The sequence below is a fragment of the Diceros bicornis genome, chromosome 19, assembly GCF_020826845.1.
Source record: "Diceros bicornis minor isolate mBicDic1 chromosome 19, mDicBic1.mat.cur, whole genome shotgun sequence".
NCBI lineage: Eukaryota > Metazoa > Chordata > Mammalia > Perissodactyla > Rhinocerotidae > Diceros > Diceros bicornis.
The window spans coordinates 31,096,305-31,200,791 of record NC_080758.1 but is presented as its reverse complement, the minus strand read 5'-3'; the positions used below and the strand labels follow the sequence as shown (position 1 = coordinate 31,200,791).

The 104,487-nt window shown below is 43.9% G+C and overlaps 1 protein-coding gene and 1 long non-coding RNA gene across 2 annotated transcripts in view; one reads left to right on the top strand and one right to left on the bottom strand.

The window, feature by feature from the left end:
• LOC131418604 (uncharacterized) overlaps positions 1 to 6,556 on the top strand; it is a 9,856-nt gene extending 3,300 nt beyond the window's left edge. The window contains exon 3 of the long non-coding RNA XR_009222946.1: positions 5,706 to 6,556. This is a non-coding gene — a long non-coding RNA (uncharacterized LOC131418604). The remainder of the gene's footprint in view (positions 1 to 5,705) is intronic.
• A 5,333-nt stretch (positions 6,557 to 11,889) lies between these two features.
• On the bottom strand, positions 11,890 to 69,566 carry TMC2 (transmembrane channel like 2). Its single transcript, XM_058562203.1, has 19 exons — positions 69,551 to 69,566; positions 67,711 to 68,029; positions 64,722 to 64,874; positions 54,774 to 54,864; positions 51,516 to 51,597; positions 51,043 to 51,149; positions 45,249 to 45,347; positions 42,365 to 42,507; positions 40,495 to 40,642; positions 38,053 to 38,241; positions 35,512 to 35,691; positions 33,918 to 34,067; positions 31,757 to 31,885; positions 28,784 to 28,851; positions 27,729 to 27,968; positions 19,561 to 19,686; positions 16,079 to 16,157; positions 14,829 to 14,946; positions 11,890 to 12,107 (listed from the first exon to the last, which is right to left on the bottom strand). Exons 1-19 carry the CDS (start codon positions 69,564 to 69,566, stop codon positions 11,890 to 11,892), a joined length of 2,655 nt encoding a protein of 884 aa, XP_058418186.1.
• Between the last annotated feature and the right edge of the window lie 34,921 nt (positions 69,567 to 104,487).

The following is a 104,487-nucleotide window of genomic DNA, read 5'->3' as shown; positions in this document are numbered from 1 at the left end:
ATGTGGCACCCATGTGTTTCCTCATTGAGGCATACATGGTGTGCCTCAATGGTGCATACATAATCTTTGTGATCACCTGCCTGCCATATATAGGCTGGGAGGACCAGGCTCATTACCAGAGGGACTTTTGATCTCACACTTCCCTCATGAATACTATGCTGTATTGACCATTGCATTGGGTGGAGTGTGGGACCTCTACAGCAGTGGTCAGCAAACTGTGACCCATGGGCCAAATCTGGCCTGTGGCTTATTTTTGTAGGGCCCAAGAGCTAAGAATGATTTCTACATTTTTAAAGGGTTGTAGAAAAATAATATGTGACAGAGTAAATAACAGTCTAAAATATTTACTAGACCCTTTACAGAAAAAGATTGTCAGTGTCTGTTTTCGAGGCATGCAGCTTCATCTGTGCCATGGTCAGGGGAGCAGGGCAGAAATGAACAGATATGATACTTGTAGAAATAAAAAACTCATTGTTGAAATTTAGAAGAAATGCAATGACTCATTAGCAAATTAGGCAAGGCTGAAGAGAATATTAGTGAACTGGAAGATATAATGAAATAATTTATCCAGAATGCAACAAAGAGAGGTAAAAAGGTGAAAGAGCAATTAAGAGACGTAGAGTTTGGAATGAAAGGGTTTAGCCCTTGTTCTGCCCAGAAGATACGAAGGAAAAATGGAGTGTGTTAGTCAAAGTTCTTCAGAGAAACAGAAGCAATAGGATATATATAGGTATATATAAGAGGAGATTTATTGTAGGAATTGGCTCACATGGTTATGGAGGCCAAGAAGTCCCGTGATCTGCCATCTGCAAGCTGGAGAACCAGGAAAGCTGGTGATGTAATTCAATCCAAACCCAAAGACCTGAGAATGGGGGTAGGGGGCTGCTGATGTAAGTCTGGATGTGAGTCTGAAAGGCTGAGAATCAGGAGCGCCGATGTCCAAGGGGAGGAGAAGATGATGTCTCAGCTCAAGCAGGGATGGAACTAATTTGCCCTTCCTTCACCTTTTTGTGCTATTCTGGCACTCAAAGGATTGGCTGATGGCCACCCACATTTGGGAGGGCCATCTGCTTTACTCAGTTCACCAATTCAAATGCTCATCTCTTCTGGAAGCACCTTCACTGACACACCCAGATATAATGTTTTACCAGCTATCTGGCATCCTCTAGCCCAGTCGAGCTGACACATAAAATTAACCATCACCAGGAGGAACAATATTTGAAGAGAGGGTGGATGCAGTTTCCCCAGAAGTGATGAAAAGCATGGATCCAAAGGTACAGGAATGCATCTCAAGCAGGATAAGTAAAAAGAAATCCACACTTGCACCCATTATAATAAAACAACAAAACACCAAAACAAAGAGAAGATCTTGAAAGCATATTTTAAATTACTGAATCAAATTTATAATGGTCATAGAATTATTCAGGTTTTCTACTTTCTTGGACCAATTTTGTTAGTTTTCTGGCAATTTTTGCATCTATGCTCTCCCATTTTTTAGATTTGAATTGGAAAATTTTTAATCTTTTCTGCAGCATCTGTAGTTGTGATCTCTTTTTTATCCTTAATATTTATTTTTGCCTTCTTTCTTTTTTAGTTCATTAGTCTTGTCAGAAAATTTTCAATATTATTCACTTTTCAAACAATAAACTTTTGATTTTGTCGATTCTCTCTATTTTGTGTTTATTTTCTTTTTAATTAACTTTTGCTCTTTATATTTCATTTCATCTACTTGTTTGGCTTTATTTTGCTGTTCTCTGTTTCATTTCTTAATATGGATGTTTGGCTCATTCATTTAAACTTCTTCAATATGCATTTTCCTCTAAGTACTGCTTATAGTTTAGTCTACAAATTTTGATGTGCAATATTTTCATTATAATTCAATTCCAAATTTATTCTAGTTTCTAATGATTGCTTCTATGACCCACACATTTATTTATTTATTTTTGTGAGGAAGATCAGCCCTGAGCTAACATCCAATGCTAATCCTCCTCTTTTTGCTGAGGAAGATTGGCCCTGGGCTAACATCCATGACAGCATGGCTTGACAAGCCGTGCATTGGTGCGCGCCCAGGATCCGGGCCTGTGAGCCCCGGGCCACTGAAGCGGAGCGCACGCACTTAACTGCTGCGCCACCGGGCCGGCCCATCTGCACATTATTTAAATGGATGGTAAAGATTGGTGTCTTCCTTGCCTCCGATGGGTGCTTTCTTCTAAGTATTATTTCCTCCTCTTTCTCTTTGAAAAATCCTGGCCCCCCCATCACTGCCTGGTAGCATTGGATTTTGCAGTGGCAAAGACATTACTTACCTTTTGGATGAGGAGGCAAGATGTTATTGGTCAAAACAAGTTTGAGGTGCCACAAGCTGGTGAGGTTCCTAACATCTGATTTGCTACCCTGATTGTATCATTCCAGCTTCTGTCAACTTCTGCTCAGTTCTTTAAGTGCTTGTGTGGCCCTGACAGCCAGCATCATTTTATGTGCATTAGGCCCGGGGGACTCATTTTAGTCTGCAGACACCTCACAGACGTGCGGATATGGTAGGAAATAAACCAAGTCACTGCCATCATGGAGTTTACATTCTAGGGGGAGACGGAAAATCAAGCAGATATGTAATATATCAGGTGTTGATAAGTGTGAAGGAATGTTGCATTGTTTTATAGAGGCCCTCAGCGAAGAGGTGACATTGGAGCAGAGCTCATACGCATAATGCTGGGGGACCGACCATAATGCAGTAGTATGGGAGGCTGAGGGGAAGACAGTTTGGGCCAGTGTTCCTGAGGAAGCCTTCATGGCTAGAAGGGATTTGGGGTATTCATAAAAGAATGTGTAGGTCATTTAGAGATGCAGGATGGAAAGAGAGTGGAAGCAAAAGCTGGAAACAAAAGAACTTGCTAGAGGTGTAAGATTCATCCTGGTCAGTAGTTGGACGAAAGACTGAAGGATCTAGCATGTAAGATCTAGGCCATAAAGAAGCCTTGAATGAAGGCCAGGACGAGAGGCTTGGGTCTGATGATACTCTTTTTCTCCATCAAGCAGTGTTTAATCAGGTATTAATTTCGGGGTGACGTGCAAGACAGATTTCCCAAAAAGTTCCAGCTGAGGAAATGTTCTGCATGGCAGCAGGTCTGAAGGGGGGCTTCCAGTTTCCCAGGCGGGCTCCAGGCTCAAGCTTTAAAGCCGTGTGGCATTTGGGGCCTTTCCTTTCTCTGCGTAGATAAGACTGTTCACCCATTGGGAAGGATCATACTCTATAGCATCCATTCCTCTCTTATTTAGCCCAGCCTATGGCTCACTGTGTCATTTTGGTGTAAATCAACCCCGAGTTTTTACTCAGGGCAACACGAATGCGGACCATTGGAAACAGAATGTGCTATTTAAATTCCCATGACTAGGGAGAGCTTCAGGAAACGAAATTCCATGAAACAACCACAAGATGGCGGCACTTTACACTTATTTTGTGAATGAGAAAACCCTCACGTCAAATTTGAAAGGCTTCTAGCAATTCCTTGGCCCTTTTCTCAAACGTGGAAAGAAACCCTGCAAGAGTCTTTGGTAATGAGTTACACATATATGCAACATTTCCTTCCATAGACACAGAAGAATGGAAGCATCTGACAAGATCTTCTAGCCCAGAGTTCCTTGTCTTTTTGGGTGCAGCTTCTGAAGCCCAGAGTTAATGAGGATTATAGGGTAAAATTTCATTCAGCCTATGCTGTTAGTGTTCATAACCTGAGCCTGAGGCTGACTGATCTTATCCTGTGATAACACCTGTTATTTATTGAGCACTTGGCATAATGCTTTGCACTTAGTGTTAACATGCGTCACCTTGTTGAATCTTCATAACAGAATTTGAAGGTTGGGTTTATATGGCCCATTTTCCAGATATGGTTCAGTGATATAGATACCTGTATGTTCTGTATACCTCATCTGTCCCAGCCATGATCTTGGGCCTTTCTTCACATCTTCCAAACTAATACTGCATTGAAGAATAAATGATCTGGCACAATACCACAGACAGCTGTCTTTAGTAGAAATCCTTAGCACTCAAAACAAGCCCAATTTGCAAAACTGGATGGCACTCACTCCTCTGGTTATTTTGCCCTTGAAAATTGTGTTTTGCTTTTTGTTCCCTAGGAACCAAAAGGGACAAAGTCCCTACTCACCCTATCCTTAGATCGTAAAGGTATCTCTTGGAAAGAGCACATGGGATTTTAAAATATTCATCTGATAATCTTTGTCTTCTGTCTGGAGGGTTTAGTCCATTTGCATTTATTTTGATTCCCAATATATTTTATTTCTGTCATCTTATATGCTTTCTATTTGTTGTGTTGTTTCTCATTTCTTTGCCCCCACCCCCTCCATTTCTTGGAGGTATTAGTAACCTAAGATCACTTTAAAATAAAATTTGTGTTCTTTGGAACATTCAGTTGGTATGGGAATTTAGATCCTCTGGGTGAGGACTGCCTTGTGGATATAAATTTCCAAGGGAGACTTTTTCTCTTCTACTTTCTGTCAAGGTCAAGAGAGACAAATGTCTCTTTCTGCATGGCGGGTTTATTCCTTATGGTCCCTTGTAGAGCATGAGGAACTTTGGTGCCTCAGCTTTGGCGGGGATCCACAGAGCATATGTGAAGGGACTTTACTGAACTGAGGATCACCAGTGTAGGGGATGCTGTTGGTACTCTGCCCAGGTCTCCTTGCTGGCTGGTGTGTCACTCCCCAGTTTCTTTGAGTGTGCAAGTCACCGGGAGATCAGGTGTCCCCCTTGATCTGCACCAAAAGTGTGTTCCTATGTATGTGATTCTGTGTACGATGGAGCTCTTTATGGACATCAAGCATGTAGATTATTAGAAATGAAATTATCAGCCTGGAAAAATAGCCTCAGACAGATAAAATTCAGTGTCTGTTTCATTTCCCCCCACTAAGGAATGCACAGACAAACTAGGGTAATATTAGTAAGATACCAGTTATAGTTCTCTGGATAAATTGTTAGATAGACTTTCTAGTTCAAATCATTCTTAGGTGAGCTGAGGAAGGAGAAAAGAAAGAAAGAAAGAGAGGAAGGAAGGGAAGAAGGAAGAGTGGTGTTCATGCCTGATGGCCCCTGGATAGACTGGATAGTGAAGTTTTAAGATGGAATGAGCTGGAAAGTCAAACCTAAGAACGCAAAGATGATAGCAACCCTTAGACTGTTATCTAATAACATGTGGCAACTATAATGTCACACCACATCAACACCCTTCCTCTCTTACCCATGCCTTCTTCCTCTACCCATCTCCCTAGCTCCCCAGAAGTTTCCTATTGCTTATGGATGCCAGGGGCCACCATTAACTCATCCTTTGATGGACGTCTCTCAAAAAAGCTTTATAGTTTTCTTGATAGAGTTCTTGGAACTATTTGAATTAGGAAATCTCGTGTTAAAATATGTCCAAAAATTCGTTGATAACCCTCCCCTTCAAGAGATGAAGCCTAATCTCCTTCTCTTTGAGTGTGAGCTAGACTTAGTGACTCAGTTCTAATGAATAGAAAAGGGTAGAACTGATGGTATAACTTCTGAGACTAGGTTATAAAAGGCATTGTGCTTCCTCCTTGCTCTCTCTCTCGATCACTTGCTCTGGGGGAAACGAGCTGCTTTGTTATGAGGACACCCCAGCAGTCCCAGGGAGAGGTCCGTGTGGGGAGTAATCAAAGTCTCTTGTTAATAGCCAGCAAGGAACTGAAGCCTCCTACCAACAGCCATGTGTGTGAGCCATCTTTCAAACAGATCTTCCAGCTTCACTCAAGTCTTCCAAAGACGATAGCCCCACCTGAGATCTTGACTGCAATACCCAGAACCAGAACTGCCCAGTGAAGCTGCTCCCAAATTCCTGACCTACAGAAACTGTGCGAGATAATAAAAGTTTATTGTTTTAAGTTGTTAAGTTTTGGGGATAATGTGTTGTGTAGCAATAGATAACAAACATTCCCTCACGTAAAATTATGCGTCCTCAGAACAGAATAATTAGTTTGTGTTTATGGTGGGTGTTTAGGTATATTGGTAACCATCGGAAGCCTGGCAGTAATCGCTAGGAGGCTGATGACTGAGGCCACTCTTGCTCCCTTACCCAGAGGCTGGCATTATCCTCAGGCAGGATGACTTTGAAGGCCAGGCGTTGGTGTGGTGGCCATCTTTGGGCCTTCTAGTCCTGATCTGTTGTTAGATTGCCTGCATTCCCTGTCGAGGTCTTAGTTAGGTTAGCTCAAGGCCAGGGAGTGTCCTTCCAGAAGAAGACATACAACACACAAGCAGTTTTGCATTGAGGACTGGACCTCGGTTCATGGAGATGAGGCATTGGCCACATCTTTAGCCTTGCTTGGAGATGGACTGGGGCAAAATAATTTATCGTTTCTCCCTGTCATGTGTCCCCATTCCCACCCAATCCCTGGTTGTGTGTGAAGTTTTGGTGCTGGGTTGGGAAGGGGAAAGAATTGAGAGGGAAGTCGGAAATTATTTTAATTGTACAGCTTATGAAATCTCTGTAAAATCTCCATCTTTCCACCAGGACATGGCCTGACTTCCAGGGTGTGGGGGATTTGCCTGAGAACCTTGGGGACATGGTTGGGGGGTGGCTGAGGGAGAGGACTCCCTTTAGAACACTCAGAGACGTGGGGTGAGATGGTCCCTTGATCCTGAAGCAGCACGCTGTCCCGGGCCTGGGAGCACGGGGTAGAGGAAAGGAGAGAATGCCTGCCAGATACCTTCACTGTTGAGGAGTCCTGGCCTGTCCTCCCACCTGCTGAGCCATTGCCCTTGCTGGCAAGGCCTTCTCAATGGTCTGGCCTCCCTGGCTTATGCCCCCCAGGAGACTTCTGCACAGAACCACGATATGATACTAGGTGAATGGGGAATCGCCAGAGACAAAGCTCTGCACGGCAACTTTTGCAAAACGCCGCAAAGAAACCATCTTCAATGTCCCTTATACAAAAGCAGACTATCAAATTCCTTTTATTTTTTATTTTTATTTATTTATTTTTTTTCTGTCTCTATGTGTTTGTTTATTGTTGTTATTATCTACTACTTAATGAAGGAAATCATACGGTATTTGACCTTCTCCCTCTGACTTATTTCACTTTGCATAATGCCCTCAATGTCCATCCATGTTGTCACAAATGGCTGGATTTCATCATTTCTTATGGCTGAGTAGTACTCCATTGTGTATATATACCACATCTTCTTTATCCATTTGTCCCTTGATGGGCACTTAGGTTGCTTCCAAGTCTTGGCTATTGTGAAGAACGCTGCAATGAACACAGGGGTGCGTGTATCTTTATGCGTTGATGTTTTCAAGTTCTTTGGATAAATACCCAGCAGTGGAATAGCTGGATCATATGGTAGTTCTATCCCTGATTTTTTGAGGAATCTCCATACTGTTTTCCATAGTGGCTGCACCGGTTTGCACTCCCACCAGCAGTGTATGAGAGTTCCCTTCTCTCCACATCCTCTCCAACACATGTTGTTTCCTGTCTTGTTAATTATAGCCATTCTGATGGGCGTGAGGTGATATCTCATTGTAGTTTTGATTTGTATTTCCCTGATAGTTAATGATTTTGAAGATCTTTTCATGTGTCTGTTGGCCATCTGTATATCTTCTTTGGAGAAATGTCTGTTCAGGTTTTTTGCCCATTTTTTAATTGGGTTGTTAGTTTTTTTGTTGTTGAGATGCATCAGTTCTTTGTATATTTTGGAGATTAAGCCCTTATCAGATGTATGGTTTGCAAATATCTTCTCCCAATCGTTAGGTTGTCTTTTCGTTTTGTTGATGGTTTCCTTTGCTGTGCAGAAGCTTTTTAGTTTGATGTAGTCCCATTTGTTTATTTTTTCTATTGTTTCTCTTGCCCGGGCAGACATGGTGCTTGAAAATATGTTGCTAAGGCCGATGTCGAAGAGCGTACTGCCTATGTTTTCTTCTAGAAGTTTCATAGTTTCAGGTCTTACATTCAAGTCTTTAATCCATTTGGAATTAATTTTTGTGTATGGTGTAAGGTAAGGGTCTACTTTCATTTTTTTGCACGTGGCTGTCCAGTTTTCCCAACACCATTTGTTGAAGAGACTTTCTTTTCTCCATTGTATGTTCTTGGCTCCTTTGTCAAAGATTAGCTGTCCATAGATGTGTGGGTTTATTTCTGGGCTTTCGATTCTATTCCATTGATCTGTGTGTCTGTTTTTGTGCCAGTACCATGCTGTTTTGGTTACTATAGCTTTGTAGTATATTTTGAAATCAGGGAGTGTGATACCTCCAGCTTTGTTCTTTTTTCTCAGGATTCCTTTACTTATTCGGGGTCTTTCATTGTTCCAAATAAATTTTAGGATTCTTTGTTCCATTTCTGTGAAAAATGTTGTTGGAACTTTGATAGGGATTGCATTGAATCTATAGATTGCTTTAGGAAGTATGGACATCTTAACTATGTTAATTCTTCCAATCCAAGAGCACGGAATATCTTGCCATTTCTTTGTGTCTTCTTCAATTTCTTTCAGCAATGTTTTATAGTTTTCTGTGTACAGCTCTTTCACCTCTTTGGTTAAGTTTATTCCTAGGTATTTTATTCTTTTTGTTGCAATTGTAAATGGGATGGTATTCTTAATTTCTCTTTCTGCTACTTCGTTGTTAGTGTATAGAAATGCAACTGATTTTTGTATGTTGATTTTGTATCCTGCAACTTTACCATATTCGTTTATTACTTCTAAAAGTTTTCTGGTGGATTCTTTAGGGTTTTCTATATATAAAATCATGTCATCTGCAAATAGTGACAGTTTCACTTCTTCCTTTCCAATTTGGATCCCTTTTATTTCTTTCTCTTGCCTGATTGCTCTGGCTAGGACTTCCAATACTGTGTTAAATAGGAGTGGTGACAGTGGGCATCCTTGTCTGGCTCCTGTTCTTAGAGGGATAGCTTTCAGTTTTTCACCATTGAGGATGATATTAGCTGTGGGTTTGTCATATATGGTCTTTATTATGTTGAGGTACTTTCCTTCTATACCCATTTTATTCAGAGTTTTTATCATAAATCGATGCTGTATCTTGTCAAATGCTTTCTCTGCATCTATTGAGATGATCATGTGATTTTTATTCTTCATTTTATTAATGTGGTGTATCACGTTGATTGATTTGCGAATGTTAAACCATCCCTGCATACCTGGAATAAATCCCACTCGATCATGGTGTATAATCTTTTTAACGTATTGTTGTATGCGATTTGCTAGTATTTTGTTGAAGATTTTTGCATCGATGTTCATCAGTGATATTGGCCTGTAGTTTTCTTTTTTTATGGTGTCCTTGTCTGGTTTTGGTATCAGGGTAATGTTGGCTTCATAGAATGAGTTAGGGAGATTCCCCCCCTCCTCAATTTTTTGGAAGAGTTTGAGAAGGATAGGTATTAAGTCTTCTTTGAATGTTTGGTAGAATTCACCAGGGAAGCCGTCTGGTCCTGGACTTTTATTTTTGGGGAGGTTTGTGATTACTGTTTCGATCTCCTTACTGGTGATTGGTCTATTCAAATTCTCTACTTCTTCTTGATCCAGTTTTGGAAGGTTGTATGATTCTAAGAATTTATCCATTTCTTCCAGATTGTCGAATTGGTTGGCATATAGCTTTTCATAGTATTCTCTTATAATCTTTTGTATTTCTGAGGTGTCTGTTGTAATTTCTCCTCTTTCATTTCTGATTTTACTTATTTGTGCCTTCTTTCTTTTTTTCTTGGTGAGTCTAGCTAAAGGTTTGTCAACTTTGTTTATCTTTTCAAAGAACCAGCTCTTGGTTTTATTAATTTTTTCTATTGTTTTTTTGGTCTCTATTTCATTTATTTCTGTTCTAATTTTTATTATTTCCCTTCTTCTACTGATTTTGGGCTTGGTTTGTTCTTCTTTTTCCATTTCCTTTAGGTGCATTGTTAGATTGTTTATTTGAGATTTTTCTTGTTTGTTGAGATAGGCCTGTATTGCTATAAACTTCCCTCTTAGAACCGCTTTTGCTGTATCCCATAAATTCTGGCATGTCGTATTTCATTTTCATTTGTCTCTAGGTATTTTTTGATTTCTTCTTTGATTTCTTCGTTGACCCAGTTGTTGTTCAGTAGCATTTTGTTTAATCTCCACGTATTTGTGGCTTTTCTGATTTTCTTCCTATAGTTGATTTTTAGTTTCATACCGTTGTGGTCAGAAAAGATGGTTGGTATTATTTCAATCTTCTTAAATTTATGGAGACTTGTTTTGTGGCCTAATATGTGATCGATCCTGGAGAATGTTCCATGTGCATTTGAAAAGAACGTGTATTCTTTGGTTTTTGGATGGAATGCTCTGTATATATCTACTAGGTCCTTCTGTTCTAGTGTGTCATTTAAGGCCAATGTTTCCTTATTAATCTTCTGTTTGGATGATCTATCCGTTGGTGTAAGTGGAGTGTTACTTAAGTCCCCTACTATTATTGTGTTACTGTCTATTTCTGTTTTTATTTCTGTCAATAATTGCTTTATATATTTAGGTGCACCTACATTGGGTGCATAGATATTTACAAGTGTTATATCCTCTTGTTGGATTGTTCCCTTGATCATTAAGTAATGCCCTTCTTTGTCTCTTTTTACAGTTTTTGTTTTAAAGTCTATTTTGTCTGATATGAGTACTGCTACCCCAGCTTTCTTTTCATTGGCATTTGCGTGGAGTATCTTTTTCCATCCCTTCACTTTCAGTTTGTGAGCGTCTTTAGGTCTGAAGTGTGTCTCTTGTATGCAGCATATATATGGGTCTTGTTTTTTTATCCAATCAGCCACCCTATGCCTTTTAATTGGAGCATTTAGTCCATTGACATTTAAAGTAGCTATTGATATGTACTTACTGCCATTTTTTAACTTTTGTTTTTCTCAGTGTTTTAGTAGTCCTTCTCTGTTCCTTTCTTCTTCTATACAGAATTGATGGTCTCTTTAGTTTGACCTCTGTCTGAAAGCTCTACTCTTTAACTCCCCTCCTCCCTCTTTTTATGTTTTTGATATCATATCTAACCTCTTTTTTGTGCATTTGTATCCATTACCCTGTTATCATGGAAATAGATAATTTTTCCTATTTGTGGTCTTCATTTTCCCTTAAATCAGTCCCTTTAACATTTCTTGTAGTACTGGTTCCTGGTGACAAACTCCTTTAATGTTTGCTTGTCTGGGATATCAAATTCCTTTTAAAATTTGGTGCATGAGAAAGATTTTTATGCCCTGAGCAATCTTGAAGTTTCCTTCAATTAGATAAGAAGAACTACACTATTCACTCACTCGTTTGCATTACAGCTAGGAGGCTCCAATGCATTTTTGGTGCTTAAAGGCATCAGCTCCCCTCAGCCTGGGTTTTGGGGTATCACTATCTTCCCACTCACCATGGCTAGACTTTGGTTCATTTACTTTTATTTTCCTTGGCTTCTTTACCCTTTATTTAAACCACCTTACCTCCTTTGGGTAGAGGTGATGGTGAGAAAGGTGGGTCCCTCTGCACTCTCCTCCCAGCTGGTAGAGCTGGCAGAAACCTGTGTCCCAACATGGGCACCATGAAAAAAGTCTATGATGGTGGTGACAACCCTGCCCCCTCCTCCTGAAGTCTGGAGCCAAGGGAGACCACCGTGAGTGCAAGGCCCAGAGCTGCCTGAACCAGGGCAGTTGGCGGGGGGGGAGAGGGGGGCAGAGGCTCAGCTCCTCTAATGGGCAGAGGAAGCTGTTGTCCTCTCCTTTTTGTAGCCAACAAGGGCCTGAGACTAAGTAATCAAAGTTCCCACATTCAATGAGAGGAGAGAGGAAGAGAAAACACTGATTTGGGGGGGTATGAGCCGGTGGGGCCCGAGGATCGGCCCGGAATGGTGCTCCTGTGAGTCCCAGCTGTCAGCGGGGCAGTCTCTGAGCACTCTTTGCAGAGGCTGATCTCCAAGGATGAGTCTGAGGCCGGGCTCGGCCAGAATCTGGTCTGACGCCAGGGGGCCGAGACACAGGGAGGTGCTGGGAGGCAGGCAGCACTGTCTCGCTGGCAGAACTAGATGTCCCAGGGCCCTGTGCCTTCTTGTCCAGGGTCTGGCTTTGGCCGGCAGAGTGAGGTGTGGCCCCTGAAAAATGAACAAGACAAGAATGAGGATGTGGGAGATTTTCCTACAGTTTCCTGGTACAAATGGCAGCTCCCTGGAGCTGCCCTGCGCTGTACATAGATTTCAGTCCTATTTGGTGATGTGAGGATAGGCAGATTGCCCTCAGGCATCTAGGAGTGCCTTGGCCTAGTCTTTACATTAACAGAGGTGCTGGAGGAGTATTGTCAGCTGGCTGGAGTAGTAGATTCTGAACGCTAGACTCTCTGAACCTGGGTTTTCTTTATAGTATTGGGACAATAATAAGAGCCTCGCAGGTGGCTGCCATGGTGCAATATGGTGATGGAAGGGGCTGTGTAAATTGGAGCAGCCCCAGGATGGTGCTCCTGGAAATCAGATCCAATTTCTAGCTCTTTCACTTACCCGTTTCCTTCCCTTTCCCTAACTCAAAGTTAGGGACAATTACTGGCTTGTTCTTCACCAAACCCGGTTCCTGGGACACAGAAATGCCCTAAGTTTCCATTGTGGGTGAGTGTGACCTGTGACCCAAGTCCAGGCTTAGGTGTGCACCACCTCCGGGTGGGTCCTCTAGGGTCCTCCCCTTGCATTAGCTCGATGCAGGTAGAGTCACAGGATGGAAGGAGCCAAGGTCCTTGCATCATCACTTGGGAAGAAAGTGGCCATCCAGTGAAAACACCGAATTTGGACTTTATGTTGAGTGAGAAGTAAACTTTTATTGTGTTTGAGCCATTAGCTGTTTGGGGCCTGTTTGTTAACAGCAGCTAGCATCATTTTAGCAAATACTTCAAGAAGAGAGGCTAAGTGAGGGCAACAATAGAGACTATTGGAGTTTTCCAGACAAAAGGTTAACCATCTTCCTAAGCTCTCTCCGACACCCTAGTCCCACTGACGTGTTCAGATAACACTTTCACTTTTTAAAAATCAAATACTGCTGCACTGACTTAATTAGTATACAACTGAAAGAGCTTTAGATCTATAATAAAAATTCAAATTTGGGCAAGGGCAGACTTTAAAACAGCAGCCCACAGAGAAAGGAGGGTAAAGGAGTGGGTAAAGTGGGCAGGCACATTGGGACTGTGGAGACATGAATTGACCACTGTCAAACCAGGGTAAGTTTCTTGGTTTCTCATGAAAAACGTTTTATAGATCTATTCTTTTCCTTCCATACTTAAGTCCATCGATGTTCAAATACGTCTGTGCCATTTTTTGTCTTGTTTTTGTTGGTGATACTACAACATAATATCGCATTTACTCCATTTCCTGCCCCGTGTACAAAAATTAGGTGATTTCAAATATTTTCTTCAGCTCCACAATGAGCTGCCAGCCAGTCGCTCTTCCACATTTAATCTCTGAACCAGTCTTTGAGGGCATCGATGGACTGCCGGCTGATCTTATTGACAAGAATGTCTGCAGCTTCGAAATGTCTTCCATACATTTTGGGAGGCTCACCAGGGACAGGTTCTATTTTGACACAGACTTCTTGTCCCCTTTTTGCAACATCTACTTGTTTATGAGTTATTTCAATACTTGTTACTATTCCAGTATCAACAGAATGTGTGCTAGGGATGCACGCGGGGGCCCGTTTCTCCTGACCTGCTTCCGCAGTCACTCCCTTCCCTATTGGACCTCGAGAACTGAAAACAAACTGATGGAGAATTTTCATCTTGCAGGGAAATACTGCTATGTGCTTAAATTCTTCTTGTTTCTGTTTCTCGTAGTCTTGCCTATATGTCATAAAGGCATCAAACAGATGGTAAATAATTTCTGCACTAAAAATTCAAACTTCTAAACTATCAGCCATTTCTTGTGCATCTCGTTCAATTCTCACACCAAAGGCCAATAGGACAGCATGTCGTTTAATTGTAAATTGTAATAGGGACAATCCTTAGAAAACGGGATCATCTCAGAGATGGCCTCTTTCACATCAGCTTCCCTCACTCCCAGGGTGGAGATGGTCTGTGCTCACTCCCCTCGGAAGCCCTGTGACACTTTCTCATGTCGCCTTTTCTCACCCTTTATTCTATAAATTCCAGTGCTTCTCTTTTTTAAGAGAATACAAACTGGTTCTGGTAGGAGCAGCAGCTGCCAGATGCAAATCTCCCTATTTCTCCTCCTAAGAGAACATTCAAAACGACGTAGAAAACAAATACCTCCTCTGTGCCCTGGCAGCTGTGATCCATGTTGGCCAACACCTAGGGATCTGGGTGGGACACCAGTCGTGCTCCTACAGGGGGTTAAGTAGCAGAAATGATGAGGATGTGACATGGGATCTGACAGACTCAGGAGAGAAAGTGAAGAAGCAGAAGACTAAGTCATTTCAGAAATGAGACTAAATTGCAAGGAACATAAGAAGAACTGTCACCATAGAAAATGTGATGAGAGACTCAAGGGATAGAAATGAGCAAGAGGAGAAAGTGGTGGCATCCCCTGCTTTACAGGCACTCCTGCCAGCTTGGATTCCTTGGTTTTTTCTCTGTGCCAGGAATTCTGGGAAGCACTTAACACACACAATCCCATCTCGTTTTCCCCGCTCTGTGATGTGGGTGCTATGACTGATCCTTATTGTAACTTGCCCAACTTCATACAGCTAATGCCCAACTTCATACAGCTAATGATTGTCTGAAATCTGATTTCAATCCCAGACCCATGTGATTTCACAACATATGCTCTTTCCACCTTTCCATATGGCCTTGTGACAAGTAATCATTATGAAATAGAATTTACCTTCTTTGGTGAGTTGGAGCTGGGTGGCATTTTGGGTGCTGCCTTTAGCCGTGTCCTCTGAATCTCTGGCTGTGGCTCTGCCTTTGACAGATTTGTGGTTCTTCTCAACTTCGCGGAGCTGTGGGAAAAAATTAACAGTTAGTCCTGGCCAGGGAAATGGGTCTTTGAGGCTCAGAGCCCAGGATGGTGAGATCTAGAGGGCAAGGGCTCTGTCTTCAGTTCTTGGTAACTACCTTCAGTCGCCTGGTATTGGTCCTCATGACTGTTTGGAGAGGGCAGCCCCAGACTCAGGTTTGCACAGCATCTGAAGGAACATCTGACTGGGGGAGGACAGAGGCTCTCCAATCCCATGTTTCAGTGTTTTTTTTTTTTTTTTTTTGTGAGGAAGATCAGCCCTGAGCTAACATCCATGCCAATCCTCTTCTGTTTTTGCTGAGGAAGACTGGCCCTGAGCTAACATCTGTGCCTATCTTCCTCCACTTTGTATGGGATGCCGCCACAGCATGGCCTGACAAGCGGTGCATCAGTGAGTGCCTGGGATCTGAACCCGGGCCGCCAGCAGTGGAGAGCGTGCACTTAACTGCTACGCCACGGGGCCGGCCCCTCAGTGGTTTTCTATACCGGGGCAGGAGGACAGTGAGATCAATAGAAGGAAGTGCAGATGAGGAACTAACTGGATGCGAGGCAGATGAGGGTAGTTCCAGAAGAGGGAGCAAGGGAGCAAGCAGGACAGGGCTTAGGGAGGGTTGGGGTCCACCCTTTACCAAGTGTAGGACATGGGGGTGGGGCGGGGAGAACTGAAGAGAGCAGTCAGAAGTCAAGGTGTCAGCTGATGTTGAGAGAGGCTGCCCGCGTGCGGAGGGTCTTAAGAGACTGCCGAGGCCATGGGGCACAAGGCAATGTCATTTTGACAACAGTATTTTTTTTAGCATTTATAGTATTATTTTTAATCTGTAGGAATTATTGTTGGTAGTGATTTTATTATGTATGAACATTGGTTGAATCCACTGAATTTCTCCTGTTCTTTAGCAACCTCTTAAAATTTAAGTCATTATTGTTCTGTACTCCCAAATGTCCTCAGAATATAAATACCTGTTGTTGAATCTCACAAGGTGGCTTCCTATAATACAGGTATTTTTGGATTTGGTTTAGAAGAAAGCCACTTAAAGAATACAACTGGGCTCACAGAGCAAATTAGCCACAAACCAAAACATGACATCTTTTTGAATGAAAACTCCCAACAGACTCACCACTTGGATTTTCTTCCTCAGCTGGGCGTTAGCTCGGGAAAGGCTTTTGGAAACTGAGTTCAGGTAGTAGATGGCCAGGCTGCAAGAGAAAAGCGTGCCTCCTGTGATTCTGCGATCTTGGAAAATGACAAGAGCTGGCTGCCTTTCCCGAGGAATCAAGGCAGGCTTCCTGGAATAGGTGTCAAGGCTTTGCTTCTGGGTGGGGTGGAGGGAGGTCCTACCATCCTAAGTTCCCCACTCAACGTGGAGAAGGTCCTGGACATCCCCTTTCTCCCTCTGTTTTATTGAACGTGGAAATGACCTACACGAATTTCTAGCTCTCAGAGTGCTCAATAAAGGTTGGCTAAAGGAATCCCTCTTCTGGAAAATCTGAGGAGGTGGGGGAGTAGCAGCATTTCTTGTTTGCAGAAGCTGCTTGTGTTTCCCGGGCACCTGCCCTGTGCCAGGCTCTGTGCCATGTGCATCCCACCCACATCTCATTGGTCTTAAGGAAACCTCATGAAGTAGAAAGGATGACTCCCATCTTTACAGATCGATATCCTGGAATTCAGAGAGGTTAAGTAATTTGCCCAAGGTCACCTCATCCATTAGCACTCATTGGAGCCCACGTTTGAAGCCAAAGCTCTTTCTGCAGTCTTCGAATGCTGAGAGAGGAGACAGAGGTGCTCAGTGCCTGCTCCAAGTTTGCCTAGAAACACAACTCCAGAGGCCCCGAAGGCCCCCTGCCCAGGGAGCGCTGAAGGGACTGTCTGTCGTGGGCTGGTGGTTTTCATAGTCCAGCCCCCACTGGCTGACTGGGTGACTGGGTGTCTTTTGAGGCTGTAGCCAGGGCTTCCCTTTCTCAAGACCTAGGATCCGGGCCTAAGACCTGGACTGTACCACCTGAGAAGGGAGGGGCCCCAAAAGCCAGGGTGCCACCTGAATTGGGTGCTCTGCCAGCCCGTTGCCTGGGAGCTTCTTAGGTTCATCCTAATTGTGACTTTTCTCCGTGAATTTCAAGCCTCAGTTGCTCCAGCTTGGGTCTCCTGAGCCTTCCCCTCAGGATGGGGCCACTCGTAGCCACTTTGGTAGAGTCTGTGAACTCTCTCCAACCAGAGAAGAGGGACCACATTGTCTTTGGAGCAGAGTATGGGTCAGAGGCTGTCACATGAGCCTCCTGAAGCAAAGACTCAGAGGACTGTGGCAGAGCTGTGAAGGGAGGACAGGCGAAGGGACCAATATCTGTTTTGTAAGACCTCTACGTTGCGCCGGATCTTGCCCTTTTTCCTAATTAACTACCCATTTATTACGGAGGAACTGGAGGCAGGGAAGATAAAATGCTCATGAGTGGTTGTGTTCCTCCTGAGGCTGTTTCCAAATTTAGCATTTTCCTTTGCTGCCTTCAAGGGTCAAGTTTGGTGTCTGGGTTCCAGAGTTTCCTTAGGAGGTAACAGGACAGTCCAGCTTGTTATATGATGTCAGCCCACTCTCATGCCAGGACTAGAAGTAGATGATGTTTGAAATCGAGGATGTAAGGAAATATATCTATTTTGGAGAGCAATTCAGCACTATCTAAAAAAGGCTGAGCCAGCCCTGATGGCCTAGTGGTTCAAGTTCAGTGTGCTCTGCTTGAGTGGCCCAGGTTCGGTTCCTGGTCGCAGAACCACACCACTTGTCTATCAGTAGCCATGCTGTGGTGGTGGCTCACATAGAAGAACTAGTAGGATTTACAACTAGAATATACAACTATGTACTGGGGCTTTGGGGAGGAAAAAAAAAAGAGAGGAAGATTGGCAACAGATGTTAGCTCAGGGTGAATCTTTCCCAGCAAAAAAAAAAAAAAAAAAAAAGATTGAAGAAACACATATCCATGACCCAGCAATTCCACTTCTAGAGGTCTGTCTTACAGAAACTCTCAGATTTGCACAAGGAGACATATACAAGGAGCACACTTGAAATAGCAAAAAAAGTGGAAACAACCTAAATATGTCTAAGCAGGGGAATAGATAAACTGTGCTTTGGTCATACAACGGAACACAGGAGAGCCATTAAAATGTGTGCTTATGGGGGCCGGCCCGGGGGCGCAAGCGGTTAAGTGCGCGCGCTCCGCTGCGGCGGCCCGGGGTTCGCTGGTTCGGATCCCGGGCGCGCACCGAAGTACTGCTTGGTGGGCCATGCTGTGGCGGCGTCCCATATAAAGTGGAGGAAGATGGGCACCGATGTTAGCCCAGGGCCGTCTTCCTCAGCAAAAAAAGAGGAGGATTGGCGGATGTTAGCTCAGGGCTGATCTCCTCACAAAAAAAAAAAAAAAAAAAAATGTGTGCTCATGTATCCACGTGGGTAAATCTCCCAACATAATGTTGAATGAGGAAAGCTGTGTACTGTGAACCATTCATGAACAATTTTAAAACTCAGAAAACAATAGTACATACACACGTGATGAAAGTACCAAAATGTACATGGAAAAGATTACAACTAATCCTAATAGTGGTTACTTTTGGAGAGGGAGGAAGGGAGAAGGATTAGATGGGGCTTGAAGTGTATCCGTAATATTTTATTTCTTTTAAAAAGAGAGACGGGGCCGGCCCAGTGGCATAGCGATTAAGTTCATGCGCTCTGCTTTGGTGGCCTGGGGTTTGCAGGTTCGGATCCCAGGCGCGGATCGACACACCACTTGTCAAGCCATGCTGTGGCGGTGTCCCATATAAAGTAGAGGAAGATGGGCACAGATGTTAGCCCCGGGCCAGTCTTCCTCAGCAAAAAGAGGAGGATTAGCAACAGATGTTAGCTCAGGGCTAATCTTCCTCAGGACAAAAAAAAAAAAAAAGAGAGAGATCTGAAGCAAATGTTGCTAAATGTTAACATCTGTTTAATCTTGTGATCCTATACATGATTGTCTATACTTTTCTGTATGTTAGGAATATTTCATAATTTTAAAAGAGCATTCCAAAATAGATTTTTTAAAGAAAAAGTACTCGTATTTTCACTGGTATATTTTTGATGACAGTAATTAAAGAAGAAGAGTTGACTCTCTTCTGGCCTTCTTTTTTCCTTCCTTCTGTGCCTGAAGCTTCTCCTCCACCTCCCACCCTCTCACAGAAACCATTCTACCCAGGAATGCAGCTGGCCCAAACTGCCGGGGAAGTAATCAATGCCTCTCCCCTTCCACATCTCCCAGCAGCTCAACCAGTGGCTGATGGGAGCTGGTGTACAAATGCCCCAGAAAACTCACCCTTGAGTGGGATGACTCTGAGGTACATTGTTTCCCAGAATTCCCCAGCAGGATTAAAGTCATCCTAGTGGTAATAACGCACCTTCCTGTCCCTTCTCTGTCTCACTTCCTTACTCCCCTCCCTGATAAACTGTTTACACTTGAATCTTTGTCTCAGGATCTGCTTCTGGGAAATCCAGACTAAGGGGGCAAGAAAGAAGGACCTGCCAAGGAGTCTCAACTGCAAGGGGAGGTTTCCATGAGGCAGAGCCATGGGCCTTGGCTAACTTACAACATCAGCAGGATGGCTGGAATGATCAGGCCTGGATTAGCGAGGAAAGCGAAGATCTTGCCCAGGAAGGTTGGGAAATCATTTTCAATTGTCTCTTGGATGACATCATACATTCTGTTTTTCCCACTGGAAAGAAAAGAGGACATGTTACGTTGTGCTGTGGAGCTCATGTGGCACACACAACTGTGTCATTGCCCCCATGGTCCAAAGCTGCCACTCACCACTGCTTTCCTAGAAGAACCAGAGCTCTGCTCCAAATGGACTGCAAGTAAAAATGCCCCACAAGGGGCTGCCATTTTGGCTGGGGCTAATAGCTGGGTCAGCACCCTTCATGTCCTCGGTACCTCACAACCTCTCAAACTACACAGGTCTCCCGTGTCTGACATCTTCCTCAGAAAGATGGAAATGGGTTTCTCCTACACTCTCATGGGAGAAAATTGCCTGTGATGTAGCTATAAGGCCAACATGGAGCTTCCTCTGGGCCCCCTGGCATGGAAACAGTTCTCCAGAGGCTGATGTGAAGGACATCCTTATGATGCCTCTCAAAAATACCTACAATTAGTCTTTAGATTACAATTCCAGGAGATTGGATTGCCTAGGACAGGGCCCTGGACAGTTCACATCAGTAATTTTGATTTTCCTTGAATACCGAAGAACCATTACGAAGACTGACTTCCACTAATGCCTGCCAGAGACTACTGGTGGCTGCTGGCTTTCGGTTGGTAGTTTTGGTGCCAAGAAGTTGACTTGGGGATTTGAAACTCCTAGTTCAAATCCTTGCTTCTCCATTTATTAGCTGGGGGACACTATAGACAATTTACTTAAATTCACTTTCAGTCTCTATTCACACTTTCGTTCTCCCCACTAGAGCTGTACTGTCCAATGTGGCTATTAAAAGTAAAATAAAATTAATTAAAGTGAAATAAAATTAAAAATACAGTCTTAGTCACACATTTCAAGTGCTCAATAGTCGTGACTAGTAGCTACTATATTTGAAGAACAGATATGGAATTTTTTCATCATATAGAAAATTCTGTTGGACAGTGCTGCAGAGGATTGACATCTCTGGGCAAGATACTGAAAACTTCTCTGCCTTAGTTTCCTCATCTGTATAATATAATAATAATATAGTATAATATGGTATTATAAGTATAAGAATGGTATTTGCCTCAGAAGATTGCTTAGAGGATGTAGATGTGAATTCATATAAAACATTGAGTATGGGGCTGTCAAATTATAAGTCCCCTCCAAAATGTTGCAGCTAGAAGCTTCATTTTTCTCTTATCTGAAGTGTTGATCAGAGATTGGCAAACAATGGCCATGGACCAAAATTGACTTCCTCATGTTGTTATATGGCCTGTGAGCTAAGAATGTTTTTTACATATATAAATGATTGGAAAAACATCAAAAGAAGAATGTTGTGTGACACATAAAAGTTGAAGTATGAAATTTAAACTTTAGTGTCTGTAAACAAAATATTCTTGGAACACAGCCATGTTCATTTATTTATGGATTGTCTGTGGTTGTTTTGTGCTATTATGGCAGAGATGAGTAGTTGTGTCAGGGACCAATTGTGGCCATCTCAATGTTTAGCACTGTTGCACAGCACACTACAAATTGCAACAATGCAATTATAATGTGACAGCATTTCAGGTGCTACGTATATTACCCTATTATGACATTTGATTTATTTTTTCATTATCAATGCATACCATCATGTAAAAACAAGAAAAGAAAAATAGACTTCAAATGTTATGCGTTTAAGTCATGGTCGAATGTAGATTATTGTCATTGAATTATGATGTATTAGATGATGTATTAGCTTCCGGTGCCTGCTGTAACAAATTATCACATTGGTGGCTTAAAATAATATAAATTTATTCTCTTACGGTTCTGGAGGCCAAAAGTCTGAAATGGTTTCACTGGGCTGAAACCGAGGTGTTGGCAGGGCTGTGCTCCCTTCAGAGGAAGGCTCTAGGGGAGAATCTGTTTCCTTGTTTTCTCAGCCTCTAGAGCTTTATTCCTTGAACCCTTGGCTCACGGCCCCTTCCTCCATCTTCAAAGCCAGCAGCATAGAGTCTCCAAATGTCTATGTTTCCATGGTCACATCGCTTTCTGCTCTTCTGTAGTCAAATCTCATTTGGCCTCCCTCTTATAAAGACACTTGTGATTTAGGGCCCACCTGGATAACCCAGGCTAATCTCCCATTTGAAGATTCTTAATCACATTGACAAAGGCCCTTTTGCTATATAAGGTAACATCTACAGGTTCCAGGGATTAGGACCTGGGTAACTTTTGGGGCTATTATTCAGCCTACCACAGTCTGCTCTCTGGTCCTCAAAGATCACGTTCATCCCACCTGCAAAATATATTCACCCCATCCACACATCCCCCAAAGTCTCAACCCATTACAGCATCAACTCAAAGTCCAAACCCTCATCTAAGTCTCATTAGCTCAAAAGTCACAAATCTCATCACCTAAATCATCTAAATCAGGTATAGATAAGACTCTGGGTATGATCCACCCTGGGGCAAAACTCCTCTCTATCTGTGGACCTGTGAAACCATAATACAAGTTATTTAGTCCCCAGATACAATTGTGGGACAGCCATAGGATAACAGTTATAGACATTCCAATTCCAAAATGGAAAGGAGAAAGCAATCATCAGTCGCCAGAAATTTTGAAATTTAATCAGCCAAAGTTCATTAGGTTTCAAAGGTCTGAGAATAATCCTCTGGGCTCTTGGCTCCACCCTCTGAGCCCTCAGCTCTACCCTAGGCCCAATACTCTGCCCTTGGAATCATCCTTTCTTTTTCTTGAAGAGTAGCACACATTTCGACTGAGTAGATTTTATCGGCCTGTTTACTGCCTGTAGAATTTTTGGAGTCCAACAGCTTTACTTCATTTTGTCTTTTCTCTGTTCCCTTCAGTCCAAGCTGGCAGTGTTCCTACTGATCCAACATTCTTAAGAACCTGGTGGGTCTTCCATTTATGCCGTGGGAATTCAGTCCATTAGACAAACAGGTCCTACACATATCCTTCCTGAATAATCTATCTCTATTTCTGGCTTCTGCTGAGATGGTTCAGAGGATCCGTGAGTCACATGCTTCAAAGAGCCGTCTGTGTGAGTGAATACTCAGATCTTCTGATCCTTCAGAAGCACTGGCCAAAGGCTGTCTAGCTTTAGCCCTGGCTTTCTCTTCAGAGCCTTCTTTCCTGACAGTGAATCTGTTTTAGTGTCTGGATGAGCTTTTGCAATCTGGATAGGCGCAGAATTTCCAAAATTCCAAGTCCTGCTTCCTTTGCTTATTAGTTCTTTCCTCAATTTATCTTTTTCCTCTCACATTTTACTATAAGCAGTAAGAAGAAAGCAGGCTGCACCTTCAACACTTTGCTTAGAAATCTCCTCAGCTAAATACCCAAGTTCATTGCTTACAAATTCAGCTTTCCACACAACTGTAGGACACAATTCAGTTAGGCTTTCTGTCTCTATATAACAAGGATCCCCTTTCCTCCAGTTTCCAAAATCACATTCCTCATTTACCAGTGATGAAGTAACTAAATTGTATTTAATTGCAGGAGATGGATACAGAAATGTATCCAGAGAAAATAAGCATGTTTAAGACTTAAAATTTCCAGCAAGAGCAGCTGCTTGAAGAGTTGAGGACATTGAGAGCAATGTCCTAACAAAAACAAGGCAAATGACGTCAAGTGGTTTTCCTTGGTTCTTGATGAGTCAACAGATATTATGGATAATGCTCAGTTGTTGTTTATTGGATGAGTTAATGCCAAGGTTTAAGTGACTGAAGAATTAATCTTTATGAATATTCTATGCGGAACAAATATGGGTGAGAATATTTTCAAAGAAATTGAGAAAACGCTAATTCAGTACAACCTGAATTGAGATCTACTATGATGTGCTACAACTGATACTGGTCAAAATATGTGTGGAGTAGAAAAAGGCTTAGCTTTTACAAAGCTTGTGAAATTTTAGGTGTTTGTGGACTATGGTTATTCATTGTCTTATTCATCAGTAGGTAATTTGCAAAAAATATTTGAATCTATCATGTGCAATTAAATCAATAGTGTCAATGGTGAACTTCATTTGCTCTCTTGACTTAATCATTTTCATATCTGTACATTTTTGTCAGAAATAGAAGCTGAATATCCTAAATTGCCCTCCTGTACAGCAGTTCAATGGCTTTGCTTTAGTAAAGTTTTATGGTTATTTTTTTTTTCCTATGGTAGGAGATGTGTCGCCATGTCTGGTACAATGATGGCTCCAGGCAGTAAAGACGGCAATTTGGGCAGTACAATTGATTTTTGATCATAGGGAACAATAATTCTGTACCCCAGTTATGTGAAATATTATCACCCCCCCAAAAGAATTCCATTCTTCTCATTGTATTACGAAAAATTATACTCTATTATTATCATATTTTGAATTTTGTCAATAAAAACTTTGTGGGCATTTGTTTCTCTCTTGTTATATAAGTATCTATGTAATATTCCTGATTTTGCCTCTTGATCTGCAAAACCTAACATATTTACTATCAGCCCTTTTATAAAGATAGTTAGTTGACCCCTGGTGTAGATAATGCTTCCCACCTCATAGCATTGTTATAAGGATTAAATCTGTGCCTTATGCAATGCCTGGCACAAACCAGGCACTCAAAATACCTTGGCTACACCCTCATTACCACCACTGTCCCTCTTCACTGATAAGTGTGTGGTCATGTTGGGGATTCTCAGGGTCCTTGGCACCTTTCTTCTTCCTTCCCTTCCTCATTCTGGCCAATAATGAGGCCTGTTGATAGAATTTCAACAAAGCCAGGGAGAGAAGAGAAAGGAAGTTCAAATCAGTCCCTATCCCCTTTAGAAGTAAAAAAGTTAGATTTGGGCCACAAATACAGACTGAAATGGATCTGGGGATTTTCTAGCAGATATAATCTTCTGCTTCTCTCCTGTGAGTTATATTGTGGGCCGAGCATCTGTAGTTTTCCTATATTCCATTGCCTGGCATGGCTGTGGCTCTTCCCTCAAAAATGAATGAATGAATGAATGAATGAATGAATGAGGAATTTGAAATAGACACGAGTGCTCGATGTTACCAATCATCAAAAGTGACCAGTATGCCCTGGTGCGCTGAATGCTATAAAAGACTTCTCTAAGTTGGCTCCAGAAGTCTAGCTAGTTTTTGGTTCACTGGCCACAGGAAAAGCCTGAGCCCATGGTCAAGCACCAGTCTTTCTCCCACCCTTACCCTACCATGACCCAGGCAAGAGACTGTGGCTCTGCATACCTGGCTATATGCATACCTGCATGCCTATAGGCTCTGGGAGGAAACATAGGTGACATGCTAGTCAATGTGAAGTGCATGTCCACAGATTTGTTCTGTGGATTGGTACAGTATTAAAAAAATACTATACCAATATATAGTATATTGGTATAGTATACTATAATACAGTATACTATACTATATATAGTATATATAATATATACTATACTATATAGTATATATAATTCAAGGGTATAATATAGTATACTATACTAATTCAAGGGTACTGAATTAGTTGCTGTAATAAAAATATTAGGGGGTTTCAATTAAAAGTTCAGATTTCTTTGAAGATCTGGGAATACTGGTCTGATGTTCCTGATGGTAACAATTGGCTGGAGGTGAGAACCAGCTACCTCCAACCTTGGTAGGACTCGGGCATAACGAACTCGTATACATGCCTCACTATGGACTAGCACACTCCTCTAAGTGCTTTACAAATAATAACACACCGCATCCTCATAACAACCCTATGATATAGGCACTACCATTATCTCCCTCTTACAAGCAATGGACCTGTGGTGCAGGGAGCTAGGTAAATTGTTCAAGGTGACTTAGCTGGCAAATGACAGAGCTGGCTCTAGTGTCTGTGCTCTGAATCAGAGAGATGGCTAACTTTTTCTGAAAAGGGCTAGATGATAAAGATTTTAGATTTTGTGGGCCAGACGGTCTCTGTTACAACTACTCAGTTCTGCTGTTGTGTCAAGAAAGCAGCCACAGATTGTATGTAAGCAAGTGGACATGGCTGTGTTCCAATAAAACTTTATTTACAAACACAAGTGGTGGTCTGGATTTGGTCCATGGGCTATAGTTTACTGACCCCTGGTTTTAACTCTATGCTCAGCAATGCTCACCTAATTCATTTATGTTGCCTGCCTGGCCCCTGTAGGCATTTGATCTGGTCCAAACCCTAAGTCCCTCCCTGTAAAGGGGAATTTCTGTGAGGTGAAGGGTGTAGTTTGAACATTGACCATAAATCAGGTGTTCTCTTCTAGACACTGCGTATAAAGCAATGAGAAAGGAAGCAAAAATCACACCCCTGTGGAGCTTATGTCCTGGTGGGGGAGACAGACAACAAACAAGGTAAATAAGCAAAAGGGATGGCTTGCTAGATGGTGATAAGGAGATATAAGAAACAGAAACAGTGATAAGAACTGTGCGTGTAAGCGTGTGTTTGTGTGTTGGTGAGTGTGTGACATTTCAGTTAGGGTCTCCAGGGAAGGCCTCACTGAGAAGGTGGCCTTTGAGAAAAGACCTGAAGCAAGTGAGAGGACAGCGGAGAAAATATCTGAGGGAACGTTCCAGCTGTTGGTGGGTTTTGGTCAGAGGAGTGATAGAAGGAGGTGGACCCGTTATCCTTCTGAGTTCCGTCTTCAGGTCGCTTCCTCGGATCTCTGGGAGTGGGCTGTCAGGCCTCTCAGAGAAGCAGATGGAGCAAGGGTGGGGCGGATGGGGAGGCCCAGGCATGGCCCAGGCCCCCTCACTGGCCTCCTGCCTGGAGACAGGCGGGCAGCCTGAGCAAAGGGGCGCTGGCATTTGCACCCAGGGCCCAGCCCTCCAAACTTTGTTCAGGAAGAAGCCAAACGAGGCTTCTACCACGTGGCTCTCTCTGCAGCCTGGCGCCTCAGGCCTTCCACAGCTCAGCATGCTCCTCCACTCTAGACCTAGCTCCCCTTTCCTTCTGTCTGAACCCCTGTTCAGCCAGATCACACCCTGCTGTGAGCACTCCTGCTAACGTCTCCTCTGAGCCCCCATGGCACTCGCTGTGGGGCACCAACCACAGGGCTCTATCCAGGTAAGTCCCTTACAGACTGAGAAGTACCAGATCAGCAGTTCCCAAAGTGTGTTGATCCACACTGGTAGGCACGGCCGGGCCTAGAGTGAGGCGGGTGAGGCCCAGGGGTGCAGAGTACCCTTGGGGTACTCTCTCTTAGGGTCGTGCATGTGCAGGGTGGGCGCCTCACTCGCCTCACCCTATTCCTGGCCCTGGATGGGTGTTACATGAAGAAAGGATCTGTGGTCAATAAGGATGGAAACACTGGCTTGCACACATTATCTTATTGCACGATTCTTCTGAGCCTTTAATAAAGGAGCGTGCGTCGAGCATTTCTAAGTGAGAAACTGGCAGATAAAGGGCGCAACATATGCCAAACTGCTTGAACCACAGGACCCCTTTTTATGGAGTAGAGATGGGGTATTGTTTTTAGAAGTTCTCACATTTGGAAAGAGAGTAGTAGATGCACGTTATTTCTCAATCTACCTCTTTATATAGTTATTTATCTCTTTATACAATGTCCGGTCTCCTAAATTAGTCTGATTTATACCCTGAACCCACAGTGCTGGCAAACGCTCCACAGAGCGTGGGGATTCAGTTAAGAGTCTCAGTAGCTGCTTCACTTGAATGGCACTTGTAAATGTATAGTCATTTCATCTTCTCCTGTTACTCATCCTATGGTAAGGTAACCCAGGGCAGTAGACTACTCATGTTAAAAGGCTAGATCTATGAAGTCCCATATGGTAGCCATTAGCCATGTGTGGTTATTTAAATTAAAATTAATTAAAATTAAGTGAGATTAGAAATTCAGTTTCTCGGTCCTCATTTCAAGTGATCAATAGCCACATGGCTGGTGGCTAGTGGCTACCATATTGGATTGTGCAGACATAGAACATTTCCATCTTTGCAGACAATTCTATTGAACAGCACTGATGATTTGCCCAAGCTTCATGGCCTTTTGCAGGCCGACATGAAACCAGAACTGGAATTCTAGCCAGAGCTCTCTGAGTAGACTGCCCTGGGAGAGGAGCTGCTCCCATGTAACCAAGACTGTGCACCTGAACGGCCCGCAATCAAAGGAGGGCGGGAGGGACATGATGGTGTAGGCCACCGGCAGGAGGCTGAGGAAGAGCACCAGCAGCAGGAGGCCCATGTAGAAGTTGTTGGATCGCGAGGCTTTGAACACGCGTTCGTGGGGGACGTTGCTGCTCATCACTGCCCAGCACTGGAAGTACATGGAGGTCAGCAGGCGCAGCACGTTGATGCCCACCAGTCCCGGAGCATAGAAGGACCCCATCCTGGAGGGGCAGAAACCACACACCTGGTTGGCCCAGCAGCAGGAGAGGCCAGGGAAGGATGATAGAAGGAAATGGGATTGATGGGTTAGGGGCATGAGGCCTTGCTGCTTTCTCTTCCAAGGGAAGGGGCCTCCCATCGAACCGGGACATTTATCACCAAGCTGTAGCCATCCATTCCTCAGGAGAGGGAGACACTCGGAGCACTACTGGCACACCACCAGGCATCTAGCAAATTACATGGCCTCCTGTTTGTTTCTCCATGGTCTCCCTAAAACAGCATTGCTGCTCAAAAAAGTATTTGAAGTCTTTCTATTAGGAGAATTGGACATTGGCTTGCAGTGAGCCCTTGGCATCTTGAAAGTCTTTGGCTGAAGTTATTCAGCCTCCTCTAACTCTCTTCTCAGAGGAGTAAGTTCCTTAGTTCATTTACCTCCCTCCTCTCTCCTTCCTTTTTCTCCCTCCCTTCTTCTTCTTTCCTCTTCTTTCCCTCCTCCTTCCCCCCCTTTCTTTCTCCTCCTTCCTTCCCTCCCCACTTTTTCCTTTCTTCCTTATTCCCTCTCTACTCCCTCTTCCTTCCGTTTTTCCTTCTCTCTCTATCTCCTTCCCTCTCTACATCCATGGTAGCACATGAGTGGGCCAAACATTGTGCTGGTTCTCATCCAGTACTACCCTCTAATTTTCACGTGAAAGAAGGGTGCTCAGAGAGGCTGGAGGATTTGTCCAACCTCTCCCCAGCTAGTTGAGAGGCAAAGCCTGGGATTCCAGTTTTTTGACTCCCCACATGAGGTGATCTCCAGACGAAATGGATAACTCACCAGATCATTCCTTGGTTGAAGATCAAACCAAGCACATTTCCACTAATATCAAACTCAGCATATGAGGGCTGCAGAGAGAGATTGAGAGATGGAGAGAGAGAGAAAGGAAGCTTTTAGGTGGTGGTGTCAGCCAGACCCCACACCAGCCAACTGGTCGAGCCAGGCCCACTCCATCTCAAAGAACCTACTCTGTTGATTAGAGAGGAACCTTAGATTCAGAGTTCTGTTTCTTTAACATGTTTTCAACTTGTAAGAAAAGTTTTGAAGTTCTCAAAGTTGAAACTTTTTTCAATGTCTTTTTCAATTAAAGAAGTGAGAATTTTTACCTTTTAGGGCCTGCAGGCTGACAGTGCATTCTTGGGAGGATGTGGCCCCTAAGAGAATATTTTATCACTGCTTTAATCAGAAATGTGTGCTGAGGTTCATGGGTTCAGATCCCAGGCATAGACCTATGCACTGCCCATCAAGCCATGCTGTGGCAGGCGTCCCACATACAAAATAGAGGAAGATGGGCACAGATGTTAGCTCAGGGCTAATCTTCCTCAGCAAAAAGAGGAGGATTGGCAATGGATGTTAGCTCAGAGCCAGTTTTCTTCACCAAAAAAAAAAAAGAAATATGCCCTAAAATTATCACCAAGGAGTAACTACAATAAATATTGAAATGCAAATAATTAAATGAGGAGTCAAATGAAAAGAAAGCTTTAAAAACAAACAAACAAAAATAAATAAATCACTCCTCTAATTTTCTTTTCTCCTTGCCATCTTCCTCTAGTCTGAGAGCAGTTTATGGAAAAGAAAGAGCTCAGTCAGATTCATATTTTCAGCCTTGGTCTGATTTTCAGAGTTTTGGAGATTTGTCAAATATTTGAAAGAACACAAAGTTTGTGAGTACCGGGGAGTTGGGGACCTTATAACCGACTTCCCAATTTGTCTTCCAGAAATGAAGATAGAGTGACCGGAATGAGAGAAGCAGGAATGAGAAATTAGGAGAGAGAGAAAGAAGGTCAGACAAGCATGGATTGAAGGAGAAAACACGCCTAATCCAATTACAGGAGGGTTATATCTTGGGAATTTAAAACTTAACATTTTAAGTGATTTTAAAAAACTATTTATCTGCTGGGTTTTGTGTCCCGCTTAGAAAAATCTTCCTCATCCCAAGATTATAAGTTTATATATACTTTTAGAAATTTATGATTTCATTTTTTGATGTTTAAAACTTTGATTCACCTCCAATTTATTTATTTAGGTGAAATGAGTGAGAGATACAGTTCCCCCTTTGACGCTTAACCAATTGTCTCGACCATTTGTTATATAATCGTCCTTTTTCCCACTGGTTTGAAAGACTCCCTTCATCATAAACTAAATTTCCAATAGATTGTACCTATTTCTGGATTTTCTAGTCTGTTCATTGATAAGTTTGTCTCTTCCCTAGTACCAGTTTTAGTTGTTATAGCTTCATAATGTTTTAATATAAAAGTAGGTCTAGTCCCTTTAATTTTGCTGTCTTAAAAATATTCCTGGCTCTTTCCATGTGCTTATTTTTTTAAATGAACTTTGGTGTTATTTTGAGATCTTGTTGAACTTATAAATTAATTTGAGGGCAATGACATCTTAGCAATGTTATGTCTTTCTATTAAAGATGCCATCCTCTTTGAGCCAAAGGGTCTTGCATCCTTGTTCTCAGATAAGATTATGACATTTTCCTTGCTGCTGAGGATGAGTTGAGTAGGCTGTGTAAAACTGTGGCTGGTGACTAAAAGAAAAAAATATGACAGAAACCTGTACTGGGGCCCTTACCTGGGCCAGGTACCTTGCTGCAGGCCAGGATGGGGATGACATAGGTAAATAAGGCATGGAGCTCAGTTAAGGGGAGGTCCTCCCCCAACCCCCACACCAGTGACTACTGGGTCGGAAAGTGAGATGTTGTGGAAGACACACACACAGGACAGATGAGACCAGAGTTTCTGCCAGATCATAGACGGCCACTACAGAGAGGAAATGACGCACATTTACAATGAGCACTTTCTCAGGTAGGTGGGGACGAGGAGCATCCCAGGTGGAGGGAATAAGAGTCCCTTATTCCCCAGGTAGAGGGAATATGCTTAAGAGGTTTCTCAAAGCATAATCCAAACACAGTACCAACTGGTACTGTATTCTTTTTTTTTGGGGGGAGGAAGATCAGCCCTGAGCTAACATCCATGCCAATCCTCCTCTTTTTGCTGAGGAAGACCGGCCCTGAGCTAACATCTATTGCCAATCCTCCTCCTTTTTTTTTCCCCTTTTCTCCCCAAAGCCCCAGTAGATAGTTGTATGTCATAGTTGCACATCCTTCTAGTTGCTGTATGTGGGACACGGCCTCAGCATGGCCGGACAAGTGGTACGTCTGTGCGCGCCTGGGATCCGAACCCAGGCCGCCAGTAGTGGAGTGCACGCACTTAACTGCTAAGCCATGGGGCTGGCCCCACGGGTACTGTATTCTTGATGTGTTCCAGGACTTTCCGAAACAGTCACATCCACATCTGCCCTCCCCCACTCCAGGATTTCATTAGAGTCTCAAAAATTAAATATTACCATTTCCCCTTAACCATTTTCCCTATGGTTCCTGTGGCTTGCACAGGGTGGACTTCAAAGTCTAGTGTTCTTTGCCTTCCCTAATGAGAGCTGATGCTACCTTGGCATTTCTATACCCAACCATCTGCTCAGCACTGAAGAGTGTGGCCACCTTTCCCAAGGCCAAACGGCTCCATTTCCCAGATAAGAATGTCACGTTGTTAGTCACACTGGTAAAAAGCACACTTTTCTCTAAGAAGGCAAATAGGACTTTTAAAGGAAATACAGATGGAATACTTTACTACTTCACAAAGCAGAGACTGGCATTAAGTATCTAAAGAAATGCACAAGAATGCATCTGACTAGATCAAAGAGGATGGTTGAAATGCCTTTCTGTGGAATGTCTGTGAAACGGTGACCTACGAATCCAGCCTCCAGGTCCCAGCACCAGCAGTAGTTCATGAACCGGACAAAACAAGCCCGCAAGAAGTCCCCCACCAGGATGGTGATGTACGTTACCAGCATGTCGGACACTGTCAGCCTCATGAATTCCTGCAGAGAGGGACACAGAAAAAGGGGTGGTCAGGGTTCAACCCTGTCCACTTCTCCCAACTGACTGCAGCCATGCAAACTCTCCCCCACCCACCTGAATTCTTCTCTCTGACCTTCTGCTTCTTGGTGGCAGAGTGGTGGTGCAGAGAAACAACCCCAGGCTTTGGAAAATGCTTAATTTAGGTCCCAGCTCTACAGGTTACTAATTGTATTGCTTTGGAATAATCTCTGAACCTCTTGAAGCTGATAAAGCTATAAACCTTGCAGGGTTATTGGGAAGCTTAGTGATTATGTATGCAAATTGCCTGGCACATTGGCAATGCCCAATACTTGGTAGTTATCTGCACTATTGCACAGATAAAGGGTCTGAAGGCTCACTCCTTGCTTCCCCCACCTGCTCCGAAGTGCCAGCTGCCCCAGCTAAGACTGAATTTGACCACTGTCGCTGGGGATAACGGCCAGCTTTCTTCACCTCCTGCTAATTGGATTTTTTTTCTTGGTATATAGATAAAATAATGCAGTTTTTTTCACAGAAGCACATGGCAGAAGAGCCAAAAGCAAAGGAGCAAAGCTTTTTCTGCTTCAGAGTGTATATATAATTTATTAATTTTTTGGGGGGAAAATTGAAAAGATCTGCCAGACATCATCACAACCTTTAATCACATCATTCCCCCTTAGAGGTCCTAGTGGGGCACAGGGTCTGCTTTACTCATTTTTGTATCCTCCAAGATGATTAATAAATGTTTTCTGGATGAACAGCTGATGAGTTTTCAGGGTTATTTTTCAATAAGAATTCCAGCTAATGCTCCTAAGTAAAAGACAAGCCAATATGTTTCAGGTCTCCACTTCTGTGCAAGGTGACGCTCTGGGGCATGCAGTGGAGGTAGTGAAGGATATAGATGAGCAGGACATAACACCTCAAACTCATCATTACCAATAAGCTCAGAAAGAAGCAAGATTTAATCAGTAATGGGAACAGTGATGAACATTCAGGGAGGAGGGCAAGAGAGATGCCTTCCAAGGATGTGAGGCAGGAAATGAGAAATTCTATAGCAGAATATTCCGAAGGAATCACGTAGGTGATGAACTCTCTTCTGCCTTCCAAAGAGGATGAGTTTTATTGACTTAAAGAATCTTTCTCTGTTACACACTGTGGTGGTTTAGAAATGCAGGAGCTGGGGAAGCTGAGTTGCTCTGCCCATTAAAGATGAGGAGGATTTGAAGAGTATGAAGGAATCTGAGCTGGAGGAGACAAATGGTGAGTCTGAGCCCTCCCTGAAGGAATTGGGGAGAAAAGGCCCAGGACCCCTGGGAAAGAGCAGATATTTTCTCCACAGGGACTTGAAGGCAGTGTTTGATGGATTGTGTGATGTAATGCCCTCCTCTGTGATATTTCATTATCCTCAGTTAAAAACACTGTTGCCTAATGCTCTAGGTGAGTGATTCTTCAGGGGTCCTGTGTAAAAGTGACAACCTCTGCATCTCAGTGGGGTGTCAGATGAATAGAAACCCCATGCAAAGAGATGGAGTTGAGGGAGAGAAGGCAGCTGATCCCTGTGTGACCCGTGAATACTTCAAGTTTCTCCCTGGGAAGGCAAAGAACACTAGGCTTTGAAGTCCACACTGTGCAAGCCACAGGAACGGTCGTGAAAGTGGATAACGGGAAATGATAGTTTTTAATTTTTGAGATTCTAATTAATTCTCTTTACAGAAGAATGCATAAATGCATATACACACAAAATCCTTCATCCAATTTTTAGGAGTATTTATTCATGATTTCCAGGTGGAGAACTTCAGGCTTTCAGTGAAATCTGCAGTAAAGTTCTAAATAAATCCAAGCGGTATTAGATTGATGAATGGAGCATAGAGAGAAATATGTGGGACACTGAAAAAAAATGGGAAGTAAAAAGGTAGAACTTTCCTAAGAAATACTGGATGGACATTTCGGTGGCTTAAAAATGGAAACATCAAGGAAGGAATAACAAAGAACTGAGAATAGGAATCACCTTTTCAGGAGAGCATAACTACTCACAATGCCCACGGCTGTCTCCCAGCAAGAACCCCGGGGCACATCTGCAGGGTGCAGGGGTGGCCGGGGGACACTCTCGTTCCAACCCGAGGAGTTGTAATAGTTAAACAAAGTCCAGTGAGTGATATTCTTTATTGTCTCTTCATTAGAAAGCTAGAATGGAAGATGGAGATGTGGTGTTGGAAGGAGCCAGGCATGGGCCAACCATTGGCCACAGGAACAACAATTAAAGCCAGCATTTGCCATAATCCTACCACCTAGCCTCTGCCCTACCCCTCAACAAAGTCTCTCCAGAAATGCCCTCACCAGTCTTTCAATCTATACAGGAGAAGCAGGCAATTAGCTGAAGTCCTTGGGTCTTTTCCATGAAATTATCTTCACTAAGTTATTATCCATCTGTCCATCCATCCATCCAATCATTCATTCTTCTTTTGAGAATAATTTATTCAGGTCTATCCTGGGCAAATAAGGCAGCAGTGATATAGAAGTAAACAAGAGAGATGGGGCTTCCCTCAGAAAGTTCACAGTCCAGTAAGTGACAGAAATGAACAGACAGGTAGTCACAGAACAGAGTGATGAGAGCTGTGAGAAATTTTCCCTGGAACAGAGGAACAATGACATCAGACAATGGGGGCCACAGAAGACTTTCTGGAGGCAGGACTGGTCAACCAGTCACATACGGGGAGAAGGATAGAGAGAGAGGGAAGAAAGAATTTTGCCCCATGGAGGAAATGTGAGGCTCAGGAGAGCGGAACAGTCTACCGCAGCAGGAGGGAAGCCAGAGATGAGGGTGGAAGGGCAGGAAAGGGCCAGATTCAGTTACTTCCACGCTTAGAACCTTCCAATAGTTTCCTGTTAACTTCAGGAAAAAGTTCATGCAGCTCAATAACAAAGAGGGAGGGGTGGGGAAGAGGAGTGTCATCTTCTGGCCTGCCCCCAGTCTCATTTTTCATTTCTTCCCCTCCACTCCATTGTTCAGCCATCCTGCAGTTCCCTGCTTGCACCAGCTGTTTCCTCTGCTTTTTCCAATGTCTGCATAGCTTCCCCAGGGGGATTCTGGAGCCCGTCCTATGCACTGCCATGCTGCCCTGGGTTTGCCCCCATTGAATCATATCCTGCAGCATGCTGTAATGAATGAGCTGTCTCCTGGCCCAGAGAGTTAACACTCTTGCAAAAGGACTGTGTCATGCCCCAGGGCATGACATAAGTGGGTGTTCCATAACTGTCTGCTGAGCAGTGGTGAAAGGTTAAATCAACCATGACATATCACCTCAATGGACACTTAGTCGGCTGGTAAACATTCAGGGCAGCTATGAAACAATACGGGAAAGGCAGCAGGTAAAATATTAAGGGTACCAAATGATGTGTAGATGACGTGAAAAAAGACAGCCTAAGAAAAATACAGTAAAGAACTGCAGCAAAATGTTAACAACGGTTGTCTTTGGGTCATAGGATTATGGGGGTATTTTTTCTTCCTTTACTTTTTTGAACTTTCTAAAAATTCTTTAATTAATGTAAATTATACATAAGGAAATTATTATATTTTAAAATGGAAATTTGGTGGGCAGCAGGGACTGGGGGGAGTTGTGGTCTTTACCTTGAGGCGGACATCATCCATCAGGGCCAAGAGAAACGTGTAGAGGTTCCCCAGGAAGAGCGCAAAGATGCGTCCCAGCTGCCACTTCAGTCCAATGCGCGGGTGGTAATTCTCCAGGGCAGCAATGGTTTCAAACAGAGGGGGACAAAACATCCCAAGCAGGGACATCACGATCTCTACCTGAGAAATCAGGAAAGCCTGGGTTTCTTGTGTCATCGGTATCACTTGCTTGGCCATCATCCCTGCACCCCCAGGGCTATGCATCTCCATCTCCCTGATGTCTCCTCCTCTGCCCCTGGCGATGCCCTGGGGTCTCCACAACTTGCTGTGTGACCCTGGCTAAGGCACCAACATGCTTGAAAGAGTCAGTATATGTTCCATGCATCATAATTGCTCTGCAACTAGTTGCTATCATGATTGTTGCTGTTGGTATTGATAAAAATAGGGAACTTTCTTTGAGAAGTAAATGAGTTAACATATGGGACAGTGCTTTGTGTTCTGTAAAAGCTGTAAGCCAGGCAGCAGTTACCCTGATAGCCCTCATCTCAGGAGTATGGAAGACAGGCAGCTCAGATCACAGAAAGGAACTAATAGCAGAGAGATGTGGTTAAGAGGGTGGCATTTGGAGTCAGCTGTCTGGGTTTGAGCCCCAGCTCTATCACTTGCTAGCTTTGTAACTTAGGAAAAGTTGTATAACTTCTCTGAGCTTCTTATTTCTTCACATATAAAATGGCGATGACAGTCCTTATTGTGAGAGTCAGAAGAGATAATGGACATAAATCTACTAGCACAGAGCCTGGTAAGTGGTAAGCACTCAATTTTGGTGCTGATTTGGGGAGAAGCTGACTTGTATATCTGAACCTGATCAAAGGAGAACTTTCTCTCTACAACTAAACTGCTCACTCAGTGAAGAGAAAATCCTTGCATTGCTGACCAAATTGCATCTTGGCCAACATTTCTGGTCCTGACTCCCCCACTGTCTCACACTGATCATTGGCTTGGCCTCTTATCACCATCACACCTCCACACCTGCTCATACAGTTCTTCCCACCTCAAGAGCCATCACTGCACCACATCCACCACTGCTCTTTTTTATACGTTTGTCTAATGCTCAGCCTAATTCCTGCTTTTGACACAAAATCCCCCATCTTTCCAGCTCACATGAACATTTCCACCTGCTACATATCTGTAGCCCAAAACATCTTATTTGATCACGTTATTCTTGCCTACTGCTGTTTGTGCTTTGGTTTATTCTTGTCAAGCCTGCTGCCTAAGGAAACTGCAATCACTTCAGGGCAGAATTCACCTTGGGCATCTTTTGTATCTCTCTCATAGCTTAGTGACCTGATGAGTTAATTGTAAATAGCATGTAGCTTTTAAAAATTTGGTCTGATTATTTTTCCTTTAAACTGCAGCTTTAATCCATTTACATTTATTGTAATCACTGACATATTTAGATTTAAATCTATCTGATTTTGTGCTTTCTATTTGTCCTATTGGTTCCATATTTCTTTTTCTATCCTTTCTTGCTTTGTGGGGGGAGATAGATTTTTTCTGATTATTTAATTTATTTAGCTCATGATTCTGTGGGTCAGCATTTTTTTCTGGGCTTAGCTAGGTCGTTCTTCTGCTGGTCTCACCTGGATTCATTCATGAATCTATGGTCAGCTGATGGTTGATGGCTTCATTCACCTGTCTGGTGGTTGACTGGCTATTACCTAGGGTGATGAGATAACTGGGCTATGTGTTTCTCATCATTCAGCAGGCTAGCCTGGGATTGTTCACATGGTGGAGGTCTCAGGGTTCCCAGGAAGGCAAGTCCTGATACACAAGCACTTTCCAAGTCTGCTTGTATCACAGTTGCTACTGTCCAATTGGCTAAAGCAAGTCACATGGCCAAGCCCAGCTGGAATCAAGAGATAGGGAAACAAATTCCACCTCTTCATGGGAGGAGCTGGAAAACCACATTGCAAAGAAATGTGCATACAAGGATGGGAAGAATTTGTAGCCCTTTTTCCAACTACCACAGATGTCAAATTCCCAAAAGAGATTTATGGATTCAGTATAATCACAATAAAACTGTAATGTGTTTTATTATGAATCTCAATGAGAGAACTCACTATAAAGCCATAGTTCATTGGACTATGTGTTATTGATGCAGGAACAGACAAATAGACCAATGGAATAGAAAAGAGAGCTCAGAATCACATCCACACAATAATAGACACTTGGTGTATGATATGTGGTACTGTAGAGCTGTGAGGAAATGGATCATCTTTTCAATGATTGGTGTTAAGACAACTAGCTATCCAGTTGACTGACATGCTAATTAAATCCAGCTTTATCTAGCTACAAAAGTCTAATAACAGGTGACTCTGTCTTCAAGATGTTCATACTACTTGACTGGAAAGGGATGTAATTTCACTTTTTAAAACAAGTCCTATAACCCAGACTTTCAATAATTCAGTTGAATGGCATAGGAATCAGTATAATTTCAGGATTTGCCCACAGTATTCACTTCAGCAGAGATGCCCTCCTTACCTCATTCCTTTCATACCAGCCGACGTTCTGCATTTTGGAGAATTCCTGGGATCGCTTCACCACAAAGTAAATAAGGTACCCACTTCCACACAAACAGCAGATGACCAGAAAGTTGGCCAGGACACGGAGAAATCTTGTCAGGTGGATATTTTCTTCTTTGTTACTCTCTTGTTCATCCACTATTGATTCCTTGATGTGTGAAAATGAGATGTGAATAATGACAGGCCAGGAACCAATAGGATTCACTGTCACTGGGTTCCTGAGATGACTACGTTCTCTATTTCCATACATGAAATAAGGCAGAGTGGGTGGTGCAAAGCATTGTTGTCCTAGGGAGAATTAGTTCTTTTCTTTAAGAAAATATATTTTGTTGATACTGTTATTTTGGTTCATGTAATGACAAAAGCTTAGAATTCTTGAATACATACTGTGCACCAGATGTGGTGCCAAACACTTGCCATGCATATCCCTCTTAATCTCAACAACAAACCAATAGAGTGGTTACTATTATTACCCACATTACAGATACCAAGGCTCAGAGACATTTCAGTAACTGACTGGCATTGTTTTAAATCTATAGATCAAATAGATTAAAACCGAAGTTTAACAATATTGAGTCTTCTAATCCAGGGACTGGCTTTTTCTAAAAAAAAGTTATGGCCAAATTTGTTCTGTAAAAAGCCAGACAGTAAATCTTTTTGGCTTTGCATGCCATGTGGTCTCTCACACAAGTACTCAGCTATGCCATTGTAGCATGAAAGCAACCATAGAGAATATATAAATAAATGGGCGTGGCTTTGTTTTAATAAAATCTTACTTACAAAAGTAGGCAGCAGGCTGGATTTGGACCCTGGGCCTGAGTTTGCTGACCTCTGTTCTAATCCATGAGCATAGTATCTCTCTCCATTTATTTAGAATTTCTTAATTTCTTTCAGCAATGTTTTGTACTTTTTGGTGTAGCAGTCTTGCACTTTTTTTTTTTTTTTTGGTTAAATCTATTCCTAGAAGTTCTTTGTAATTTACGCAATTTTATTGTAAATAGAATTAAAAATTATTTTTAATTGTTTGCTGCTAGTGTATAAAAATACAATGGATTTTTTTATTATTAACTTTGTATCCTACATCAGTAACTCTATGAAGACACAAATAGTATATGGCAGAGCCAGGATGGAAAATGAGGTCTCCCCAACACCAAAGTACATGGAAGGAGAGTTTGCCAATCAATTAACAGTTACTGTGTTCAGGTTCAGCTTTAAGTAACTCATCAGGCAGTTAATATATATTAACGCACAGAGTTCTCACAGTATGTGCTCTGTTATGTGAATGTATGATCTTGGTTTTTAATAGACTCAGAGGAGAAGCCTTCTCCTTCCCAGATGTTCAAAGTGATTCATAGGCCTTGACTTTGTCTCTGGAGGAAGAGTCAAAGCCTCACTGACCTCCACTCTTCCCTTGGATGCTCCTCCAGAAGCTCCCCACTGCTATGAGAAGGAGAAGGGAAGGAGTCAGCTCCCACTTCCACACTCTGCCAAGCCAACTGGACTCTGGGGCTCATGAAACCCATGTAGTGAGCTGCTGAGCCCAAGCCCTGTCTCTAGTGGGTGTACCTGCCATCTGTAGCCACAAGTCAGTGGGCAGGAGCCCACTTCTCCTCCCAGGGAGGGCAAGGAGAGAGGAGAGGGAAGAAGACCAGACAACCAAGCACAGCTGCAATGTAAATCTGCCCTCTGCCACGTCCTGGGGGAAAGAAAGTCTGACTGATCAGATAGGAGAAATATTGAACTATCAAGAGCTCTGAATGATTTTACAGTCATGGAGGAAAAAATTAGATGTGCAGTGCTTCAGTGTACCAGCTTCTGCCTTCATTCGTTTGCTTACCCTCCGGTTTGTTTTTATGTTATATTCTTTAGGCCACTCTTTTGTGAACAAATTAATGAGATAATTAAGTGTAGAGTTGCACTCTTAGTTGATTCCTTTATTGCCACAACACAAAATGAGGATTCTCGACTCCTTCTAATCACTTGGGGAGCTTAAAAAAAAAAACAATGCTAGAACCCTGCCCCAGACCAATTACACCAGAATCTCTGGGCGTGGAGCCCAGAGGTTTTTAAAGCTCCTTAGGTGATCAAAACATGCATAAAAGGTTGAGAACTGCTGTCCCAAATGATCCTTTCACTTCCTCCAGCAGAAAACAGTTCCACGAGGAAAGAGGCACGACCAGGTGCCAGCATCCAGGATTCTCTGCCATATGAGGAAACAGACAGTGGGTACCAACCATGAACATTCTTCATGGCTTGAGAGCTAGGCTCATCCCTCTGGTAAAGCTCTTGCCACAGATTACTTGGGGATCTTATTTCCCATGCCCCAGGTGAAAAAAGCCTCCCAATGACTGGAGGGATCCAAAATTCCCCCAGGAAGTGGGGACTGCCCCGGGGTGACTACCTTGAAGCTGGTGGTGATGGAGACATATTTGTTGTCAGCCGTCTCTGAGTTCCCGATCAGGTAGTCCCAGCTGGTGAACATCTTGAAGCTGAACGTGAAGTTATCACTCTCTCCCTCGCTTGTGCTGCCCTGGTTGTTGCTGGCCATCCTGTAGGGCGCACACCACTGTTGTTATGTCTGCCCTGTTTCTGCTGCGTCACCCTGAGCTGGTCTTGGGCACAGGTAGCAGACATCCAAAGAAGGGAACGAGCCAAGACAGATTTGAATCGGACTAATGATAGCCAGGGTGCCTTCCCCCCAAACTCAGAGTCCCCTGTGAGCACACAGGGTATCCATTGGGTAATAAGGAGCCTGCAAGATACAGGACACTTAACCACGTTTTCTGCCCTGCCATCTGACTTCCGGTGGCTTGACTCACCTGCAAATGTTTTAGAACTCTATTCTCGCAGAGGAACATCCCCTTCTAATTCATCTGTTTTCTTGGATAGAAGTATATTTTTTTCTGATATAAAATCCAATAAGCCCTGAGGCAGTTGGTACCACAACCAGACAACACTCACATTGTTTTCTTAAGCAAGCTTGGTTGGAAGTACCTTGGACCTGCCTTGTTACCCATCTATTTCATCCTCCCTGTGCTCAACCTCTCTTGGTGCTCCCTGGAGTTCAGCCCTGTGGGAATCACCGAATTCCAAGCAGTGGCTCTATCAGATACAATGGCGGGGGGCGGGAGGGGGTGCTGTCCAGGGGCTTGGTTAGCTTGGTTGGCTTAAGTCAGCTTTTTGGTTCATCAGGGAAACATTCTATATCCTTATGCTAATCTGGGATAATAGCAGGAAAAAAACGTAATAACATGAGGGCTAAGAATAAAGCCAAGTCTGTCTCCCTGCTTTTTTTTCCTTTTGCTTCTTAGAGCTGGGCAGCCACATATCACATAGTGGTCACTGTCGCGTGCAGGACAGGCCCTCGTGAGCAGCGGCATTCTCCCCTGAGACGATGAGGTAGAAAGCCAAGCTGGGCCCACACGCTGTGCTTCCAGGGTTCCAATCAGGCTTTGAGAGGGCTCCACTCCTCTCCTGCAGACACGGCTACCCATGCTCTTCTGGAAGAAGTGACCCCTGTGGCCTTGCTGAAGGGTGGGTGGGCCCTGGTGGTGAGGAATGTGAAGAAGACTGTGCCCCACTCCCCCAGCCTTCACTGACTGGGGTCCCCTGACTTAGAAGGCAATTCCTGGACTAGTCCCAATTTTTTCTTTAGAGAATATGTATTAAGAACCACAGACACATTAAAAGGTCATTTCTGACCAAAAAGACAGGTAGAGTTGGGGCCAGAGAGGACATCATGGTTAATAACAGCCACATATATTCATTTAGGCTTATTGTTTATAGCTTTATAAGTACCGTGCTGGGTTCTCACATGCAAGCTACAGTTGTAGAGGAGGAGAAGAGATCTTCTGAGGAAGCTGAGCTCTGGGGAAAGTAGATACAGGTCTTGCAAACCTCTTCAGCCTTACCATACCAGGTACCCTGCTCCTCCTCAAGCCACACTGGCCTTCTGACAGTTTTTGGAACTCACTAGGATATTGGCTGCCTCTGGGCCTTTGCACATGCTCTTGCTTTGTCTAAAATGGTGTGCCCCAGACTCTCAGTGTTCTCAACCTCATCTAGAGGAGTTATATCCCATTTCCGAGAACTTCCCACGTTACCCTGTTTATTTTTTTTATACTACATTTTGCAATTGCATTTGCTTTGTGTCTTTTCTTCTTTCCTCTCTAAATTCCTTACAAGAAGGTAAGTAGGTGCAGAGCGACCCTGGGAGTGGGCTGTTTGTGGGAAGAAAATTAAAAGCCTGTAAATGAGATGGTCATACTTACGATCTAATGACAATCATCAGGCTATAGCCGAACACGCTGACCCCCACCATAAAGTAAGCCATGGGCAACCTGTACCTCAGCCACCCGATGGTCCTCTGGTTGTTGTAGTAGCCGTAGAAGAGAGCAGAATACTTGATGTAGCCCTGCGGGACAGCAAACCCAAACGCTCTGGCTTTGTAAGCTCAGCCCACACACAGTCATCAGACACGTCCATTCTACTGGGGATTTCTTTCTCAGGGGTTTAACAGGAGTCTGAGAGGAGGAAGGACCAGTCCTGGACATACTTGTCCTTCCCTTCACTTCCCTCAGTTGCTCCAGAGTCTCTCCATGTCTCCACACCTCCCCCTCTTTCTTTTCTTCCATTTCTTTATTTCTCCACTGTACAGAGTGCATAGAGATACAGGATGGAGACGAGAGCGTTGTTTACATTTAGGATAAAATTAGGGATAAGGTAGTGTGTGTGTGTCTGCGTGCACATGCATAGATAGCTCCAAATTCTTTCCTCTCATTCGCAGGGTCTTAATTTAACACTCTGGAAGTAGACGGGAGTCTGTGAACTTTCTTAGCATTTCAAAACTTCTAAAGAAAACTGTATGTGATAAGTCTCACAGTCTAACCCAAACTGCTAGTTTTGGTTTTGATTTTTAGGTATAATTAACTTTAGGTATAATTAGTATACTTTTTAGGTGTAATATTAGCTTAGAATTTTAGCCCTTATATGTCTTCGTTGAATATAAAATGGGATTGTTGTTGAATAAATTCAGTTTGTTTTGGGTAAATAGGATGCTTCATCAGGGGTTATTGGGTGAAATAAAGAACAAAGGAAATCCTTAGCAGTAATATGTAGTAGTGGTAGTATATAACCCTTAGGAGTGGAGTAGTTATTTGGAACCACCCCTGTTCCAAATGACTTGGAAAAATATTCCAACTCACTTTCACACATTTCTGAGGGGTCTTGAATCTGACCATGAGAGTGAAAGATGGCGGCAGCAATGACCTGTTGCTTGAACCACCTCAGCCAGGCCTCCCAGCCTCAGGAACTCCTTGGAGCTGCAGACCAAGCCCTCCCAAGGCATGGGGGTGTAGGGATTCCAAAAGGAGGGAAAGGTGTTCCAGGCATAAGACCCTGACCAAAGGCAGGGAGGCACTAAAGTATGTCTTTTATTCAGGGTCTTCCCCCAAACTTGGTAATATTGGGGCATAAAGTGTGAAGTCTTAGATAGACATGGACTGGAGAAGTAGGGAGCAGCCAGGTCACGAACAGTTCTTTTGGAAATCCAAATAAGAACATTGGATTTTATTCCATTTGGGAATAGGAATAAAGGAATATTGGAGGTAGGGGAGTGACAGGGTCAGGTTTGTATCTTAGAAAGATCACTCTGGCAGCAGAGGGAATGGAGATTTTAGGAGCCAAGCCAAGACAGGAAGCAGAGGTAGAAGATTCTGACAGTCCTGGTATGGTGGGGGTGTTATTCGAAGGACAGGTAAGCGGGATGGAGAAAAGGATACCTATTCAAGAAATATTTAGTAAGTAGGCTCAGACTCAGTGGCTGACTGGAAGTGGGGGGTGGTGGTGAGGAGGAGGGAGAAGTGTAGGATGACTCTCAGGTTTCAGACTTGAATGATTGGATGAGCGATGGTTCCAGTAAAGGAGATGGGAAAGGAGACGTGAGTTTGCTTGGATAGATGTTGAATTTGAGGAGCAGGTAGGACATTCACTTGAAGATGCCATGTGACACTTGGAGAAAGGCTGGAGTGGTGATAGACCTGGGGTGTTAATGTGGGTATGGAGAGAGAAACCATACTCTAAGATCACCATACGTAGAGCTGGCAGAATGAGGGGACCATTGGCCTCGTGGGGGACTCACATCCTCAGAGTGTGTGCCTGGAGAAAAGACTCATGAAGGGGACCCAGGAGGACTGCTGAGAGATGTGGTTGGCTAGCTCATTTTACATAATGCTGGGATCCTATTTGATTAAAGCACTGGTTTTTCAATATTTCAGTGTAACATTTCAAACTTATCCAAGCAATCTTTAGGGCTCACAATCACAAAATGGAAGTGCATTTGAAACCGAGGATGAAGGAGTTAAAGTTTCCCTGGATTAGGAAGAAACTGTGCCTGTACCCACAAGGTTAACATGAGGAAAAAAGTAACCAAAGTTTCTGAGCTTGCCTTGCAGAACAGCAGGAGGACCGCTGACAAGAGAGTAACTTGCTGACAGCCCTCCGCCTGACTAAGCATCTCACAGGAGCACTGAGAAGCTACAATGACCAGTTGTAAGCTTCACACGTCACAGACTAAAGATGTACTGCATGCAACACATAGAACTCCCCCACCCACGAATTTGCACATGAGGCCCATGAAGAAATATGGAAGACAGTCACCCCTGCGCAGAGGGCTCTTAGAACTTCAGCGCCAAGGCCACGTGCTCCCCTCCCTGTCTTATTCTCACAATGTGCTTTGGAAAAACGCTTAGAACTGCATGTAGACAAGCTAATCTTAACCGATAGAAAGAATAACTTGTCCTCTGCCCAAACTGTTCCTTCTGTCCCAGATAAGGAAGTAACTGAGGTTTTCTTGGATTCCTCAGGAATGTGGCATTCAGCAGATCCACTATGGAGAGGTGCCCAGATCCGCTATGGAGAGGTCATCCATCACCTGACATTTTGAGCCCCCTTCTGAACCCTGTTTGCCTTATGTGAGTCACTTCCAAATCAGTTTCCTTTTAAGATGGGTTTTTTTAGGACAGTAGTCCACCATCTTCCGATACGCTAGCTTATAGCTTATTAAAGTTGTTTCCACACCACCTGCTTGGCCTTTTATCTTGTATCGAGCAGATGGAGCCTTTGCTTGGTATCACATAGGCATGTTCACAATGGTACCTCAAAATCCCAAAGGACGGAAAAATCCATGGCTTTTTCTTGCTCAGCCCGAGGTACTGTCTTTCTGGGTATACTTCCATAAGGCATGCCCATCAGCACCTTGTGTAGGGACAGAACGACACAATTATCCGTGGAGGAAATACAAACACACGGAGACATTCATATGCTGGGTTACATACTTTCTTTCTCAGAGCAGGACACATCCATTTCTTCTGTAAATAACATTCATCACTTTCCTGATTTTAAAAGTATCACATATTCATTATAGAAAATGTGAAAAAGTACAGAGGAGAATTTAAAAAATTACATGTAACCTCCACATCCCAAAGATAATGACTGTTAGATATTTACGTATTTTCTTTCAGTTGTTTCTGAGTTTTATATATATTTTAGTCTGGTTATTTAGCTTAATATTATTTTATGACCAATTCCCTATGTCATATGGTATTTCTCAAAATAAAATGACTTCAAAATATCTAATCATGTGTATGTACCATAAACTTACTTAACAAATCCCCTCTTGTTGGACATTAGAGTATTTCTGGTTCTTCATGTATACATAATTCTATTATTAATACCCTTATATATATATGCCTTTATTTGCATCCTTAATTACAAAAAAAATCAGAATCATATTAAATTTACATATCAATTTGGGAAGGATTGACTTTTCTTTTTTATTACTGAATTATTGTGTTATTTACTTGAAATATTATCTTTTTTTTTTTTTGCTGAGAAAGACTCTTCCTGAGTTAAAATCTGTTGCCAATCTTCCTCTTTTTGCTTGAAGAAGATTTTCTCTGAGCTTACATCTGTGCCAGTCTTCCTCCATCTTGTATGTGGGTTGCCGCCACAGCATGGCCACCAATGAGTGGTGTAGGTCCACGTCCGGAAACTGAACCTGGGCCACCGAAGTGGAGTGAGCTGAACTTAACCACTAGGCCATGGGGCCAGCCTCTGACTTTTTTTAAGGATATTAAGTTTCCCCTTCCAAGAATGTGTCCTCCTGTTTATTCAGTTGTATTTTTGTCCTATAGTGCTTTATAGTGTTCCCCATAGAAATCTTCTAATTTGTTAAATTTATTATGTTATTTTATAGATTTATTGCTATTGTGAGTTTGAGAATTTTAAATTTCCTTTCAAACTGGATATTGAGAGTGTGGAAAATGCTACTGATATTTGTTTATTTAAAATGACTACCAGCCCTCTCAATATACTTTCATTAATTCAAGTAACTTTTGGTAGACTCATTGGGACTTTTGGGGTGTGCAATAATATCACCTGCAAACTGAAATAATTTTGTATTCTTTTTTGTACAAAATGTATAAGTTTAATTTTCTTGACTTATTGCATTAGGTAGAAATTTCAAAATAATGTTTAAAAGTAGTGGGGATAGGAGCATACCATGTTGCTCTTGATTTTTGGTAACACAGCATTTAGTATTTGACCATTTAATGTAACATTACTTTTGTTTTTTAATTTATAGGTTCATCATTTTTAGGTAATTCCCTCATTTCTTTTTGTTTTTAAATTTTTATTCTTATTGGGAAATATGTTATATATAAAATAGTATATCTCTCTATCTCATATTTGTACAGTTGATCATAATTAAAAGAAAATTAACTACTGTGTATCCACTACCTAGTTTAAGAAACAGAATACCAGGTCTTTAACACTCTGGGTATGTACCTCCAGATCCATGGACACTGTGAGGTAATAAATGTTTGTTGTATTCAGCAAAAAAATTTTGGGGAATTTTTGTTACACAGCAAGAGATTGTATTAGTTAATACAAATCCAAACAACTTAGCAGGAAAGAAATGGTAAGAGTAGAAATTAATGATATAGAAGATGAAGATACATAAGACAAAGACCTGAATGTGAATGTTTACAGTAGCTTTATTGATAATAGCCCCAAACTGGGAACAACCCAAATGTCCATAAACTGGTGAATAACAAACTGTGGTACATCCACACAATGGAATATTGCTCAGCAATAAAGGAACAGACTATTGATACATGCAACAAAGTGAATGAATCTCAAAGACATTGTGCTAAGTGAAAGAAGCCAGACACAAAAGCTACATACTGCATGATTCTATTTATATGATATTCTGGAAAAGGCAAAACTTTAGGGACAGAAATCAGATTACTGCTTTTCAAGGGCTGAAGGTAAGGAGAGAAAATTGCTTGCAAAGGGGGCACGAGGGAACTCTTTTTGAGATGATGGAAATATTCTATAACTCAGTTGTGGTGATGGTTACTGACTGTAAAAATATATTTATTTACTAAATAGTATTTAACCAGATGGTTACCGACTGTGAATCTATTTGTGAAAACTCATTGAACTATACATCTAAAAAGAGTGAATTTTACAGTATGTAAGTTATGCTTCCCTAAAACACCTGAATTAAAAAAAAGACATATCAGAGAGAATCAACAAAGCCAAAGTTGTTTAAGAAAATAACGAAAAGAGACACATCTTTAATATAAATGAAAGGAAAAAATTACACTGTAATGCAAAAGGGAATATAACTTCAGATGCACAAGTGATTTTAAAAAACAAGAAACTACTGTATTTAACTTTAAGCCAATACATTTTAAAATGTAAACTGAAATGGAAAATTCAGAAGAATATTACATGTAAGGGTTATGTAGGTAATACGATTGGGGAGAAGTAGTTAGAAGTCATTAGTGTATATGTAATTTTTATTTTTAAACTTAGTGGTAGGCAAATGGACTCATTGTTTATACCTTTCCATGTGTCTGAAATATTTTAATAGTAATTTTTAGAGGAAGTATCAATATGAGGCTTACTGACTGAATGCTGTTTATGTGAACCCCACAGCAGAGCTTACAAGGTATTTTTAAGAGTTATTTAATCTAATTAATTAATGTATACCAGCAATTATCAACACTGGCTGCATATTAGAATCACCTGGGGAGCTGTATGAGTCACCTATTGTTGTATAACAAATTATCCTAACACAGCAGCTTAAAACAACCACATTTATTATCTCACAATTTCTGTGGGTCAGGAATCTGGGTATGGTTTAGCTGGGTCCTCTGCTTCAGAGTCTGTCACAGACTGCCATCAAGGTGTCTGCCGGGGCTTTGGTCTCATCTGAAGGTCTGGCTGCGGAAGGATCTGATTCCAAAGCATGCAAGCCAAGAAGGGAATCGAGAGAGAATGCCAGCAAGACGGAAGTCATAGTCTTTTATAACCTAGTCATGTAAGCGACAGCCTGCAACTTTAGTTATACTCTATTTGTTAAAAGTGAGTCACTAGGTCTAGCCTATACTCAACAGGAGGGGATTATACAAGGGCATGATACCAGGAGGTGGGAGTCATTGGGGGAAATCTTAGATGTCTGCCTACCACAGGAGCTTTTAAAATAGGGATACCAAGGCCACACTCTCAGAGATTCATATTCAAGTGATTGGGGTGGGCCTAGGACGTGGTATTTTTTTAAAACTCTCCATTGATTTTCACATGTAGCCAGTGTTGAGACGAGAAGTACATGAACTCGTCATCCAGTACAGCCTTGAAAGCCAGCTCCTGCAGCATAAAACTGAGGGCTCCCCAGTAGTCACGAAGGCATCCTGGGCTGTGCAGGCAATTGTCATTAAAGCTGAACAAGATTCATTCTAGCATTCAGAGCTGTTTAATTCCATTAAAATAGTATTGAGGGTTTGTGGCAAAGAAAGATGAGTATGAGGAGAAATTCTGTTAAAGTTGCCCAACATTTGAGCACTTCTAATATTCTTATTCCCAGATCTTCTGATTCACCGTGGTGAGCTTTAAAACATCCATGAGCCATGGGAATATAAGATCATCAGGCTTATGCTAAAAACCCTGGGGCCCTGAAGTTATTCACGTCTTTGACCAACAGGGCACCTCCTCCACTATATTTGCAGTGAGTTCGGATGTGTCTGATTCCCAGGTGGCCAGTTTCCCACTATCCTAAATAGGAAGGCATCTTGGGATGCCCCACATCCTCAACTGCTGTTATCCAACCTGTCATTAAGTCTCGTCTGTTCTACTTCTCTCTAATTCCTCTCTTTTAATCCATTCCCATTGATAATAACTTGATCTGGGACTGAGCTATTGCAACAGGCTCTTAACTGGTCTTTGCCTCTCTTTCTCCCTTAGCGGTCCCTCCTCCTGGCCCAGGGCTCCTCATTCTAGCCAGCCCTCTCTGACTCTCTCTCTGTCTCTCTCTCTCCCTTCTGCCACCCTACTCCAATTTGGCTTTCCCAGTCATCATCCAACCAAGTCAAGGCACTCTTGCCTGGACAGTTCAGGTTTTGGCTGCTTCATTGGTATGCACCAATCACTAAGCTGTCATTGTTTCAAACAAATGTCCCTCCTGATATGAAATATTTATAAATTATATCAATTTACATAAATTATATAAAATTTAATGTTTCCTTAAAGAAAAAAACTGAGTATCCTTAAAATTATTCAACTTCCCAAAAAGACTGCCTTCCTGGACCACTGTCTAGCACAATTTCAGCCATGTCTCATAGGCCTACAACATTTAAATATACTCTCTTCTCATGGAAATAAATCCAGTGGCTACTGGGGAAAACTCACACTTCCTTGGCTATGGAAGGGAGAAGTGAAACTTCTAGTTAGCTTCTGACAATATTTTCCCTATGGGGAGAACCAGACTTGGTGCAAGAGCATTTGCACACACTTACCAGAAAGTTTAAAATCCTTATCTCTAGGTTGGAGAGAGATAATGGCTTAAGAATATACATAAAACTAAGTGGACTCATAACCCTTGATTTCTACGTATGAATATAAAGGAGTATAAAAGCTAGTTAATGACATATTTAAGTACACTTTTTAGGTAATGTAGAAAAGAATTCAATGGTTTAATAAATAATGTAACACTCCTTTGCTACCAAGCGCTATTATAATACACCATCAACCTCTTCCAACTAATCTGATTTAATTCACATTCTGTGGAAGTCTTTCAATTTCAGTTTTTTCAATTTGAAAAATAGATGTGCAGAAAAGTTTTCCAAGGATGTGATTACAGCTAGAAAGGACTCCAATATGCTCATGGAACCATTTATAATAAAATAGGGATCGCTAAGGTATCATAGAACCAATTAATAAACCTGGAAGGAAGAAAATACTAAATGAAGATATATTGTTACCCTAAAAGCTGTTGAAGTAAATCCACTGGTGTACCCAGCACCATCAATAAGCGGTTCAGGCAGGACTGTAATAATTAGTGTGCTCAGCACTTAGTAGACCCCAGGCACCCTTCGAAAAGACCCCAGGCCAACACTCTGGAGACCTGGGATCCCATTCACCACACATTTATTGTGTAACTTTGCACAAGTCGCTTATTCCTTTTTTGTCTCTCAATTACTCATCTATATGGAAGGATCTACCTACATCCATAATAAGATTATATCTGGGAGAATACTGAGGAGCACTATTCAAATGTAAGGTTTTTTGGTAATAAATTATGATATAATGCATTCTAGTCCTTTTTTTTTTTCAGGGTAAAAGAAAAAAATTCACTGAGATATTAACTCTCAAATGATCTTAAAGTAAAATGAAAAGTAGAAAAATGTAGGATCCATCTCAATTCAGAAACACAACTATTTTGGTTCCATTCTTTGTACTGAACTATCTGGGCAATTAATGTGAGTATAGAATTTTAAATGAATGACTGATTCTCTTTAAAACAGAGAGTATTTTATTAACATAAAGGAAGATGGTGGTCATGATAAGCCTCAACACTATCCAAAAATATAGGAAGTTCTTTTCTTACCTCTGGGATTATGACTAGACCAAATATTAAGCCAAAAAGGATGAGGTTAACTCCATACATCCATCGGAGAAAGATGAAATATGATGCCACTGAAGAACCGAAATGACCTCAAGAGAGAAAAGATGGTGAAACATAAGTACTACAGAAGGAGGAAGTTAACACTACTGAGCACTTTGTATCTGTGATGGATTTAAGTTTTGCATCAGTCCGTGGAATGGACATCCTGATCTCCATTTTCTTTTTCCAGATAAATAACCTGAGGTTCTGTAGAGTTAACCAATCTGCCTTAGCTCCCACCATCAGAAAGTGAAGAAACACAATGTTAATCTTGGTGTGACTAGTCCAAAGCCCATTCTTTTTTTCTGATGCAACAGAATTTATGAAATAATCTAACCAGCTGCCAAGAACACAATCCAAGCCCATGGAAAACTCTTCAGTAAACCAACTAAAAACAGTGCCACCAAAATACTCACTTTCAATGTCCTTGATCTTCATTTCCCAGGGAATACATTGAGTCTTGAAATTATCAAAGTCTCTCTTAAACTTGACCCATTTCTGGAATCAAACAGGTAACACCCTCAGTTCATTCACACGCTACCTTGGGGCCTGGAGGGGCACACTGGAGGTACACTTTGTTTTTGTTTTTGTTTTTTTTTGCTGAGGAAGACCGGCTCTCAGCTAAAATCTATTGCCAATCCTCCTCCTTTTTTTACCCCCAAAGCCCTAGTAGATAGTTGTATGTCATAGTTGCACATCCTGCTAGTTTCTGTATGTGGGACGCGGCTTCAACATGGCCGGACAAGTGGTGGTCGGTGTGCGCCTGGGATCCGAACCTGGGTGGAGGTACATTTTGATGTTGATGTGTCAACATGAGATTGACCTGTGGGTGAGGCTACCATCTTGGAGTCATTAAGCCCAGGCTGCCCAAGGTGGATGTTCAAATCTTCGCTTCCCAAAGTCAGTTGTGGAGTGAGAGAGAAGCCAGGGCAACAGCAATACCTTGCATTTGCCTACAGTGCTGATAAAATTTCAGGTTTCGATAGTTTATATACGAACTTAGGGATTCTGTGTATAATTTCTGGTTTAGGGGATCAAATTGGGTTAGCAATCTCTAATACAACTTCCTTTATTTTCAAACAAAAATTCAAGGGAGAAAAGAAATCTCAACTCTCACACCCACATTTGGCAGGCAGCCACGTGCTTAAATCTGCTAGGAATTGTTGCTAAACTATAAGGATGGCAGAACTGATAGAGACCTCAGCCCACGGCTTCCCACTCGTCTGGTGAAACAACAGTCTGTTTTTTTCTGAAAGGAGTTAGGAAGGCATTCTGCCCCTTTCCAAGGTCTGTTCCCAGCTCCAACACTCAGAGTTTGTACCAATCAGAAACCTGAGTAGCTGTCTGTCTGCTGGCTGGGTGAAAATCTGTCAACTCTTCAAGGGGCTGCTCTCCAACAACCCCACCCCCTGGAAGTAAATCCATTTGGAATTTAAAAACTCATAGAAAACAGCCAAGAGGTAGTAGGGAGAAGAGCCTAAGATCTGTTTCTACTCTTACAAAGGTCTCCTAAGAACTTGTTCATGAAGGAAATGAGATTTTCCCTTGTAAATTCATTAAAGGATGATAGGGAAAATTTATCCGAATGAATCAGACAGGCTTCCAGAACTGAAGGCTTTGACCACATCCTGATTGGGTAATTACTATATGAGGAAGAAAAATATCTGTCAGAAGAGGGAGAGGGTCACAGATGCAAAAGAGAAGAGGGGCCCATAAGCAAAAGACTGGTTGACGATAATGGCAAAGACAGCCCTAAGACAGGAAGGCAGGGATGTGGGGAATGGCGGAGGATGGACATTGGACACTCCAGTCCCATTGCTTCATCTACCGTCCCCAGTTCTGATTCTGTGCTAAAAATCATCTTTGGCTTATAAGGAAAGCATTTGCCCATCACCTGTACTGTGAGTACTTTGGTTTCCATGGCAGTGATTTTTCATTGCAAATTAATAGCTTGGAATTGGAATTATGCTTTAGCATCCCAAAAAACTAACTCTACTATCAGAAATAAAAGGCACTGCTGATGTAGACTTCAAATTTTCCAGTTCTTGCATCAGTTATTTCTCCTTGTAAATTAATAATCCTGTACCTGGTTTTATATATCTGTCTCATAAGCTTTATTAATGTGAGTCCTCCCCCGAGAGATGGATCCCCTGTCAGAGTGCTGATAAAATCGGTACAAAATATAAGCTTGCAAGGCTGAGGGCCAATAGAGGGAACGAACGTTGCCAAGTGAGGCCCCTGGAGACACAGCCTGCCAGTTGGTCACTTGGCAGCCACCTGACAGCCCCTCAAGGCTATGGGCATCTCAGCCTGGAAAGTGATGCCTTGGAGGGGGGAAGGCAGAGGCCAGGGAGAAGCTCTGCATGGACGCTCTTATCTTTCACTGGTTTAGAGAATCAGAAAATTGGGCTGGGGCGTGGGCAGGAGGAGACTCCAACTCCCCTCCTCAGAGCTGTGTGAGATGGTGGCTCCTGCCCCAGGACTGGGTTATTAGCTGGGCATGTCGTCTTGTTCTCCAGCTATATACAGGAAAACAAAATTCAAATAGTGGTGGAACAAGACACTGCCAAGCCATGCATCCTGTTTGTGGATGAAATTAGGGTCTGAATGACTAAAAACAACCGGTGAGGCTTGAGAAATAGTATGCAGAACAAGGAAAAGGGGACACCATTCTCTGAAATTTTTGGAAAGCATTTCCTCTAGGATACATAACTAAATTTTGAGAAATGGTACAGCATTCTTAAGAGGATACAAGAAATATGGCTTCTAGAGTAAAGGATGATAATTTGAGATTTTAAAAAGAATATAGTTGAGGTATGGAAGGATTGCAAAGTAGCTAAAAATTCAGTAATAGAATTATATTATAATTGAGACAGAAAAAAATTGATTCAATTATATTGAGATTAAACCTGAGAAATTTCAGACAATGCAAAGAAAGAGAAAACAAAGAATTAAAAACAATAAGAGAGGGTAAATACAGAGGACGAAGCACACTTTCTCAGTTGGGAAAAAAAAGGATTTGAGTGTAGTTGTTAAGCGGTAAATAGTTTCTAGATATAATTAACAAAATGACCCAGAGATAGTTGTCAGAAAATTAAAACTGAAAAAGGAGAAAAAATAATATTAGGAATGAAAAAGATTTAAACCCAACATATATGGAAAGTAATTACAAAAATTATGAGACCACCATCTGCAACTTTCTGGTAATAGATATGAAAATCTTAATGAAATGATCAAGTTTTGGGAAAAATATGAAATATCAAGATGTGCCTAAGAAAAAGGTAAAACTTGAAGACACCAATAAACAAGGAATACATGAAAAAATTATCAAGGTATTGTATAAAAATGGATGATTCATCAAAAAAGGTGTCCTGATTTGGGGTTTGCAGAATAAGATCCCAGAGGTTTTAACATCATCAATGCTGTGAGTTTCGTTCTTCATTGGAGAGGATTTGTCTCGAATACATCGAAGCCCTTACAGATAAGTAGAGAAATTGACAGGATACGGTTGGTTTCCAATCCTGGATGAATTGGAAAGGTCAACTGGACCTTACACTCAGAATTCTGGGCAAGCTGGACACAAATGGCGAGGCTGGGCAGGTGCCTGCGATAGTCACCCAGATTCAGAAGCTGAGCAAGCCCTCCCACAGGTTTACTGCCTCTGCACCACACACCTTAGCCATCAGCATCTTATAGGCGTAGAGTCGCTTGCCTTTCCCCTTTCCCAAGGCTCCTTCATACTTCTCCACAAATTCTTGGGCCTCCCTGGTTAGAAAAAAAAAAAAAAGGGCAGGAATTCAATTAACACCCTAATTCAATTAACACCCTAACCCAAAGAAGTCTGAACTACGAGGATGTGTATATGGCTGAAATCCTTAAACGTTTTTATGCCCCTAGTTAGAATGGAAGTTCCATGAGGGCAGAGCATTTTGTCGGTTCTGTCCACTGAAGCTTCCCAAATGCCAAGAATAGCAGAATTTTGGCCTCGCTGACCTTCTCCCTCTGGTGGTACACCCGTGAATGGTAAAAAGGACTTTGCAGATGTAATTAAGATTACTGACTTTAAGATAGGGAGATTATCCCGGATTCTCTGGAAGGGCCCAAGGTAATCACATGAATCCCTAAAAACAGAAGAAGGCAGAAGAGTCAGAGAGAGATGTGGTGGAGGGGAAAGTCAAAGAAATTCGGAGGAGGAGAATTATCGACCCTCTGTGGCTGGGCCCCTGTGGAGGATACCACATGGAAAGCAAGAGAAGGAAATGAATTCTGCCCAAAACCAGTGAGCTTGAAAGCAGACTTCGAATCCCAGGTGGGAATTGCAACCTTGGTGATATTTTGATTCTAGCCCCCTGAGCAGAGAATCCAGCCACACCTTGCTGGACTTCTGACTGACAGAACTGTGAGCTAGTAAACCAGTGTTGTTTTAAATTGTTAAGCTTGTGGTAATTTGTTACAGTGGCAATAGAAAATGAATACAGCATTCAGTAGATATTTGTGGACTGCATGAGTGTTGAATGAGGGAGTGAACATCCAGGGAAAGTTGGAAGAGAAACACATGGGTCAGTTTGTCTATTAGATATTCTAGGGTGGCATGCTGGAGCTGGTGAGGACTGATCTCTGAGAACCAACTGTTAAATGCTCAGGAACTTGGCCAACCAGTTGTTAAACCATTGGTAGCTTGAAATTGGCCATAGTGGGAGTATTTAGACTATAGGAAATCAGAAAATGCTACAAATCAGGCCCACTTTATCCTCTCTCACCCCCACCCCACAGAGAGCCAGTTTATCAGCAACCACTGGATAAACCCACACAAGTGGATGAAGAATGAAGTCCATCTCCAGGTGGACAGAAGAAGGCATTGTGGAGCTGTGTGCCTGGCCGCTGTTGCTCGCTACACAATATGTAGCCCCCCTCCAAAGTGCAAAGAGCCCCCGCTGCTCGCTACACAATACTTACACCCCCTCCAAAGTGCAAATGCGGGCAGTTGACATGAATCAAAGTCACTTTCTAAGCTGGGGTTAATCCCAAGGCTGGTTTTACTTGGATGTCTCAATATCAATGAGGCTGACTGTCCAGCTCCTGAGCCCATGGTCAAAAGGTGGGCTGTATGTATTCCATAATGGGATAGCTCACTGTTCCCCATCTAGGCAGCACATGTTCTGGCAGTGAGTTATCTGTGACTACCAACATTCTGTGACACCAAAGAATGATTTCATGTAATTCATATATATATATATATTTTTTTCTGAGGAGATCAGCCCTGAGCTAACATCCATGCCTATCCTCCTCTTTTTGCTGAGAAAGACTGGCCCTGAGCTAACATCCGGCCGATCTTCCTCCACTTTATGTGGGACGCCTCCACAGCATGGCCTGACAAGCGGTGCGTCTGTGCGCCCTGGGATCCGAACCCGAGCCGCCAGCAGTGGAGCGCGCACACTTAATCGCTGCGCCACGGGGCCGGCCCCATGTAATTCATATTTTTGTCCTGTTCTTGTATCTTACAAGTGAGCAAAGAGCACTTGCAGTTTGTGAGTTTAAATGCGCCAAGCTTTAAGATTTGGGGACTTAGATGAGAGTTCTCAAAAGCAAGGGGCAGCTCTTGTGCCTGAGCCATTGAGCCCAGCAGCGAATGCTTCTCTTCTCGATGTGCAGACCTCCAGAGCGCCCTCAGCAGAACAGAGGGCTCTGCCCAGTGCTGGGTGCAAACTCTGAGGACCATTTGCTGTGAAGAGTCCACCTGGTTTAAGAATTTTGATGGACACAGCAAACTTTTTTGAATTCAGTGAAGGTACCTAAATAATAACAACTAACATTTTTAGAGCAAACTCCTTTAAACATGTTACCTGTGATCCAGAATATCGTGTTCTTCCTTACCAGAGACAGTATTTGGTTTATGGAAACAGTGGCTCCCCGCCTGCACTTCCCAACTGTTGCAAATCTTATTTCTGTAAGGTGCTTCTGTCCCCTCCTTGTCAGCATTGTCCTTTCAAATGGGAACTTCCCGAAAACTCACCTCTCCTTTTCCTCAAACCAGATGGTGTGTGGTAAATGAAGGGGAAAGGAAGAGAGGAAAGATCTATTGTTTTGAGGCAGCTTCTAGGGGCCTGAATCTCAAGGTCACTTTTGGCAAGTGATTATTGACCCATCAGGCCCCTCCAACACTCAGCAGAGGAGGAAGTTATTGAAGAAAGGGCTTCTGGAGGCAGCCACACTACAGACACCACTTCAGAAACTCCTCACGTTTGCCTCCAGGAAGACTCTTCTTATAGAAAGAGTGGCCCAAATCACAGTTTGGAAAACATGGTCAAGGTGGCAAGCAATTACTGCTGGGAGGGAAGGAGATATATTGTGTGGCTGTTAGTGCCAGAGAGAACCAGGCAGAGAACCAGGCAAGATTCTGTGCCTCTCAGAGTGGCAGAGTTTTCATCTGAAAATGGGGATAGTATTGTGAGAATTAAATGTGTGAATGCATGCAGTGTGAGCACAACAATTTCATTCTGTGAGCAGTCACCCTTTCCCCTTCTGAGGAAATGGCAGCTCCTGGAGTGGGAAGCTGATAAGATTCTTTGCTAGCTGACAGGAGGAACCCTCTGCTCCCCCAGGTGCCTGGACAAGGGGCTTGGTAACGTGGCATTCCACAATGAGAACACCCTGAAGTTGACCCAAGGCATCACTCAGATTATATACTTGCCACATTCCTCCCCCAGTGAAGGAGATCGGATTCAAAATCACACTTAATTTTGAGATGCAGAGGTAAACATAGACACAGGGAAGCCTGTGTTTGATGACGAGAGTTTTGCTGTCCCATGCAGAATGCTGGGAGAGTGTATCAGCCAGGCTGAAATCTCAAAGACATCTGAATGTAGGTAAGGAACATAGGCGGCCAAAAGGAGGTGGCTAGAGGTTGGAAGTGGCCAGAGATCTAAGGTGATCTGGGCCATGCTGGTTTGGTGTCTCCCTTTGTCCCCACAAAATTTCCGTTTTTGGTTGTAGAGACAAGGATCAAACAGATGGTGAGCTCAATCTAAGTGGAAATTCACATCAGCCAAGTTGAGGCATCTGCTCTAAAGACCTTACCATGTCAATTTGAGGCCAGTTGAGGCTAGCCAAGAATGCCTGGCTTCCAATATGTGGTGGTTTTAAAGTATGTCAGCAAATTATTTGACATTCCTCCTTTTAAAATGTAGAACTTGGGCCAGCCCCGTGGCTTAGCAGTTAAGCGTGTGTGCTCCACTACTGGCAGCCCGGGTTCGGATCCCGGGCGCGCACTGACACACCGCTTCTCCGGCCACGCTGAGGCCGCATCCCACATACAGCAACTAGAAGGATGTGCAACTATGATATACAACTATCTGCTGGGGCTTTGGGGAAAAAAAAGGAGGAGGATTGGCAATAGATGTTAGCTCAGAGCCGGTCTTCCTCAGCAAAAAGAAGAGGATTGGCATGGATGTTAGCTCAGGGCTGATCTTCCTCAAACACACACAAAAAATAAATAAAATAAAATAAAATAAAACAAAACAAAATAAAATAAAATAAAATAAAATAAAATCTAGAACTTAATTCTCCTCCCCTTGAATGTGGGCCAGGCTTACTAACTTGCTGCCAATGAACAGAAAGGGGTAGAAGCAACAGTTTATGACTTCTGCGACTAGGACATAAAGGGCATTGTGACTTCCTCCTTGAATTCCTCCTCTTCTGGGGGAAGCTGGCTGCCATGTCATGAGGACACTCAAGTAGCCTATGGAGACTATGGAGAGAAACTGAGGCCTCCTTCTAACAACCAGAACCAATTTGTTATCCATGTGAGTGAGCCACCTTGAAAGTAGATTCGCCAGCCCCAATCAAACCTTTAGATGACTACAGCCCTGGCCAACACCTTGACTCAACCTTATGAGAGACTTCAAGTCAGAACTGATCAGCTTAGCTGCTTCTGAATTTCCAACCCATAGATGATAATAAATGTTTATTATTGTTTTAAACTACTAATTTTTGGGATAATTTATTACACAGCACTAGATAACTAATACACTGTAGTACCCAAACCACTGCTCTCTTTGGTGCATACACATTTAGGGTTGTTATGTCTTCTTAGCAGATTGACCCTTTTGTCATTATATAATGTTCATCTCTGTCCCTGGTAATTTTCTTTACTCTGAAGTTGACTTTATCTGATATTAACATAGCCTCTTCTACTACTTTATTTTGGTTAGTGTTTGCACGGTAAAATTTTTTGGCCATCTTTTTACTCTCAGCCTACATGTATGACCATATTTAAAGTGAGGTTCTTATAGATTGCATGTAGTTAGGTCATTTTTAAAATCCGCTCTGCCAATCTCTGTCTTTTAATTGGTGTATTTAAACCACTTCCATTTAATGTAATTATTGGTAGGTTTAAACCTACCATTTTATTTTTTGTTTTCTGTTTGTTCTCTCTGTTTTTCATTTCTGCTTTCCCTTTTCCTGCCTTCCTGTCGGTTACTTGAACATTTTTTAGGATTCCATTTTGACATTTCTACAGTGTTTTTGAGTGTATCTCTTTGTTTAGCTTTTTCAGTAGATGCTTTAGGGATATATATCAAAGTCTACTGGTGCTGATGTTTTACTAGTTAAATGTGTAGAAATATTACTTCCCTTTATGTCACTTTACCATCCCCATTTATAATTGTCTTAAATATTTCCTCCACATTCATTGAGAATCACATTAGATGGTGTTATAATTTTTCTTCAACTGTCAAACATAATTTTAAATATTCAAGAGGAGAAGGAAAATTTAATTTTTCCAATATTTTTGCTCTTAGCATATTCTTCCTTCTTAATGTTCTAAGATTACTATTTTATCATTTCTTTTCTGTTTAGAAAACTTTCTTTAGCCTTTCTTTTAGCATAGGTCTATTGGTGACAAATTTTTTTAGTTTTCCTTCATCTGAGAATATCTTGATTTTTCCTTTATTTTTGAAGGATATTTTTGCTAGATATAGAATTCTGGGTTGACAATTCTTTTCATATGGAACTTGAAAAATTGTCGTGCCACCTCCTTCTGTCCTCCATGGTTTCTGATGAGGAACTTTCTGTCATTCTAATTGTTTTTCCCCTGTAGGTAACACATTGTTTCTCTGACTGCTTATAAGTATTCAGAAGTTTGACTATGATGTTTCTTGACTTGGATTACTTTGGGTTTGTCCTGTTTGGGTTTTGTTTAGCTTCTTCAATCTGTACTTTTTGCGAAATTTGAGAAATTTTCAGTCATTCTTTCTCTGAAGACTTTTTCAGCCCCGCCCTCTTTCTCCTTTTCTTCTGGGGCTCCCTTTCCCCGCCTTATATCCAGGGAAAGGGATTTGGAGAAGACACTAATGTTAGATCATTTATTATAGTCCCACATGTCCCTGAGGCTCTGTTTACTTTTTTCACCAGACTATTTTCTCTCTATAGTTTAGATTGGGTAATTTCTCTTGTTCCAGCTTCAACTTCACTGATGCTTTACTCTGTTTTCTCCATTCTGCTGTTGGGCCCATTCACTGAATTTTTAAAAATTTCAGGTACTATATTCTTTACTCATAAAATTTCCAGTTGTTCTTCTTTATATTTTCTATATCTTTTCTGAGACTTTCTATTTCTTCCTTTGTTTCATGCATTTGTAAATTGCTCACTGAAGAATTTTTATTGTGGTTTCTTTAAAATCTTTGTCAGTTAATTCTAACATCTATGTCATCTTGGTGTTAGCATCTGTTGATTGTCTTATCATTCAGTTTGAGATCTTCCTGTTCTTGGTATGAAGAGTGATTTTTGATTGAAGCCTGGACATCTGGGAGATTATGTTATGAGGCTCTGGATCTTATTTAAATCTTGCATTTCAGCAGGCATCCTCTGACACTGCTTTAGGAGGTGAAGGGGGATGCTGCCTGGTTACTTCCAGGTGGAAAGCCAGGTTCTTCACTTGGCCTTCTTTGACACCAGGGCTAGGAGGAGCTCTGTGTTATTGCTGAGCAGGGATGGGAGTTCAGGCTCTCCGCTAGGCTTCTACTCATATCATCCTGGCTAGGAGGGATGCCTTATTACTGCCAGGTGGTGGTGAAAGTCCAGACTCCCTATGTGGCCTCCACAGACATCACAGGGAGAAGGAGGGTTCATTACTGCCCAGTGGGGATGAAAGTCCCTGCTCCCCACTTGGTCTTCTCTGACACCTAGTGAGGGTGTTGGTGGGCACCATGTTATAACCTGACATAGGAGGAAATCTAGGCTTCCCCACTTGGCTTTTGCTGCCGGGGGTGAGGGTGGGGCTGCTCTTTTGTTTGTGGGGTTTGGCTGGAGTAGCGTTGTTATTGTCTAAGAGTCTTCTTTTGCCAGGCTGTCTCTTTCCAGGTCCTTTGGCCAGAGAGAGCAGACTTTTCTTGATATGTTTTTTTTGTCTGTGTCTATCAGTGTTTCTGGGAGGGCAGCTTCTCCAATATCCAGTCTGGGATATAAAAGGCAAAAAAGAAACCCTGGAACTCAGCACCCTGTCATTCCTTTGGTCTTGAGTTCCTTAGTTAGTTTGCTCTCTTCTCTCCACTTTTATAAGCCTTCTTATGTTTGCTTTACATATAATGTCCAGGGTTTTAGTTGTACTTAGTGGGAAGAATACAGAAAAGTGTGTCTACTCCATCTTCCTGGAAGTATAATTCTTTAGATCTCTCTGAAGAGAGTTTGATAATTTTCTAAGGTATTAGGCTTCTGACAAAGCTGAGGGACACACCTGATTAATTCTATGATTAAAGCAAACATCCCTGACTCCTGGGCTCTAGAAGCTCTTTTGCCAACATCACAGCCTACCTGTGTTGTTATTAATGATGTCCACTAATAAATGTAGTCTCTGATTCATCTTTGTTCCCCATCCTCATCTCTCAGGGTTCAGCATAGTGTCTGACACAAAAGATTGTTCAAGCTTTAATAATAACTACCATTTATTAATTGCATATTATGTGCTGGGCACTTAATATAAATATTTTGAATTTGTCAGAACAACTCTGTGAGGCAGATATTATTATTCCTATTTTATAAATGAGGAATGTGAGGCTCAGAGAGGTTAAGGGAAGGAAACCAGCCTGAGAGGGATTGAATGGCCAGCCAAAGCCACCTGGATGCGGCAGAGGTGTGAACATGGGCTTGCCCCATTCACTGCTGTTGCTCTTTATGCCTTGCCTTCCTTCTTAGATTATCTACAACAACTATACCCAGGTCAGCCAGCTGCCTGACTGGGCCAGAGACTGGGGCCCCCAAAGCGTTGCTTCTAAAAAAAGAAGATGTAGTCTGGGGATGCTATCAGCAGTTGAAGACTTTACTGCCAGAAGAGGAACTCATACAAGAACCAAAGGGGTGCATTCTAGAATATCTAGTAATTCTGGAGAAGTGGTTACACATTAAGAGAGCAGGTTCTAGTCCAGAATTCCTGAATTCAAATCCTGGCCAGGCCACTTAACTCACTGTGTGACTTTGGGCAAATTACTCAATTGCTCTGTGCCTCAGTTTGCTCATCAGTAAAATGGGAACAATAATAATAGTACTGACATCACAGGGTGGTTATGAGGATTAAATAAATTGTTACACACACAGCACTCAAAACAGTGCCTGGCACATAGGGAGCACTCAGCAAATGCTGCTATATATGGAAAAGAAAGAATACTGAAAGATAAATAAGACACAGCTCTGTAAACAAGAGCATCCAGTCAAGAGAGAGGAAAGTGCCCTGGGGACCAGAGGGGCAGTAAATAACTCAGTCTGAATGCAAGGAGGGCAATGGGACTTCTCTGCAGAGGCTCAAGTCTCACATGGTGTGTAGGAATTAGCCAGGTGGGCTGGCAGAAAGCAGAGATCTTCTAGGCAGAGGAACTGGCTGGAATGGAGACCCAGAGGCTGGGAAGCCTTAGACTTGAGTCTGGGATAAGGCATCCTGGGAGAAGGAAGAGGAAGGAGAGAGGCCTGGAGGGAGGAGACCACTGTTTTCTGGGGAGACGTGCCCCAGTGAGAGAGACATGAGTCTTTTTAGTGTCTCAGGCCTTAGTCACTTCCCGCCCCTACCAAGAGCAGGAGCTCCGCCCCTCAGGCCTGGAGAAGAGGCCAGACTTCTCTGGGCAGCTGAATGGCCCTCAGGATTTTATGGTCCCTGAGACTTCCAGCTGGAGATCTCATTTCCACAAGCATCAGGGTTGCTTTTTGCACTGTTAATAAAAAATGTGTTTAGGTGACACCTGAGTGCGGGTGAGGTTCTGTTAGAGTGACAGATGGAAGGAGGAAGAACCTGTCCCTGAGGGACCAGGAGAAGAGACTCAGAAAAGGGGGGCTGGGAAGGAAGACAGCCACTGCCTGGAGCTGTACCTACTGCTCAAACTGTAGCCACTCCCACGTGTGACGTTTTAAATCTAAACAAATTAAAACAAAAAATTCAGTTTCTCAGTTGCACTAACTACTTTTCAAGTACAAGCCACGTGTGCCCAGCGGCTGCTGCATTAGACAGGGCAGATTTAGAGCATTTCCATCATCGCAGAAAGTTCTGCTGGTCAGCACTGGCCTGGAGGCACCGCAGGGAGCATTTCTTCCTGCAGCCTCATAGGAGACAAATGTACTAATTTGCAGGGCAGTGGAGTAAGCTCTATTTACCAGAACCCTTGTCAGGGTCTGCACTGTGTTTGTGCAGCCAGCATCTTTGCTGTGCCTCTGGGGTGCAAACAGTGAGGCTGAACATGTCAAATGGCTGCCATATTGTTCTACATAACAAAAGGGGGAGGAGTTTGATTTGAGCAATGAGGAAACTCAGGTGTGAGAGGAGCCAGGGAAAATGGCTTTATAGAGAAGGAAGGGGAAAGGGACTGCCCTGTGGCAGAAAAACACAGGAGGACTTAGGGGAAAACGGTAAGGTTGGAAGGGAATTTTTTTAGTAGAAAACCAAAAGTTAAGTAATGTGACTCCTGCCCTTATCTCAAAACTGCAGCAGAGACTCAAGAATGATAAAATGCTTGTTGTGCCAGGCTTTTGTATGGAAACCACAGGAGTGGCTGGGCTGAAAACAGGAGTTAGGGGCCTGGGTGCGAGGCTGGAACAACATTCATGGAGCATGACTGCAAGCTTGGCCCTGTGTTAGGTATTTGGGACATGAGAGTAGCTCAGACAGTCCCTCTCCCTGTTCTCCACACTGTAAGTAGGAGTGTGCTACACAAGGAGAGATTCTGGTGCTTAAAGAACACGAGAGAGGTCTGAACTTGTTGAAAGGCATGTCTGTGTCGGGTTATGAGGGAGGAACAGAAGCCACCAGATGAGATGGGGGTGCGAGACAGAAGGGGCGCTCAGGCAGTGGAAGGGTTGGGCACAGGCTGGAGTGTTATGATCCTCCATCTCTCCCTCCAGGCCCTGCTCCGTGCTGGCCGACAGCAGGGCCTCAAGCAACAGTCACTGCTCATGCCTGTCTTGGCTCTAACACCCCACCACCACCCTGCCCCGGTGCTGTGCTTGTTCTGGGGACAGAGGGGGACCAAAGCAGAGTGGGAGGGTGAATCCTTTGGGGCAGAGAGGAAGAAGGGACTCCCACACCCATCAGAAGGAGTGGAGACTTTTGGACATCGAGAGGCCCTAACCGACCACCACCTGCTCACCTGAGCTCCCGAAGCTTCTTCGCCATGGGCCAGGGCTTGCTCCGCATGGTGGCAATGAGCTTCTTCTTGTCTTCTACCTGCTCCAGGATCTGGGCCAGTTCCTCCTCAGACAGAGACTCCCCACCAGTGGCACTGGAGGCCAAGGAGGACGATCTGGAGGCAGAGCCAGAGCGGAGCAGAGGAGAGTGAAAAGGAGGCAACTGTCCTCGGGTGCTCTGTGGAATGCAGAAGAGCCCACGGGCAAGACATGTGGGCTATGCTCCCCGATGCTCACAGCTCTGACCACCGCTCACAGGCCTGCCCCTGCTCAGAAGCTCTCAGCGACACCCGCCACCTGTCAGAAGAGGCCACAACTCTGTCCTGTAGCCCAAGGTACAGGGAGGGCTGCCTTCCCAAACTTAATATCTCTGAGTCCTCCCCATACACCACACTCTAGTGCAGTGCTGCCCAATAGAAATATAGTGCAAGCCACTTATTATAATTTTAAATTTTCTAGTAGCCACATTAAAATTGTAAAAGGAAATGAATAAAATTAATTTTAATAATACATTTCATTTAATTCAATATATTAAAAAATTATAATTTCAACATGTAATCAATATAAAAATTATTAATGAGACATTTTACATTCTTTTTGTACTGTCTTCAAAATCCGGTGTTCATCTTGCACTCATTGTGCGTGTCAATTCAGACACTGAATTTTCATTGAACACATTTGATCTGTATTTGGATTTCATAAAATTTATAGTTAAAAAAGTAGATTCACATACCTAAATTGTTTTAGATATCCCTAAAAGTTTCCCAATAAATGAATCAAGTAGCAGAATATCATTTTCCTTTGACATTTGCATCTGCATTGACAAAATTACTTTGTCTTTTTTTTTTTTAAGAAGATACTTTGGCTTCAAAGTTAAATCAATTTCAAAACTATATCTATCTGTCCAACTTAAGTAAATTCACTAACTCTTGTGTCAACTCAATAGTATTAACACTGAATTAAATTAAATTGAATTTTAGAAATTCAGTTCCTCAGTCACACTAGCCACGTTTCAAGTGCCCAACGTGTGTCTGGTGCCTATTGTACTGGACAGCACAGCTGCAGAGAACTTCCAGCTGGAAACCCTGCCGTGTGACGACCCTCACCATCTCACAGACAATACTATGTGCTCAGCTGCCACGACATCCAAGTTCTTGTGTGTGCCCTTCACAGCCTCCTTCATTCATAAAAACAGTGACTCTCAGCTGAGTAAGATGGCAGCTGACAGGGGCATGGGGGTGGGGGGTGAGGGAGGGGCTGGAGAAGGGACTGGACCTGGGCTGCCTTCTTAGCAAGTTTCACAAATGGAAATAACAGGATGTGGGCTTGGGTAACCATAGGTTTCAGCAGTCTCCGTAAGTTTTAGCTTCTGATGAACTCCTGAGGAGCAAAGGAGAATTCACAGGAGGGAGGTGGAGAGGAGGGTCCCTAGCCCTTGAATGCAGGAAAGCCTAGAACATGGGGATTTTTTGCCACACCTCATGCACACCCCATGACATCTGCCTTTGGGTCTTTGCATAGGCTGTTCCCTCAGTCTCAGGGTGCATTCCGTCATTGCTTGTTTAAATTCCATCTGTGATTCAAAGCCTTGTTGAAATGCTTACCTTCTCCATGGAGGAACTCGGATACCCCAGTGCCCCACCAATCAGTGCTTCATCAGATCCTTTCTCGTATACATATTGCTTTACGCTTTGCCCTTATGATGACTGATCCCCATGTCCTGTCTCCCTTGCTAGAGTGTCAGCATCAGGGGGACAGCACTGAGTCTTTTTCATCTCTCTATGTCCTGCTATGGCATTTAGCTGAAAATGGCATGAATGAGTGCTTGTCTGTACCCCTTACTTTGCATCTGCCATCCAGACACCTGCGGTCTGTTTAGGAGGCTGCAGCTTCCCTCTAAAGTTCAGGACACTCCAGGCCCATCAGCGATGCATTCAAGTTCTCTTTAAGTTGCTAAGGGCACTGTGCATCCTTTACCCCTTTAGCTTGAGTCCAGGGACAATCAGACAGTGGACAAAAGCCCTAACCAAGCTGGAGATGGCTGACATGGGTGACAGAAGAAATCAGTGGCCCCTTTTGAGGGTCTCAGTTCTCCCTCTGTAAAGGTGGGGAGGTATGGTGGAATACCCCACCAAGAGTGTGGGCAAAGAAGATTTGTTAGAACCAGGTGGGAAGGAGCAGCAACTCTTTACTATAATTCCAACACCTCCAGCTGCTTTAAAATCCTCCCCACTCTTTATCAATTGGGATTCTTAAACATCCTGAGAAGGGAGTGAAGCAAAAAAGGGAGGCAATGAGAGAGAGAGATGTCCCATCTAAATTGGTAGCAAAACATGGAACTAAAATCCTGACCGCTTATTCCATAAGCTAGCTCTGTCTGCTACCCCATGTGTGCTAGTGCTAATGGAACAAAGGAAACAAGACAAATAAATCAAACCCCCAGATTCTAGAATTTCAGAGCTGGTGGAACCCTTGAAGGTCTTCTAGATCAATGCCACATTTCACAGAGGAGGACCCAGGTCCAGATTGGAAAATGGTGTGCTTAAGCCCTATGCTGATTCCTAAGTCCAATTTTGCTCACTTCTCTCAGCTCCTCTTCAAGAGCTGTGGTGAGTGACCAGCTGAAATTCAGGAGACCTCGGATCTTGTCCCACCTGTTGCAATGTCACCTCTCCACTCAGAGCTTCCACCTGCACCCTTCTGACATGAGGCCTTGAGCTGCGCATGCCCAGTGGCCACTCCACCTGCGGTGCCCGTGATCCTCCTGGTTCTGCCCCAGCTGCAGAGAGCTGGGCAGTGGCAAAGGCAGGGGCAAAGAGAAGCAGGAGGAGAGAGCAGGGCAGCCTATTCACCTGGGAGGGGACATCTGCCCCTCATTAGGGCAGGGAGAAGGGCCGGCAGGAGAGGGAAAGCACGGACTGAAAACGTGCCTGAATCAGAGTCACAACACACCTGTGTTTCTTCAGCCCCTTCCACATCTCCTCCTTCCCCGGCACCTCCTTTTCCTTCTTTGGGGGTGCTCTCTTCTCCTTGAAGGAAGGCCTCCTGTCCTCCTTCCTTCTCCCCTGGGAGGGCCTGTCTGCCGTGCTCAGCTCCGGTTCCCCCAGCTCCTCTCTGCGTCTCCTGCGCTCTGCCTGCTTCTTCGCGGGAGACCCCGGCTTTGGGCTGCTACCGGCCTGCTCCTTCCGGCCAGGAGGTGCTCCGCGCCTGCCAGGCGCCCCCTCAGCTTTGGGAGCCGGCTTCCTCGAGGGTCTCCTCCCAGACCTGTCACCTGCAGGGGCAGGAAATGGACAGTTCTGACCTCACTGTCTGGATCCCAGGCAAGTGCCGCCAGCTGTGAGAAATCAGATGTCCAAGATGCTTCCTGGAGCTTTTTGGCTCCAAAGACCACCTCTTTCGGAGCCTCTGGTCTAGGATGAGAATTACCATCTCCCTCCTCTGACTGGCTGGCACTCCCACACTCTAGGGAGTAAAGATCTAGGCACATGCCTTTCCTCCTCTCAGACGTTCAGTTTCTTGGGGTCAGAGCTGAGTCATCTCCTGACCCCCAGGGCCAAGGCCAAGCATGGGCCTCTTTTTGGTAAGGCTGGACCACTGAGACAGGAGGTGCTGGGCTGGCTCCATTCTCCAGGGGCTGCCCCCTCATGCACCCCTGTGTGGCACGAGGGAAGGGATGGAAGGCGAGAGCAGCCGAGCAGGTTCTGTTTCTCAACACTGCCTGAATTTTTTTTTTTAAACCATGACTTTATAGCATTGGCAAATGGCTTAGTTGAGCAGAATCTACTCAACAGTGTGAACTTTCCCAAACAGTTTGCCCAACAGCTAGTTTAAGCACAACTATCTGTACAGGCATTTATAAATTAAATGCAGGAAAAATTATAATGAGGTTCTGGTATTAATAACCAACCTCTCCACCACTTACTAGCTGGGTATCTTTGAGAAAGTCACTTAACCACTCTGAGTCTCAGCTCATCTCTAACATTTATCTCTGTGACCATAGATAAACTGTGTAACTTTTCTGCACCTCAGTTTCCTCATCTGTAAAATGGCTCTAGTAGCCCCTCTTCCCCATATGGCTACATGGTTGGGAGGCTTAATTAAAAAGAGTCAAGGATTTGGCCCAGGGGAAGTACTCAACAAAGGCCCTTTCCTCTCCTGTCTCCAGCCTGCCTTGCCACTTTTGCCCTCTGAGGCCCTGTGTCAGACGTGGGTATTGCCTGGGACCCCATCTGGCTGCAGAACAGTTGTTCTCACTGTCTACAGGTCTGTGTTTCCCTATACCCCGACCTTCCCCGCCAGGCTTTTCTGCCATGACCAGGCAGATTTCCCCAACTGCATTGTGAGAACTGAAACTTTGGGCAGAGCAGGGTGGGGTTTTGCCCCCCACCATTCCCAGCAGCAGTCCCATCAGTGATGAAGTCTGGGCCATGGAGTGCTAGGTTCCCAAATTCTCGCCTCTATCCTACTCCTTATCCAGTCTCCTCCCAAGCTTGTGCGTACAACGTAGTGGTCACAGAGAGCTTTCCTCTCTGCTTCTCTGACCCTTGAGCTTTAGTTCTGAGGAGCAAGCCACCCTGTGAAACAGTAACCCAAACTGGTTGACAGTTGGTGTGGATGAATTTGGGCAGACTGAGCTGGGGATTCAGAGTCTGGATGTCCAGGCCTGAAGCCCAGTTCTGCTGGTTATTACCTGGGTAACTCTGGGCAGGTTGCTTATTCTCTCTGAGTCAGTTTCCTCTTGGGTACTCAGTATGTGCTGTTGGCGGTCTGCCAACAGATAGATCCCCGTTACCTGGCCGCTGCATCATCCCCTAGCTGCTGTGCATGTTGGCTTTAACAACTTACAGCTTCTCCCTTCTCTAGGGAGCCTTGGTTTATGGGAACCGTCTTGTTGGGAAATGCCTGGGAGTTTACATCCCTCTCCTCTCCTTGAGTCAGCCCACAGCCAACTACCAACTGATATAGGGGGTACAAAAGTCCACTCCTCCTGACTCAAGGCAGAGCAAGTATGTGGTTCACTCATGCTCCAGAGCTCCCTATGGGATCAGGCCACAGCTAGACTCCAGCTGAACACACATGCTTGCTCAGCTCCTTCCCTTTCCCTGTCTTATTTCCCTCACTCCTTGTCTCTTAGAGCCGCCCTTGACAAATCACATGCACAAGACTCCCCACCTCAGGCTCTGCTTCCAGAGCACCCAATATATGTATAGGCACCTATCTCAAGGTGTTGGTAGGGAAATCCAACTTAGATAACACCTGTGCAAGTGTGATGTAAGCTGGAGCATGCTGGATTTAGTGAATGGAATTTGCTTTGAGGTTCAAAGAGAAACTACCCAAAGTTCTCTTCTTGTATCTCAAACCAGGATATTGGTAGCATATTCAAACAGACAAGGTGTTTACCTGCATGGCTGACTGAGTTGGCCAAAAACTCAAAGGATACACATTTGTCCTTTTATTCATTAACTCATTCACCCATACAAAAACATTTATTGATCATCTGCTAGACATTGTTCAGGTATAGGGCTACAGAAGTAAATGAGACTGATGAGATTCTTTCCCTCATCAAGTTTTGAGTTAGTGGAAGAGATAGAGTGTGATCAATTCTATGATCCAAGAAGCACAGGGTGGACTTCAGCCAGACTTGAAGAAGGCATTCTGAAGGAGGAAACTTCTAAGCTGAAACCTGAAAATGGAGTGTGGGGGTATGTGGTAAGTGGGTATCAGTCAGGGTTAGATAGCGAGTAGGTGTGGGGTGGAGGGTAGGCAATTAGTGGGTAGGTAATGAGTGAGTGTGGAGCAGGGGTAGATACCAAGTGGGTGTGGGGAAGGGGGCTTCTAGGACACAGGACTTAGCATTTTAACACTGGGACAGTTCCAGGCCAGGGACTGAGGGGTTTTCCAGAACATGGAGCTTTCAATTCTAAAACTGGTAAAGTCCCTGGCAAACCAGGACAAGTTGGTCACCCTAGCTGCAAGTGGGAAGAGCCCCTGGAAAAGTTCTAAGCAGAGGTGACATGACAAGTTTTGTGCTTTTATAAAGGTCCCATTCAGTCATTCAAACTCCCTTGATAAAGATACTTAAAGAAATTGTAAACACAGTAAACTGTAAAGGACATTGGAAAAAATTGCCCTGCCTTGGCTAAGAAGACAAAGAAAATATGTAAAAAATGAAATGATTGGATTTCTGGTTTCCACTCCAACATGTAAAGAGCTTGGAAGTCATCATCCCTATCCTAACAACAAGAAAAGAGCTGAAAAAAACTGAAAAACAACTCATCTTAGATCCATTAGAGAATTGAATTCATAGGATAAGCTACTTCCCCCAAAACTGGAGAGAGAGGCAGAGAATCATAGCTTATCTGGAGCAGAAGCTCTTCATAAGAGCCAGTACTGCCAGTGTTTTAAGGGGTACTCAGGACTTATTTTAACCAGGTATGGTAAGACACTCAGACATGGAAATGATTGCTGTGAAGGAAGAGGTTTACTGTACTCACAAATCCCTAGAAACAGGAGGCATACTACACCATGCCATGTAGAAACACATGGAGAAGCACCAGGTTCAGTCAGGAGGCAGAGGGAGAGAGGGAAAATGTGGGCAAGAGTCTTTACTGTGGTTTCTGAGGGAAGGAACGGGTGAAGCAGGGTAAACAGGGTTATTAGGGTTGGCTAGTTTGAATAATTTCAGTGGGCTCTGGGGCATAGGGGCCACCCTTAGTTGTCTGGTACCTGGCCCTGGGGTTATGAGGGCAAGTGGGATAGTAGCCCATAGTGTGAGACCGTTAAAGGAGGTGGTTGGGGTATGAGCTTTGGGTTGGTTGGTTTGCATGTGAAAGGCACACTTGCAGGTGAGTTGTTTGCTGTTTATAGGAGTTAACTAAAACTGGGAGAGGAGTCCCTCCAAGGTCAGCAGGGCCCCAAGATGCCAAAGCATCAGAATATAGAAAATAAAAGACATGGTTAATATAGATAGGAACACAAGCTATAATCAATGAGTTGCTGGAGGCTCAGTGTGGACTAGCATAAGAGTTAAAATCTATGGGGGCTCGGTTTGGAGGACCCTACACTTTCATGAGTTTTACCTCCAGGAGCCCTACCAGGTTCTCACTGTGAAGATTAGAGGAAAATCTCTGGTGCTTCCAGCAGGGGGAGGGGAAAGTAACCATTTTGAAATATGAAAAGAAACCTAGAGCGTCCTGTTCTCCTTAACCAAAGGTCTGTCCTCAAGAGAAACTATTATACCAGAGTAAGCCTAATTGACTGGAGGTTACCAGCCTAACTGACCTAGAGGAAGGGAAATACCCAACTCCAGCCACATCTAGCCTTCCTGTCTCACCTAAGGGGAAAGGGGGGAAGTGTAAGAAGCACTTGTAAATGTCATGTTCTAGAGGCACAGGCTCACTGAAAGACTGAAACCAATCATAGGATTATAGAACACTTCCCCTGCCCCTGTACCTTACCACCACATCAATAGGGCTTCTGTATAATAAAAGGGGATGACAACTAAAAGAGCTGCAAGGCCCAGGCTCTGAGAAAAGGAGTTTTTAGGAAAGCTCAAAAACATCAAGGAGATAAGAACAAGGTCACTAAAGAAAATTGAATCCTCTGACACCTATAGCTACAGCAAACAGTAAACACAGCCTAACTTCTAGCCAGATAAACAAAACCTCACACTAAAGGCCAATTTACCTCAGTTCCTTTTACCCAGCACATCATGTTGGCTTTCAACAAAAAATTACAAGGCATACTAAAGGCGAAAAACACAGTTTGAAGAGCAAGTATCAGAACCAGGCTCGGATACGGCAGAGTCGTATGGAATTATCATATCAAGAATTTAAAACCACAATGAATACCATGCTAACAGATCTAATCGAAAAAGTGGAAAACATGCAAGAACAAGTGGGTAATGTAAGCAGAGAGATTGAAACTCTCAAACAAAAGAATCAAAAGGAAATGCTAGAAACTGAAAACACTGTAACAGGAATGAAGAATGTCTTTGATGGGCTCATTAGTGGACCGATCAGAGTCAAGGAAAGAATCGGCAGAGTGGAAGATATGTCAACTGAAACTTTCTAAACTGAAAAGCAAAGAGAAAAAAGAATGAAAAAGATAGAACAGAATATCCAATAATTGTGGGACAATTACAAAATGTGTAACATATGTGTAAGGGGAATACCAGAGAGAAAGGAACAGAAGAAACAATTGAAGTAACAATGGCTGAGAATCATCTAAAATTAATGACAGACACCAAACCACAGATCCAAGAAGCTCAGAGAACATCACGCAGGATAAATGCCAAAAAATCTCCACCTAGGCATATCACATTCAAACGGCAGAAAATCAAAGACAAAGAGAAAATCTTGAAAGAAGCCAGAGGAAAAAAACTCATCTTCCTATAGAGGAGCAAGGATAGAATTATATTAGACTTCCCTTCAGAAACCACACAAGCAAGAAGAGAGTGGAGTGAAATAGTTAAAGTGCTGAAAGGAAAAAACCAGAACCTACCACTCTGTATTGTTGGGGAAGAGGGAGAATCCCTCTCTGCCCTGTCCCTTAAGGTTCTTATAGCTGGCCAAATAATTAAAAGACAGGTTAGCAGGAGAAAATAATACCAAGTTTAATAATATGTATACATGGGAGAAACCAGGGAAACTGAGTTTCTTAACAAAATGGCAGAGATTCTCATCTTAAATACTATCTTTAGCTAAAGACAAAGGAGAATGTTGGGGGTGGGGAGTTTGGGATTTCAGAGGGGAAGAAGACAATTCACACGGAGAGGGAAATGTAAATGTTTGTCAGACAATGCTTTGCAGGGCCACCTATAGAGAATGTGGCCAGAGAGACAGAAACCACAGTAATCAAGAGTATGTAGATTTAAGTCCTATTCTTCCGTCCTGATAAGAGTTTCCAGAGATAAGGTCATCCCCCGCCTCTTCCCAGCACACAGAGGGAGACACCTTTACAAATGTAAATGGTTGGTAAACAGAACTTTGAAAAGAATGGGCTTAGCAAGGACCTTGACCGTCAGTCCACATCCAGAGTTAAATTCCTCTAGGCAGTTAGTGGGGGAGGTCAAATGTCCCTCAGAGGAAATAATCAAGGTAAAGAGATATATTTTGGGGTGGCCAAATTTTGATCTCCCACAGTATCCAGCAAAATTATTCTTCATACATGAAGGAAAAATAAAGACTTTCTCAGACAAACAAAGATTGAGTCGACTTGTCTTGTAAGTAATGTTAAGTTCTTCAGAGCAAAGGAAAATGATATAGGTCAGAAACTTGGATCTACATAAAGAAAGAAAGAGCCTTCGAGAAGGAATAAATGAAGGAAATATAAAATCTTTTATTTTTCTTACTTTTAACTGATCTAACAGATAAGAGTTTATTTAAAATAATAATAGCAACAATATATTGGATGATTATAGCTTATGGATAAGTAAATGAATGACAGCAATGTCAAAGGGACAGGAAGGAGGAATTGAGAACACTCTGTTATAAAGTACTTGCACTACCCATGAAGTGGTATAGTATTATTTGAAAGTGGACTTGGATTAGTTGTAAATGGATATTGCAAACTCTAGTGCAATCATAAGAAAAGTTTATAAAGAAGGATAATTGATATGCTAAGAAAGAAGAGAAACTGGAATCATATAAAATGCTCAATCAAAACCACAGAGGCAGGAGAAGAGTGGAAGACAAAAATAGGAATAAAGAACAAGGCCAATGAATAGAAAACAGCAATAAATGGGGTAAATATTAATCCAACTATATCAATAATCACTTTAAACATCAATGATTTAAATATACTAACTAAAGATAGAGATTGTCACAGTGGATTAAAAAAAAGACCAAACTTTATGTTGTCTCCAAGAAATCCATTTTAAACATAAAGACACATAGATTAAAATTAAAGGGATGAAAAAAATATGCTGTGCTAATGCTAACCAACACAAAGCTAGAGTAACTGCACTTATTTCAGACAAAGCAGATTTCAGAGCAAGGAAAATTATCAGGGACAAAGCAGAGCATTACATAATGTTAAAGAGTTCAGTTCTCCAAGAATACATAACAATCCTTCATGTGTATGCACCCAATAGTAGATCATAAAAATACATGAGGCAAAAACTGATAGAACTGCAAAGAGAAATAGACAAATCCATTATTACAGCTGGAGACTGCAACACCCCTCTATCAGTAATTGACAGATCCAGCAGGCAGAAAATCGGCAAGGACATAACTGAACTGAACAGCACCATCAATCAACTGGATCTAGTTGATATTTATAGAACAATTCATCCAACAACAGCAGAATACACATTCTTCTTGAGCTCACATGGAACATTCACCAAGATAGACTATATTCTGGCCCATAAAACATATGTTAACAAATTTAAAAAAATAGCAATCATACAAATTATGCTGTCAGATCACAATGGAATCAAACTAGAACTTAAACCGAAAGACAATTGGAAAAGACCAAAATATTCGGAGGTGAAACAGTACACTTTTATATAACACATAGGACAAAGAAGAAGTTTCAAAAGAAATCAAAAGTACTTTGAACTAAATTTAAATGAAAATAGGACTTATCAAAATTTGTGGGATGCAGGAAAAGCAGTGCTTAGAGAGAAAATTATAACATTGAATGCATCCATTAGAAAAGAAGACAGACAAATTCAATAATCTAAGCTTCCACCTTAGCAAACTAGAAGAGAAGAGCAAATTAAATCCAAACTAAGCAGAAGAAAAGAAACAATAAAAATTATAGCAGAGATCAATGAAATTGAAAACAGGAAAACAATGGAGAAAATATGAATCTAAAATCTAGTTCTTTGAAAGGATCAATAATATTGATAAGCCTCAGTCAGGCTAACCAAAAAAAAAGCAAGAAGACACAAATTACTAATATCAGAAATGAAAGAGGCATCCTCACTATTGATCACATGGACATTAAAAGGATAATAAAGGAATATTATGAACAATTTGATGCTTATAAATTTGATAGCTTGGAAGAAACACACAAATTCCTAGAAAGATACAATATACTAAAACTCACACAAGAAGAAATAGTTAATATGAATAGGCCTATACCTATTTAAGAAATCAAATCAACAATTAATAACCTTCCAAAATAGAAAGTACCAGTCCCAGATGGTTTCACCAGTGAATTCTACCAAATGGTTAAAGAAGAAATGATACAATTTCTCTACAATATCTTCCAGAAAATAGAAGCAGAGAGAATATTTCCTAATTCATTTTAGGAAGCTTGCATTACCCCAATACAAAAACCAGAAAAAACATTGCACAGAAGGAAAATTACAGACCAATATCTCTCATGAACATAGATGCAAAAATCCTCAATAAAACATTAGCAACTTAAATCCAACATAGTATAAAAAGAATTATATACCACAACCAAGTGGAATTTGTTCCAGGTATACAAGACTCGTTCAACTTTAGAAAATCAATTAATGTAATCTATCATATCAACATGCTAATGAAGAAAATCATATGATCATATCAATAGATGCAGAAAAAGCATTTGAAAAAACAGAACACCCATTCATGATGAAAGCTCTCAGCAAAGTAGGAATACAGGGGAACTTCCTCAACCTGATAAAGAATTTGTACAAAAAAACTATAGCTAACATTATACTTAAGCGTGAGGAACTTTCCCCCTAAGAGTGGGAACAAGACAAAGATGTCCCCTCTCATCTATTCAACATTGTACTGGAAGTCCTAGTTAATGCAATAAGACAAGAAAAGGAAATAAAAGGTATACTGATCGGGAAGGAAGAAATAAAACTGTCTGTTCACAGATCATATCATTATCCATGCAGAAAATTCTCAAAGAATCAACAAAAATCCTCCTAGAACTAATAAGCAATTATAGGAATTGCAAAATAAACAGTTAATGTGTAAAAGTCCTGTATACCAGCAATGAGCAATTAGAAATTGAAACTAAAAACAAAACATTTTCATTAGTACCAAAACCCAAAATCCTTAAGTATAAATTTAAAAGAATACAAATAAGAGCTATATGAGGAAAACTACAAAACTCTGATTAGAGAAATCAAAGATCTAAATAAATGGAGAGATATTCCATGTTCATGGAGAGGAAGACTCAATATTATTAAGATGTCAATTCTTCCCAACTTCATCTATAGACTTAATGTAGTCCCAATCAAAATCCCAGTGAGTTATTTTGTGGATATTATGTATGGGATGTGTATGTTTGCAGAAAGTTGTGTTATGTTTATTCATTAGTTCTGCTAGTCTAAAATGCTGATGTGTGACAGCTGACAATTATCCATCTTCCCAGTTTATTCTGTGAAATAGAAGTTCCTTTGGTTAAAAGTTATAATTAAATGAGACTCTATTATGATCAATCTTGACAGACAAGTACCACTTTGTATGCAAAATAAAGAAATGTGTTTATATTAGAGGAAAAACTCTTTGTCCTAAAGTGAAATGACTGGTTATTGCAGAGTGAGAAGGAGAATGGTGAAGGACAAAACCTGAATGGATATAGAAATTAGCAGAAACTTCATGGAAAGGGAATTTTACTGGCCTTGGATTATAGATGTGCAAATAATGAGTCTGAAAAGCTATGAAATGTGTTAAAATCTTAAAAGCTGCTCAGTTTTGATGGGCTTGTTTCTGTTTATTTTTATCGTTTACTGTTTGTTGTCTTCACCTACAATATACGGGGTCCCCCCTCCCCTCCCCGCCACTAATCTGTCTATATAGCAAAGATTGTGTCTTCCCACAATAATTTGCTGTGTTTTGTATTGGCTTTATTATGGCCTTGATTATTTAAGAAAACAAAGCTTCCTCACTTATGAAAGAGCTAAGGTTCTTGGTAGGTAATCCTATCACCTTCTATGCTTATTTTTAAATGTTTTGTTCTCACTTTCAAATGAGTAGCCAAATATTGTTTCTAAGGCACCCATGATCCTATCCTGCGTGTTCAATTCTGACAACTTTTGAATTTTTTTTGTTTCTAAGATTGACTTCTAAGTGTAAAATGAAGTATAATAATGAATAATAACTTTCAGTATGTCTTTGGTATCTAAAACTATCTTTGAGATTTCCCAGAGCGCCCCTGGTAAAATCAGAAAGACATTCAGCAATTGTATGCTCTATGCGCAGTTCCTAAAGATTTATCAATGCCCTTGCTGCCCATCATTTATTTCTATTTATCAGAGTCCTGGTAGTGTTTTCTTATGTTAGGCTACAGTATAATTATCAGTCATAATTCAGTTATCATTTAAAATGTTCATTTGGTAACAATCTTTTAAAATTTGAATCTAGCATCTTTTAGGGTAGTGCTTTTCAACTGGAGATTCACATCAGACTTACCTATGGAGTTTTATTAAAATACACATGCTTAGGACCAACTCCCGACTTGCTGAACCTTTTTACTTGATATTCTTGATATATTTTTCTTATATGCTTGGTATATTCTTGGCATGTTATGTATATGTCTTTATCTAATTGTATGTTATACCTCAAGGTATTTTCTCTGTAAAGATTGTGTTTAACCGTCTTTATAAATTGGATGTAATATTCATTGTCCATAAAACACGCTGAATCATTACGTACATTTTGTCCAAAACTTTTAGATTGCCTTTATCATGCTTGTTTTGCATGCTACAGAAACGACTAAATTTCTTTGTCAGTTTCATTATTGTGATGAAATATTTCACTTTTGAAAGTTATCAGTAATAAGTTAACCAGAGCCATTTTAAGTCTCTGTCACCTACAGACACTATTCTTTTTTTACCCCAAAGCTTCCCTGAAACCTCAGCTGTAGGCCAGGTTTTGTCTTCAACAAAGGACTGCCTCAGAACCCTGATTGGAAGGATTCTGTTGGGCGCTGTTAACTAGCACACTAGTGAAACTCATAAGAGGTTGATTCTTGGATCCATGTCCTTCAACTAAAGAGACATAAACCGTCCTCAAATTACTGGAAGACCGTCCCTACCGGTGACTTCAGATGGAGGGTTCTTAGAAGCCCTTCGGGAGCAGACAGGCTTTGGATATAGACAGCTGTGCCCAAGATCCATGGAACAAGACCGCAGATTGTCACTTTAAATCCTACATTCCTCTGTTTTCTAGTCTTTACCTTTCTTCTTTCCTCTCACTAACTTAAAGTTGCTTTTAATTGTGCTACTTATTAAGCCCCTATTTCTAATATTGCTGTTTGTATCCTTAATCACTCCTTGGTATGACTCCAGTACCCAGTTACAATTCACCCACGAACTGGCTAAAGTGCACATTTCCTTTGGGAACCACTCAGCTTCCTTTGGTCTCAGTTCCTTGTAAGAAATCAGTTGGTTTCCTGGGTAACTGGACTCAACCACTGGGTGACTTTTTAGATGGCAAACTCCAAAATAGGCCGGGTGGCCAGAAATCCAAAACTCCCATGGCATCCTAGGAGGGCCTTGCCTCACTGAAACAGTACTTGGGGACCTTTTGTGACAGCTAGTCTTTGTAACTGAGCTTTCAATGAAATAGAACTTGGAAGGGGATTAGGAGACAGGTGGTGTATATTTGGAGCCTGTCTCACTTTCACAAATGTTACAAATAAGACATGTTACTTTTCTTTTGCTTTAGACCGCCCTAATGATCTTGATACTACAAAATTCACTGCTTGACACCAAACGATTCTTAATTAATGGTGCTAAAAGCTTACAGCATTATTTGATAATCCCACAGGAGTATTTTGGCCAAAACTATATCACCAGGTGGCTCCAATGACTGGTATTGGATCTGGCACAGAAGACTACTAGCTACTACTTACAAATCAGATAGGAACTTGTTACCTTGGTAAATTGATACCTACTCTCAGGATTGTCTCTGACATCACCCAGGGTCCATTTTGGCCCATTGGTTTGTCCTCTAGGAAAAACAGATCAGTAGATAATTTCATTGAAGAAGGATTAAAAGTGGACCCTGATTCAAGAACTGAAACCCTAACTACTCTAGGGGAATTCTGGATTTCTTTCTTCTCTCCTCAGGACTCTTCATTTCATATTTTACAAGAGGCCTGTATAGTAGAGTGACTCTTACATGCTATGACTGAGAGAACAGTAGGTGATTCAGGCAACGCCACTAAGGCCATAGGACATATCTTCTGGGAGATTTCTGAAATTGGACAGGTGGTGGTTCAGAACAGAGTGCTTCAGCTATAATATTGACCTCTCAAGGGCCAACGTAATGTGAGTTGTTTTAAGGGAAAGATGTTGTATTTACATTCCTGCAGATCTCTCAGAGATCTTCAAAATTACTAAAAAGATTCAGGAAGTAAACAAAGATATCAGAAAAGTGGGTAATTTGACTAATGACCCCATATTTGTTTCTGTGGGCTCTTCAGATTGGGCATGAGATTTGTTCTCTTGTTTAGTCTGGGCATTGTTGGTTCCTGGCTGAAAAGTGGACTCTACAAACTCTGGTCATAATCCTTCTCTTAGTATTTATTGCGCACCAGTGTTCAGATGTGTGATCTCCAGACACAACTGCTATGCATCAAATGATCTAGCAAAGGGTCATCCTGAAGAAAGAACCAGAAAATCTGACACACAAATTGAAACAACCGTCATGAGAAACTTAGAGGTTGAAAGAACTATCAACAGACAATTGACATGCAATTATGATACCTCAAACAGTGGTGAAGATCTGCATTGACACTCCCCGATATTGATGGTGTGTCCTTCAGCTCAGGCTGAAGAATGACCACAAGGTAGGACTGAGAACTAAAACCATCTAACCCACATTCAGCCTGAACATGGAGAACCTAAACTATACCTTAGTGTCTGTGTTAAGATGACTTTGTGCTATGCCTCTGTCTTTAGTAGCATGACTTTGTTTTTCTAAGGGTCTCTTGCCCAGGCAAAGAAATGGCTTGGTTGTTCATTATGGATCTTCCCAAAGACCCATCAACTCTTTAATGGAAAGTATCACAGACAATTTGCACCCTTTTGCAAGAATGCACCCAAGGCATTCTTTAAATGCCTTGCTTCAAAATCCTGGCCTTTCTGTTATATTGTGCTTCTTACCCAATCCTACTAAAACTTTCACTTTGAAAGACTTGTCTTAAATCAAACTTTCACTTTTCAGTAAATTCTTACCTTACCTTCCCCTCTCTGAGACATTGCCAAAGCTTTGCCTGCTGTGTGCAACAAATCAGCATTGTCTTATCAACAGGTTGTGTTGGTGATATTTAGGGAGCCAGCTTTTGACAATAACTTAGATAAACATATTTTGTTTTGAAAAGAAAGAGTAAATGGTGAACTAAAGAAAAAAGGACATGGAAATACAGAGAGAGAAAGTGATGAATTACAATTGGAATGGCTGGAAATGCTTCACAAAGAACTGATGTTTACTCTGAATCTTGAAGGATGAACAGGAGTTTGCCAAGAGAAGAAAGTGGTGGAGATAGGAGGGGGTGGTGGTGGTTACAAGGTTGGGGGGGGGCGGATTCTGGGCAGAGGAAACAGGGGCTTGAGGGGCCCCAGCGGAAATGCCAAGAAGCCTGGAAGGTGGGTAACCAAGGCAGAGCTGAGACTCTGATATGATCAGAGTGGGATGTGTGGAGAGAGGAGGTTGCCCAGAGAGTGGTACATGCCCATGGGGAGCTGGGTTGAAATGTGGAGGGTGAGGGTGTGATACTGGAGCGTGTTTTGAAGAATGTGGTCTGCATCAAAGGATCATGCTAGCAGCACTGAGGAGGCTGTTGGGAAGTGGGGACACCAATCCCCAGTCACTGTAGGGCAGGCCCTGTGAACATGTTAGCTGCGATTCTTCACTTGCTGTGAAGGCAAGAAGAGGCATCAAGCATGGGTCTGACTCCACCATTAACAATCTCTGTGTCTTTGCTACTCTGTTTGCAATTGCTCAATTACTGTGAGGACCAAGGAGCTAACTGGTGTAAGCACGCTGAAAAGTACTGAGTGCTATTCACAGATTCAAAGATAGGGAACCATCTGTGTGGCAGGACAGGTTTTCTTCACCCACTCCTGCCCTAACCTCTTTCTTCTCCTTCTCGCCTCCTATAGGAAAAGGACTTTTGGTAAGACAATGTAAAGAAAGATTATTTAAGTGTAATAATAACTCATCCGAGTTAGGAAGGTGGTCAGTATTAGCCAGTGAGAGATAGGTTTGTCCTGTAGATGCTCCTCCTCATGGTTCTGGAAGATTTCGACCCTCTCCTGGAGGAGGGATGGAGCCAGAAACAAATCCACTCCCTCCAAAGGCATGGGAGTGAGTGTGTGTCACCACAGCTGTGACTCCTAGGAGAGCTCTAGAACTGAGCTAGGCTCTCAGAGAGGGCAGAAGAGCAGAGAGAGTGGGGAAGGGATTAAGGAGAAGGGTCTCCTGGATCCCCATCGAAAACTGGCTCCATATTGCTTGAAAGGACTGGATAAGAAAGTCAATATACGTTTGCATCCTCTTCTGAACTCCATGTGTCCTCAATCAGCTAATAATATGGTTTTCTAGTTCCTAATGAACTGTATCAAGCATTCTTCCAAGCATTGTAGAGATAACTTGGGGGGTTCATACATTTTTTTCCAAGCTGTAATTCCTGTCGTAATCTAATTTCCCAACTGAACGAAATTCATGTGGAATGTGGAAAGCAAGCCCTCATTTGCCCTTCAATCTTCCCCAAACATCTCCTACACAGAAAACAAGCTGCCTTGTCAGCTTCCCTTTCATAGTCAGTTTTCAATGGACTCCACATAATGCATAATTTAGGAGCTAGAAGGCAGCTGTCACATTAGGAAGACCTCCAAGCCCAGCGTGCACTCCCTTCCACGTAACAGGCCTCCTCACGTTTATGCGCATGGCTCGAGTCAGAGAATTCAGAGCGAAAAATGGGCTGAGGAGAAACTGGAAGCCCAGTGGGTCTGGCTCGCCCTCCAACTTGGTGATCTTAACAGCGAAGTGCATTCTCCCAATGATACGGGAGGAGGGAGCGTTCTGACCCTCCTTTTCACTAATGGAATAATAAACTATTTTGAGAAGAGAACTTTGTATTCTCAGACATTTTTTCCCCCTCCTTGTAGAACATAAGCTGACAGAATAGGCTATCAGGTCCCCTCAGAGGTAACTCCAGAGGAAATATAAAATGGAAATCTTTATGTAATTGGGTTTCAGTTAATTTAATGGTTTCTCAACATTTAACTTCACGGCATCCCTGGACCACTTGGATCCCTGAAGTGAAAATTCTGACCCATTTCCTCTTTTCTGTGGGAAAGGGAGAGTGGCCAGGGGTAGCGGTGTGTGTGGCATATTTCAGTAGGAAAAGGTTGTGTTTTAGGCAAAATGACTTTCCATTTCAGTCCTGCCCAAGGACTATTTGCCCAGGGGACCCCCACAAGGCCAGCCCCTTCAGCTGGGGTGCAGGGGGAGCCAATTGGGTACTGAAGGGACAGCAACTGGGGGGCAACACGGGAATGGAATGTGGAGGACGAGATCCGAGTACCCTGCAGACAATTGTCACCAAGGGAGCTGACCCCGTGTGGAAGGGGTTTCTCATCCCGCCACACTGGGGGGGCACAGTGCACTTTCTCATGCTTGCTCACATGTCTCTGGAGGGAAGTAAGGACTGGATGGGGAGGCATGTGGGGTAGGGAGGAGGGACAGAGGCCATGGGGCAGCTCCAGGGGCGGGAGGAGTGTTGAGACTCCTGTGTGCCTGCACGGCCCCTCCCTCCTGCGCAGGGCCCTGGCTCTTCTGCACATCTTGCTCTTGGGTCTCCCCCCTTGTCACGGAGCTGCCTCACCAAGGACCCAGGCCCCCAGCAGTGGGGGACAGTGGGTGACAAGAGGGAAGGGCTTGGCAGAGGAGGCAGATGAGGTGGATCCTGGGGCTAGCTCCTCCATGTACCGTGTGCCAGGATGGGGGCCAGGACAAGTCCCTTCCCCTCAGCATGTCTTCCAACCTCCCAGAAGTCCATCACTCCCTGAGATTCTGCTTCCTCACTTACATGTGGGGCCCTGTCTGGGATGCGAAGAGGAGAAAACACAATCACATCCACACATCTCGTGACCTGAAGTGTAGGGTGCCCAACTGTGCATGTGGTTTCTGCCTTCCTAGTGGCAGCTGACAGTCTTCTCTCCAGCCTGCAACTTCCTCTGGCTTCTCCTGGAGCAGGTGGCCCCCTCTGGGTAAAGTCCTCACTGGCTCATGGAACAGCTGTGGCCACATTCTCCATGGGAAGGTGGCCGAGCACCCACTACTGCTGGTACTGTGTGGAGGTTAAGAGTGTGCCGTCTGGAGTCGGGGGGGGGGGGGGGGGGGGGGGGGGGGGCCTGGGTGTGAGCCCTGGCTCCATGTCCTCCCAGCTGCCAGGAATGGGCTTCCTTGCCCCTAGGCTGATGAATGTTCACTGCTTCCCAAGGCTCAACTCAGTGTCACTGACTCCGGGCGTCTCCCCTGACACCCGGGGCTGGGGACAGGCCCTCTCTGGGCAGCACTCTGCCCCCTCCCCAATTAAACCCCTGCTTCAGAGGGCTCCTTGTGTCGTGTTAGTAAGAGCAAGGGAGGGAGGAAGGGAGGGGGGAGGGAAGAAGGAGGATGAAAGAGAACGCTGGATGGTGGCTGGACTGCGGGGCTGAGCTGGCACTGCAGACTCCGCAGAACGCATCACCCCACCTCACCTGTGCCCGGAGAGCCGCTCCTGGCCCGCCCTCTCACTCCACCTCCTGCTGGAAGAGACGGACCCGGCATGAACGGCTGACCTCTGGAGGGTCCCCCTCCCTGCACCACCCCCATTTCACCGCGGGAACCCTCAGCTGGGATACAGCTCCTGGGACCAGAACCTGGCTCCGACGATTTTACCAGCAAGCCCCAGGGACCCCAGTCCTGACATTTCTCTGACACCCTGGAAGAGTCATGAAGTCAGAACATCCCCACCATGCCTTGCCCCAAACAGACAGACAGACAGAGAAATCTGCTGAGGGGATTGCTAAGGAAAGGCGATTCTAACCAAGACAGCAGGAGGCTGAGAGCCCCTGGCAGGCTCTGATGGCTTCTGCCACTCAAGGTTGACATAGGCACTATGCAAGGTACTTTGCCCGTGTCTTTTTTGTTTGTGTGTGTGTGAGGAAGATTGGCCCTGAGCTAACATCTGTGCCAATCTTCCTCTAGTTTTTATGTGGGATGCTGCCACAGCATGGCTTGATGAGTGGCGTGTAGGTCCGCCAACCCCGGGGCTCCGAGGCAGAGCGCGGGAACTCAACTACTACGCCATCAGGCCAGCCACATACGCTTCATTTTTAATCCCTTCGATAGCCCTGCAAGGAAGCGATGGCTGCCTTCATCTCATGCATGAGGCAGGGAGTGGTTGGATAACCAGATTGAGGTCACTCAATGAGCACGCAGCAGGCTCTGGACTCAGACTCGGGTTCCCGCGCCTCTAAAGGCCCCGTCTGCTTCCGCGTCCCCTTCTGCTGCCCAGGAACCCTGGGGGTGGGCCCCGCGGAGCTGAGGGCGGACTCACCTTCCTCCCCCAGGCCCTTCCGCTGGCGGCTCATGGTCAGCAGGGCTCGCTCAGCCCGAGGGCTCATGCGGCTTGCTTGTGCACGCACGCCTGCAGCCTGGGGTGCTTTCCTCCCCTCATGGTGGCTGGCCTCCCTTCCTGGGCCCCCGCGGCAGCTCCTCCGCTTGCTTGAGATTGAACGTGGCGGTGAGTGAAGGGTGGGAGGGAGGCGGCGAAGGCGGCGAGGCGGTGAGTCCTCGGTTCTTCAATCCGGCCGCACACTCCTCCGCTCAGGTTTCCCTTCCAGGAGGCGGCGTGGCCTCACATTTCAGGCATCACTTACGCGCGGAGGGGCCCTGGAGGGGCCAGGGGCTGCCGGCTCATCTCGCGGCAATGACGCCGCTTGCACTCCAGCCAGGGGAGGTGTGAGGAGCGTCCCAGGGCTCTTTCCCTCTCTCTTGTCCCTGTGTGGGACAGGGCACCAGGGAAGTTCTAGGATGTCTGTGCAAGTTATCACCAGGCTCTGTTTAAAGTGCGGATTCCCAGGACTAACACTGGGCAGTGAAATCAGTCGGCCTGAGCAGGGCCCCAGGAATCCGCACTGTGAATCCTGATGCGGGAGTCCTGAGCCCTCTCTGGTCCCACTGCCTGCTCACTCATTCGCAGCTCTTCCCACTGCTGCCCAGCATCAAAAAGGGCAGATGTGGCTGCTTTGAAAACCATGACCAGACTTGTAGAGTTGAACCTGTGGAAGGCAATAACAGGTCCTGGAGTGAGGGGTTCTTAACCTGCCTGGGTCCCTGGAACCCTGTGAGTCATGGATGGAATTCCGTGGGTCTGTGAAAGGGACAGGGAAAATATTACACATTCCTTTTTCCTAGCCTTTAACTGAAATTTACCATTTCCCTCAAAAAGGTGTGATTTTTGTCCCCAATAGAAGTCACAGATATTTTCATAGCACATTAAGCAGTTGGGGATATCTCAAAATATTGTTTATGCTTATCATTACTTTGAAAGTATGACAGTTATAGACCTGCCACTAGATCTTGTTATTTAATTATCAGGAAGCATATGTGTCATTATACAACAGATTTTAAAAACTATTTTCATACCTATTTCACAGTCGTTGGTCTCCTTTGTAGTTCCAGTATTTTATTTTATCGATCTGAGAAGGGGCCTATGGATCTCACCAGGATTCTGTGACACGATAGGATTAAGAATCAGCCCCAGGGCAAGTCACAGGTGGGTGTCAGGACAGATCCAGCCTCAGACCTTCACACTCTATTTCCAGCAGAGTCAGGGGTAGGAGTGCCAGTCACCTTGTGAACTTGATGAAGGGAAGGGGGAAAGGAACCACCACATGTGGTAGCATCTGAAATGCACACACGACAGTTCAGCTCAAGCTTTAAAACTTTTCTTTGTCACCTCACCTTCCTCTCTGATCTGATGGGCCCTGCAGCACCTCCTCAGCCCCAGGGTGCGAGGACAGCGAGGGGACTCAGGTGCATTCTCTGTCCTCCGTGCTGTAGGAGTGGGGCCCTGGGGTCCCTGCAGCTAGCCCCTCTCCCAGCCGAGCGATCCCACGGCAGGAACTGACTGTGCAGCCACAGGCCGGCCTGCCCAGAGGAACGGGGAGCAGCTCCCAGCTCTCCAGCCTGCCTCTCCCCCTCCCCTGATGAGTGAGGACCCTCACAGCCCACCCCTTGCCCTGCTCCTCCTGCTTCTGTATGGTCAGAGGAGGGAGGTTTTCTACCTCACCTTCATCTCCAGAGGGAAATTCCCTCATGTTGCAGCACCTACTCTGTCTACACAGTGGAACACACCACTTTTCTGTGTCCCACAGAGAGTGAGGAGCACCCACTAGGGCCAGTGGAACACACCACTTTTCTGTGTCCCACAGAGAGTGAGGAGCACCCACTAGGGCCAGACCCAGTCCAGGCACTGGGGATTCGTCAGTGAATGAAGCAGACACCCCTGGTGTGTTTCTGCCATCTAAGGTGGCTATAATTAGTCTGCAGTGTCTCAGGGGTGATCTGGGAATTTAGAAATATCTACTCTCTCACAGCAAAGCCTGTTTTCCACAATTATTGGTGTGGAATTCAAAATCCAAGTTAGGGAGTCAAACGCTGAACCGAGAGTGTGTTACTTCATCTTTGCACACACTTACATCAATTCCAGTGCTTCCCGAGGTGAACACAGGTTCGGAAGAGTGAGAAGGTCTCATATCAAGGAGTGAGACAAAGAGAATGACCTGATGTTTTAAAACCCTTGTCCATGTTGCCCATGTATTGTACGCCACTCTGTGCTGAGTGCCCCCCCCGAGGATTGCTCCCCAAGACCTCCTATTCCTCCCCAGTGCCTGGTGAGGCGGTGCTTCACCCCCACTTTTCAGATGGTGAGACTGAAAAAACATAGAGCCTTTGTGTCTCCTGGGTGGGTCTGTGACAATGGATTAACAGAGCCCTGGCCCAAAGTCAGGAGGTGTGGCTTTGACCTGGGTCTACCCTTACATCTCCGAGTGACATTGGGAAGGTCACTCTGACTTTTGGGTTAGACTCTGTGGTGGCCACTGTTGGTGTCCTGCTCAGCTGCCCTGTCCCCCAGCTGCTGATGGTGCATGGCTGACCCCTTCTGTGGAGGAGAATTGCCCTTGGCTGAATGGGAGCCACAGAGCCCTGAGGTAACCCCACCACCACTCCTGGGTCAGCCTGCAGCCACCGACTGACTGAATGGAGATATAAGACCCCAGCATCTTTGTCAAAGGGGGACAGCTTTTTGGTGTCATTCAAGTTCCAGAGCTCCCTGTGGGGTCGGTTGAAGCTAGACTCCAGTGGGGTCCCTGCTTATCTCCCTCCCCTGCCCCACCTCAGACGCTGCTTCCAGGGAACCAGGCCCAGTGCTGCTTTTTCTAGACTAGAGGGCAAAAGCCACACATCCTCCTGTGGCAGGCTGGGGTGAGACCTGAGGGAGCTAATCGATGGGGATGACGGCACGGGGGAGATGAGGGCAGGGATGCGGAGGCTCACTCAGACCAAGGGGAAGACGGGTCCGAGAGGAGGGTGGAACTGGCCTGACCATCCCCTGGGCTGGCTCACCTGCTTGGACATGCTTGTTCAAGGTGTATCTCCAAACCATATGACATGCCTTTCACCCGAGGCCCTAGTGCCTATGGGCCAGGATGCCACGGCCTTCTCCCCGGTCCTCATCTATCCCTGAGTGTTAATAATAAGGCAACAGCAGAAAATGCAGGGCCCAGGAGAAAATGAAGATGTGGGGCTCCTTGTTCAAAAAGCAGGAAAAAAATGTGGTGAAAGGTACTAAAATATAAAGCTTTTCCCTTTCTGCTGTTTAATGTCATTCTAAGAAAACTTAAAATTTTAAATTATTAGCATGAATTTTACTCTTCATCTTTATATTAAGCAATGCCAGCTTTAAATGTAAAGCATTAGAGGATTTACCTCATATGTGGAATCACTGAAATAACACAATTTGTATTTTATAGCTTGTATATAAGTATGATTTTCATTCTTACCAGGACAGCAGAAATGCCACACAAAATGAACCCAGCGGTTTTTATTTCACTTCTTGGTCCTTGCACATTCTACTAATACTCCCTTGCCTTTGGCATACTGATGAGAAAGGAAGACTGTCATCATTCTCTTCCTTTCCTTCTGTGTCATTATTTTCAGTATAAGTGGTTGGCTCATACAAGGAGGTAACATGTATAAGAAAGGATATTATAGGATCTCTTGCTGTCATGTTTCTTAGAACACTATTGTCTTCTTTCTGTGTTTGAAGCAAGTTCTGGTTAAAATGGAAAGTGTGGCCTCTCCAGCCTGTCACCGCTCCTACGTGCTCAGTCGCAGACGTAACACATTTCTCTTGTCCTTGCTCTGAGTCTTGCTGAACTCCCAGGCACCGTGGGTTCACTGGAGAGATGTGCTCATGGGGCATCATGGACGTTATCTGTGAGTGGGGCAGTGTATGCTCGTGTCTCCTCTACTCACACACAAGTCCCATTGGAATTCACTCACAAAACACAAGTTCAAAGGTAAAATCATTAAGAATTTCAAGACGGTGGCAGTGCAGCATTAAACCAAGTGCATGGCTCTTCTGAGTGTGGGGTCATGAGCAGCCTCACAGGTTGCACACCCTTGAAGCTCACCCTGAAAGGCAACAAGAGCTGAGAGTCATCCATCACTTCCTTTCTGCCAGGTACTTGCCAAGCCCTTTAAATGACTTATTTAACCATCCCAACAATCATTTGAGGCAGATAGTCTCATTATCTTTTTTTTCTTACAGATGAGGAAACTGAGGTTGAGATAATTAAGGTGTCCCGGCAGTTCCTGGAGACAGGGATCAGCACTGTTGGCTGCTCTCACTCCATGGTCCAGGCGTATATTTCCTATACTCTTCTGACCTCTCGGGGAAAACCTGTACTGCACCATATCCTCCCTTCCAAATGTCCCTGCATTTGCCTCCCACCTGGACACCTGGCTTCTGGTCCTGCACCTTCAGTCTCTCTCCCACACGGCAGCCTGGGGAGCCTCTAGAGCAGAAGTCTGACCTCATCTCTCCTCTGCTTAAAACCTTCCCTGAAGGGTTTTGATCAAAGCCCAACAGTCTCAAACAAACAGAGAGTTAGAAGCAGGGGAGTCCTAACCTGTGCTGCTGAGTCATTGAATCCTAAAGGTTTTGCTGTCCTTGAGGACTCCAGCCATGGGACATGGTGTGTCAGAAAGCAATATCCAACTCCAGCTACCAACAGGTCTCTCCTCTCCTGTGCAGGAGGGGTGGCCATAGCTGTAGAAGACCTTTCCCGGCAGCTGGCTTAGGTATCACAGTTACTCCATGTCCCTGTTCTTCATGCTCCTTTCCTGTGGATCTTCTGAGCCCGCTTGGGATAAAGTCAGCACTTTGCAAATACTGATTCTGGCTTATATTCTTCCTTGCCTCAGTGCCGTCTGCCCAGGATGGTGGGATACACGAGGACTCCGACGTACAACTTCCCCTGGGGCAGGTGGTAGATTTCTTTTCAGAGGATGAAGAGGCGGTGTACCTGAGACCATCGCGAGAATTCTCGTTAGAAGACAAGCTCTGCTCCTTATCTGGGGGAGATGCAGCAAGGTATAGGTCAATAGTTCATCCCTGAGAATAAACTATCCTAAATAGTTGTCAGGTGGGGTCTGAGGAGATCGTTCAAGCCTCTGGGAAGTTTTCTTCTCTGCTTTGCCCTCGAATTTTGCCTCATCAAGATTTGCCTTTTCTTTGGGGTAATTTCACCACGTCGGTAACGTGAAACTTCTTGATTTCACGTATTTGCAAGTTTTAAGAAAAATTATCTATTTTGAGGACAGTGAAGCATAATCGGGCAGCACAAAAACATATCTTTTAACTTTTCGTAAAATGTTCTTTTTCTTTTTTTCATTCTGCTTAACTCAAGGCTTTAGCTAATTAATACTTGAGTTACTTTTATTGGGCATTCAACTCAACATAAACATTGCTCTGAAGAGTAATAATATGGGAGTGGTGTGCTCTTAATATTTTATCAGGATGGTGAACATTTCTATTGCTAGGGTTAAGGATGATAAGCTCTGTAGTAATTCTCTTTCATAGATGTGGCTTAATCAGAGAAAATAAAACCCTAATATCCAATACATCAAGAAAAATAACATGTGCACTTTCACCCAAAAGCTGCAGGACATCCAAATCCAGTGGTGCTTTTTGTCTCAAAACCCCTTGTTAATGGGGAAGCTTCTTGGACCATCTTGCTAATTTATCTCGCCAATTAAAAAGACATATATATATAATTAGCTATGGGTATTTGCTTACAAAACACCCAGTGTCACTTACAGAATGTTGTATAGCAGCACAATGGAGAGGATCCAGTGACGGGAGGTAATACCCCAGCTGGATAACGTGAGCTGGCCCTGAGGCCAGGCCACTGCCCTCCACCTCCCAACCCGCACCAGAGGGTTGGTGCGGGGTAGTGGGTGGTGCTGCTGGGGTAGTGGGTGGTGCATGGCAGCCGTGGAGGGGGGTGCCGTGGAGATCTGGACGGCAGCCCTGTGTCTCCGCAAGATTTGAGGTGTGTGTTATGAACAGAGTGTTTCTAAGGCTCCTGTGGGCAGGGTCTTAGTTTCTCGACTTTTCTCCATCAGCACTGAAGGAGGGACAGAGGGGTCCTGCTTGCAAGGAACTGCTGGCCTTGTATCTGCCATTTCAGGCTCTTAGTCAGGAAGGGAGGCTGACACCCAGATATTTGGGAGCTGAGGGAGCATTACTCCCAGTGCAGGGGACGATTCTTGCCAGATATAAGCCAGACAAATCAAGAGACCTGGCTGGGCACGTCCTACACAGCCCACGAGGAAAACTGCAGCCAGATGGTGTCTACGGGGCATAGATTTTATGTGTCTGCTTCTCCCCCCGCCACCCCAGGAGGCAGAGTCAGGGAAAGAGAGCTGGGAGCCAGGATTCTGAGGCTCTGCTACTTCTCTCCGTAGGAGATAAGGACAATTAATAACTGGAACGCTCCTCACAAGCAAATGTGTTAAATGAGTAAAGTCAAAGCCCATTTGTAAATGTCACCTGAATCAGACAGGTGACAAATCCCTCTTCAGCTCCCCAACTATGTATGGACCACAAGCAAGATTTCCATGCAACGGGATATGCCGAAGATTTCCATGCTTCTGTTTCTTCACCTGTGGAGGTTAATTCTGCTACGACTCCTACCAGGGTCCTTTGGGGATTGAGGGAGAAAACGTGGCTGTAACCAGAACACCCCAGAGCCCTGAAGAGTTCAGAGGGGTCACTTGGCTCACAGCCCCAGTCCTTGGGCATGCGGTGCATTTCGGCCCCACTTACCAGGGCACGGACCAGCCCTTTTCCTCTGCTCCTCAGAGCACCCGCCACAAAGCCCTTTACCACGTGTAACTGTTTCGCTGAGGTGTGGCTACATGGTGGCAGAGGGGCCAAACTTATCCCGTTGCTGCCCCACCTCTGGCTTCTGCTGTGCTCCCTTGGGCCCATTTGGCTCTGGGGGTAGAATGGCTTCCACTGCATTCCACAGAGCAGCACTAAGCCCAGGCTGTGGTGTGCAACCCCTCGTCATCCACAGTTTGCAGGTAACCCAGTGCAGCAGAGCCCAGGGCGGAAAATCTCAAAGAGGGACAGCTTAACAGCTTGAAGTTCTGTGGCCACTTCTGCCACAGGAACACCTTCCCCCTCCCCCAGATGTTTTGAATTCCACCTGCCACTTTGTTTCTAGAGCTCACTCCTTCTAGCAAGACACTGCCATCTAATATACTAGAAAGTCAGGGTAATCATGCACAGTTCGGGGTGGAGAAAAAGACCTTAACTGAGCTGGAGATTCCCCCTGTTTTAAGACCCCTGGACAATCAGCAGCCCTGTGGTTGGAACGCCGCTCGGTGAGCATGCACCGTGGCAAAGGGAGCCGGGAGGGGTGCAGGGGGACTTCAGTCACCGAGATGCATGTGTCTCATGGGGACATTTCTCTCCCTCAGTCACTTGGGTTAACTCTCATAAGTCTTCACTCTTTTGACGTTTGTTTTTATGGTCTGGGGGTCATTGGCTATCTGTTTATACTTAACCTTGAGGTGCTGAAAGGCTACGTGGAAGCTTTCTGCATGTGGGCAGGCCCTGCTGGTGAGCGGGCCTCACATCAGGACAGGGTTTCTCAACCTCGGTGTTATTGATATTTAGGACCAGATAATTCTTTGTTGGGTGGGAGCTGTCCTGTGATTTGTAAGATGTTTAGCAGCATCCTTGGCTTCTGCCCACTAGATGCCTGTAGGACCCCCACCCCCAAAGTCAGACAACTCACGGTGTCTCCAAACATTGCCAAGTGTCCCCTGGGGGCAAATTCCCCAGGAGTTGAGAATCTCTGCTCTAGGGTGATGAGGCAGGGATAAGGGACAGTCACTCTGAGTCTTCCTGGACCTTTTCTTCTGGACAGGGCAGACTTCCCAGAGAGAAGTCTTCCCATCTCCTGCCTGGGGAATATAACTTTGGCTGCCAGTGTTTGGGGAGCTGAGGAAGAGGAGGAGGCTGGGAATCCTTCTCTTCAGTATATGGTTTTCACTCAATTCTCCTGTTTTCACTGTGGCACCTCATCTTGCCCTCCACTATGTCTACTACCCCTCAGTCCAGAGCTTCTCCCTTTGTCAGCCTCTCCTGAGTGTCAAGGCTGAATCTTCTGCAGCAGTGGGGAAGAGGATCTGGAGTCTAAGATTTTTTTTTAGCAGCTTGATGGAGGTATAATTCACATACCATGAAATTCATCCTTTGAAAGTGTACAATTCAGGGGTTTTTAGTATATTCACACAACATTTGTCTCTGGTTTTTGGAGGTGACTGCTCCCTTAAGTTTTTCTAATTTGGTGCTGACTGTGATTATAGTTTATGTTTGCCTTCTGGTAACACTTTTGGGGTGAATGTTCTTAGTCAGCTAATTGTGCTACAAGTCCAGAAGTAGGGAGGGAGCGCATCCAGCTTGCAAAGAGGGTGAGTGGAGTTTGGGGCTTCATCTCCCCTCAGGTCCCCAGAAGCACCCCTGAGAGGCCTGGGCACCCCATGCAGGACCTGGGTGCTGCCAGCTGGTCCCCTCCTGGTGGTTTGTCAAGTGCCTCCTACGGAGGCTTGTAAAAGTTGGGACCCAGAGGCTATGGAGGCGAAAAGTGGGGACTTGACTTTTGGGTGACAGGTGGGGTCCCCGTTGGCACGTAGCCTCTGGCGGTGTGGGGGTGTGAGGGTGGCATAGATCTTAGTCTCTGGAAGGTTGGGACTTAAACTTTGGGTCATAAATTCCAGATTCAGCTTCCGGGGTGGACTCCTGAAGGAACAGTGGGAGGGAGAGGGGGCTAAGCATCTGGAGTGGTCAGCAGGGATCCAGGTAGACTTGCAGACAGGGACTCAGCTTCTGAGTCGAGAACAGGGAACTTGGCCTCTGGGCCTGTAACGGGACTGAAAAGTCAGATGGCCCAGTGTAACAGAGGTCAGTGTAAGAGAGGAATTAAGACACCAACACAAAGGCAACAGCAAGCAAGCCAAGGTTTATTAGAGGAAAGGTCAGGTACACTCCAAGTGAGGAGCGGCCAGTGCCAGGGAATGCATCAGCCCCGAGTCTTGGGTAGTTTTATTTTTATTTGGGCTGTTTAGAAGGAATTTGCATTATCTGGTTATCCGCCAATAATGGTTTTTCCTCCACCCACCCGTCGGGAGGGGGAGTTCTTGACCTTTTAGGGGAGTCTCTGGATCTCTCATGGCCGTCATCCCCTGCGGAAGGGGGCCTAATGCATATGGAATTTGTGTGTTAATTAAAGAAGGGTCAATGTCCTCTAGAGGTGTAGAGCAGAAGGCTTTGTTTTGTGCACTCATTATTTTCATCATGGTGGTTGAAGGTCTCAGACTTCGGTGGTCTCTGTATCTTGTGGGATGCCAGCAAGACGCTTTCTTTGATGTAGCAAGGTCTCCAATTATGATCTCCCGGTTCATGTCTGCTTAGCTACCGATCTCAAGCCCAGCTGTGCGGAGGGTCCCCCCTGAAAGGCCCGCGCGCTCTGCGGGCGCGCCTGGAGGCTCCAGGTCAGACCGGCGCTCCTCATCGCCCTGCCTTACAACACCGGCTGGAAAGGACCGGGGTTGGGGCCGCTGGCCGGCGGCTGTGGGGGGAGCTGGGGATCTGACATCGCGTCGCCCCGCACCTGGGGCCTCGTGCCTGAAAGCCCTCACAGCCTGAGCACAGGCCTCTGGGGCTCCCCACCCCGATTCCGCCTCTCTCCCATCCGCCTGGACTGAGAAATGGGGCCGGGAAGCTCGCTGTCCCGGCGGTTTCGTCGGCCCCCCCCTGTCGGCCAGGCAGGGACTTGGTCATTGCGGAAAACCCGGGCGCAGACTCAGGAGGCAAAACCAAAAACAGCCTTGGCAGTGCAGAGGGGAGGCTTAGCGGGCGGCGTCATCGGCAGACACTACCCAGTATACGTGAAAACAACCTCAAAACCACAGTTCTTTGCCAAGATAAGTATTTGTTGTGAGTTAGAGCAACTTTACATGACTCTAAGCAGTGTAGTTAAAAGAGGCTCAGATCTTTGATCTCAAAAGTAACTCATTGTAAGTTAGAGCAAATATAAATGTAACTAAGCAGTTTATGTTAAAATGAAAACTAAGCTATATTGACTTCTTACCGTGAGCTGGAGCACATTAGCTCAGAAAGGCAAATTAACAAATTAGCTCAGAAAGACACATCTCAAACTAAATATCTTATTGCAAGTTAGAGCAGATTAAGATAAAATAAGATTCCTAAACCTAACTTCTTATGGGAAATTAGAACAAATAGTGTCTATTTGAAATCAAGCTCAAAACCATTCATTTAATATAAAATGTATGAGCTTTAAAGTGCTATGTAAATTTTTTATGTGCAAATAAGCTCCGAAACACACAGTCGCTTCAAAAGTACTATCTTAGTGCAAATTAGAGCCAATTAAGTAGGATAAGTGAAAACAGTGTCATGTCACACAATTATATGTAAGGTAAATCAAAAGTACTTTATTATGTTGAGTTAGTGAAAATGAAGATGGAACTAAGCTATGTGTACAAATGAGCAGTGTGTTTGTAAACAAGCTAAGATTCAGACATTGCACTCCAAGGAAAAGTCTATTGGTGAGAGAGCAAATAAAAATGAATGAGAACAAACTTGGATAAATCTAAGCAGTATTAGAGAATATGTAATTATTCCTTAATCTACCTTGTTATGAGGAATTAGAGTAAATATAGTCAATACTAAGCATTTTAGGTGAAATCAAGCTCAAAATCACTCATTCATTTCCAATGGAGCTTCTTGTTGCTCCTCAGAAATAATTCAGATGTAACAGCTGATATTAAACAAGCACAGACTCAAGCATTCTCAAAAGGGCCTTAGAGTAACTCAGAGTGTATCGAAGAGTTTATGTGAGTTTATTGAAATCACTCATTCATTTCAAACAAATCTTATAAGCTTCTTAAGTACTTTGTAAACTTTACATGTGCAAACAGGCTCAGAAACACATTCATCTCAAAATTTCTTGCTTCTTTCCCTCACTAGGGGGAGCTCCTCAGACCTGGCACAGAGGCCACTCTTTTCCCCGGACAGAAGCGGTTTTGACTGAGACCACCAGCAACTGTGTCCCTGCTTCCCCCTCCAGAGGCTGAGTCTAGATTTCGGCTCCAGAAGCTAAGTCCCCATCTCCCATTTCAGAGGCTGAGATCCCACTCCCCACACCAGAAGCTATGACCCCACTTCTCCATCCAGAGGCTAGGTCCCCACCACATGCCCCACTGGCTAGGTCCACACTTTCCCTTGCAGAGGTCGAGTCCCAGTTTTGGCTGCAGAGGTCACCTCTTGCCCCAGAGGCTAAATCCCCCTTCCCTACGTCTTTGCTTCTTGATCCAGAAGCTAAGTCCCAAGAGTGCTCCCCAGAGGTTAGGTCTACACTCCCCCATCCAGAGACAGCCTGGATTTTGGGTCCATAGGCAGTCCCTACCTCTTACTCCAGAAGCTACACCCCTGCTTCTGTCTGCAGAGGATAAGAACCCACTGTTGGCCCCAGAGCCAAAGTCCCAATTCCCCTTCCAGAGGCGGAGTCCCCATTTCAGCTGCCGAGTCTAATGCCAACCTGTGCTGCCAGTGACTGTCCCCAACATTCTGCTCCAGAGGCTACGTATGTGCTGATAACGTACTTGCCCCACAGTCTGAATCCCTACTTTTCCTAGAGGAGACGGCTCCCCACAGTCACAAGTGCTTTTCACGGGGGGCTGACCAAATTGCTGGGACGAGAGCCAGCTGGAGATCTTCCCAGCCCAGTTTCCTGCTGGTTCCCCTTCTCCTTAAGGTGACTTAAGAGTGTATACAGTCAAAATTAAGCAGCATATTAATAAGAACCAGCTCAGAATCAGACATTGTCCTCAAAGGTAACTGTAACTTCTTAGGGAGTTAGAATGTAGCTCAATTAGGCGGTATATGTGAAACCAAGCTCAAAATCACTCATGCATTATAAATGGAACTTCTAAGCTTCGTATGTGATATATAAACTTTATATATACAAACTAGCTCAGTAACACATATATAATGCAAGCACACAATCTCAAACTACATTAGATTAAGGTGAATCTAAGCAGTGTTATTGAAACGTAGCTCAGAAGCAAGCACTGTCCTCACAAGTACTTTATGATGTTGTTAGTGGAACAGACGAAACTGTGTGCAGCCAAGCAGTACGTTTGCAGGAAGGCTAAGAACCAGATACGCCCCTCTGCAGAAGCATGAAACTGGGAGAGAGCGCAAATATAGGTGAGTTAGAGCCAAATGACACGGGTCTGTGCCGTTTTAGAGAAAATAAGCTTACCATCACACGTTGTTCTCTAAATTTATTTTTGTGACAATAAATTAGGGTGACTCTAAGCAGTTGAAGTGACAACAATGTCCGAATCATACATTCATATCTACGGTAACTTCCCATGGCGACTTAGATAAAATCTATAGGATACTAAGCAGAATAGTTGAAAACAGGCAGGAAACCACACTTTCAGCTAAGGCCCAGGTTCAGGTTCAGGAATATTTCAAACAAAATGTCTCATTGTGAGTTAGAGTATGTTTAGATGAAACTAAGCTGTTTACGTCAAACAAGCTCAGAATCTATCATTCTTCCTGTATTGTGGTTCTCCAGAGAAACAGAACCAATAACGTGTATGTGCGTGCGTGCGTGTGTGTGTGTGTGTGTGTGTGTGTGTATATGGAGGTTTATTGTAAGGAATTGGATCACACGATTTGGAGGCTGACAAGTCCAAAATCTGCAGTGTGGGCTGACTGGCTAGACATCCAGGAAAGCCGATAGTGCAGTTCCAGTGTGAAGGCAGTCTGCTAGAGAATTCCCTCTTGGTCTAGGAGGCCGGTCTTTTTGTTCTATTTGGGCCTTCAACTGATTGGATGAGGCCCACCCATGTTATGGAAGATAATCTACTTACTCAAAGTTCACTGATTTAAATGTTAATTTCATCCAAAAACACCCTCCAAATTGACACATAAAATTAACTACCACACTTCCCAAACCTAAGTTTTATAGGGACAGCAAATCAAGTTCACACTAAGCGTTTCATGTGAAATCAAGCTCTATACCACTCATTCATTACAATGAAGCTTCCTATTTATCGTTAGAGCCACACGGGTTCAAACACATTCTTCTCAATGATATCTGATATCTTATATCAAGCTAAGACTGATTTGTCCAGGATTTTGGAGCTGAACTTAGACTTGGGCATTGGACCTCTGCATTGTGCCTTTACCTTTGATCTGGAACTTGCACCTGGACATGGCCCTAGACTTAGTCATAGGGCTTTGCGCCAGGATGTGGACCTGGACCTTGGAAGTGGACCTTGGACCTTGGACCCGAAACTAGGGTGGACCTGTAATTTGGACCTGATCATTAACCATAGCCCCCTAGACTATGGACCTGGACCTTGGCCTGGATTTAACCTAGACCTTGGAACTTGGACCTGAACCTTAAACTTGGACACTAGACCTCTGCACTGGACCTAGTCTTGAATCTGGTCTTGGACTGAGACCTGGAACTGGACCTTGGAGATGAACTATGGACCTAGCACCTGAGCTTTGGACCTGGACTTCAGATCTGAACCTTGGACTTGAACTTGTATCTAAAACCTGGACCTTGGACCTGGATCTGGTCCTTAGATCTAGACTTCAGACTTCAAGCTGGATCTTTGACTTTGGATCTCAGAGATCCAAATGTCTGTGTCTGAGGGAGTATCAGGGTCAGGGTCAGAGTGAAAGTCAGTGTCAGCGTGAGCATGAATGTCAAGGTCAACGTCAGTGTAAGGATGACTGAGACACTACCTTTCCCATGACACTGACACTTACTGTGACCATTATCAAGATCAGAATTAGAGTGAGAATCTGGGTCATGATCATGGCGAGGGTGAATGGCAGGGTCAGGTTCAGGGTGCAGGGCAGGCTGAGGGTCAGAGTCAAGTATAGGGTGAGGATGATGGTGAAGTTTAGGTTTAGGGTCACGATGAGCTTGGCTCAGAGTGTAAGGGTCAGGTCAGGACATGGTCAAGGGGCTCATTATCTGGGTCAGGATGAGGTCCAGGGTCAGTGGATGGTCAGTGTCAGTGTTTGGGTGAGAGGACAGGTCCGGGTCAGGGTTCAGAGGGTAAGGTATGGTCAGTGTCAGGTTCTGGGTCAGGTTGAACGTGAGGGTGAGGGTGAAGGTCAGCGTGAGGGTAAGGGTCAGGATGAAGGTGAGGATCAGGTCAGGATCAGTGTAGGGAGAGGGTGAGGGTGTGGGTCAGGTGAAGTTGAGGGTGAGGTTTAGGGTGATGGTGAGGATCAAATCAGGGTCCTGGTAGGGCTGAGGGTGAGGGTCAGGTTGAAGGTGACGGTGAGGTGAGGATAGGGTCAGGGTGAGGTGAGTATGAGGGTGAGAGTGAGGTTCAGAGTCAGTGTGAGTGTGAGTGTCAGGATAAAGGTTAGGATCAGAGTGAGTGTGAGGGTGAGCCAGAGGTTCATGTCAGGGTGAGGGTCAGATTGAGAGTCGATGTCACAGTCAGGTTTATAGTCAGAGTGAGAGTCCAGATCAGGGTCAGAGTCAGTGTCAGAATCATGGTGAGACTTGGGGTCAAGATCATAGTCAGGGTGGAGGTGAGGGTCCAAATGAGGTTGAGGGATGGGGCTAGGTGAGGATGATAATGAGGATGAGTCAGGGACAGGTTCAGGGTGAGGTTTAGGGTGAGGGAGGGGGAGTTTGAGTGTGAGGGTGAGCTTCAGAGTCAGGGTGAGGGTTAGCCTCAGAATAAGGGTCAGTGTGAGGCTGTCTAATTATTCCTGGTTACCTAGTTATCCCTACTTCTCATCTTCAAACAAGATATAAGAATTTAGAGTTGAGATGAGTGTATGTTTTTGAGCTTCTTGGCTTACTCTAGTTGTTCTAGTTATCTAGTTACCACTGGTTAGCTAGTTATCTCTAGTTCTCACCAGTTATTCTAAAAGGAAATAAGAAGTTAGAGTTGAGGGGAAGATATGTTTCTGAGCTTCTTTGCTTACTCTTTTATCTAGTTACCTAGAGTTATCCTTATTATCTCTAGTTGTTATTTATCTGTTTACCTCGGTATCACTAGTTCTCAAGAGAACCTTCAAAAGCTTTCAAAAGTTCCCCAAAGTTCTCTTATTGCAAGTCAGAGGTAATTACAATGAATCAAGGCAGTATTTGTAAAAGTAATCAGTCTAAGCGTAAAGCAAGTTCAATATCATATACACTGTTGATTTCTTAAAAGAAGCAGTATTACTGCACACAAGCTCAGACATCCTACTTAATCCTTGTTGCTTGTTAGAATAAACTAAGATGAAAAGAAGCTTTAGCTGATCAAAAACGGTGAGAAACAGAGTTATCAAGACCTCACTAAGAGCTAAGATGAATGGAAACAATATACGTGAAAAAGATCTAAAAATCACATATTGTTCTCAATAAATTTTAAAAAGTACTCAAATATTGCTTATTGCTGTTTGGGAAAATTGTAATGAATCAAAAACAGTATTTGTGTAAACAAGCTCAAACTCACACATTGCTCTTAAAAGATTCTTCTTAGTGCCAGTTAGAGCAAACTAAGGAGAATCTAAAGCTGTGAAACTGGCTAAGAATGACTTATTGTTCTCAAAAGAATCTCTTGTTCTCCAAAAGCACTCCAAAATATACAATAGTACTCAAAATTACCAAACTCTTCTTATTTCTGACCACCTACCCTCCACACTCACAATCTACTCCCAGCCCCACACCCACGCACTGCCTACAACCCTCTTCTTACAGACACTACCTACCAACTCCCTACACACCCTCAGCCCCATATCTACTTCCCTGCCTACCTCCTGCCCCACACCCACTCAATACTTACCTCCTGTCCCATAATCACTCGCTATCTACTCACTTGCCTTCTACCTTTGTAGCCCACACCCACTCATGCCCTTCTCACCCACTCACTCTCCTCTTGCCCCCTCAAACACTATGACCTCACTGCTATCTACACCCTGCTGCATACCACCTTAGTACTCACTCACTACTCCCCACCACACATCCAGTGACTACCTACCTCTCAACTACGGCACTTGCTACCTAAACCCTCACTCTCACTCTGACCCAGATCATCACATTCACCTTGACACGCACCATCATTGTGACACTGAAACTTACTCTGATCCAGAACTTCAATCTGACCCTCACTCTCAACTTCAACTGATCTTGAACCTGATGGTGAGGACCATCATCCTCATTCTTACCCTGACCCTGACCTCATCCTCACTCCATCCTCACTCTCCAATTGACCCCCAAGCTCACCCTCACATTCACCTTGACCCAGACTCTTACACACACCCTGACCCTGACTCTGACCATGACATTCAACAAGACTGTCACCTGACCATTACTCTTACCCTCATCCCCACACAGAACTTCACCTTGATCTTGATCCTGTCACCCAACCTGACCCTAACAATGATCGTGACACTCAACTTCACCTTCACCATGACCCTGGCACTGACCATCATCATAACTCTGACCCTCACACTCAAATTGACCTTGACCATGATACTGAAGGTCAACCCAACTCTCAGTGTTGGTCAGGGTTCTCCAGAGAACCAGAACCAATAGGATATGTATGGAATTGGCTCATATGATTATGGAGGCTGACAAGTCCCAAGATCTGTAGTTAGCAAGCTGGAGACCCAGGAGAGCTGACGGTGTAGTTCCAGCCTGAAGGCCAGCAGGTTCAAGACCTAGGACGAGTCGGTGCTTCAGTTTGAGTCCGAAAGCAGGGAAAAACTGATGTCCCAGCTCAAAGGCAGTCAGACAGGAGTTCCCTTTTATTCAGGGAAGGGTCAGCCTTTTTGTTCTATTTGGGCCTTGAACTGATTGGATGAGGCCCACCCACACTAGGGAGGGCAATCTGCTCTACTCAGTCTATCAATTCAAGTGTTAAACTCATCCAAAGACATCCTAACAGAAACACCCAGAATCATTGTAACCAAATATCTGGGCACTCCATGTAAGGGTGCCAGTCAGGTTGACACGTAAAATTAACCATCACACTCTCTCTGACTCGAACACTGAGCCTCACATTGACCTTGACCCCTAAACTGACTCTAATGGTGATCCTGACCCTGACAGTGTCCCTGAACCTAAACCTACACTGACCCTGACCTTGATGCTGACACTGAATCTCACTCTGACTCTTGTCACTAGAACTGACCTTCATCCTGGCTCTCAAGCTCATCCTCATCCTCACCTTGATCCTCATTCTCATAGTGACCTTTATCTTCACCATACACTCTCCTCACCCTGCCCCTGCCCCTGCCCATCACCTTCAAACTCACCCTGACCCTCCCCTTGAACCTCAAACTGACCCTGAAACTAAACACTCCCACATTCAGCCTCACCTTAGCCCTGACTCTGACCCTCATCCTGACACTTATGCTCGCTCAGACCCTCGCCAGCACAACTCTGAGCCAACCTTACCCTCAGCCTGACCCTGACCTGACCTTGACTCTCACCATGAACCTGATTCAGACCCACACTCTGACCCTAATTCCCACACTCACCCTTATACTGACCCTCACCGTGACCGTGACCCACACTGTCATTCTCATCCTGAACCTCACCCTAACTCTGACCCTCACACTAACCCTGACTCTCATTTTGACCCTGACAATCACCCTCACCCTAACCCTAACTATGACCTTGACCTTGACCTTGACACTGATGCTGATCATGAATGATCCTACTATCATACTCACCCTGGCCCTGAACCTCACACTCATCTTCATCCTAACGCTTTCTGACCCTGAACATGACCTCTATCCTCAATCTGACCCTGAACATCACCATGACCCTGACCCTCACCCTAAACCTGACCCTTAGCCTCATACTGGCCCCGAATCACACTTGATTTTCACTTTCACACTCCCCCTCCCCCTTTCACTCATCCTCACCCTGAACTTATTCCTCAGACACTTACCCTAGCACTGACCTTGATCTCACTCTCATGCTGACCCTCACACTTACTCTGCTCCTGTTCTCACCCCAACCCTGACCCTCTTTGTGACCTACACTGATCCTAAATCAGCACTGACCCTTATGCCCAACCTGACCCTAACAGTTACCTTGAACCTCACTCTGACCTCACCTTCACCCTAAACCACACCCTTAACCTCTCCACAACCCTGACCCTCAACCTCACCTCGATTCTGACCTGAACCAAACACTCAGCCTGACTCTCTCCCAAACCCCAGCCCTGACCCTCACCCTGACTCTCAACCTTACCCCATTACCCTCAACCTGACCATTGCTCTCACACTTACCTTCATTCTGACTCTGACCCTGACCCTCAAATCACCCTGAGTCTGGCTCCCCCTCCCCCTGACAGAATCAGTGATCCTGACACTCGCCCTTACTCTGATCCTCACCATGACCCAATATGGATCGTCTTCCTGACTGTGTGATGCTCACCCTGACACTACCACTCTGACCCTGTCTTGCATCCTCATATTGACCCTCACGATCTAAAGTTGAAGTCCATGTCCAAGGTCAAAGGCTACAGGTTCAGCAAAGAACCTCTGAATCATACATTCCTCTTAACTATAACTTACTCCTTGTTAATATAACTAGTGAGCACTAGCGGCTAGTAGAGATAACTCAGAATAACTAGATAATTAGATATAATTAGAGTAACTAGAGTATGTAAAAGAAGCTCCAGAACATACATGTGTCTTAACTTATCACTTAACTAGTGATAGTTAAGTATCTAGTATTTATCTAGTTATCTAGTTAGCAGTAGTAATTCTAAGAAGAAAAGAAAAGTTAGAGTTTGAGTGCTTTTGAATAATTTTGTATTTTCTAGTACTTTTGAATGTTCTTTGGAGAATAATAAGCGATTCTGAGCTGATTTCACAAATACTCTTAGATTATTATTTCGCTTTAACTCTAAATAAAAAGGATCTTTTAAAATAGTGTGTGATTATGGGGTTGTTGACACAAATCCTGCTTCAGTACATTATACTCCTCCATATCACAATAAGAAATCTTTTGAGTGCTTTTGACTACCTCTGAAGTTTTATTAAGAATAATACGTGATTCTGAGCTCATTTTTAAAAATGTCATAACTAGATTGAACACAGAGTAAGAATGTGCACTTGTGA

Excerpts from the sequence above, each read along its gene's own strand:
- TMC2 (XM_058562203.1), bottom strand. Across the intron at positions 45,348-51,042 it reads GTCTAGTCATAATCCCAGAG|GTGCTGATGGGCATGCCTTA; the intron begins GTAAGAAAAGAA and ends TCCCTACACAAG. Across the intron at positions 16,158-19,560 it reads CCAGCCATCCTGCTGATGTT|CCTGGCCATCTACTACCTGA; the intron begins GTAAGTTAGCCA and ends TTTCTCTTGCAG.